A 131,463-nucleotide genomic window follows, 5' to 3' on the forward strand; every position below is an offset into this window, starting at 1 on the left:
ACTTATTACAAGAACTGTGTCCCATGGATTGTGGTCGACGTATGGTGTGTGTCTTAGTGACTTCCTTTCTGGGATTTCGTTTACTAGACGATTCCTTGTAGACTCTTTACGAACAGTGCCTACAAAGACATCATGGTGGTTCCCTTAAATGTGCACGAGACTCATTCTGTTCAAAGCTTTACGATTTCATTTCGATACATCTCACTCTCTACTACATGAAGAAAAGATTCGTAAAACTTTAGTGACTTTAGATGCTTAAGACGTGTGTAGCTTGTTGGTTAAACGAACACTAAAAGGTTGTACATGATAGAAACATCTACATTGGAACACAAGTGGTAGCTGACCAGAATTTGAAACAACGTGTGTGACGGATAAAGAGAGAAAAATGATATTTGTCGTATTTGTTTATTTGCTTCTTGTTTGTTTTAGCTGTATGTATGTATGTATGTATGTATGTATGTATGTATGTATGTATGTATGTATGTATGTGTGTATGTATGTATGTGATGTGTGTGTGTGTGGTTGTGTTGTATATATATATATATATATATATATATATATATATATATATATATATATATATATATATATATATATATATATATATATATATATATATATATATATATATATCCTTGGCATCCGTCCGTCTACGGGAGACGATGGCGTAGCTCCAAAGCACGCTTTTGCTTATCCTTCTTTCTAGCTCTCTTTTCAGCTTGTTTTATTCTTCTCTCTTCCTCTGCGTTTTGAACTCCCTGCCTGACAGCTAGACGCCAGCTGGAACGGTTGTTTGCACAGCTCTCCCAGTCGTTGACATTGATGTTTGCCGTCTTCATATCCTTCTTGCAAACATCTTTGTAGCGCAGATGTGGTCGTCCAGATGGTCGTGCACCTTCTGCTAACTCCCCATATAACAGGTCCTTGGGAATGCGACCTGGGTCCATTCTCTTGACATGGCCAAGCCAGCGAAGGCGCCTCTCGCTGAGAATGGAGAATATGCTGTTCATGTTGGCGCGTTCTAGAACCTCTGTGTTGGGTACTTTGTCCTTCCACTGGATGTGCAGAATGCGCCGCAGACATCTCAGGTGGAAGCTGCTGAGTTTCCTCTCGTGTCTTGCATAGGTGGTCCATGTTTCGCTGCTGTAGAGAAGTGAGCTGAGCACGCAGGCTTGGTAGACACACAGTTTGGTCTTCTCTGTGAGGTTGGGGTTGTTCCAGACCCTCTGGTTAAGTCTGGCCATCACTGCTCCTGCCTTGGCAATCTTGCCGCTCACCTCAGAATCAATGGAGAGTGAGCTGGAGATGTTAGACCCTAGGTATGTGAAGTTCTCGACAACTTCCAAGTTGTACCCATCGATGGTGACAGAGGGAGGGGAGTCTGTGTCCTGTGCCATGACATTCGTTTTCTTCAGACTGATGGTCAGTCCACATTCCTTACATGCATGGGAGAGGCGGCATATCAGCTGCTGAAGTCCATCTTCCGTGTGTGATGTCAAGGCTGCATCGTCGGCAAAGAGCAATTCACGGATGAGTACCTCTGTGACTTTAGTGTTAGCACGGAGACGGGCGATGTTGAACAGCTTGCCGTCAGCTCTGGTATGGATGTACACTCCCTCGCTGCAGTCCTTGAATGCGTACTGGAGAAGCATGGAGAAGAAGATGGCAAAGAGCGTTGGCGCAAGGACACAGCCTTGTTTGACTCCGCTGATGACTGGGAATGCTTCAGATGTTGCGCCATTGAAGCACACTGTGCTGTGCATGTTCTCGTGGAACGACATAATGACAGCAACCAGACGTGGGGGGCAGCCGATCTTCTGCAGGAGTCTGAAGAGTCCACTGGAGAAGCATGGAGTCCACTCCGACTAACCAGGTCAAACGCCTTCGTCAGGTCTATGAAGGCAATGTAGAGGGGCATCTGCTCCTCCTGCAGCTATATATATATATATATATATATATATATATATATATATATATATATATATATATATATATATATATATCTGTGTGTGTGTGTGTGTGTGTGTGTGTGTGATTTGGATTTTTAACGTAACTTTAATAAGTGTTCAGTCATATCGCTACGATGTCTGCAGTGTGGTAGTTTATAGTGATGTCTAGCACTGAGGCATCATGCTGCAGACATGTAGCATGATGTCCCATCCAGTCACATTATCCTGACACCAGGTCAACCAGTCCCAACACTAATCTCAATGCTGAGCGTCAAGCGATCCAGCTCAGTACCATTCTTGTGCAAGTCTTTGGTATGACTCGGCCGAGGATGGAACCCACGACCTCCCGCATCCGAGGCGGACGCTCTAACCACTAGGCCACCGTAGCGGTCCCATTACGTGATAGGAATGTAACTAGTGATATAAAATGCTTACCAATAGAAATACAAGATGATATCTACAAGTTTCATTACAAATCAAGGAGAGAGGAGAAGTCCAAGCTAGTGAATAAAGATGATCTTGGTCAAGAGTTGCATAGGAGAAAGGTAGATCAAGTGAACAAACATATTCGATTCATATTTGTTAGAACTTTCTTTTGGAGCCTATACTTGTCAAGAACAGATTTGACATCTCAACAACGGCATGATATTCTCTCCCGGTTACCTATTGAATTTCCCGGTGAAATTTGTAGATACATTATATTCTTTGAAGATCTACTTCAACGTGCGCGTAATGAAATAGAAGCAGAATGAGGCTGAGTATTTGTTTTGTGGAGAAGATGAAGTAGAAGTTAGAATTTGAGGTTCATTCAGTAACTGTATCTGGGTTTAACAGTATCGTTTGTGATGTGAAGTTGAGTGAATCTAAAGGGTTTTAAATTGAGATGTGGAAGAGAAAAGACATCGAAAGTGTATGGCTTTACAAGTGGCTAAGAGTATACATGGAAAGGAAATATGCAGACTTTGCACGGATAAACGTGATGAATATAGGAATGATTCATATGATTTGCATAAGGACTCTGAAGTAAGGAGAGATAATGGTGTACATGGGATATGGGAGTTTATAAAATTAAACGTACTGAGTAATGAGAAATGTGTAAAGTACTTTGCACTGGGATATACAGATGAATATGTACATAACTTGTAAATATTTTTGTTACATGTCCAGTTGTTACGTATTAAATGGATAACGCAGAGACCAAAGCACAGGTCGTAGAGCTCATTTATGTAATTGAATAAATGTTTTATACCCATACAAGTTAAATTTCCTTTTGGAGTCACTACTCTTTTTTGAGTATTTCTGTGAAATATCTGTCTGTTTCTGTGTCTTTCTATCTTCTGTCACTTGGAAGTTGACATCCCATAAATACAAAACCTAACACGAAAGAGAAAGGTTGCAAGAAAAGAAGAGAAAAAAACAAATAGTTGGTGTCATCAAGTGTGCCAGAGAAGACGGTACTGTGTCGTTAGGACACGTATGTACTTCGAAAACCACGCTACTAGACTACGATATCTCATTCTCTCTGTCACTTTTACTTTTCGTTGACCACGATGTCTGCCAACCCTGATTTTTATCGCGTCCGCGCTTGAACCATATAACGCGAGTCAGTCTCAGATCTGACTATCCATTGTTGACTCATCCTTCTATGAAGATGTGTTCAAGATTAGCCGAGCTAAAAGAAGCTTAAATGAATTTACATCGTTTCAGGCACAGCCTGATACCGAAGCCTGAAGAGATAGAGAATTTCAGAATGTTGAAAGCGATCGAAGACCTGATAGAAGAACTCATAAGAGAGGAAATCAAAAAGGAGAAAGAAGAATGAACGAAAAATTACAGACTTCAGAAGCAAAGAGAGCAGAGAGAACAGCAGCAGCAGCAACCAGACAGAGGATTTGTCGACTGCCGTATAGACACCAAAGAGTTCTTCTCTTTTCGAAGAAGTAGACCCTATCCTGTGCGAAAGACTGCCGCCAGACGGGGACGCAATCTTAGACGATACAAGACTGCAATAATTTCCTGTCCACAAAAAGTGTCCTTTTCAGGCCTACCCCAATAGTCTAGAAAAGAGATAATAGTTCAATTGCCAATATATTATTTTGTGTGTCTATAAGCACTTCGTTTCTTTGTTTTATGTCCAAAAAATAGAAGTGTGTCTATCAACACTTCCTTTCCCTGACTTGTCAAATAGTCAGTGTGTTTTTGTTTGTAGTTTGTGATTGTAGGTAAGAAGTAAGTGTTTCTTTTAGGTCCGCACTTTCCATATTTATTTTGGTAATGATATGGGTCTTGCAAGTTTTGGTATCAGGGTTATGTTTTCCTTCACGTCCGTGCTTGACAAAGAAAGGGAAGCGCTCGTCAGTCTGGATACCCATCGTTGATTCATCAACTTGAAAAATGAGTAGAATTGCAAAACTCTTGGAACTATAGCTGCACTTGGAGTATACCAGGCGCATACTATATGAACTGGCCATGGAGTCCATAGCAGAAAGTGCTAGGATAGAGGAGAAGGAAGAAGAGAGAAAGAAGAAGAGAAGGAAAACAAAAGAACGATCCTGCCTCACCTCATACTGACACCTCTGTGTGAGGTCAAGCCAGGGGTGAGGACGCATCCGCCACTACAACCAACACCACAACCAGCACCACAACCACAACAACGTCAGCTACATCTACCAGTACCAGTGCCAGAGATAAGGAGACATCATCATCCCCGACTGCAAAATAGAAGACAGAGGGAAGTCTTCCCTATCCCACAAAGTTAAGACTGGGATGCTGAGGCCACTAAACCAACCTTTCCGCTCCCAAGAACAAATGTAATTTGGGAGCAGGACTGCAGTAGACGTTGTGTGTGTGGGGCCAGGCCTGGGAGATGTCAGCAATAAGCAAGTATATCTGAAGCTATAAAAAAAAAAAAAAACAGCACTTCTCAGGACAAACCAAATCTCTAGAAAATAAACTATTCAATTTGCCTATTGGCGTGAATGTGAAGTAGTGTGATTATAAACACTCACTCCTTTACTGATGTGTCTGTGTGTGTGAGTGTGTGTGTGTGTGTGTGTGTGTGTGTGTGTGTGTGTGTGTTAGCGTACGATTGTGTGGATAATATATTTGGGTTTGTGTGCGTGCGCGTACGTTGTGTGGATGGTATATTTGGGTTTGTTTTTTATTCTTCCCTCTGTAGTGTGTGTGCGTGTGTTTGTGTGTGCATGCGTTCGCGTTCGATTGTGTGGATAGTAGATTTTGACGTATTTATGCGTTCGTGCACATTGTGTGGATAGTATATTTGGGTTTGATTTTACTTCTTCCTTCTATGGTGTGTGTGTGTGTGTGTGTGTGTGTGCGCGCGCGATCGCGTTCGTTGTGTGGATAGTATATATGGGTTTGGATTTGTTTTATCTTATTACCTGGGGGGGGGGGCGCATTCGCCTCCGTTTGTGTGGATAGTAGATATTGGGTTGTTTTCTTTTATTCCTTCACGTGTGTGGATAGTATATTTTGGGGTCTGTTTTTTCTTCTTCCCTCTGTGTGGAGTGTGTATGTGTTTGTGTGTTCGCGTACGTTTGTGTGGATAGTAGATTTTGTGGTTTGCATGCGTTCGCGTACGTTTTGTGAAAGTATATTTGGGTTTGTTTATTCTTCTTCCCTCTGTGGTGTGAGTGTGTGTGTGTGTGTGTGTGTGTGTGTGTGTGCGCGCGCGTTCGCGTACTTTGACGCTGTACAGTTCCAATATTCCCCATGTTCAATTCCCCTTGAGGCTATATCGTCCTAGGATGATCTGAAAAGTCTTGAGGCTATATCGTCGGGGGGGGGGGGGCTGTAATTTATTTTCTTTTGAGGCTATATTGTCCCCATTAACTACTGTCCATGCATATTAAAGCGAACTTTGCATCAGATTGGCTGAACTTGTGAACAATGTAGAAGCCATATTTCTCAACAAATACTGATCGTTATTCCTGTATAAGCTTATATCATCAAGATCTCGAAAGAGTCTTATTGTGAGCATCATTCATGCATATTAATGAGATGATGTTGTGTCTAGTTTGCTGAGTTTGTCACTAATCTAGAAGTCTTAATTTCTCATCCGATTTTTTTCATATCATATATGGTATGTTGGATTATTGTCCATAACTCATTACCACGTGCAATATATATTGCTAAAAAATATAATTTCCCATTCAAATAAAGTAACTTAATTATATATATATATATATATATATATATATATATATATATATATATATATATATATATATATATATACATATATATATATATATATATATTACTTGAAAACAAAGACTGACCCAAGCAAACATGTCGACCTTGTTGCTAAAGAAACTCTCGTTTGATTTGAAATACCATCAAGTTGACAGTATTTGGGATCCCCTGGCATGAATCAGAATTTTAAATCAGTGAATGAAATGACTAAATTTTTTTGTTTCATATATATCTAAGCCTTCTGTTTATAAAGTCGGTGGGGACGGGGTACAAACAAACAGGATGGTGTGAGAATACAATAGGGTCGATTCGTGTGTGTGTGTGTGTGTTTGTGTGTGTGTGTCTGTCTGTTCGTAATTTGGATTTTGAACGTAGCTTTAACCATTTTTACAGGGATATCGCTACGATGTCTAGCACTGGGGCATCATGCCACAGACATGTAGCATGATGTCCCACCCAGTCCTAAACACTAACATCATAATGCTGAACGCCTGGCGAGGCAGCTGCTAGTACCATCTTTGTAAGTCTTTGGTATGACTCGGTCGGAGTTCCAACCCGCGACTTCCCGCATCCGAGGCAGACGATCTAACCTCTATGCCACCGGAACGATCCAGAAGGATTGATTCAAACATGAGCCCGTTTCTTCTCCCTATACAACGCATGGAGGAAAGAGGGTACTAATCTTTTACAACAAATATCTCATTATGTGATTCTATATCATTAATTGGCTAATTTATGTCTTTTTCTAGTTTTCCGATAGTTCATAAGAGAATTTGTTTGAATGACTTGAGTCGTAGCCGATAAAAATAAAGAAAACGAATACAGTAAGACCAAGAGTGCGCGAATAATCACTATCCAGTTATCGTGCGTGAGCTCTGAAACTTGGAATTATTTCCCTTTAATTACTAGTGGCTCATTGTGTGATGTCCACAAACAACAGTTGTTTTGAGTGTGTTCTGTGTTGTCATATTTTTAATTTTAGTCATATTTTTTTTATTATCAGAAACATGTGTCCCCTTCATGGCTGTGATTTGCATTAATTAAATTACGTGTATTGCCATTTGTATATTTCCCTAAACTAGAGTCATTTTTCTTCAAAATATAACGTATCAAGTGTCCATTTTCGATCAACATGAAGCGAGAATGATAGGAGTTACGAGAAACACTACTCTCTCTCTCTCTCTCAACAAACCCTTCTTCCATTCTTAAATACAAAGTTTAGCCATCCACCTATGTTTTTTTTAAACTTCAATTTAACATTTTTAATTTCATGCATATGAATGAAAAACAAACCTATTTGGAAATCAGCTATGTGTATTTTTGCGTAAAGATATCTTCACGAGTTGCTCTACTATTAAACGTACATGGCAGCATGGGTAGGAAGTAAACAAGTTTCATCTGTCACTCAAACAATAGTTGCTTGTCGTCTGCTCTTTTTATACGATAACCATTTTTATTTCGGACATAACTGAAAATGGGTATCTCTACAACAGAGACTACGAGTAAATATTTGGTAATTTGTGAAAACGTACGAATAAGTACTTGGTAAATTACGAAAATTTGGACAAGATTTCGTGTATTTGATTTAATATACAATGAGAAAATGTTTACGAAACATATTTGTTGCAAAAGGTGCTGGGGTAGAGTCTTAAAAAGAAGTCAGAAGTCAAAGATGAAAAAGGACGCTCAACAGCAATATCTTTACAGATGTATTTCCTCTTTAGTATAGGCAAAACTGTTACATATGTAGGTTATATACAAAAGAAGTGAAAAGCATGCGAATATTTTCTTGTATGTGTGAATTGGTTCATATGGAAGTATTAAGACACCATAGTCATCACTAAATACTTATATGGTATACGTGATATAGACAACGTCTTTTACGTCAACGAAACTAGTTACGGATAGCCACGTGTTGCCATAACTGCATAGAGGTCACAGATTTGCAGAATTAGGTTATTATATTGTGGCAACATGTCGTTAACACAACATAAATATATAAATTTTGTATCATGTCTGCATAATTATGTCCTCACGTTACAATCGGTAACACATTTTTTGACGTAAAAGACATCGTCTTCGTCATGTGTGTTATAAAATTACGTTGCCATGACGATGTCAGCATAATACTTCCTTAGATCGCGTATTTAAACATGATTTTAAACTTTTAAGATGTCTAAATACTACTTAGCTTGCATTGCTCTTCCTTTTGCTGTTTCACAGAACATTAAAAGTTCCTGTACAAAATCTGCTTTAAAAACAATAAAAGGGTGAATTCTCCGTTATCTTTTTATACAATTTTTTAGAAGATTAAGGCGCATCACAGGAAAATTCTTTTATTTTCTTTATCGTAATAATTTATTATTTTAAAAACGTGTTGCTGTGGGTAGCGCCCATTGTAAACTGGGTGCAAGGACATAAATAGTAACAAAAAAAAAATAAAATAAGTTACAAATACGTTAATCTCAAGATGTAGTTTTCGACGTTGTTTATTCATGTTATTTTCACCTATTTGTTCGGACGAAAGAAACAATCATTTTACTTTCTACTCCGTTTGTCACACACATACATACATACATACATATATATATATATATATATATATATATATATATATATATATATATATATATATATATATATATATATATATATATATATATATATATATATTTCCATACTCCGATTTCTGATCAGTGTAATATGTTTTAAAGATGTTACAAAATTAAACATTTCCATTGTGTTCTTCTTTGGATATGCAATTCGAGGTTGATTTAAACAATTGCCCAGAACATTTTTTTCTGATGGAATAAAAGTGAAACGTCCAAAAATATTATTAAGAAGAATTAAAAAAATCAACCCGCTAATTTATAAATCTAATATTATCATTTAAACTGACAAAGATTCAAACATGATTTGAAGAAAAAGGCATCTCCCACACAGTTAAGACTATTACTTATGTTTTCAAAAAAATCTCCTTTTTAAATTCCGAGATGAATTATCGTACGGATGCGAGAAAACTGGGGGCTCCTGTTTTGCATTATTAAAATGAGTTATTATTTTAGCTTAGGAAAGAAAACCATTAGACTGTAAACAATTTGTTTGATGTTGTTAAAAGTGAAGTAAAGTCTTGTGTTTACTTGAAAATGCACGACAACGTTCAAAATCTCAACTGCAGACTTTTTCCTTCATTTTCGTGTAGACGTTAAATAAAATTTGCTTAATTGAATATATATATATATATATATATATATATATATATATATATATATATATATATATATATATATATATATACGTACTGCTATGGTAACTTTCAAAGTAGTTTTCGTATAGAAAATACTATATATTCCGTGACAGATTTAGGTAACTCTGAGACACGGGTTTCAGAAACGTAACGTAGTCGCTAAGCAATGCAGTATGAACAGAAATACGGTGTTGTGTGGGATGTTAATTTATATCTATCAATGTGTATACTGTTCAGACTTTCAAGGTACTGGGTGGGGGACTGAGGTAGACATTTGAGACAATGCGAGAACTGTGTACTTTTTAGACCATTTCAAAGTTTACATCTTCATTATCAATATTAGTATTTTGGGGATAGACTCCAAACATGTAACTCTCTCAAAGTGTCCGACCTGTAATTTTCTGCTGACCGTAATTAGAAGAGCCCTATCATATTTACAGCATACCGTATGAGTACATGTAGCTTAATCATTCTTACTTTGAAAATGACACCATTTATCCTAGAGGCACGGTAGGGAATTCTGTATTTCCCTTGGTAGCCCCATTTTTCCAGAATTGCATAAGACTGATTTGCTGATATTCACAATGTGCCGGAACATACATAATCTTGCGACACTGAAGCCTATTTTTATTCATCGGATAAAAAAAAGAACTATTCCCTATCGATTTTCTCAAAATCAGTTTATTCAAAATCTAAGTCTTTTTTTCTTCGGTCATTTTTAATACTGAAACGATTTGGTGCCGGTTTGAGATATACCCTTTGAAGAACCAGATTTTGTGAACGCTTGTAAGAAAATAGTCGTTTACTTAGCATCTCACACCCACCCTCTTGAAAGTAGGTCATCTCTCTTTTCCCATAGGTCTAATCGACCGGTATATACCAATTACAGTCATTACAAGTAAGCATATGTACAATACGTTGCACAGGGCGAGTTTGACTTTACTGGGAATTTTCTTTTATAGGGATTGGTCACCCCCAACCCTCATAATCCATCTGTCCTTTGCTTGACCCCTTACACGATTCACTGATTTCACTGTACATTAAAAAAACAAAAAAACAACAATAGACCAAAAAAAACAAAATGTCTGTTCAGTGAGTAGCACTGATATCCGACGTATACAGTAGTCGTATAGAAGATACTAAGGGCCACACAGCGATATTTTTATCTTTTGTTGAATAGTGTCATGCACCTACATGCATCGAGTTGGTTCAGAAGTTAAGCAGTATCAAGTAGCAAATGAAAAAGCAGATCCAACATAATCGATGAGGTCACCCAATGTCCTTGTATGAGTGATTTACTAATTGGTGTATGTCAAATCTATAACGATTAGTTTATTCCTAACGTCAGGCCCAACTTTCGTATATCTACACATCGCTTTTTTAATAATTGGGAATGATGGAAAGTAGCATGTATAATCACAAGGTTACACGTATAAGCACAGACAGGCCGCTGTAGGGAGATGGGTGGGTGTGAGATATTAAAAAGCGATATGTACAGATGGAAGAAAAAAATGCACATTTGAGCGAAAGTCTTGCACGTGTTCAAGTTCCCCTATTATCACTGAGTATTTTGCATAACGTGTAATTAATGATTCTTGACATTTTCCGCCCTCAAACTGGAATCGAATGCTTTCATTATAATTTGTACCACTACCCCACCCTCTGTTACGACCCACCCCCTCCCCCATGATTCACTAAGTCATCGTAATCTAAATCGATCTCTGAACACAATCGACAAAACTGGGCAACTCGCAGTCGATCATGAACATACGAACAATACAAATTTGCACCCACAAACGACCCGATTAGTTAACTGCTTGTAGAAAGACAGGCGTTGGAAATGATGGGTGGGTGTGAGACTTTAAAGTGCATTGTGTGTTTGTCCATACAAGTATATTAAAGAACGATCTCATTCACAATGAGTTTCCTTTTCATGATAATTTGTTTAAAGCTTCATTGATGGTGGCAGGATTTTAATTTTTTCTGTTTGTTGACGGTATTGGTTCCTAAATTACAACTTATCAAATTTATGTTTGACCCTCACCCCTACCTTTTTTTCTTTTAATGTAAACGTTATCTCATACCGTTTCTATCAACCTTAAATCGATTTGATTGTCAGAATCGAAGTGGTATTCGAAACGGGATAGCTAAACACATGCGATTTTCTTCCTGTTAAGATCTGCTTTATTTTTATTATTATTATTGTTACTGATATTGCACACCCGCCCTGTAGTTTCAGGGTCAGAAAGGACTATAATCTGTTTTCGCCAACTATAGCTTGAGGCCAGTTTAGGGGTATACATGTACACTGCTGCCAGTACCATTTTGGACAGGAGTATACATTGACTGGGAGTATTGGTGTATAAAAAGTGTTGCTTGTTGTCGGATCATTTGAAATAAGTGCATACAGACGTTATAATAATCTTAATTCGTTTCACAACACCGTGTTTCACAAGTGGATGCGTATTTAAAAAAAAAAAATCTTGATTACAAATTAGTGCAAAGATATAATGTTCCGGTACTATGAGTTGGCAGCACCAACTGCGACGGAAAACCATTGTTCAGAGGAATCCATTTTTTAGATATCTCAAAACCGCACTTTAAATATTTCTTTTTTTTTTGTTCGTATTTAACATATATAAAAAAATTAAGCGTTTACTGTTAATTTAAGAGGCGCCCGCAAAATTATTTTCAGGGCGGGGGCAAAGATGTAGTGGTCAGCTATTAAATTTTACGGCCAAAACATACTGAGAGGTGGGGTGTGTGTGCTCTCCATCCTTCGCCCTTATGTGCGGTCGCCCATGGTTAATCTTTTTTTTTATGACACTTAATGCTACTTAGCGTGAATGTTATTATATAGGAGAGGCAGTACGCACTGAAGATGCATTTTATTTTAGGTCCTGATCGGTAAATTACGTACCGATGGCGGGAGGTGGGCTATGTAAAACTCACAGTCTTTGTTTCTTTTCTCTCAAGTTTAGGTTTTCATTATATCAATGGGTGTATCTCTTATTTTTACATTTCTTAGATCAGTCCTTGAACGAGCGCGTGCAATTGCTGATGCACACCCATTAATAATTCGTGGTTTAGCTGTTGTTGTTATGGGTTTAGCGCTTTTTTTCAGCACATGATAGGCTACCGCGGCCAGTTTAACTGGTGGAAGAACCCGGGAAGAACCACAGACCCACGGAAAAAACGGAAAGCTACTTGGTGCAAGGAACACTTTTATGCACAAATTTAAAGTTGCATACTCCTGCCTAATGTAAAAATTCATTTAAAAAAATACATGACTGAGGTCACAAATGTCTATATTTTTTAAATAAGTATAATAAAGCCAGACATAGCTTGACCCGACAAGTCAGTGGGAATTCATAGAATAAAAAGTTGTTTCACCCCCACCGGCAAATTTATATATGCATTTATTGTATGTCTTAAGGAACATTTATGAATAAACGTGATGCTCACAGTGCAAATACAGGCCCTTACCCTGTGTGATAATTTTGAAAAACTTCGTGTACTTGATAGCTTGATGCAATTCCAGATAGTTGTCATTCAGGCAGTTTTTTAAATAGATATTCTACTTGGCATGAACCACCGTGTCTACTGTTATAAATGGCTAGCTCTGCTTCCTAGCTAACTAGTAGTATTTCACTGGCTACATACTGTGTAGTGACTACATGAGGTGAACATACCTCACATCATTTTCAAGAACAGCACATGCTGGAAAGACCAATTTCACAAATATGTCCATATCTGTATTTATTACACAATAATGGCTCAAAAGGTTACTCCAAAGCCTTAAGGTAAGCAGGGGACAATTTACGAAACTGTTCCCTGCTAACCATGCTTTCTCAAATATCATGATGGCTGCGCCCGAGACGTGTATCCACGCAGAAAGAAGAGAGATGACAGTGATCTGTAAAGGCGAGTGCTTTAGACACATCGGCCGCCCGGGACCTCTACAATGGTTTCCTCTGGACTCAGTTTTCTCGACCCTAAGCCAGCATAAGGGCCGCAGCGAGTAGTTACTAGATGCTAGAACTTGTGTGTACTTATATAAAATTTTTAATTAAAGGTTTTGTTTGCTTGATTTAAAAAAAAAATCGGGTCATATTTGCTTATAATAGAGAGCATCCACTTTGACTATATTAAATTCATGTTTCATAGAAATGCTTGCTACTTTTTACTGTCTACAAGTCTGTGCACTCCAGAAAGATCTTCTGCAGTAGCATACTATGGGTAAATGGCACCCGCGGCGGCAATGATGGCCCAAAAGGGGTTTTGGATCCCAAGACCACTGCCGCCCTTGGCAACCAAAGACATAAAAATGGTACTAGCAGTCGCCTCGCTAAGCGCTCAGCATTAAGAGGTTAGTGTTAGAGCTGGTCAGCCTGGTGTCTGGATATTTTGACTGGGTGGGGCATCATGCTACATGTCATCGGCATGATGACCCAGTGCTAGACATAACTATAAGCTGACACACTACAGACATCTAGAGATATGACTAAAATTGTTAAAGCTACGTTCAAAACACACACACACACACACACACACACACACTACGCGGTCAACATTTCCAACACGTAAGCTTGTTTCCTACATGGCGAACTTCATCAACCACATGCTAGCATTTATGGAATGAAAATTACTTTCGAATTAAAAAGTTCTTCATGCTACACAAAAGATTTGTAACAATATATATATTTTCCTTTTAAACGCAACTATGTGAAATCCTCGAAAATTTTAATTTCTATTGCGTTTCCAACTAAATGTACTTACATGTATTTGGCGGCTTGATTACACCAGAGTATAGCCTCCTATAGTATTTGCAGACCCTCTGGTTTGTTTGTAAACCCCCCCCCCCACTAATTTTATAAAACGTAAAGCATCAAGGATATATATATATATATATATATATATATATATATATATATATATATATGCACAAAACGTAGTAATTCCGTTCATTGATTTATAATTTTTAACCTGATTGACGCCAAGGGGTCCCTAAAACGATCAAATTAAAAGTTTTTCATGGCCAATGGAAGCTCCTGATGTAAACAAAGTCAGACTGCTCGCCGTCCATTACTGGTTTCTAGCATAGTCTATTTTAGAAAGAAAAACTGTGCCATCTGCGTCCAGTATTTGCAATATCTAGTTAAAATATTTCTAAAACAAACTAACAGATAAATAATAAGAAATTTTATATACATGTCTTTAAAGAGATGTAAATCCCAAATATACAGAATTATTTAGATTGTCAAAGACGGTGAACTACGTCACATCTGTTGCTTATAAATATAGACTGGCCCAAAGAAATATGGCGACCATGTTTTTAAAGAAACTCACCTTTGATTTAAAACGCCAAGAAGTTGACAGTGCTATGACCCCTTTCGTTGTAGTTTGTTGTTATTAGTATTTAGAATGTGTTGTATCTTGTGCTGAAAAATGGGTTAAACCCTGCAACAACAACAAAGACTGTTGTTCGATAGTAAAACATTGAAGACGTACGAGTTTTAGCGAGTAACTACCATGGTAGCAGAAAGCCAATGTCGTAATATTGCAACGTTGAACGAACGCATCGGATTAGAGATATAAGATATAGAACGTATGCAACATACCTAAAATGGTTTACTTCCATAAAAATCCTCCTACAACCCCAAATGTTTTGCAGATTGGCGCCATATGGTACACGTCAAATAAATGCTTACATAAAAACAACGCCAAATGCTCTCTCTCTCTCTCTCTCTCTCTCTCTCTTATAAAATAAACAAAACCAACACGAATATCACACACACTTTTAAAACTTTTTTCTCCGTCGCTTGCCTTTTTTTATTGTGGTCATTCACGCTAGAAAACGGTCCGTATTGAAACAAAGGATATTATAAATTTAAATGTAATTCATTGTTTACATCGAATGGCGCAGCGTGAAACAAAATGTAAACTGTACAAATGAAAAACGTTAAGGAAATTTAGTTATTAATCAGTTTATAATTAGGGGACAGAAAAAAGTCGAATAATATCTCATATTTTTGAAACAAATACGTACTAATGAGGCAAAATTGATGTTCTTTGTATTCAATACAAAAAGGGAAAAAGTGAAACTCAACTTAAAACATGTCGACTACACAAGTTTTGGAGAAATGTGGTATATTTTACAGCTTGTGACTGGCGGTCAAATATTTTTTGTCAAAATATCAATGGTAATGTCCCTCTGTGCTTATTTTGAACACGTATTCCTTGTCTTATTGTATTATGGCATGCGTACACGACTGAACCACTGCTCAAAAACAGAATGGGTTGATGGAAAAAGCATCTGGTTTCTGTGCATTTTCGTAAGATGCATCAGTAGCATGGCGTAGAAGAGTGTCTAGAGTAACTTTGTTAGGTATCTTTTTGTAACCTAAAGTTAGATAAATAAATAAATATCCCGTGGAAACTTTTTGGGGGTGGGTAGGGGTGGAATGACTTGCCGAATTCCGATTTTAGTTGGGAATAAAGGGTCAATTTGATACAGACTTATTAATAATAAAAAAAAATGGTACATACAGCTGCCTCGCTAGGCGCTCACCATTAAGAAATTAGTGTTAGGAATGGCCGGCCTGATGTCAGAATAATGTCACTGGGTGGGACATGGCATGCTACGTGTCTGCGGCATGATGCCACAGTGCTAGAAATCACTATAAACTGCCACACTGCAAACATCGTAGCGATATGACTGAAAAATTGTTAAAACTACGTTAAAAATACAAATCACATACACACATACACATACACACAGAGTCAGTTTGTTTCAGATTTTATATAATAAGGCATTCTTTGACATCAGTTAAATATTTCTGACTTCATAAATCGAAATCTATTTTCCTCTGTGCAACTTATTTCAGCTATCTCGAGCCTTTAAGAAAGTGTCTTGAAAATACAATATTTTGTATTAAACAGTGATTAACAAGCTTAACTGCACCCATGGTGTAAAAAGTCGACCAGTTGGGATAATTCGAGTAATGATCAAGCAGTTTAGATTAAAGCAATGATGTAAGCAGATTGGCTGGAATTTAATAATACGAATTAGAAACAAGCAGCTGAGATCATTAAAGTCGAACATTCGAGATAACCACGTTTTACTTTAGCAGCTGTCTAATTACTCGAGTGTAGATTAAAGTTATAAACTTTGTAGAACTTAAAAAAAAAAATTTTTTTGTTTTACTCGCAAAAGGGAGGGTATATGCGTTTGTCTCATCCATTTATATATACATTTAAAAAAAAAAATCGTTCTACTTTGTAGGTTGCAAAATAGCATCAAGTCAGCAACATAAGTCGACAAAACTGCATGTGATTTATTTTGATTTCAATATCTTTATGTGTATCAACATTGTTATCTTGTTTTGACTTTTATAATTAATATATATCCAGTTATTGTTCCAATAATACCTGTTGTGTGCACCGAATGGATTGAAATCGATTGATCATAAATGCTGAGTACAATAACGATAGTTTTAGAGCAAATTTTGTCCCAAAAGGGAAAGATATTTTGTTTCGGAAACGAAATCGCAACTGACTAGTAAAATTAGAAAGAAAAATAAATAAAAAGATGATTTCCTTGCGGATAAAGAGGGGGACAGAAAAAATACTAATTTACAGGACTTTTACGTTTCGAAAAATCTAAAATAAATAATTCAAAATATATTAATATTTACTGATGCGAAAGATTGTTATATGTTTTAGCTAGATGATCTACTGTAGAATTTTTTATATGTAAAATTTAAGAAGTGAAGTAGAAGTTGTTTTGTATATTTGTTAAGAGCGAAATCTGCTGAGATTAATGATTAAAAATTAGTCGTATTACTTATTGTTAGGTTTATGTAAACATAAAATAAGATTTATTTTTATGATGATCGACTGAATATATTGTAAAATAGATTTGTCTTAGATGAACATATCATGTTTAGCATATATAAAATATGGATATAAAAAATAAAAATAAAAAATAAAATTTAACAGCTTTTAAATTTCTTTTCTCTGTACAAAAAATTACGAACTTAGATACTTGGGATCTGAAAAGTTGTTGTTCTGAAGAAAATGGTGTTGTGTCTTTCGATAGGGTTGTTCTTGCATCTGTTTATTACGTGTGCCAAACATAAAGGGGTATTGTGAGTTTTATATTCATAAATATGTATTTTTGGTACGAAATACAGCAGAATGTATAACCATGGGCTACGGTCGTACTTATTTCCTCTGTCTATCACGGGTCAATAGTTCATCTAAACAGATTAATTTAGATTGATTAAAAAGATCCCGCTGGAGCCTCGCTGTTAGTTACTTTTACTAAAGGAAACGGGGAAACAAATATGTAAATTAATTCTGTATTCCACGAAGATTTCAACATTGGTGGGATTAACAGTTTCGTCTTGAAACGTCTGGTTTCTATTTCTGTATCCCATTCAATGTAAATTTATTCAAGAATAGCCAGGAACAAAAAGGTGACTATTGTTTGGTCTTCATTAGATACCGTAAATACTCCAAAACTTTTTTGAAGAAAAGAGAATTTTTTTTTTATGTAGTAGATGAAATTTAATAAATCTGGATAGATATGAGTTAATTTCAGGGGCGCCAGAGGGATAGTTAATGATGTATATTTGGGGCCCATTGCAGGGTAATTGTAAACTTTTTGATAGGTACTGTTTGGTAGGTACCATACCGACCCAGGGCAACAGCTGTCACGCATTCCAGAACTATTTTCTTGCGCATGCAGACAGGTGCAATGTACCTTGACGTCACGAGTTGCTTAGATACTAACTTTTTCCCTTCTTAGGCGGATGAGTACAGCATTTTCGTTCCGAGAGAAGAAAAGATTTTGGGGGTGGGGGAAAGCCATCTGAGGTACCCACAGGGAATTTATTGAGTTCGACTATGTGTTATAAACACACTTAAAATAATTTTCTGTTTTTGTTATATTTTTTACAAAATCAATTTGTCTTTGTGCCCTTTCGCAAGAAAAAAAGTTTTGTTTGTCGTTTAAAATGAAGATTACTGAAATTTAGTGAAAATGTGAAATGGTTAAAAAGAGTGGTAAATTTCATGAATTACACTCATTTATTTAGTAATTGGACATTATGCATGAAAATATTGTAAAAAATGCTGCAAGCAGACACCTTGGACCCCTAGGTAATTTTAAGGCATCACCAAAGTGAGTATTGAAATCAAAACCGAACGCTGCCGAAGGACGAATGACGTCACCTTCAAAAGAGGAGGAAGACAGAAAGCACAGAGAAATGGCGACTCCATGATCTGTCGTATGGGGGTGACTGGACTGGACTCTATGATAAGCCATATCTGGATATGCTTCAAAGTTTTCAATATTCCTACATATGTAACATTATAACTTAGTGATTCTTTTGGACTTTTCAAAAATGGCGGCAAATATGTATAGAGTTGGAGGTAAGTATAATTTTCATACAAGCGTGTGCACGGACAGACCTTATTTTTCTTACGCGGATTGATATTCATAAAATATTCGTATTTATTGCTTAAATCAGTGTGTAAATCCATATTACTTTTCCTTGCTGTAATTCTCGTATCAAGAACATAGGATGGAGATGATATGTACGGTGAAAAAGAACTCTTTTACAACTTAAATGTTATTTTTAACTGTGGTGCCTCAAATAGGTGTGATGAGGTCATAATGAGATCTGAATTTTTAAACGTACATTTCTCAGATTTTCAGCAGCTATAATAAACTAGTACACTAAAAGCTTTTAAGTAAATGTCGCATACATCATATTTACCCAGAGATTATATATGAATTTTGTCAGAGAGGACCCACAACGACATTCTTGGGACTATATTTTGTGAGGCCTTGCATGCGGCATTGGGTACACAAAGACTTATTTTTTCTTTCCTTCCTTCCAGACTATGTCTTCTTTGAAACGTCATCTACTGCCCCATACCAGATCAGACGCATCGAGGAACTAAATAAAGTGAGTAACTATATCATTTGTATACTTTTTTTTAAAAGCGTTCTTTTTATTGAAGGTACTGTTTTCATAGAAATGCCGGTTCGCGGGGCGCCTTTGGGGAGTTTATCAATTACTGATATCCACATAAGTAAACAACGCGTTTGATTACACGGCTTGTTCAATGGCGGCTGAGTCTCAATCAATAACTGATCAACCCTACTGTCACATCTTTTTCAGACACCAAACGGAAATGTGGAAGCAAAGGTCATGTGTTTTTATCGAAGACGTGATATTTCAAGTTCCCTCACTTTGTTGGCAGATAAACATCAAAGTAAGTTTTTAAGAATGAAAGAAGTGACACAGGGAAGAATGAAAGTCACGTGGGGGGGTGCGCCATGATGCATTATTCACATGCAGGCTACAAATAATGCCCCATACTGGAAGGAGTGACCCCTAAATGGTCCTTATAAACAAAGCCACGTGTATTTGTTGAGCAATCGTATGGTTCTCAATGCTTAGGTCGAAAATAGTGCGGGCTGTACCTGTTATTTGATTGGTGGATCAGAATTCATTCATAGTGCTTTTACTATTTTAATACAAAATGTGCAGTTTCGGATTTATTTCCCATTTGTTTTTAGTTGTTAATTAATAAGGGCATATTCTCATATAATAAAAGCTTCAAATCCATAAGATATTTGTAGTAGTTTTTTGGGGGAAACACTAATATTGCTCATACATTTTCCTCAAATATTCCTTGCACTTCCACTTCATCATTTGAAGTCTCTTAATTTTAATTGCAGCTTTGGTATATTTTAAAGATAGGTGTATGAAGAATAATTGTGTAATTTACTGACAAATTCATCACTTTCAGACATTTGTTAGATTGATTATTTACAAAATGGATGTACAGAGTTTCTGGTTTCATGGATATTAAGTCATCATCACAGTGCATCATCAGATTGGTGACATCTTAATAGATTTTTGAAATTTTCCGCTCAACCATGTAAATCTCTTTCCAAACTATTCCCAAGCTAATGTAGTATGTTCATTTATAATCATTTAATTATTAATTGCACTTTTAACACCTTGGCTATTTCATGCCAAAGATATGGTATCTAAGTGATACAACAAAGCAGCCAGACTGGGTTGGCTTGAGCAGGTATTGAACCCGTTACCCTTGAATTACGAGTGATGCGCTACCAGTTGAGCATCTGTGGCTGCCAGTTAGTTCTCATTAGCATATATCTGTCCAGACTTGCTTGTCAGTTACAGCTAGCAACAGTCAATAGAGATTTGTAATTTGTAGAAGAAACAAAATCAACAGATTTTTTTCATGAGTTGTAACCTTGGTTAAGCACGTGCCTTCATTTCTTATTTTAGAGAAAAGTGTAAGCACCATGATTATCACAATGATATCATAAAATGGTGGTGATGTCGTGATATCACTTTTGTGGATATGATAACTATACTGTAACAAAGCTTAGGTACTCAGAGACACTTTCTTCATCTTGTGGAGGCTATTTATTATTTTCTCTGAAAAAATGACAAAGTAATGAATAGAAATTTTAAAGTTTGTATAAATGAGCAGAGGTGAATTAAAAATAGTAATTGTATGTAGATAGTGTTAGGTACTTATATAAGTTTTTCAAAAATGTAAGTTCTGCTATTTTGATATAATTATACCTGATGTTTCATAGACTTTGAATTTTATAGTATTGTTTCTTTTATAATTTTAGCATCAGAAGATACGAGTAAGTTCTTTTTCTAGAGGCTTGTGTGCTGTTTAATATCTGGTTATGGTATAGATTAACAAAATTTTGCCTTGCGAGTGTTTTTGGTTTATTTTTTGGAAAGTGTAGTGCTAAATAGATTTAAAATAAATATAAATAATGGGAAAAAAATGGGTGGGCACGGAGCATGCTGTGTTGTCAGTTTTGTGATGTATGGTTATTTAGCGATTTGTCCAGCTTTTAGTTATTACTTGTCTTGCAATAGCTACACTTGTTTATCTACATGCTTTTTCACTTTCTTTAAGAATTGCAAACTTTTTTTTAATCTCCACAGTTTGAAAATGAATAAGGAACTCTGATTCTACAAGTCCATGTGTAATTTAGAGTAGGATGCACATTTGCAGGGATTGCAGTAATTTTGAGAAGAAAAAAAAAGAACAGTGGGTGAAAATCATGCATGATATTTGAAAGTTCTTGAGATTCTTTAAAATACTGTTGTCGATAGCCAGTCAAAGCCCATTTCACCCTTCATGAATATAGTGGTAATTAACCCATAAAAAGATTGCAATGTTGTGGTAATATTTGAAGCAAAAAACTTATTAATTAACTTGGAATGTATACACATGTAAACAGCTTAGTTCAGTTTTAATGCCTATAACCATTTGCAGAACAGGTATCCATATAAATGAACATACCTGTGTGTATCTGTGATGCAGGAACTACCTATTCCAGTTAAATGATATATTTCCATGCCTCTGCCTGTTTCCAGAGAGACTGAGCAGAAAATGAGGAAGCTATATGACGTGCTTGGCCAAATGGTCGCAAACATCAAAAATATAAGATTAGTATATGGACTTCTACAATGGATAAATGTGTATCAGCCATTAGTCACATGACATGAGGCTCTAACTGTACTTATATATATTTTCTGTCTCTTTCGGTCCTAATGTTGCCAGCTATAATCTTTGATCTGAACTTGGAAACATCTACCTGTTTGGCTTATTAAGCAACTGACGGCAGTTACAATGTATATGCTGCATCTCACTCAGCTTGTTGTTGTTTTACTTGCTTTTTATTTACTGCTTATTACAACAGGATTCATTATGTAAGTTATGTCTCTTGAATATATTTGATGGATAAGGTAAAACGTTGGAAAATTGTTGCAAAATGTGTGGGAATATATCATTTAATTTGAATGAAAAACTCCTTTGTCACCGACAGCAATGTGCATGTTCATTTTCAAGTTGACCAATCATGTAAATATTTAAAAGAATAAACTAAACAAAGCTTTTTACACCTAGAAACATTGCAGCCTTACTGCAGTTGCATAGTTTACAGTTTTCTTTTGCCACACTGATGCCAAGTGAATGAGATTTTATTGTCAGTGGTGCAAAAATATGCCCTGGATTGAAACCTAATGTAGAATCAGCCTGTTTTAAATCTATTGAAACTTGAACTATTTGCAATATATATGCATATTTATTTGAATGAAATTGATATCATTCTGCTACATGGCTGGTAAAAAAGTGTTCAAAGGAAGCCATGGAAAATGCATATTTGCAGAATGTGGGGATAATAAGGAAAGTAAGCAAAAATTTTCTTTTGTACTAATACACCAGTTAAAATCGACAAATAAAATAAACAGTTTAGAAAATATATTGGCATATCTACCACTATCGTTTGTGTTTTCTGCAGAAGATAGTATATACAGTACAGCTCACTTGATTTTTAATACCTCATTCATCACTGTGGGGGACGTAACCACTTCCACTTTCGATAAATACTTAGAAACGTCCACCACACCTTAGGAGGCATGTCAGTGGCAACTCCACTGTGGAGGACCTGGTTGACATTACTGATTTACATAAGAACAGCCAGAGAATGAAGACCACCCATGGAAAGACATGAAGTGAGTTACAATCAGATATCATTAAAAAATATCTGTGATCTTCATTTTGAGTGTATATTTGGACAATTAAAAAATCATTTCATAAGTCTTGTACATTCAGTATATGTTCAGAAAAGGTTGATTAAGTTCTTTTGCAGCAAGCTTACACTTTAATTTATTCAAAGAAATCTGATCAAACTTTTGTACTGAGATCCACGATGTTGAGCATTTCTCTTGAACATTGACTACTGTTTAAATATGAGGAGTAATCATATGAGGTATGAATGGTAAAATCCCAGATATCAGATGCTTCTGTTTAAAAAAACAAACAAATCGGAAACGCTAAATCAGGACTGTTCCAGTGGCCTATTGGTTAGAGCCTCTGTCTCAGATGCATGAGGTTGCGGGTTCGAACACCGGTCAAGTCATACCAGAGACTTACAAAATGGTATTAGCAACAGCCTCAATTTGATTTCATCATTAAGAGGTTAGTGTTATGGCTGGTTGGTCAGGTGTCAGGATAATGCCATTGGGTGGGACATCATGCTACATGCCTGTTGCATGATACCCCAGTGCTAGACATCACCATAAACTGTCACACTGTAGACATCATAGCGATATGACTGAAAAATTGTTAAAGCTTCATTAAAAATCCAAAACACATAAAACACTAAATCTACACTTAGATACAAACCATGTGTTTAGTCATCAAGCTGTAATAGCATGGTCACGAGTCAGAATATGCATATAAACTATAAACTAGTTAAATTCTGACAGCATGCATGCAGTAAGGGACTGGTCATGTTATTAATGGGGTTTGGTTGTTCTTTCTGACTCCGAGCATTTTTGTTCTTTTGTTCATCTCACGATATCTCTCATTTAAAAAAAAGAAAAGCATTTAAAAAAGAATAGCATAATGTCCTTTTAATACTACAGAGCACAAGACAATAGTTTTCAAGCATCCCCTCCCCCCATAGAAAATTAAATGGTCTCTCCCTAATAAAGACTTGATGTTCTGCAGCAATGAAGGCTTTGGCCTATGTCAGCACTGTTGTAAATTATCAGGATCAAATTATGTCAGTTTCAGATTGGGAAAGATGTGTTTTTATCACACAAAACTACATGATTTGGTGCTTTGTGCTTAATGGCTCCAGTTATGGTCCTGTCATTAACAACGGAGGTTTGATAATTGTTCCTAATTAATCTGAGCTCGACTTGCTGTTGAAATGTTTGATAATATGAAAAATTGTCGCATATTAAATGTTCAAAGATTTTTAGGGCATTCTGCTTAGATGTTTCCCATGTATCCTATTATGTTCTCATTTCTGATAGGAGAAATATATTTAAAAAAACTTACTGCCATTATGGAAAAAAATTATCATATGGAAATGATGCCTGTAACCTAATTGCAATGAAGATGAAATATCTTGTAATTTGATGTATGTATTTGTTAAAGTATACAGTTTCATGTTTGTAACTTTCGCAGCTTTTTGCTATTGAACAGAACTCCACCCCCCCCCCAGCAATTTCTAATGTTAAGTGCAACTGATTACGATAATTTGCACACGTAATTTGGATTCCATATTTTATGGGAGATAGTGAGAGAATCAGATTAAAACAAAATATAAATATATACAGTACATGATTAATTTAAATCTATGTAATTAATGCGGAGATCATATCAAAAAGAAAAATATAGAATACATAAGTCTTGTGCTCTGTATAAAGTAAAAGACTCGTGATTTTATGACGGTTGACACTGCCATAAATTTATACATCTTCATCAAAGTACATGGAATTGCCAAATAATTATGTTTAATTTTTAGTTAGCAATGAAAATTGAAAAGTAAACAGTCTCTTAGAACTCCATATTGTTAACATCATATTGAAAGAATTGAGATATTTTGATAAGTTGGCATGTACACTACTGTTGGAAATGTGATTTAAGAATAAATTGTTATTTAAGTTGCTGCATTTGGTTGCCATAAGTGTATGACAGGCTTCATCTACCCATTTGTGTTAGATTACGTAGGAGTAGTATGCTCATCCCGGTTCAGGTAAGTTCTCATCTTTGCTAGCCAAGGTTCCGATACGATAACCCTATCTACACCTTGGTGGCTCAAATAGATGTAATGATGGTTTGTCTTAGTGACATCTGTTGGATTTCATGAGTTGCCTCCATTAGTAAGGCCAACTAACCAGTAGCATGGTGCATTGTACCTCGGCTGAAAATTGTGGAGGCAATTGACCAGAAAAGGATACGTTGTAAGTTGAACATTGAAAGTATGACTGCTTACCAGATTGAAGACATTACAGGTCTATTTGAGTGAAAGTTATTTGTGCAAACATGGACTGGCAGTGGAAAATTTATAATTTTTCAATCCATTCAAGTTGTATGCTCCCCTTGTCTCAATCATGATGGAACAGCATTCAAATTTGAACCACTTAATTTTGATTAGATGTGGTGGCTTGCCACCGCATACATTGAAATTCACAGAAACGATACACCAATGTGTAGATAGGGCTATCACATCGGAACCTTGGTTAGTGAAGATGGTTAAGTTCTGAGATTTTGTATTGATGGATTTCTTCTGTTGGTAATGTGTTCAAGTGTTGAATTTTAAAAGTCAGGAATTAATTTTGATACACAGTAATTTTACAGCAAGAGAGCCAAACGATAAGTGGTGTAGGTTAAAATCTTTGTTGTTTGGTTCAAAACCATTGTGCAGTTTAAACAACTAATCTTATTTTGAGCTCTATCTCTCACTTCTATTACAAATAATCTTTACATAGTTGATGTGACTGATACAACAAATGGAAAACAAAAAAACAGATGAATGCAAACATATGATACTAGCTCTTTTCATTAGTTCAGAAGTTCTTCTTTCTATTTCATGATTTTTTAAAAATGGGAATGAAGCAGTGGAATATCCTGTGGGTATAGAGCAGGTGCTTGATTACAATTACGAGTACATGTTGTTTGTCATAGATGATTACGGTTACACTTTATTCAGAAACCATGATTGTGATGCTTGTTGTTTTTTTTGTTCTGGGAAGATGTCATGTTGTGTAAATGAAAAAGAAACAATTTTCACTTGTTTTTTGGCCATCTGAAATTATCTATTCCTTGTTGTAATAGTCAGCATTCACTGTCTTTTATTTATGGAATCTTTTATTATTTTTGCAATTATTAAGAATATAATTAGTAATTTTAGGGTTGTTATTTATTATCATGAGTACACAATGCATTTACACTGACAATAAAGGATGATTATAATTTAAGAACTTCTGAAATCAATTATTATGATTACAGCTCACACTGTTATTGATTACAGTGAATTAAGGTATAGAGTATGATTGAACATTATGCTCATTCAATTATAAAAGAACATTTTTCAGTTGATTAATGCATGTCAGTATCAAAGAATATTAACCTGTCGATTTCTTGTTGTAGTAGGTTATAGTTTGCACATGAAGATCTATTTTCAAAACATGAACCTACATGTGACCGCACTGGTGGCCTAGTGGTAAGAGCATCCATCTCGGATGCGGGAGGTTGTGGGTTTGATTCCTGGCTGAGTCATGTCAAATGCTTATAAAAATGGCACTAACAGCTGCCTCGCTTGGTGCTCAGCATTAAGAGGTTAATGTTGGGACTGGTCGGCCTGGTGTTAGGACAATGTGACTGGGTGGGACATCAAGCTACATGTCTGTGGCATGATGCCCCAGTACTAGACATCACTATAAACTGTCACACTGCAGACATTGTAGCGATATGACCGAAAAATTGGTTAAGCTGCATTAAAAATTCAAATCACACATGCACTGAACCTACATGTACAAAGGATGACTTTTTCTGACCATTTGTGAAGGACAAAAATGATAATACAAAATAGTACAGTTTAAATTTAGAAAAGCTGTAAAATCCCTTTTATGCACACATACGCACACACAACACACACACACACATGAGACATACATTTTTGTAGTGCTCCTGTTCAGAGAGCTATTATAAAGTGCATAAATGCATCTTTTCCTCACAACATATAGAAATTCAATGTGTGAATGAACTTAGAAGTAAACTTTTCTTTGCTGGAACAGTCCAGTCAGTTAGCTTTTAGGAATAATTTTTTATTTTGCATGTTTCATGCAGCAAATATGTTTTCTCAAATTTTAATTACCTTCTGTAATTCTCTGATTGGATGTTGTATATTAAATTAAGTTGCCGTGTTAATATTATCTTGACACATTAACCCCTGGAGGTTTTTGCCTGAAAATCGAGTAGGAAACACATTTTGAAAGCTATTTCTGAATAGACTCGAAAAACCAAATCCCGAGTCATCTTTCAATAACATACTACCTAGTTGTGTTAGAAACATTGTTTTTCGTTGGCTGTTTGACTCGCGCATGAGCAGAAGGGTAAAAGTTGGATTTTTTTTTTTCTCTTTTGCTAAATGGAGCCATTATTTTCGTATGGAGACCACTCTTTATTCCAAATGCCCATCTTATCCTACTTTTTGCAAAGGCTCATCTGTCTGTTTGCAGTTCATACCTGTTTACCTTAGATCTGAGACCAAAAAGTCTAAAATCCGGACACAAAATGGGATTCCGACCACGAGCGAATTTTGCGTTAAAAAAAAGTCTGGTCCAAAAAATGAGGTTTTTCTATCTGTATTTTGTAGTGCAGCTAGATACTCCAGATTATTTGGTATCATTGTAGAGCTACATCTGTCTACCTTTCTATAATACCATCCACTTTAGTGTATCATGCATGACCATGACACTACAGAGCTCGGCAGTAGGCTACTACCTCCTGTCCCGTAAAGTCGTCGCTAGGGGTTAATGTGTTAAATGATTTGGAGTTGCATTGTTTTATCTACAAATGGCTTCATGTCATTCAACTGATCAAGGCAAAAAAAAGAGCCAAAATCCAAAACTATGATTCCTATTTAAGCCAATGATTAGTCTTCAGTGGTTCTAAAAAATAATTGTATTGTTTAAATGCACAACACAAATATTAGTTACATAATGTAATTAAAGCCAATAATGCATGTTTTCTAAGTATTTGTATACAAGAAAATATTATGCTAGTTAGTAGTGACTAGAATGTACCTATTTTATAAGGAGACACTACACTTAGTAGTGACTAGAATGTATTAATCTGACTAGCAGAGCTTATCCCACACATCAAGCCATGTTTTCAATGAGGAAGTCTTCTGAATGTAACTCAGTAAACTGTTCACAATATAACAGATCATTTCATGTTTGTAAGTTCATAGATTCTTATCTCCTGTTTTCTTTCTTCAAAGCTTCCTCAAGGTTGAAGGTACTTCTGTCTTCCCCATCAATCTTGATAAGCATCAGATTTCTCTGTTTCTCAATCCCAAGCCTAGTTCTAAAGGTGGTTAAGATCCTGTTCTGGGTAGAGAATCAATTTTACTTTTTTTGAAAATGTAGCCAGCTGTATGTTTTCAACCATTGCTGCACAGTTATGTTTTATCTTATGAGTAACTGTTACCATATTTTTGGATGATGATTGCTCCACTGGTTTGATAACATTACTGTTATCATTGGTCAGTTGTAAACACGGCCAGAAAGATAATTTCACATGTTTCGGATCTGTAGTAATTTTTTGTGTGCCTTTGATGCCATTCTCAGCCGAACGCTGACAGTATCTTGGAACAACACGAGTCATACAATTGAGCGAAGGGAAATTGTTGCTTCATTGCATGACAAGGGTGTGCAGAATATAGTTTCTCTTGAGAATCACTTTAAAACCATGAGTTTATTTTCTGACTCTTTTGTCGGTGTGGTAATGTACAGTTCTAGCATCCTGTTTCTATGAATGAACTCAAATTACAGGTCACATAAGGTCAGCTATAGGCTCCACACTCGGCTGTAACCCTATGTCTTATAACATTAACGTAAGAAACTTGTGTGCAAGTGTTTTCTGTTTTTGAGATTTGTGACCTAGCCATTAAAGTAATTGGACCAAACATTTGTTTTGTATTTGACACATGATACATGGGTAGATAAAACACGAGTTCTGTTTATTACATTTTCTTCATTAGAACTAGGAAATGTTTATAATTGGCTGACTAGTTTTTCAGTATCAGAAAGTAAGTGGATTGCTTCCAAAACAGATAATGATATAGATAAATTGGTGCCTATCTCTTGCTCTCTCTCTCTCTCTCCATGAACTTCCGTAGAGTATGTTTGCTGGGTCATTAACAGTAAACCACACCAATTTTATCAAGACCACATCCACTATGCGGTGGTCTTTGCAACGACTCTTCAAGACAATGGTGTGCAGAGCTGTTCTTCACTAGCAGCCTCATCAAACACATCAGCATGTGTGGAAATGTGGAGGATTTTTCCTTAATCCTCTCCAACTCGATCTACATTAAGAATAACCATATGAGCTGTACTGTAAAAGCAGAAACATAAATAAATAATCAGTTTCTTTCTAAAAGAATTATAGGAAGTTGGTTGACTTTCAGTCTACATGTATTGTGCAATAACATATTTTTGTATTTTCTTTTTAATCAGCTGTAAGCAAAACTTTGCATCTTGTCATTTGTTGTCACATGTATTCTGTATCAGTGTCTGTGCCTATATTATTTCATCTCATTTGCATGTTGCTTCCCTCCTCTTGCATAATTTATAGAACTCTGACAATGTGTTACAAGCCATTTTGTTATTTCTTATTTAGCCAAATGTCGAGTTTATGATTTTTTTGCTTCATTAACAAAACTATGCTTTAAAATGAATGATGCCAGACTGAACAAATCGTCAGTTTTTCTTCATGGGTAAATTGTCCATAAAATCTCTGCTCCTCCTCCGTATAATTATTTTAATTTGAAGCATGAGCATTGACATAAAACAATCATTAAATCAAAGAGTAATAATTATCTCCAGAACACAGTCTTTTGTTTACTGAATGTATGATTTTTTTTAAATGCATAAAGAAGTCTGGATAATGAGATTTTTATTGTCCAGTTTCCTCCATATGACCAGAAAATTTACTTGAGGTAAACATTTTAGTGGCAAAATATAAATAAAACTATTGTAGTGGTAAATTGTCTTAACTAACTTGTTTGCACCAGTAAATCATGCAAATGAAATTTTACATTCAGTTTTGCTTTCATTATATATATATACATAATGTAGTGCAACTATATATCACAAACTTTTCCTCTCCACTAATTCTTTCTGCCTTCTCAATACTTGTGTACATCTTTTTTAGTTCAGCTTCCAACACATTTCAGTGCTTTTGAAACAAAGTTGGATGCCATCTTGTAATTTTCCTAAAGTATCTTGTTCAGTCGTGAACGTAGATCTTGTGTTGGAATGACTTGGGACTGGGTTCTACTGTGCAGCAGCCTGGTCATAACAAAGGAAGTAATTCACCTCTTTCCACTGTTGGTTCAGCTACAAGATGGCAAATGTTTTTTTAGAAACTAATGCTTGCATACAAAATGCAGGGTGTGTAAATGCAGATGATTAGGGATTAATAGATAAAGGAAAATCTGAAAGGAAATAAAGAAAGTTACTGATTACTTGAAATAATTATTCCCTTTGTTTTACATTTTTCTTCCAGAGAACTTTAGAGAAAAAATCAGGAGCCTTGTTTAGTTAGTTTTATATTTGATACCACATTTCAGATAACATCTGAATAAAGAGTCCAGAGTATATTTAGATAATCCCACCCCCACCCCATTTTTTTTTTTATGTTAGTTTGGAAGGAGTGTTCCCCCACAACCTAAATTTTCAATTATAGAATAGTTCCACATATAATTATGCTACAGGACTCTAGCATTAATTAGGTTTCTTCACAACCTTACATTTCATGACCGAAATGGTGTGGATTTGAATCCTACTGTTGCACCAGCTTGGGTCAGCTGTCCTGATGTTTCCTTAGGCAAGGTGCTTTACTCCAATTGCCCTAACACTAAATGTCCTGGTTGTATTGCTGGTGTGGGTTTGAATCTACCATTGGACCAGCCTGGGCCAGCTATTGTGTTTCCTTCGATACGGTGCTTTACTCAATTGCCTTGACATTAATTGGCCTAGTTGTATTGATTGTGTGGGTTCGAATCCTACCATTGGACCAATCAGGTTCAGTTGTCATGAAGATTTCTTGAGCTAGGTGCTTATCTCAAATTGTCTTAACACTAAATTGCTGAATATAAACACAACATATGTATCACTTGTTCTAGCATCTGATGCATTGTTTTGCTCTGCAGAGATGAGATGGGTATAACTCAGTCTGGCATCTGTGGCATTGCCATATTTGCTTAAGGTCTTGATTACATTTTGTCTGTATGGTTATATGTCCTAGCCTGGTGGTGGTTATCAGTAAACTTTGAACTATAAAATAAGTAAGCACTTTGTTCAATATCCATGCATACCTGCCCCCTATCTGATCATCTTTCAGAATCTGTCATTTGATCAGTGTCATTTAAAAATGTTGGTTAATTTTTTAGTTGGAAGTTTTTTTCTGCTTGTTCTCAAGTTTACAAATCGGGGATGAATTAGTATCACACTTGGACTGTAGAATCATTAAGAACTTCTTGAATATCATTGTACCCCCACCATCCCTCTGTCCCTCAGGTAAGGTCAAGGCTATACAAAAATAAAGATGTATCTATCATTTCTACTTGCCTTATGGTGATGCTGAACTTTAGTAATCAGTAGAGGCTTTGAATCCTGAACATGTTATACCAAGAATAACCAAGTGTTCTAGTTACCTTCATTTGTGCTGTAGTTTTCAGAATTTATTTTGGTCATGATCTCAATGGCAGACTTATAATGTGTATATTCAGTAAGTTTAGTAAACTTAAACAAAAATTTATTTCCCTAGAAAGCAAAGCAGAAGTATAAATAATCCTAAATGTTCCATCACGGTCTGAAAGTATGGAATTTTCTGATTGAATTGCAATAATCTTCAATGTGCTGATTTACCAGTTGTCTTGATTTATCACAGTGATATATCACAGTGATATAATCAAGAATGTCTTTAAATTCACAATGATCCCAAAGTAGTGTTTAAGTCCCAAAAGTGGATGAGCACTTTGTAATTCCAATGAATAATTTAAATAATTCCTCTACAGTGATAGCTGAACACAACTAGAAATTTGTAGATTCCCAAAGACAGATACGATACAGGAATGAATACTAGTTTACCTAGTCCCCTTTAGTTCCAGACTGTCACCTGACCATTGCTGCAACAGAATGCGCTCCATGTGGATCATTTCAAATGGTTAAGCACACACTAAATTAAAATATGCGTAACAGTTACCTTGATAGTCAAGTATCTTTGTCTGTAGGATGCTTGACAGATAGTCAAAAGAGGCAAATGGTTGATAATGATGATCACACATTTGCAAACACCGATGGAGTGATTTTTATACACATATGAAAAAATGCTTCTTGTTTGTTTACTCCAAGAATTATTTTACAGGGCTTACTTAATACATGCTCTTTGATTTGTATGAGTAAATGTGTATTTCTGATGTACATACTCTTTGATTTCTCCATGAACTTGTGTATTCTGATTGGGGAAAAAATATGTGCATTTCCTGATGTACTGGTTTGAAAAATAGGTGGGTAGGTATTTTTTTTAAAAAACATATATATTATAATGATTATCATATTAAGTGTAATAAGTGCTTCAGGTATTTAGCAAATCCAGTTCAGTTAGTTGCACAAATCAGTTTGGGATTTTCATTTATTTATCAGGGTTTTAAAAAAATGTTATGGTTGGCAATGAAAAATCTTGATGGTTGGCAGACCAGATGCACATATTTTTGGCAATAACATGCTTTTTTAATTTCTGTATATGTTTAGTTCTATATGTATATGTCTAGTTCTGATGTACATACTGATTTCAGTATGTCTAGTTCTGATATATGTTATCTAATTTCTTTATGTACATGTCTGAAATACCTAATATCTAATTTATGCATGTACTTGTCTAATTCTGATATACATACTATCTGATTTCTGTATGTACATAACTAGTTCTGATATACATGTTATCTGATTTCTTTATGTACATGTCTAGTTCTGATATACATGCTATCTGATTTCTGTATGTACATGCCTAGTTTTGATATACATGCTATCTGATTTCTCTATGTACATGTTCTGATAAACATGATGTCTAATTTATGTATGGAGATGTCTAGTTCAGATAGTCATGCTGATTTCTGTACGTACGTGTGAAATCCTCTCTATGTACATGGCATCTTTAGTATATAGTCATATAGCATGTGAATGGGAATGCTATATGTCAATGTGGCAGGGGGCACAAGCAAGTCAAATTTCCATGGATTGTCTTATTTTTGAATGTGGGAGAGTCTATGTTGTACATTCATTGTTATAGTAAGTGGTGATGGTGCTGGTGTTAGTAAATGTGCACCTTTAAATGTTAAAATCATCTTAGATATTATTGTCTCAGCTGTCATAAACATTATTTTTGTACATGCAATCCTAAGGAGTAGAACACCATGATGCCAATTTTAGGTCACCTTGATGTACTTTAAATGCATCATTGATCATGAACACTTTTTATACATGTCGGTGTTTTGGACACAGTTGCTTTTATGGTGATAAAACTGCTATACCACCATAGCAAATGTAGGTCACTGATACACTATTCATGCTCCAGTAATATTGTATTTTTTAAAAATGTTGTGTTCAGTTTCTCGAGCACTTGATTCTTATGAAAATAGATCTGTGCATCGATTCTTAAGAGTACAACACTAGCATATCAAACATAGGTCACTGATTCATATGATCAATAAACTGAGTTCAGCTTCTGGCACTCTGTTGATTGTAGTCATGAAAATAGATAAATATGTGCTTCCAGAAGGGTAATACACCACAATACAAAAAAGTTACTATTAAGGATTTTCCCAGGTGCTTCCCCTACAAACTATACTGGCTGCCAGGTATATCCTATCATGTACTGAAAAATTACGTTAAACCCAAATACAGAAACATTACCATGATCTTTTTATTTTTTTACACTTATTAAAAGTGCAACTCTAGTTTCTGAATGACTATATTCCAGGCAAGCTTTGTTGTGTTGTGGCATTTGCATTTCTTGGTTAACAAAGTTCTGTAGAGGATCCACAGGTATAGCTACTTCGAAGCCAAGGCATGTTTGGATTACTGCTCTTTCACATATTTGTTTGCATCATTTGAAGAGAGCGGTCTGCAGTTATTTCTTTACATGTTTACAATGATAGGGTGGTTATTGTGTCTATATTCGTTATTGGTTTTGAGATTTGTGTTTATGGTACCTACTGGCTACTGTTGAACTTGAGCCTTGTAATTATGGCATGTATAGTTTGTTTGAATTAAGCTTGTGGTTATAGCACCTACAGTCTGTTGCTGGACTTGAGGTTTGTGGTTATGGTACCTACAGGCCATTGTTGAACTTGAGCTTTGTGGTTATGACACCTATAGTTTAGTTGTTTGAATTAATCTTGTGGTAATTCATAAATTTAGTGTAAATATTGTTTATCTGCACAAGCATTTAGGTTAACAGTGCATCCCTGTGAAAATATATATTCAAATTTCTTACCCTAAAGTTTCCTTCCTGTTTTACTTTTGAGATTTTCCTGTGTAATTTTGCATAATTGTTTTTTTTTTATCCCAAGGTTGTAAGTCATGGTATAGCTTTTTTTATCAGTGATTTCTTTCATAGTTCTAAAGATTGAATTATTTTATCAGACTGAGTTTAATAGAAATTTTTATTTAATTTTGTTTGGTCCTTGTCAAACATGCTAACTAAAATAGATAATAATTTTCATACCTTCACCTTCGCTCATATTTTTTATTTTCGTTAACTTATTTTTATACATTTTTATGAGAATATCACATACGTAGGTACATAATTAATTTATATATACCAATAAATAAACACATAAATTAATTGTGAAATGCGCAAGTCAAAGCACATGGTGCAAGCAGTGGTGTAAAAACAACCAAGTAGCTGTTCTTTTTTCTTTATTAATATCATTCAAATGAAACATGTAAATTGAATTGGCAAATAGAGCATGCAACCTGTACTTCTAATGAATTGAATCATTTTTTCATGCATTTATTTTTAACTAAAAAGTTAACATAGTTTTAAGTATTGTAGTATCGTGAAATGAATCTGCTTCATAAATATGAGAGGTGCATGGTATTACTATTATGCACCACTCCCTCGATAACTCGTGCCCTGATAACTTGCAAACCCGCTTATAACGTGGTGTCAGGCATGGATCCCATTTTTTAAACCTGAAAATACCCCAAAAAGGTATCCCTATTTGTTGAACTTGAAGAAAATCATGATCAAAAGTGGTAACGGAAGCTTTGATGTATCGCAAGTTTTATCGTTGAAAATAGTAGATAGGACCTGGAAATTTTAATCAACAGTATGAAATAACATTTAAAAATAGCTCATACAATTTTTTACATTTTTTTCCTCCAAATGACATTTCTAGTACACTGCAATTAATGATATGTAAGGAAATTTCGATCAATGAAAATGTCACGCCGCGTGGAGGCAGTACTTTAATAAATACAAATTAAAAAAAAAATTATCATTTGAAATTTGTGTTCTAGATCCATCTTTTAGTTCCTTTTAAGTGTAATCGTCATAAATGCAATGTGTCCTCTTTTAATTAAACGTAAATTGCGTCAATCTACTGTAACAGCTATGTCCACGAGCGTTTCTTCGAGAACCTAATTAAGTGTCGACCGTGTTTTGATAACTGACTTGTGGAAGTATCTGTTGTATTGTTGCACTGAATTTAAAGCTGGTCTCCTTTGTATTATCACATTAATTATGTCTTTTGAAAAAAAAGGAGGTGGAATAAAAGAAAAGTTAAAAGGCACAAAAATCGGACTAACTTAAAATCTAGCGGCCTTGGTCATATGTCGGGTGAACTCACTTCATTTGATCAATCGAACACTGTAATAAATGTTATTGTGTATGTAACAGAAACTACCTTCAATTCACCGACTCTTTCATAACTGTGATAAAAAAAACGAGGCAGCCAAGCGAAAATGAATACTTCCTAAAATATAGAGCTTGGTTTCACAGATACAGACCATTGTAGGCAAGCGAGTTTCAGAGAATTCTTGAACAGGCATTTAGAGATATCCTCAGGGATGATAAGAAATTTCATTATTACTTCCACTGAAATCACGACATTAACATTGTACTAATTGAACAATAAAAAATTGAGTTTTGACGTAGACGTGTCACGAAATAAATGTCACGTGTTTTTGAGAGAAAAAAAGGAATCTTGTTTGGTGGTGTATCAACAGTTAGTCTGGTTCCCAAATTATGGACTAACGATTTGGCAAGATACTATTAAACACCATTACGGGAACCAGACTCCTCAAGTTTCCGTTAATGAAAGAATTGTTGACTAAAGTACGTGTAACAATAGGATTAATATTATATCATTGTTTATAAAAGCTGATGTTTACAGGAAATGGGCAATGTTATGATAGAGTTTTGGGCTTCACACATCTGTTCTTCTCTTTGATAATTACAACTGGACGTAATTGTCAAGATCATAACAGGGTCAGCATAGGCTAAAAATAGATTTTGTGCATTAACACACACATAAACACACAGAGAAATTAACCTTGACCTTGAACAAAACAGGGTACCAGACAAAGACCACAAATCATGTGACAGCACATTAATAGCTTCTTTTACTAAGAAGGCATTTCGTTCACTTGACAAAAGTTTCGTCTGCAGAATTAAATCACATACAGTTAGCAACATCCGAATAAATCATTACCAAACATTAACGTCATGTAAATGGTGACGTATTATTTTAGAAGAAAGTCGATTATTCTACTCGACAACATCGGGGGGGGGGGACTTGCCAAACAATTTTATGTTCAAAAAACTCGAGTAAACAATGTTGTAACCATTAAGGAGGTTATTCAGCAGCATTGGGAAAATGGAGCAAATGGAAAGTGAAGTATGCATGAACCAAGATTTAAATGATGTTTTTGAATGGTTTGCAATGTGCATGACAACAATACCCACTCGCATATCACGCTTATGCCAAGAATAAGAACTATTAATGTATATTTAGTTGAAATAAGTCTATTATTATAACAAGAAGAACCTTTAATAATTAATGTTACTTTTAAACAAAGATATTCAATGAAGATATTAAGTGCTTTGAAGTATGTAGCTTTCTTACTACGTACATTACATATACTTCTTACAGAATATTTAGTCCTCTGGAAAGGCCACTCATCTTAAAAGGACACTTTCCCGGTGCAGAAGGGGTGGCCATATAAGAGGGGCACCACTTACTCCAATGTTTCAGGTTTATTGGAATGATAAATGTTTGAGCTTTCCAGGTTTCAGTGTATGAAAGCTAAGTACTGGTTTATCAATCAAGAAATACAAGATGAAGGAAGTCATTGATGTTTGAGTTGTATTGATTTTTTACAGGCTTAATTTTTCCTGAATATATCTGGTATGTATGTTCTGATAGACATAAGTACATGGTTAATTTAATAATATTTTCTGAACTAAAGATTCAATTTGTTTTATTATTTTGTGTCCCACCACAGTGTTATTCTTGTTCATCCTTCTGTCCCTTATTATGTACATTTAGTCAAATGTTGCATTTAGGTCTGATGGAACTTTTACTGTGTTGAGACATTCAGGCTCCATGAAATGGGCTTCCGATTTTACAATCCCTAGAATATGATTTAAACCTGTATGTCTTGTTTTTTGAAGTAGTCAATTAAAATTTTATTTTCTATTAACAGATGGTTCCTTGGATGAAGAAGAAGAACATGGTAGATTCGATGAATTTTCTGAAAAGCATAGACACCAGTTGAAACACAGGGAACTGTTCTTATCAAGACAGGTGGAAACTTTGCCAGCCACACATATAAGAGGGAAATGCGTAGTTACACTTTTAAATGAAACAGAATCTGTGGAATCGTACCTTGATAAAGAGGTGAGAATTCTGTTTTTTTCCCTAGTTATTTCACATGTATATAAGAGCACAAAGCACAGCATAAGCACAGCCAAAACAAGTTAACTTTTTTTTAATAGATAAAAGTGAATTAGATAAAAGTGAATTATTAAACGTAATTGCTGTGCTAACATGTTTATTTTATGCTAGTCCATTAATTAGTGGATTTCCAAGAGAAATAATTTTAATTCTTTGGAGTGGACTGTAAATATGAGAAATGAAGTCTCAGGGATAAATAGTGTTGCAGAATAGTATGCATGCAGGAAACTATGTAGAATCAAGTATCCAAAATAAAATCTAGAGGGGAATGTTTATTAAAGCTACATGAATTCAAATTCCGGTACAGAAGGCCCATGGAAGGGGGCATAAATAATGATGTATACTTAAATTTTCAGGAAGAAAAAAAGAAACCCGTAAAGATATTTGTGACCCCTTTTTTCCTTTTAAATGAGCCCGGTTTTTTACTTCTTGGGGCCCTTGGGGTCTTTTCCATATCAGGAATGGACATTTGTTTTCAGGAGGACTGATTTTTTTTCTTTTCATTTCATTTTATTATTATACAGATGTTGAGGTTATCCTTCTTTAAAAAATTAAGTTGTAGGGAGAAAACTTTAAAAAGACATTACTCTTTACTTTGTGCAGTGTCCTGTTAACTACACTGAATAGCCAATGTTCTGTGTTTGACTGATGAATTAACTTATTTTGGGTTTCTTTAATTTCAGGACACATTTTTCTATTCCCTCGTTTATGACCCACAACAAAAAACACTTCTAGCAGATAAAGGAGAAATAAGAGTTGGACAGAGATATCAAGCTGACATCACATCACTTTTACAAGAAGGTAGCTGCAGAATTTCTTCTTTTTGCAGCAAAGGTCATCTATGTGGCTGCTAATATAAAATTTGTAAAACCTTTCTATGACTTCATCAACAGATTTTGAAAAGATGCAAGAGAAAGCATATTAGCATACAGACTTGTAATGTGTTTAAATGATGCCAATTTGTCAACAAATATGGCAACAATTACTAGAACTAGAAAACATTTACTTCATTGACTTTGGCCAATTTTTGCATTTAAATAGGTTTCTTTGGCATCATTTACCTACAGAGTTATCCATGTTTTTATATAAATATACTTCTATGAGGCACCATTTTAATAAGCAGGTCACCATGATCTGAAAATTTTGCACTTCAGAGACAAAGCTCAAGTCTTGTGTTCAGTTCAGGTTACTCTTGCACATTGAGTGCATGGTTACACAAAAAGGTGTGATGGGGTATTCATACTCTGTGAATACGTTTGTTATTTAAAATGCACTTAAAGTAGACCTGATAAATCTTTGTGATTGTCAGGTTTGTATCAGTGCTAAAAAAATGTTGTGAAAAATATTGAAGAATGGTTGCTGTTTTATGACAGTTATTGTTATCTTTCACCTACACTGGAAAAGAATCTTTTTACTAAATGTACATATTATGAGACTAACTGAAACTGATCCATCTCTAACACTGCTTCATTTTGCAGACTGGCCACACATCTTGTCCAAGTTAGTCCATTCTGGTACTGAAATGACGACCATCAATACTGTTCACATCCTTTCAGTGTCTTGATTCTTTTGTTCCAACAGTGTTGACTTTAGGGAAGTTTTACTGTGGTAGATATTTTTGTAGCATTTGTTAAACTATAGGTAGCAGCTGATAATTGGTTCATTATGCTTAATATTGTATTAATTGGTTCATTATGCTTAATATTGTATTAATTGGTTCATTATGCTTAATATTGTATTAAATGGTTCATTATGCTTAATATTGTATTCCATTTCTTGATCTACTTATTTTCAAGATTTCATTTAGCGCTTTACATTTATTGGTATATGGCTCAATTTTGAACTTTGTTATGTTGTAAAATTTGTATATAGATTGTAATATTTGTATTAGAAGTGCAATAAGAACCTTCTATTTCAGATTTTGAGAACCTCAGTGGTACTGTTACTGTGGTAAATGTATACCTCAATAATATAACTTTTACATATATAGCTCAACATTTATGGTATGTCTGCTTATTCAGAATTCACAGATGCAAGACTTGTATTCCCTAGTTTTTGATATTTTACAGGTGAAGAAGATGGAAGAATTTCAGAAGAATTAGAAGAATTAATATGGAATTCAGAAAGTGGATTAACAGATAGGCAGACGGATCAGTTTTTGATTATTGCAAGGTACGGATTTATTTCACATTGGATCATAACAAAGATGAACAAAAATTATATTAATGGAAAATCTGTACACGTTTTCGTACTTTTACATATATAGATGTTGTAAGACTTGCATGTGAGGTAAAGTTTATATTAGTCCAGTTTTAATTATTCAGAAAGTCTCATTGGGTGATGAACCCCATTATTGTCATTTAAAGAATTTTGTTCAAACATGATTTGTGAAATGAAATGTGCCACCATATATGTATTGATGGAAATTTTAGGAGAAAAATTGACTGATGTAAAACCTCCCACATTAGTTGTAGCATGCTGCTAAAAAACAGTAACAAAATGCATGTGCCTGGTTATTGCTTTCTTATAATGGAAGCAGTTTATTGGAAGTTATTCCAACTTAAACCCTTTTATTCAACACTTGTTTTAGTTATTGTACTCCAGATCTTGTTAAGATGAATTTTATAATTCAAAATTTCTTTAATTCTTTGCAGGTCAGTTGGGACATTTGCAAGAGCACTAGATTGTACAAGTACAGTAAGACAGCCAAGTTTACACATGAGTGCTGCTGCCGCCAGCAGGGATATTACATTGGTAACTTAAGTTTTTGTACATGTACTTTTATAATAAAAAGTAGAAATGTGAAATGCTTAATAATTGGTGGGTGGGTAGTAGAGCATGACTGATTTCTAAATAGTACTAATCCAGTTCAGTAGGGCTTATTATGCACATAGTTTGCAGAAGAGGTTAAGCATATTTTTCATGTTCTCTCACTTTTTGGTTGAAAAGGTTAACTGGCCTATTTTCATACATCCTTTACATAAAAAGCTTTTGTTGGATTCTCAACAAGAATTCAGGGTTGATGACTTACACAACTGGAATTGAATCACTGTTAAAATAGAAGCCTGGAGTCAACTTAAGTATTGGTTTCAAACCAAAAGTAGAAAAATTAAGTGCAAAGAATGCTCAAGATTGTTTGGGTGAAATGGATGTCATGAAGCACAGTTTCTGCCAAAACATGTGTCTAAAACACTGCTTTCTTTATCTTTTTAACTTCTGTGATCATTAGGGTGTGGGTCAGTAATACATTTTTTATCTGAAAAAATTGGTAACATTTTTCATTAGGGTAGCATTAATTAGTTTATACCAACATGACAAGAAACAATTTGCACTGAAGGTAGACCTGATAAATCTCAGTGATTATCAGGTTTGTATCAGTGCTACAGAAGTGGTGAAAAGGAACATAGAAGGTTGCTGTTGATTTCAATGCAAACTTGTTATCTTTCACCAACAGTGGCAATGAAGAATTTGATTACATGATGTAGTACTTAGATAGTCCTGCAACTTCTTTTAGTTTGCTTAACGTTAATGTTTGTAGCCTGACTTCATATTTGTTGAATGTAATGCCCACACTACACGAACAGGGAATTATTATTTGGATACATTGGGTTGGGTTTAAGCTCTGCACAATCGTTACAGTTTTTCCATCAAGTTTTTTTGCTTACTAGAAGAGTTTGTTCCCTTTGTGATGGGCGATCTCTATTTGGGAGGTTTATATTCAAGACCCATTAAGAAGTAAGTGGTGACAATGTCAGACATGCATTGCGGTAAATTCCAAGAAAATCATAATAGTCTATGTAGGTTTTAGTAGTCACTTTTCTCTCACTATTCATGTAGGGATTGAGAAATGTGCACTCAGTGAAGAGTTTTTTGTTGTGAGCTTTGACCTGACCAAAGGTGGTATGTGTGCTTGTTAAGGTGTTACATCAAATATGGCACTTTAATTCATTGCATTAATATTGTAAAGTTGTATGATGAGCATTGAGGTGAGAGATGGTCAGGATGAATGGTGAGTATTGATGTGTGAAATAGCCAAGTTGTATCATGAGCGTTGATGTGCATTAGATGTTTTGTGAGCAGTGAAGTGTGAGATAGTCAAAATGTGTGGTGAACACTGAATTTCAAGATAGTCAATTTGTATGATGTGCAAGATAGCCACATTATATAATGTGCATTGATCTGTGAGATAATGGTGTTGTATGATGAGTATGATGTGAGATAGTCAAGTTTTATGTTAAACGTGAATGTGTGGGATAGTCTAGTTGTATGCTTTGTATTAATATGCTTGTCAAGTTGTATGATGAGTATAGATGTGTGTTGATGTGAGATAGTCTAGTTGTACAATGAGGATGATGTGTGTTGATGTGAGATAGTCTAGTTGTATGATGAGCATGGATGTATGTTGATGTGAAATAGTCAAGTTGCATGATGAGCATAGATGTATGTTGACGTGAGATAGGTTGTATGATTAGCATGTGTGTTGATATGAAATAGTCAGGTTGTATGATGAGCATAGATGTATGTTGATGTGAGATAGTCTAGTTGTGTGATAAGCATATATGTGAGATAGTCAAGTTGTATGTTGAGCATTAATGTTTGGGATAGTCTAGTTGTATGCTGTGCATTAATATGCTAGTCAAGTTGTATGATGAGTATAGATGTGTGTTGATGTTAGATAGTCTAGTTGTATCATGAGCATAGGTGTGTGTTAATGTGAGATAAGTCTAGTTGTTTGATGAGCATGAATGTGTGTTGGTGTGAGATAGTCAAGTTGTATGTTGAGCATTAATGTTTGGGATAGTCTAGTTGTATGCTGTGCATTAATATGCTAGTCAAGTTGTATGATGAGTATAGATGTGTGTTGATGTTAGATAGTCTAGTTGTATCATGAGCATAGGTGTGTGTTAATGTGAGATAAGTCTGGTTGTATGATGAGCATGAATGTGTGTTGGTGTGAGATAGTCAAGTTGTATGTTGAGCATTAATGTTTGGGATAGTCTAGTTGTATGCTGTGCATTAATATGCTAGTCAAGTTGTATGATGAGTATAGATGTGTGTTGCTGTTAGATAGTCTAGTTGTATCATGAGCATAGATGTGTGTTAATGTGAGATAAGTCTAGTTCTATGATGAGCATAGATGTGTGATGGTGTGAGATAGTCAAGTTGTATGATGAGCATAGGTGTGTTGGTATGAGATAGTCAGGTTGTTTGATGGGCATAGATGTATGTTGGTGTGAGATAGTCAAGTTGTATGATGAGCATAGATGTATGTTGGTGTGAGATAGTCAAGTTGTATGATGAGCATACGTGTGTGTTGATGTGAGATAGTCTAGTTGTTTGATGAGCATAGATGTGTGTTGGTGTGAGATAGTGAGATTGTAAGATGAGCATATATGTGTGTTGATGTGAGATAGTCTGGTTGTATGATGAGCATAGATGTGTGTTGATGTAAGATAGTCTAGTTGTATGTGTGTTGATATGAGATAGTCTAGTTGTATGATGAGCATAGATGTGTGTTGATGTGAGATAGTCTAGTTGTCTGGTGAGCATAGATGTGTGTTGATGTGAGACAGTCTAGTTGTATGATGAGTATGATGTGAGATAGTCAAGTTGTATGTTGAGCATTAATGTTTGGAATAGTCTAGTTGTATGCTGTGCATTAATATGCTAGTCATGTTGTATGATGAATATAGATGTGTGTTGATGTGAGATAGTCTAGTTGTATGATGAGCATAGATGTATGTTGGTGTGAAATAGTCAAGTTGTATGATGAGAATCAGTGTGTAAAATAGTCAAGTTGTATGTTAGTTTTGATGTTTGAGATGACTGTATGATGAGCATTGAATTGTTAATATCGCCACATTGCTCTTTATTTGCATGCATATTTTTATGAAAAACATGAATAATGAATATGTTGTGTGATAATCTTGTAGTTTTTGCTAGTTGCATTAAATTTCCTCTTTCCTCAACCTTTGCAGTTTACATCCATGGACCTTTTACATAAATCAAACTATGACATAGCTAAGGCAGTTTCTAGTCTAGTCCCCACTGGTGGCCCCATGTTGTGTAGAGATGAGATGGAGGAGTGGTCAGCATCTGAAGCCAATCTGTTTGAGGAGGCACTTGATAAATATGGGAAAGATTTCAATGATATTAGGCAAGACTTTGTAAGTTCACATTTTTACTTCTAATATTGTAAACATGTAGTGCATATATATGTGGACTCAGAAAACAGAGGTATAGAAGCTGTCCTACATTAGTTAGGAAGGGATGTTAACACATGCCAAGTTGGAGCCAGTGATATATCTGTGCTACATATTGATTCATAATGCGATACATATGGAAACATGTATGAACATAGCCATTTGTGGGAGCTGAGATACTAAACAATGAATTTCCCTGCACTGTTCTTCGTGCTAATATAATAATAAAACAACTGCTGTGATGACTCGTTCTGATGAATTCTGAACTTGAAGAAGAAGGCAGAAAATACTGAGTATTCATTGCTGTTGACAATTTAGAGTAACTTTAATTAGGTTTTATTTTGTACAGCAGGTATCAATATGAGCATCTAAACAGCAAATTATTGAAGACTTTCACTGCTGATGCCAAGTGTGATGATTTATTTTGTCATTTAAGTACATATTGAATGTGTAGATGCTTCTAAGTAAGATTTTGCATTTAATTAAAAAGTTTTATTACAGAGTGGTAATTATTAATAAATTTCTTATCAAAATCAGCATAAGATCATCAGATTACAATGATAATATTATATTTTTCAGTTGCCATGGAAATCATTGAAAAGCATTATAGAGTATTATTATATGTGGAAGACCACAGACAGATATGTGCAACAGGTATGCCATTATGCTATATTTCAATAATCAACTTTTTATTTAAAGTTTTCTATAATAAATTATTTGTAATTTTCAGATGACTTAAATCCAGTAAGATTTCATGTGATCAATACCATATGGATATGCTGACTTAAAAAAGCTTATTTTAAATGTGCAGGGCTGAGTCACTTTTGGTCAATAATGATGGTTTAAATATCACCAATTCCTTAGAAAATAATTGGTTTTCAGAAAATCGGGTTTTCATTTTGCCCCAGTTATATCCCATGGTGATTGTTGCCTTTTGCCTGCTCTTCCAGAAGGTAAACTCACAAATGATATTTATCTGTAAGATGGACATGTCTGTGAAGATGAGGTTAAACTGAAAACAAAGTAGGTCACTTGGACTTTTGTCACTTTTGTCAGTGAGCTGCACATACCCTCTTCCCTTCCAGTAAGTCAAAGTATTATCAAATTTTTCTGCAAAGTTTGTCTAGATATGTTCATACTTGATTATTTCCTTTTTTTGTAGAAAAGAATCAAAGCTGCAGAAGCAGAAAGCAAGCTGAAACAGGTTTACATTCCAAACTAGTAAGTTTCAAGTTTTTTATGAAATGTATCATTCAGAAGTATATATACAAGGAATAGCAATTCACGAATTGGCAATGTTACTGAAAGTTACTGTTGCACTTGATGAAGACAACAGACCGGTTCTGACATTTTAGGTGACACTTGATGAAGACAAAAGACCAGTTCTGACATTTTAGGTGAAGGCAAGACAATGAAACTTGAAATATCTTTTTGTGTTTCACCACTGTATGCATGCAAGACATTCATGTAAATATTACTTTTCCAGCTTTTATGATCGCAGTAACAGCATTGTCAACTCTGTTAAATCTGTCGCAAGTCAGATGTGGGGGTGGGTGTTAAATCATTGCATGGATGCTATTGAGACACTGGGTTCATTGAAATTGGTGTAATCATGTCCAGCTGTACACAACTTATTTTCCACAAAAGAACTTTATTTTGAACTGTTGAATTTAAGCAGATTTTTTATACAGCTTTTTGTTTATTGAAATGTCGTAAGGGTTGATTTCCAAGTCATCATTTAGAGGAGTTAACCAAACATGTCATAAAGCTTTATATTGATGAGACTTTAAGTGAAGTTTATCTCCAGCATTCCATGTCATCAGTGACAAGAGTTATGGCCACTGAATGCATATCACTGCTATTTGTACTGAGGTTCCACTTTTCTTCTGCATGGTACTAGTTAGAATCCTATATTTAAGTATAATTTGCATGATTTCCTTCCATTTCAGTAACAAACCAAACCCAGCTGCAATCAATGGAAAGATGAATGGTGCTGATGGCCAAGTCTCAGGGAGGGCATGTGAAAGCTGCTATGGTAATTGATAAATTTCCTGTGACATACAGTATATATTACACACACACACAAATACTTGTAAAGTTATTTTAGGAAAGATGCATCTGTTATTTAGTGTGTGACTGGACTTTTAACATGAGCTTTTAAAAACAAATTCAGTCATATATCACTACAACATCTACAGTATGACAGTTTATAGTGATGTTTAGCACTGGGGCATCATGCTGCAGACATGTAGCATCATGTCCACCCAGTCACATTATCCTGACACTAAGCCTTAAGGCTCAACATTAGCTTTTTCAGGCTAATTCTCTGAAGACTTTGGGACTGAGTCTTTCACAGACTCGCAAAGAGCAAGTGAAATTAGATTTAGAGTATTGGTCATGGAGGGACTTTACTGAAAATAGTTTTCAATACAATTAAGCAGGTGATCTTGACAAAGAGGAGGGACTTAAAAATAATTTACCAGTGTTTTTCAAAATGTTTAAAAGGAAAATGCCAAATGCAGGCATGATCGGGGTTACATTCAGGCAGATTGAAACTTTTTTTTTTACTTGCCCGAGGGTCATCTGGCTATCCAATTTTTTTAACTCTGATAAGTATGTCTTTCTCTTTCATATAATTAAGAGCAAATTATGAGTTTAGTTGAAGAAAAGTTCTTAATAGGGCATTTTGGTACATTCACATCTATTTTATGAGTGTAAGTAATGTTTATTCATAATTTGGAATATGGAGGCAAAAGGAAACATCATTGTTGCTTTTTTTGTGTGAACTAGTAGTTATATTCTGTTCATTTTTATCTTGTTATCAAGTGAGTATTATTAAAAACAATCCTGATATGGATTTTAATTTTTCTGTTTAGCTGCCCGTTCAGATCAGTGGTATGCATGGGGTCCAACTCACATGCAGTGCAGGCTATGTTCTTCATGCTGGACATACTGGAAAAAATATGGGGGTCTCAAAATGCCAACTAGATTGGGTAAGTACAAGCAATGTTTTTATCTTCTGTCTTGGGAATTGTCTGGATCAATCAAGAATTCCAGATTGACAAGTCTGGTTAGGCATCAAAGTAACCAAAAGGAACTTTTTTCTTTGTCTACATAGGCATTAAATTGTTTCCTTGTTCAGCAGCACATAAAGTGAAAATCATTAAGGTAGGTTTTTATCTTTAGATTTGAGAATATATTGTGTATGTTTGTTTTTTTAAAGTTCAAGATTTGACGTTAATTTCTGTCAAATACATTCCCTCATCACATTAATGTTGGGAAACTAGGATATGGTACCTCTCAAATCCCAGAAAGATTTTCATTCCCATCTGTATATGATACAAAAAAGAAGAGACATGTACCCATTGTCATACTTTACCACCCCTGCAGCAGTCAACATCACCCTGTACTGCCTCAAGATCTTTGTTAGTTACATCCCATCCTTCAGTACATTTTGTATAATATTGTCTTTGAGTTTTTTGCACGGAATGGTAACCATACTTGTGATTTTCATGAAATATTGTTCATATTGTTAAAAAATTTGTGAAGTTCATTTTTCTGACATGGCAAGTCACATTAGATACTTGTACTATATTTGTAAACTGTATTTAGCACTGCAAACAGCAGTTGAATTTTATTGTGTTATTACAGGCAGACCACTTGATGGTGCCTGCTGCATCCTTGCTGCCCCCCACTGTATGTTATTTCAAGAGATAGCCCAGTTGCTTTTGTCAGTAGCATTCCTCCAGCTCCCCCAACCCTTTGGTTACATGTTGTACTACTCTGAATTTGTTTAGGGGAGTGTCCTCCTGGCAACACAGTGGGCATAAGTACATGCACACCCTGGCATGCTCTGTGGCCTGTAAGACAATGTGCATAGTGTATGGAACTGATCTGGCTGATTTTTCTTAATCAAGCATCATCCTGTTGCTGACCTTCAGCCTTTGTGGGTGTGTGCATACCAAGCGATCAGAAATTAGTCCATTTGATCCAGATGTCCATCCTATTGTATAAAGAGCCATAGCAAGACCAGGCAAGTATTCATGCTAATTAGACAATTCTGTAGTAGTCAGTTGCATTCCCAAATGTGGCAGGTGACCCAAGTTGAGCATCTTGATCTGGGAGTTTCTACACTGGTGCTTCTGGTTTATAGTAACAGTCCAGATTAGACATGTTCCCAACAGACCTCAATGTTTTGACCCATTCTCTGTCAAGAAGGGACCAGACACTGCACACAGAATGGTTCCTTCACCCTTCTATCATTCATAGCACACTTTGGGGAAATCTAATGTTAGATCTCTTTATGAAATCACTAATTGCCCTGCTTTGTCTCTCCAGTCTTGAATCCAGAGGCATGGATCATGGATGCTTGGGCAGTAAGTTGGGAAAGGATTTGGGGCTATGCCTTTCCTCCCACTGTCTTGATCCTGAGTGGCATTAAGACAATTGGGGACAACGCTTGCAATGTGGTTCTGGTAGCCCCTTTCTGCTGGGACAAGTCCAGGGTTAATAAATTACTTAACTTACCAATAGATGTTGTTAAGAGAATCCTTTCTGAATATAGTCTGCTCATAAAATTCCATTCTCAAGTCTTGCATCCCTGCCTGGACAGACCTTTTCTTAATGTTTTGCTTTTGTCAGGACCAACTTGCATAAAAGTCTCATGTGCAAAAAGGTCCTGCACTGTGATGGGGTTACAAGGGGAAGTTTGGTCTGAAATGAAAATGGAGCTGATTGGACATCCAATATGGCTAACACAATGGCCAGTTTGAAAATTGTTTTATTGATATTGCTTCTGAAATGATAGTATTATCAACAAGGGTATTTTCTGAAAGACTTCTTAAGATATCTAGTTGGTACTAAGTAAAAATGGTGCCGATCTGATATACATTATGGTTGTCATCACATCTGCCTTGAAAATCTTGCTCATGCTACTTCTCCTGTATGGAAGTTGATTTGAACATGGGGTTTGCACTAAAAGACTGGTTGGTGAAAATTATGTTGATTTAGACATCCAGAATGGCTACCATTACTGTCATCTTGAAAATCTTGTTAATGGCTACTCCTTCTGAATCGATGGTCATATCAATATAGGGTTTTCACTAAAAGACTTTTTATTGTGTCCAGTAGTTCTCAAGAGAAAATATCTCTGCCACACTGTTCATCTTGAAAATCTTGTTTTTGCTTCTCCAACATGGCTGCTACAATGACTCGTACAAATCTTGTTGTCACTACCCCACCCCACCATGGACAAACATGGGTTTTTCACCAAAAGACTTCTTGTGAGGTCTGCTTTGTCTTTGATGATAATGTTGTCAAGGTGACATCCATTATGTTTACCATAGCAGCTAATTTAAAAAAATGTTATTGCTAAAGAATATCGAAGATAGTTTCAACACTTGACATTTAAGAGGAAGAAATGATCTTATCTTGAATACATGGAAATTCTTCTCTTAGATTGTCTGTCCGTTTGAAGGACTCTTGTTTATTAGAAGAATGGTTTATCTTCACCATTCAGCCATTTATTCCCACAAAGGTATGGTGGTAGATATTGGATGTTCATGCATTTCCTTCAGCTCTTAAATATTTCCATTTTGTTAATTTGATCAGGAAATGTATTTGACAGAGAAAATAATGTTTTGCAATAAATTATGTTTCTTTGAGAATATTTAATGAAACACGTTACTGTTAAACCCTCCCACACTGCCCAGTAAATGGAGGCATCCTCATTTATGTATCACTCGGCTTAAACAGGTTAATAACCAACAGTTACCTAGAGGTAAGTTAACTTTACTTTGTCTACATGGTGTATAGACGGGAAGGACACAAGCCTCGTCTTTCTAGGTTTGCAGGGTTCGAGAGGTACGTAAGCTTATTTCCCTAACGTTAATAAAATCTTTTAGGTAGTCTCAAAGAAACATAATTTACAAAAATATTTACTTCCCATTCTCATCTCTTCAGAGGTTAATTTAGAGGTTTCAAAAAAAAAAAACAGAGGCATGGTATTTCAGTTCTCAACTATTACCTGCATTCCAGCTAATTTACTTAGCCCCATGGTCTCCTGCAATTAAAGGACCTTAGAGTCCCATTCTGTTTTTGTCTCACCTTTTCCGGAGTAAAATGCGAGACATAAGACACAGGGTGTCAAGTGGCTGCAGCATTGGCATCAGCTCATTATTAAAGTTTTCGAGTATGCTTCTAACTCAGAAAAAGGCAAGACACAACGTTCTGCTTCAGCCCTTGTTTCCATTTTCTTTATTGATTATCTAGAAATAATAAAATACCATGCTAATTCTAGTATCTCTCATTGACAGAGTCTGCATTCTTGAAAAGTCACACCAGCCAAGCTCATACTTCTGGCAAGTTATTACCACATTTTTTTACTTAACTAGCTTACAGACAATTGTCTACACGCTTCTTTGGTACTGAAATCATGACCTTACTTACATTAGAATGTTTTTTTTTTTAGCACAGTAATGTCGGTAAGATAGTGATTAAAAAACTTGTACGATAATTTTTGTCAAGTCAACCCAGGCGGAAGCACGACATAGTGATCACTTTATTGTACATGTGCATGTCGGTCCGTCCATCCACACTCTAGATTAAAGGTCAGTATTTAAGTTTCTTGTTACATTAAGCTTCGTGTTAAAGTTTTTTACATTCTGCTAAATCAAAGGCAGACTCCGTAGAAATGGAGTCTCATGATTAAACCTATGTAAACTGAATGATTGTCAATCATCTGATGCTGACCTAATTAGTGGTAATATTTTCTTATTTGATACACAGAATTTCTTTATTTGTATGTCATAATTTGAAGATAATATCCTTTCTTTTTATGATTTAATATATACAGTACTTCCTTATTTATGTAGATGGTGAGAGACCAGCACCAACTCAAAGATCAGGTGAGTTAATTGCTTTTTAAAATATTCAGATAGTTTTAGGGAACTTGTTCTGGTCATAGATGTCATATTTATTGACATTTTCTTTCCTTATTAATTTAACCTTTATTTTTGCATGGAATTGTTTACCAAGATAAATAGTTGCAAAATATACTCTGGAAGGGACACCGTCCATTTATTACATGTTAAATACCCCATCCTCCTAACCTTATTGGATTTTGGTACCTATCCACATAGATATAATGGAGCTATTGAAAAAAAAAGTTTAGATGTCATACTGAACAAAACAATGGGAATCTCTTTGTTGGGGCTCAAATTCAAGACATTTCTGTTAAAAAATGATGACCAATAAACAGCACTGCTTCTGCTTGTTTTTAAAGCATCAAAAATGTACGGCCTGCATCAACTGTAGATGGTCCTTCACAGAATATTGTCTTGTGAAGTCAGTTTTATTGTGTCATTTTTTTCTTACTGAGTCTCGAGTTTTTTCCACATTTTGTGATATTTTGAACACCTGTTGGAGTCTGCTGGAGAGGTAAGTCAGATTCATTGGCATACAAAAAAATTCATGTTCAGTTGCCACTTTTTCAAATGGTCTTGAATGTAAATTTGCAATTGTGTTACACATGTTTGTGTTTCCTGGATTTTTAAATGGAGTGATAATTCTCTTTCTGGTATTTTCATGAGGCTGGATTGTCATTTGGTTGGTGGGTGGGGCATTTTAATATGTAACATATCCACATGTATGGATAGACCCATTATGTTTCAACAAATATGTGTGTGAAAACAAACTTTTCTTGAATAAAGATAAGACACAGCTGATTGTGAGTTATGAAAATTGCTCTACATTTTATGAAATAAAACCATATAATAAGATCAACCTTATCACTGAAAAGCTAGATATCTGCTATTTTTCAGCTTTGCCAAGTGAAGTTGGTAAAATGTTTGTAATTTAATAATTATCTCATTGCTCAAATGTTCGCTTATTAAGTGCTTGTTTGGTAGCTGATCTGAATATCTGGAGTGCACATGAGCTCATTTGATCAATATAATATTGATATGAGTTTCAGGTTTTGTTAGGATCACTGCAAATCACTGTGCATGACTTTCATGTGATTGCTTATTTTGGGGGTTTAGTGGAAGCTGTTGTTCAATTTAACAGGGATTTGCACAAACATTTGTCCTGGAGAAAACAAAGAATTAGAAAATATGTCAGTAATGTTTCATCTGGTTCACATTGGCTAGGAATGAAGACATTTTTAGTTTGAAGTACCACCAAAAAAACATTGCATGGGGGTAGAACAAATCATGGTAGTTCTTTATTCTAGAAAGTTTTCTTTAATGATATCCAATGTAAAACTTTGCTTTGTTATCGTATTATGTGATTGCCACATGATGCCAATTGATAGCTGAGACTTTGTACACTGATGACTTTTATCTATCACCCACGAGACTGATGGCATACTCCTTCATTAATGAAATGCCTTTTGAAAGTCTCATAAATCTTATTTATTGTCTGTTTCATAAGTCTTTTTTGTCTGTTGTTTTTTCAGAGAGACTGGCACATTCGAATGCAATGAGGTTTCATAAGTGCACAATTACAGGATGTGGAAAGGTGGGTTTGCTTCAAAAGCATTAGATTTTTAATAAACTTGCAGGAAATTTCACCCTTTTGCATATACCTAAGGTCATTATTGGACAAAATTATTTGTGCTGTAAACCTTAATGTGCAGCTGTATCCATAATTATTATATTCTATAAATCTAAATGTATAGCTGTATCCATAATTATTATATTCTATAAACCTTAATGTATAGCTGTATCCATAATTATTATATCCTATAAACCTTAATGTGCAGCTGTATCCATAGTTATTATATTCTATAAACCTTAATGTATAGCTGTATCCATAATTATTATATCCTATAAACCTTAATGTATAGCTGTATCAATAATTATTATATTTTATAAACCTTCATGTATAGCTGTATCCAGAATTAATGTATGCCATGAACCTTAATGTGTAGCTGTATCCAGAATTATTATATTCTATAAACCTTCATGTATAGCTGTATCCAGAATTAATGCCATGAACCGTAATGTGTAGCTGTATCCAGAATTAATGTATGCTGTAAACCATAATGTGTAACCATATCTATGATTATTATGTGCTGTAAACCATAATGTGTAACTGTATTCATAATTAATATATGCTCAGTTTGTGGCTTGATATGCAGATATATTGTGTGGGACTTAATGGCAGACCTACCAGTTCTTATAATTTTGCTGTAAGTCTTACAAAAAATATCTTAAAATACAGACTTATGGCATACAAATAAAAACTACGGAAAAATGATAGTTGCTGAAATATCTGGATAATTGGTTCATCCATGTTTGATATGGATCTGGGTTTCATATTAGGTTTAGTGAAGTAAGTCGGGGAACCAGATTAATTTTACAGCAGCACCCAACACTCTTTAAACTGCACCTATTTCTTCATGCAAAGCATCTGTATGATCAAACCACAGGTGCTTGACATGAGCTTGATGTTGAGGGGGGAAAAAATAATCTGAAGGGGAAGAAAATCATACAGACTGACAAAAATACCTTAGATTACCCCCCATGACCTGTTCTGACATAGGACCCTCTCTATCATAATATATAAGAGAGCAGGTACATAACTTCCAAATACTTCATTCCACCCATGACCCTTGATTTCCTTCTGCTATTTCTGCCTTTAAAGGCACATGTCCATACTACATGGTATGTTTTACTCCCGAGATATTTTTCTATTCATCAAGCCATCAGTGACTTTTCTACATTATTCAGATAGTAAATTTATGTCTTAGTTGCTTTACTTATCCAGAAATGAAAAAGTCATCTTAATTCATTTGAAAGAGTCCAAAATCTCAACCACAGTGTAATATTGACTTGTTTGATCATGTTAAATCAGAATAAGTTGTATGTGGTTAAGCATAATATTTTAGGTCATATTTCAGTTTTTTAAAATCTTTTCTCATACTCTTTTCTAATCTTTGCTTAGACATTTCAGATGGTGTATTATAACAGATTCCTACAAAAATTTCATTTACAGGAGTTTAGGTTGAAGGCACATCTCGCTAGACATTTGGCCACTGCTCATGGCCTTGCTATTAGAGCAGGAAGTCCACGTCCAGTCATGAAAACACGGGCTGCATTTTGTCTCATAACAACGCCACTCACACGAATCTCACGGCGTTTATGCAAGGACATTCTGAGACCAAGACATGCAGCACGATCACCCTTTATACCAATCAACATAGCAGCAATTAAACAAGAGTGTAAGTACTGTGTAATTGGATTTGGTATTTATAGGATGACTGTATGGGCAATGACTAAACTTACTTAGTCGTTGAATCATCTACAGTAGCAGTAGTCGAAGAGATAAGAGCAGTTGATATTGGATAAGTTTTTTGAACAGATTATGGGCACACAAACAAACTTGACTGTTAGACTTTATGTAAACTACTAATATGTGAACAGTCAGCCACAGTACAGATTGGCTGTGTGTTTGTGTTGTGAATAATGGTATTTGCCCTGGCAAGCTATGGAAGTATTATATATATGAAAATTCTTTGTTATAATTTGTTATAATAGCTGGCAGTAAGTAATAGATGAAATTTTTAAAAATGCAGCAGAAGGTGTGATTTATATTCAGGAAGAAAATTGTTTAAGATATTATTTTAACGATTTTCCACTATTTTCAGGCCAACTGCGGCTAGGTGAGACAGGCAAATATGTCCCCAACATTAAGCCAAGATCAGTAACCACTCTGGAGCCAGTTTCTTCAAAACTTGGTATTGATGTCAAGATGGAAAAACCAGCCCTGCTGCAAAGGGTTGAGGGTGAAATGAAACAGCCAGCTAAGATCTTCTTTCCACCATTATCGCCATCTAAGCGTAAGTCATGGCAGCCTTTTTGTTGAAAAAAAACTCCCTAAAAAAATATTGAAGGGATCAGAAAATCCTTTCTTTTGTAGGCTTGTATTCATTAATTTCAAGGTTAATATAAAAGCAAAATTGAGTAAAGAGGTCCATGAATCTGGTCCCCTTACAACATATGTCTTTTATATGTATTTTCTATCAAGATAGGTTTCAATTTTTATCACTATCTTTAAATTTATGTGTCCTTTGTAATGTAAGCACATTACTGTACATCCCAATAACAGCAGGATTATGATAAATTCAATAAAAATTCATGTTTTGCATGTATAATTCTGATTTTTGAATTGAGAATTGCAGAATTTTTCATTTTTAATTGAGTGTCTGCATGTCTTTGAATTGGAGCAGCAATTGTATTGGAAAGATCAAATATGATCAATATGTATTACGATTTGTAAATGGAATTGGATGAAAATGGTGCTGATCCAGTGTCCAAAATGGTGGCCATCTTGAAAATCTTATCACAACATCTGAACCAATCATTATATTGACAGGGTTCCATAAGAGGTCTTGCTACTGCTCCTGCATTGATCATCGTATTCACATAAGGTTTTCATTACAAGATTTGTTTTTATATATATTGTAGATGGTCCTAAATTAAAATGGCACCGATCCAATACCAAACATGGTTTCTATGGTGGTTGTGAGAGCCACCTTTAAGATCTTAATTTGCTGAAAGATGGTCATATTCATTAAAATAGATTTTGTGTTAATTTTGAATGAAAAATGGTCCCAGTATGATGGCCACCATAATAAAAATATTATGACTATCTATCCTGTATTGGTATGGGGTTTTCACTTAATACAGTAGTAGTTATAGTAATCACCTTCCTTGTTTGGCTGTCTGTCCATCCATTGCCAACTTGTTGATCATGTACATAATATTTTGTAAATGATGCTGATAATACTCCAATTTGGTTAATTTGATTGACAGCTTGAAGATCAATTTCTGACTACTTCATTGGAGTGAATGATTATGTTGACAGTTTTCACTGAAACAATATAACAGTAGGTAGCTGGTCCAGGATGAAATTGAAGCTGATCTGACCTTCAACATGTTGGTGCTATTGTGAACAGGTTTTGAAAATGAGACTGCTTTCATTTGTATGCTTTACCTAGCTTAATGTGAACAATATGATTGGTATCTCTGATTTAGGTCGATAAAATTTTGTTTATGTTTCCTAATGCACTGGTTTTAAAACGAGATTAGGCAGTTGACCTTACTCGCATTTATGGCATGCTAAATTTCAGTTTATTCAAAGTTAACATGGTGCAAAATGCAGAATTTTATAAAAAATCATTGGTGTATATTGGAGGGTTGCACAACCAATGGATGAAAATATAAGAAATAATTGCTTATGAATTGTGTAAGTCAAGATTTATTTATCCCAAAGAGACACCTTTGAGTATGCTCAAAGCATTCAGTTGAGGGTATTCCATGCCTGCTACTGTTCACATAGAACAGTTGTGGAAAAACCATTAAATGAGCAATCACTAAACTGTATTGGCAAACTTTAAGAAGCCAAGCATGAGAAAAATATAAGAACAGCTGCATATGTATATCTCTGGAAGTTGATATGCCATATAATGTTAGGTGATGATGGCAGTCACACACAAAAAAACTTTCTATTATATCAGATGGTGACTTTTCAGGGACTTGATTTGAGTGTATGTGGGTGTGTATATATTAACTTGGGATTTAACCAAGCTTGTGGGTATGTCTTGACAGCATCTGAGACAAGTTTAGTGATCTTCTGTTTTATCAGGTTCAAGGTCAACGACTGTGACAAAGAATTTTGTAGATGCATGTACTTTGTTCATTTATATGCATGTATCTTGTGAACATATTAACTCAAACATATAAAAAGGGCTAGAAATAACAATGGAACTTATATATTTTCCAGCAAGGAACATTTGATTTCTAAAGTTTCCATTGTTGAGTGCTGGTTGATTGATGTTTGTAAGAGGTCATGGTAATCCTTATTTGTCAGGCTACTCCTTATCTGATTGAGTAATCAGTCTATGCTACCAACCCCTCAGGGTAAACCCTTTAATAAATATTTTGATTGAGTAATCACAGTGTATGCTACCAGTCCCTTAGGGTAAACCCTTTAAGAAATAAGAAATATTTTGATTGAATAATCACAGTCTATGCTACCAGCCCCTCTAGGTAAACCTTTTGAGAAATGTTCTTAAACACCTGCAAATGTTCAGTGTTTATCAATACACCAATGTATGGTGATGGCATCTTTCATCTTTGGCTTAACCTGTGTGTGATGCATATGATCTGATCTATTGAAAAATGGACATTCAGTGTAGATCATGAGAAATTTGCTTGTGTTGGCTATGTTTAGCTAAAGGAATGAGGCAAGTTTAAGCAATCAAACCAATCACAGTTGTTGGTGTATACTATACTAGCTTCTTGGGTGATGGCTTAACACGAAAAACCCTTGGATAGTTTACAGTTCTCTCTGACAGTTTAGACAATGAATTAATAGTATTGTATTAATGGTAATAAGAACCATCATGTCAGTTCTGATGAACATACAGTTAGGCCACTACTAAAATGCTGATGGAAAAAAAGGAAATTGTTTGATTATGTTTTATCTGCTGATCATAAATAGGTTAATTAAGTGTGTAAACTTCTGTGACATTTTCCATTAGTAGATGGCAAGTTAGAATTAATATGTGCAGTTATATGACCAAAGTAGTTGAATAATTTTGATTACAGCAATCTTGAGAGCTGCAATAGATTTGGATGGGCAACTGGATTTTCCAAAATGGTTACACAATCACAACCATAGATTTTCCACATTTTTCTACCTTTGAATAATATTGGAGATGGTTTCAAATACTCAGGAAATAAAAAGAATCAAAGGAGACCAGAAAAAGACTTCTTGTGAATTCTTGGGCATTTTCTTTTTGGCTTGTATAGTGTTGATTTTATAGAGGAACACTCAAATTTTGTGACTGTTTGAGAGGATAATCAGTTTTTTAATGATAAAATGTGAAACTTCAAAGAAACCAACTTTCTGATTGGTAAAGCTTGGCATTTTGTCACTTGATGATTGTCATATGTGATGAGAATTTTCACAGACCTGTTCTGCATTCACCTTGAAGAAATTTGTATCTCTGATATGACATGGCACAGATTTTTTTGTCAACATGTTAACTCAAGAGTTTTAGAAAATATATTTGTTGCCAAAGATGGTATGTTTCAGTTTCTCATGAATATTTTAAGTGGTTTAAATAGTCAGCACTTAAAAGATTAACAAGAAGGAAGAAAATGGCTTGTTGAATTCCTTTCTTTTCAGCCAGTAAAATGTCAACCCATTTCAGGGACTCTTCTTGTCTTTGAAAAGTTAAGAGAAAAGCAAAGTATGGTTGTGCAGAAAATATCAGAAAAATTGGGTGAAAGACCTAAAGCTTATAATACTGTCATTCTGTATGTTATTTGATGGGGAGCAAATACTTTTGCCTTGTTGTTTGACAGGCTTAATACTTAAGGTGATATTACTCATTCACACACATTCTGGAACAAGACTGGGTATCAGTCAGAATATTGTCTGATTGCACGACACCTGGGTTTAGATTAGAGCCATTGTGACTTGGATTAGTATAATTGAATAGAGACCAGGTTGCTGGTTCAGATGTGCTGTGTTATGTCTCAAGACAAGATACATTACTCCATTTACCTTGACATCACATAACCTTTTGTTTGTCTCTATTTTCCTTGACACCACATAACCTTTTGTTTGTCAAGGTGCTGTTAAGCTTTGCAAAAACAAGCTTGTTGATAGGTAAAGCTTGGCAATTTGTCAGTTGATGTCTGTCATATATGATGAGAAATTTCACAGACCTGTTCTGCAGTAACGTTGAAGAAATTTGTATCTCTGATATGACTGACTTGATTACTTTTGTATTAAAAGCAAATGTTTCCAAGTCTTTTCAAGAACTATCGAGAGCAAGGTTAGATTGAGTATTAAAAACATTGGCAGTTACCACTTCTCCCATAACTTAACAGAGTAGTAATAATAAATAAATAATAATAATAATTGTTTACATATGTTACAACTCATCAGATAGTGTCGCATGAAGCCTTCATAATATAGAACTAGGTATAAAGAATACAAAAAAGCAAAAACAAACCAAAGAAACCCAGAAAGACTGACATCACTGCTAGCTTCACTTTTAAGAGGTCTCCATTTGTCAAAAACATTGGCACTTATTACTGATAGTTGAATATTATGGAATTCGCAGTTTAATTTTTGAATATTACATTTACTAAGATATTGCTACCTTTCTTATTATTTAACAGACAAAGCACTTGATACACACATTAGAGATGAGGAACCGGAAGGGGCCAAGAAGGTGTCCAGTGGTGCTCCGTCCATAATGAAAAAACGTGGCTATGAGCAGAGCAATGGATTTGATGGTAGGTTCTCAAAATAACTGGCTTTCTTTTTCACTGCTTTTGATCATTTATGTGCTAGTAATTAGTTAGATCCAAACTCCTGTAATTTTAAGCATTTATTATGAAAATGTCCATCTACTGCAGGATCAGTGACACTTATTTTCTTGTGATTAAGATTGTATGTATGTATGGATGGATGGAAGGACGGACGGACCGACCGGCCCCATTGATGGCAAAGCCATTCTGCAAAGAGTAAATATGCACTATAAGAATAAAGGTATGCACTATAAGCATAAAGGTCAGGATGTTACAAAAGCTTCTCAAGAAAGCAAAAGGTTGAAGTCCTTCAAGTGCAGGGTCAGAATTTTCTGTATTAACCACAGCATTTTACAAGTCCAAAACCGTAGTTTGGAAAAACATCATTGGACATGTCCCATAACAAACAGGTGGCCTCTATGGTGGCATGCAGGATGACATATTTAGCCTATCTTACATTTCCCAGTCTGCATGGGTTACATTGAAACAGTCAAATAAGTAAGATAGCACAGGCATTGGGTGAAATTGTTTAAATGCAAGGAACAGGATAATGATGCCAAAACAGTCCACTCTGTAAGTTGCATTATGTGAATCAAACTCAATTGGTATCTGACCATTAGTGACCAGTGCTGCTTTGCAGCTAAGCAAGCTTTAACAATCTGGATTGATTGTGTTGCCTTATAATTTTTTATGATTGCCTGACACTTGGTTGTAGATGAGAACTGTGGTGGATCAGTGGATAGTATGCCATAGTGACCAGAAGAGTGCTGGTTCAGACTGAGCCCAAGTCAAGCCATGTCAGCTGCTGTGGTTTGTCTATGGACAGGACACTGGACTATATAATTGCCTTGGTACAATGTAACCCCTCATGTGTTGAAGCACTGTTAAATTTCAAAGAAACCAACTTTCTGATAAGTAAAGCTTGGCATTTTGTCACTTGATGATTGTCATAAATGATGAGAATTTTCACAGACCTGTTCTGCATTAACCTTGAAGAAATTTGTATCTCTGATATGACATGGCAAAGATTTTTGTAAATATAAATTGAGCATATAAGAAAACATATTGTTACCAAAGATGGTATGTTCCAGTTTCTCATGAATATTTCAACACTTATAAAAAATAACAAGAATATTCAACACTTATAGATAGTAACAAGAAAGAAGAAAATGTCTTGTGTTGAATTCTGTTGTTGGCATCTTGTGACATGCATGATGGACTATCCTATATCTTCCAGCTCATGGAATTCAATTGAAATGATCACAAAAGTATGATAGAACATAGAATGAAATTGTTTATATGCAAAGAACAGTATAATGATGCAAAAACAAGTGATATATTTATGAAATGATACTCTTACAATTTAAAGTTCTGAGGGGTGTGCTTGTTATACCTGGCATGTAGCTATACAAAAATAGTCCAAGTTATACGACCATGTATCCATTGCTGGATTTCATACACACGCTCACCTTAAGTATTGGTGTGCTAGTAGTATTTTTATGGTTTAACAGCATGTCAGCACAATACTGGCTATATGGTGCTAATTTAAAGTAAAGTGCTACAAATATATAAAGAATTGTAATAGTCATATTGGAAGATAAAGCATTTGGAAAGAAAGCAAAAATGCGAAGTACTAAAAAGTAAAAGTTAAAAGGTAAAGAAGTTAATATTCTGTTCAAGCTATTTAAGATGCTGATAAATCTTAAATCCTTAAAACAGGGTCAACATTTGTTATATAAACAGCATTCCATCAAAATGATTTTCTTGTGGTACATCGTAAAGTTGCATATAGAATTCACATCAAAATTCTTTGTTCTCAAAATTAATGTGTAGATTTATCAAGCAACAAACCTTTTTGACAAGGTGTGCAGAAGATTGCTGCTGTTATGATGTTGGTTTAAGTTAGTAGTATACATGTTCCATTGCATACTTTTGCATGATTATATGATTCACCATAACAGTCTTGTATCATAGAGTTAGAGATTGATTGTTACAACTATGTTGTGAAATTTGCTGTTATTAATTGTGCATGCATTATCCATGTCCACATATAAGACATTCTAAGGTGCAGATTTAATAGCAGTAATAAATTAACTGCTATTAATGCATCATGTTATCTTTTCCTGGTGCTAGTTCCAAGTCCAAGGAGTTATTCCCGCTTCCAGTTAGTAATAAGTAATGGAAGTCTAGAATAAAATAAATGATCCAAGTCTGATACCTTAGTGCACTTATAGCAATCTGAATAGGGTCCTTTTTTCACCTTGGACTTCAAGTACTTAAACCCATCTCTTGAGTGCTGAATATTTCTTCATTTAAGTCATCTTTTGGTAATTGTATTATTGTGTCCTTTTTTTCTGTTGTATTTGTTATTTTCTCCCCAGTTCTCAGTTTTTGTGTGGATCTCTTTCACTTTTTACTGAATTTGAGTTTTGAGTACCTCACTAGTAAGTGGTGCTCCTAGTTTTTCATCCTTATATTATTAGCTGGTGTTAGGGTAAGCAATTACCTACCCAGTTTTTGCTCCAGTTGTGTTATGTATTTTCTTTCAGCATTCATTAATGCCTCAAGATGCGTGTAAATGGAGTAATAAAAATGCCATGTAAGATGCATACATAGTGTGCACAGCATGTGTATATACAGACAGTTGACGTACTTATTGTCTCTAGCCTGACCAGATATGGGACTTGGAGGACAGTCATCATGCCTCTGTGGTCAGCAAAAAGGGATTTGTTATTTCCTTTTCCCAGGAAGACCATCTCAAATATCAACAGTGATTTACATCATTTCTGAATTTAGGGAAGTTCTCAGTTTTTGTAAGGGAGGCATCAGGAGTAGGGAAGTTTGCCCACTTCCACTAGTTGGGTTGGGTAATTGATGAGGTAGGAAGATGTAAGCTCATACAAGGGAGGGATCCTAGGCACTTCTAATGGAGGTAGCCAGTCCCCATTATTAAGTTCCATCCAATAAGATCTACATCATACGATTGGTCATTGCTTGGTGCAGGTCACTATGTGGTGTGTCAGCTGACATTTGCAAAGGGTCTGTTACCAGATAAGGTGTTCAGTGACAATTGTCAAAGGTCTGTCACCAAGTACCAGGTGCTGGTCAGCAGGAAATGTGTCAAGTGGCATTAATAAAAGGTCTATTACTGGTCTTTTGGTACCAAGTACTGGAGATGAATTTTATCGAAGAACAGCCCATATTCGTCATGACAGATATCAACAACTGTTTCTCTCATAGCAGGATTGGACAAGAAGATTTAATTGTCTGCTTACTGCTATCTCTCTCTTCTGGTGACTCAGAATGTGGTAGCAGACTTAATTCCCCTAGAAAAGCTTCACATGCAACCCTTCATTTCTTCCTTCCAGCAAACTGGAAACCCAACAATGGACACCCACTCTTATCTCTTTCATATTTCAGTAGGATCCAGATTTGATCACCATCTCAGTTGGAAAAATCTGGACAGAATTCTGACTGGAGTACCAATAAGCTCTTGAACCTCACTCCTTTCTATACTCCAAGGACTTGAGTTCAGTCCGGCGGGGGGGTGCTTACCTTGAGCTTGAGGGAGAGGTCCTGCAGGACCTGTGATCTTGGAAAGAATCTTCCCTTAAGATCAAGAATCTGAAAATGTAGGCTGTTTTTCTAGCATTTCAAGCATGTGTTTACCAAATGAGATATTGCTGTGTTATGGTCACTATTGAAAATATATTGGTTATAGTGAATCTACGATATCAGTGGGCACTTTTGCCCCAACTCTCTGCTTGGAAGTTTGAAACTGGGACCACCTCTGTTAGTCAGCTTAAGTAATCATTCTCTGAATTTCCCATGTTTCAGGCAAGAGGAATAGTCTGGTGGACAGCATATGGCATACAGTCTTCACAAAATGGTTTTAGGTGGAGCAGAGATAGTGTCATCTGTTGGGGAGTTCATTGTTAAATTTTTTTTATCACGTTTTGTGTCTCTCCAGTGCCAGACCAGAGGGCATGGGCAGTGGACACCTTTTAGAATGATTCCTCAGGTTTTTCACAGAGTCAAGACTTCCAATTTGGGGCTCAACCTGATAGCCTACCAGTGGCCCTAGCAATCCTGGTGAAACAATCAGGACCTTGTGGTCAACAATCCCAGGAAGAGAGCTACTGGAGAGAGCTAATGTCATAAAACAGGGCTCCTCTTGCACAGCACTCCTTAAATTCTCCACCTTCACAACTGGCTCTCATGAAACAATGTCTGCCAGAACCATTTTTCAAGCAGAGTTGAAAAATGCATTACTCAGGCTTAGAAGCAGTTGACTTCCAAGGTTTATGATGCCCTTTTCATTACTCGTTTTTTTGAGCTCCACTGTAGGGTTGGACCCACTTCTTTCAGAACTGATCAGGCACTTTGAGACCAATCTTGCGCTGTGTGATACAAGGTGGAACCTTTCATGTGCTCTTTGGTTATTATCCAAACATACTTACGATACCTTTCAGTGAAGCTTACTTTGAAAAACGTTTCCTTGAAACAGTCTTTTTCTAGTATCACATATGAAGAGCAGAAAAAATGTATGTTTTGTCAGTGAAAAAGGATTTCACCATCTCAGGGTGGATCATGTGAACTATTAGAAGAGCTTATCGCTGAGAGAGACCTCTTCTGTGAAGATCAAAGCCCAAGAAATCAGACCTGCTGTTGCATCTTGATCCTTTTTTAATCATTTCTGATTGGATGATGCCTTGTGCCAATCTTGAAACTCTCCTCATTTTCCTTTCCACTATTGTATGGGCATTTACGCTTTGGACCAGTTGTATCAGCCCAATAAGTAGTTGAGTTGTCTTCCAATCTGTAGCAGAGCATCAAACTAACAGCAATGGTAAGTTGACAATTAATCTTGGGTCATCCTCCTCACATTAGGGATTCAGCAGAGCAATAATAGGAAGTAATATATTGCTATTATTAAAATATAGTGGGGGTGGGTTGGGTTAAATACTAATTTAATTACATCATACTTATCTGCTACTATTACCCAGTTAGCTTCTCCTTCCTTGCCCACCAGTAGCTTCTCGTGGGTCGGTGGTTCTTCCCTGGGTTTGCCAGGGTTCTTCCTCCACCAGTTATACTGGCCACCATGTATAGCCTATCTTGTGCTGAAAAATGGCATTAAACCCTAGAACAACAACAACAACCTTCCTTGCCCTAATGTTCTTTCAGTATTTCGATTGTTGTAAATGGACAAAGGTATCAGACTAGGATCATGTTTTTTAGTCCAGGTTTGATTTGGTTTTGTTTGTTTTAATCTTACTTTTAACACATAATTGGTTGTATCCTGCTGAGGAGAGAGAAGGCAAGTACCTTTCACAAGTACACAACCAATCCAGGTGGGTATCAAACCCACTACCCTTGGATTATGAGTCTGATGCTCCACCAACTGCAACTGCATCTCCAATTAATAATAGAAGGGAATAATGTCCTTTTACTGGGAAATTGTCACAGGAAAAGAGGGTAATGCAAATGTAGCAGGGAAATATTAAACAATTAAAATTAGTTTTACCCTCCCCCACCTCACAATATTTGTGAATTGTTGAAATTAAACTGATAATCATACTCGTATAAATTGTGAAAATGCAGTAACTTACTTAACAAAGCTTCGAAGAATTTTTTCCACAACAGTGTTTTTTTTTTTTACCTCATAACATCTCAAAATAAGGACAGCATTGGAATGGGGAAAGATAGACTGACACATGTACTTATAAAATGTATCATTAATACTTATTTTCCATTTTCACAAAATATTAAAAAAGAAAAAATGTATCTTACAATGCCCCTATATGATAGTATTAAATATAAACTCATCCTTGCTTCATATGGATTCTCAAAAAGAGCAATTAGTCAGAAGGGCTTTTTATGTTTTGTTCACTAGCTTTGGGCAGCACAAATGAATTACTGATTAATTGAATATAAACTCATCCTTGCTTCATATGAAATGTATTTTGCAAAAAAAAGCAGTTAGTCAGAAGGGCTGTTTTTATTTTGTTCTCTTCTTTGGCCGATACTTACAAATTATTAATTTTATTTGTAGGGCCTCCTGCTAAGAGAAGTATGGGAGTTATACGTCAAGCTGGCTTGGCTATGAGACCTCAAATGGTAAATTGTTTTAAAAATAAATTTTCCATTTCCACAATTTCCTCAAGGAAGAATTTATGAACTTGCTGATAGTCATTTTTGATCCTCCTTTATCTTCAAACAGAGCTGATTTTATATTTTAAAAAAATTATTTGGATCAAATAACAAGGAGCTTCACAATTTCCTATAAGAACAATGAATCACAAAATTCTCTTCCATGTTGATTATTATAAGATACAAGTTCTGATTTCCTAATGAAATGGGTGAAACAAATTTTAAAAAGTTTAATCTGTTTTTGTAGGCCATGAGGTATTAATATTTAAATGGCTTCAGTCCTTCAGTATATGTGACTTGCACCATGCATGCTACAGTTGATATTGTTTTGGTCCAAAGTGGTAAAAGTTTGTGTTCTGTTTGAATTATTTGGATTTGTCTATTGTTTATATTTCTATGTACTGTTCAGTTGTTAAACACGCTAATATCCGAGATGCCAACCTTTCCATATTGGTGGAATCATTCCAATATTTAATCTCTGATTTTTTGGTATAAAATTGTATATTGGGGAACCATAATTTGAACACCATAATATATAAATCATTAAATGCTTGCAGTGTCAAATTGCAATTTGTAAGGCATCAAAGTTTTATAAATATCATGTAGTTTATGACATGGCAGGAAACTTTATTGTAGGGAAGCACATTTCTGTCAAATATGTGTTTTTTTTAAATCTATGTGCTAATAATAAATTGTTGGATAAAGTTTGAGATATTCCAAATATTTCGTGGTAAGATTCCAAAAGCAATGTTTCTGTTTCAGTTCAGTGGGGTTGGCATCTCTGTAATAAGTCTCAAATTAATGTTTACATGGCTTACACAGTGTATGTATATTGCAATAGTATTCATTATCCCTATGCTTTGTAAAAAGGGGCAGAGAGGAGAACGTTTTACTGTGATTTTCCTTTAGTAATTCTATCCACCCTTTAATAGCTGTGTGGAAATTAACCAGACTTTGTACATAGGTTGCCCCGGTGGTAACTGTCTTCAGGAGGGGTATTTATGGGGGGGACTTTCCCCGGGGTCCAATGGCAGGTATCAGGGGTCAGATAGACAACACATTCAATTACAGCACCATCGTAACTTGACGACACAATATATAATAAGGATTTGGGGGTACAATGCTTTTGTTATGATCAGAAAAGGGTTTCGGTAACAGTTGGGTTATTACATCATATAACATTTCTGGATTCTGATGATCATCTTTACTTTTCAGCAGTCTGCCCATTATGTCATGTATTTCTCAGTCCCTACATCTCTTTACTTTCTTGTGGTGGGAATAAGCAGTTACAGAGCTCTCTGTAGAATTTTGAAAAAGATGTTGGCCACATTTCTCGAAAAAAATGAATCCAATTTATGATAAACTAATGAGAAATTCTGAAAACAGTCCAGGACCAGGAAATTAAGCTCTTGAAAGCAGGAACTACAGAAAGCTCTGAGTTAAGGATAAATAGTTCAAAATTTTTTGGAAAAAGTTTAAAGAAGAAAAAATGCAGGAGGAGGTGAGAGAAAATCAATAAGGTTTTTTCTCAATCTTCCATCAAAAAAGTACTTCTGTGTTTGAATAAGAAGACTCGTAGCAAAACATGGAAGCTTAATAAATGCCTCCACTGTTTATTATAGAACTATGCATCAGTCATTTTATTTTGCAGAGAAATGCTATGCTAAATCACACAAATATGAATGGCAGAGGAGGCAAGAGCATGGCAAAAGGAATGAGAATGCACATGATCAGCTGGATTGATGCACCAGATGATGTGTATTTCATCTCCACAGAAGCTACAAAGTTAGTAACTTACTTGGTCATGTCAGGCAGACTGTGTTAGTAACTTAGTATAGTTGGCAAGTTAGTAATTTACTTGATCATGTCCGGCAGGCTTTTTTTTCATGAAAGCATGAGGGATTCTGAAATATTATCTGCTAATATATACGCTATCTAATTATTGCTTATCTTTGTTTTAGAATGACTCAGCCATACCAGGCTTAAGCTCAAAATGTACATAGATTTTTTTTAAAAAGTAACTGTTACCTTTTTACAATAGACTGTAGCAGTATGCTCACTGAAGAAGATCACAAATATATGTAGTTTAATGTGCCTTTCAAACAGCTGCCAAAATCTAAGTTTTCCAATTGCACCAGACATCGATAATCTTTAGGTTAGGTTTCTCATTCAGTATTCAGATATAGCAGTCACATAAACTGATTTTTAGAAATGAAAATTCTGAATGGATAAATTTATTGAATCATTTGACAGCTGTACCTGTCAAGAGAAATTTTATTTTAAAAAATGCCTGCCTATTTATCAACTAGCTTTTTAATCTGAACTTCTGTGCAGCAATTGCAAGGTCATAGTGTTCGATGGTCTTGCATGATTTCTTATTAATTCTATAGGGAGAGTGCTGGTCTTGCAGAAAAATGTTAAAATCAGGTTTTGTTTTCGTTGAGAATGCTGCATAAATAGCATGTGGACTCGTGTGGTGCTAAAATTTTTAGAAAGATAATCCCTCATTCATTTATCTTCATACCTAAAGAAGGATTTGTTACATTTTGGGTCCAATTACTCTAAAAACTTGATAACTCGATTAACAATTACTAATTGATTTGTTTGTATTGCTTCATTGACTTGGCTGTAAACTGGAAGAATAAAGCAACCGGATTGTCAGCAAACTTTTATGAAAAATTCGTGTAAAAATTTGAATAAGAACTGGATCATAACATTTTTAAAGTTAATTGTGTATTCAACCTTTTATCTGCTTTTTTTTTTGCTGTACCCATCACTTTGTGAGCTGTTTGAAATTATTTTAATTTCTGTCCACTTCAGAGATACTATTCTGTCCATTTCTTCCTGTAACAGTTTCAGTTAATTATTCTACAAGTCTAGTAAGCTGTTTATATTTACAAGTGAAAACCTGTATTGAATAAGGTAAATTCGGATTTATGACAAATTTTGCAATTCATTTGCTATAATTTGAAACAGGCTAGAATAAATACTGTTCAGGATACTTGATCTTCTTAGCTTTATTTTTATTTCTACTTGATAAGATTTTGGAATTTAACAGGTTTTGCTGTACTAGTATTTGTGGTGGGAGTGTTTTGCAGCCAGATATAACATTTTGTACTTTTTTTCTTCAGGAAGCTGAGAAAGCAGCTGTCTGGCCATGATTTTAAAAGGGCAGGGCGGAATCCCTGGAGAAGAATTCCAATCAAACCCATGATTCCTGGAGCTGATGGTGACATCGTGGTATTAGACTGAGAGGGATTCTATATTTGTGGCATTCAGTTACATATATGGAGATGAAAAATTATCTTGATTGTGTGACATTCTTCAGCTTGCCTTAGTGCCTCAGGAAAATAGCATATTCATTCATCAGGAACAGATGAAAATATAACTGAGGATGAACCACATATGCTTTGGATCTTGAAAATTCTTGCTGTAAGGGATATTCTAGAAATGGCCAGACACTAGTCTGCCTGTCGCATCAAAAGTATGTGGTTATACTCATTTGAATCACACCATTATCATTTCTGTGACTGTGACTGACCATGTTCTAGTAGATCTAGATTGTGTGGTCCAATAAGTAAGTTAATGTGAAATAATTGTTGTTTGTTTTCCAGTTGTGGAGCTGTGTGTTTCAATCATAGCATTGAAAGTCATACCCAGCTCATCATTAAATACATGTATGTGAACATACTGATATTTAATTAATTTATATTTTTTTATACTATGTTTAATTGGATTTCAATTGTGTGGATTATTGTTTGTGTCACCTTGGCTGTAAATGCTGAGATTGATAATGAGGAGATTTGGCTGGGAAGACATGAAACATGTACATACTTTAATGCAAGACAGGCATTTCTTCCTTCAGATATTCTGATATCAAGGATGTGCATTATGGGCCCAAGTCAGTCCATACGTTTGAACGTGTATACATTTGGACATTTTCTTAAAACTGAGTGTACAGTCAGCACTATCTGATATTGACTTGAATATAGGCTGTCCACATAGACAAGACAAATGTACTGTGAGATCCACTTATTCCATGCACTTTTGTTTCCATTTGCACAGATTAATGACCTATTAGAATTTACAAGTCAAATCGTACAACAATAGAACAAGTGAGAAAAAAAATTCTGATACCAAAATATTCTGATAAATGTAATCTTAATAAACAGGTCTTTGTATATATTTATTCCTCGCACAGAAATTTAGATAAACGCAATTGTTCTTGTGGTTTGTTGATTCCCATCTCTCCATTGTGACGGTTTGATGTGTGAATGGCTCGATCATTTCACAGTTCCTAACTGCTGTACTTACACATAGATGAATAAGAATTTCTGAATTTCTGTGCTAACTATATACATGAAAACAAAATAAGCACCATTATGCAACATTGTCCCTCACTTGAGTGATGACATTGTTATGAATTGAAGTTCAGAAATTAGTATATTGCAGATCTCAACATTGCATCAGTAATTTTCTTGCATTGGATATCTGTTGCATATCAAGGCACTTAAGAAGTTGAGACATATTTTTACTCGTTGAACATGTGGCTTATTTGCATCTGGCTATTTCAGATGTTTCTAGTTACTGAAGGATATCATTTATCACAAACTAGTAAAACTCGACTGATATGTTGATTTTTTTTATAGTAGATTCTCTTTAAAACTTTATTTATTAAACATAATCTTTAAATTTCAGTGCAGCAGGAATTCATTAGTCTTAATTACCTTGAATCAACACACTTTAATGTTCTACTCAATTTTATTTATTGTTTTTATCTTTCCTGACCATAAGTCAAAGGGGACTTGTGATGTAGCCCAGTGTGTTTTGTGCATCGATCAACGATTATTTTTTAAGCATTCAAAAGGCCACTGGACCAGCTTTTACCAATTTAGTACAGTATCAGGGAATAAATAGGGCTTTAAGATTGCTTTACAAATAATTCCAACAAAAACAAACTTTATATGGCTTCCCTAAAATCACTGAATAGAATTTAACCAAATTTGACAGCATCCTTCCTGGCTTATGAATTAGTATGAATTGTGCAAATCCAATTTCTTATGTGACCACCATTAACCTCTAAACTACATTTCAGAAAGCACACAACATAATCATTTACCAGTATCCTGGCACAATGGGCTTTGAGTTTCATTAAATGATGCCAATCCACCCAAAAGTATGACTGCAATAAGTTAAAACAGAAAAATTATTTGCATTGTTTCTGAACAGAATTTGACCAAAATAGAAAATCGTTGGAATAGTTTCTCAAAAACAGATGAACAGAATTTGACAAAGTGTGACAGAAATCATCTGGTCATAAAGGGCTTTCAGTTTTTTTACAAATGAGCTGCCATTAAATATGGCTATTATTATGAACTAAACAAAAACCTTGATCCAAAGACTGCTTAAGAGAAATTGATCAAACCTCACAGAGAAGGGGTTTTCAGCTATGTACAAAAAGACGTCAATATTCTTTTAAACATGGCACCCATTACTAAAAACAGTAAAAGATTTAAAAGATTTCTCAGAACAATTTTGACAGAGCATCCTGGCATTAAGGCCTTTCAGTACAGGACCAATGATGCTGATGTGCAGTCATATATGGATTAAGATACAAAATATGGAGAAATGTTGAAACAGTTGTTTTCAAAAGTTGCAATTAACAACATACGAAGAAATACCTTTAGCAAGCATCCTACTGACCCTGATATATTGGCCAAACTGCTCATGCATTCGTTTGTTAGGCTTGTGTTAGCCAGGTGACTGGTCTTGGGCCAACATTGGCCTGTTATCTGAAAAGCCGTACATAGTGTTTTTTTTATAATTGGTTCTTTTGCTATGTTCTTCGTTCGTTTGAAAGAAATTTTAATTGTGTCAATATTTTACGGCCCACCTTGGAGGAAGCTCACAAGTTTATCACTTTGGCATTCATGATCACTTTTGGCATCTGCATGCATGTCTTCTGTGGCTAAATAAAATGGGGCTATCTGGGCTACTTATCATGGGGCTATCTTGCTACTTATCATCTCTAAGTAATTATTTTATGAAGTTAATATATAATTTTGTTAATTTAGATAGAAAGCTTATTATAATCCTTATACAACTAAATATAATTGGACTGCTTGATGCAGTGTGTCAAGTCTCATAATTTTATCATAGAGCAATTTTTTGTTCCTGCAACATAAGGGGGTTAATAGGATTGCATTTTTGTCTTTTGGTCCTTCTTTCAGCATTGTATGTTCTCTTTTCATCATTGTATGTTGTATCTGTCACTCTCTTTAGGGCTGTTTGTGGAGTAATTAATTTATTTTTGTCATCTTCAATCACAGGAATCCAGTTACTCCTGAGAAATTTGTTTGTTCCATTCAACATCAATTTGAAATAAAAAATGTAAATTATTTACATACAGAAAATTAGTATGCCTTTGCCCTTGTATACTATTTGATTTTTCAGTTACTAAACCAAAAGGTGATTGATTGGTACTGAGTGCAACTTACAGGATCATAATTAACATGTTTTGATTGTTAATTTATCAAGTTTTCGAGTAGTTTGTCTCAGTTGCTCTTGAGTTTGGATTTTTTCATTTTTTATACTGCTTATAAGAACTGTTGAATTTGTGGGTGAGAAGGCTTTCCTTAACTTCCTGTGGGCCAGTGATTCTCCTTGGGGGTTTTCTGGGTTCTTCCTCCACCAGTTATACTGGCGGCCATGTATAGCATATCCTATGATGAAAAATGGTGTTAAATCCTATAACAACAACTGCTAATGAATTTGAACACACTGATCTAATATCCTTGCCAAATAAAAAAAGTACTTCAGTAGCCAGGAAACCACTAGGTTCTTAACAGATAATCTGGTTGTAAAATTTGATTATGAACAAGACTCTTGGAAAAGTACTGACTTGTTTAAAACTTAAGGTACTACAGATTCGGTAGCAATAATCAGGTTATCCTAATTTTCTAATCTGAATCGTACACTTATGACAATAACGGTCTTTTTTTTCCGTCTGTTTTTTCTTCTTCATTAAGATAATGAGGACAATAACATGGTGCTGTCTTTATTAGAATGCATCTAAAGCTTTCATTAGCTGTTCTCCATATAACAGGAAAGCTATTGTACTATCCATGGAATTGGTGTCTTCTTTTATACCAACCCTGGGATTGGCATCTTTTTCTTCATATATAACAGCATGTACATGTGTACAGCCTCACTCCCTCTCAATCATTCATTCTTTTTTGGTCCTAAGCAAGAGTTTGGAGTTGGTTTCATAAGACTTATCCCGGGGGGAGGGTTGAGATGATTAACTTTGTACATACATGTAGCTTTTTTTTTGTACATTCTTCATTCGTTTTGCGTGTAGCTCAGGATTTTAGCACCTAGTATAGATACCATTATTCACAGATTCACGAAACTGATGATGGGTTACATTTTGATGAGTACTATACCCTCATCACAAAACTAGGTCATTTTGCCCCATATTTTATGCATCACAGACTTTTAGATTATGTGTTTGAAGTTTATTTCTCATGCTCAGTTCATGCTAGAATCATCAAACTGTATGATTGTATGCATCTCTGTTGGGGCTGTTTCAGTAAAATATGCTTGGGACCCAGGGAAGGCACTTTTAATATGGCATAGTTGCCCATAGATGAAACTTGAATTGTATATAGTTTTCATATGAACATTTTTTGTGTAATCATATATTTTTTTTAAAAGTACCTTCCCATGGTACTGTGTATAGCTTAAATGAGACAGCCCATAGAAAACACTCTTCAATAGTTAAATTACATTGTGACCTGCATTTTGCACTTTGTTAACTTGGGTCAAGGTTCAAGTTTCTGTGTTTAGCTTATGACCACATATTGTTATAATATTGTTATACTGGACTCATTGAACTTGGGGTGGCAGTGCATCTTAATGAGTAATACATTTTCATCAAAGAATACAGTATATCCACCATAGTAGCCATCTTGAAGATCATGTTATCACTACTATTCTTTTAGTTGGTCCTTTATAAAATTGATGATGATTTGACATACAGTATGGCTACCATGTCAGCCCCCTTGAAAATATTGTTATCATAACTCCTCATGGATGGAAAGTCGTATCAACATGGGATTATCACCAGAAGATTTCTTGTGATATCTAATGGGTCATAAATAAAAAGGGTTACAGTCTGATCATTTTGAAAATCTTGTCACTACTGCTTCTAAATAAATGATCATGTTTACATGGGGTTTTCACCAAAAGACTGCATATGATATCTGGTTGGTTTTGAATGGAATGCTGCTGATATTACATCCAGTTTGTCAGTTACAGTGGCCATCTTGCAAATCTTTTTATTGTTTAAGAATATCAGAGATGGTGTTACCACTCAGCATTTATAAAGAACAAATGATCTTATCTTGGATTCATGTAAATTCTTTTCAGCTCATAGAGCGCAAGTCCCTCTTAAGGAACCCTTGTTATCAGCTCCTTAAAATATCTCTGCTTTGATATCATAGAATAGAGTGTTCTCTTTTATTGTTTTCTAATTTGTACCTTAAGAGTACGTATGTGCTGTAATGGCAGGTCAGCACAGTACTGGCTATATAGATCCAGTTAAAAGCTATGTTCTAATAATAGTAAGAAAAGTGGCCAACATTTTGATTACAAGATCACATTTGTCAGAATTTATCATCTGTATTATAATTAATGTTTACAATGGCTGCTGGAGAGTACAAAAAGCTTCATAGAGGCAAGTTCTAATTGTTGATGACATTGTTATTTTTTTAATCTTTTTTTGTTGCTTGAAACATAGGCTTATCTATGTATTAAAAATATTATTGTTTCCATGGCAAGGTGTTGCTTTCATACCTATTCGTATAGATCATGAAGCCAGCTGCAAGCAACATAGACCTAGAATCACATGTATAATGTGGGAGATCAGCATTTGTGCTGCTTGCTCTACAGTGAATGGTGGTTTACTGTGAGCGGTTTGTACTATGTCTGACATGATATCAAAACACTGGTTGGTGACAGTCATTCCTTTGACTTAAAAGATATTAAAGTCTGTTGTGACTGACTCATAGTTTGTCAAAAAAGATAACCTTTAACTCACAATTCTGAAGATGTAGAACAGTGGAAATTATAGTACTGAAAATAAAATATATTATTTAAATCCTGCAGCATCAAAGGCAAAAATTTAAGTGATTCCTTTTAAAGACTTTTTAATCATTTATTCTTAAAAACTTGATATATCAAGCCAGCATGGAATGTATGGATCCAAGTCAACAGCCAGTGTCTTTATACAATTTTTTGCATAGTACAATTACATGTTTGCAGGAAATCACTGATTGCTGTTTGCCAGTGAACAGTGTTGACGCTGATTTACCAGCAGATTATGAAATACCAGATCTGGATCTACCCTGTTTGCAGTTGACTAGAGCAACCTCCGTACATATTCATCTTCTCACATCAAAATGTTGAATTTGGGAGATAGTATGTTTGAAAGAATTAAGATTTATTGTATTGTGACTGTAGACAATTTCGTAAAGTTGATAGAGTTTGTACATGTTCAGTTACACATTTTGTATAGAAACTGTGCATGCTACTTGTGTACATAAAAGTTTTTGTATTGAAAATTGTAGATGAACATATTTAGTGGTATTCATCACTACAGATTATCTATTACTCGTTTGTCATTTGCCTGCTCTGTATTTATTCACCATCTCTCCTGCATTCTGTACATTTACCAAAACCAACGACAGTCATAAACCATGAAAATAAAGTTGAAAGTTAAAGAACCAGAAATGGTTTATTTTACTTGTTTTTTTCTTCAGATCTACCGCTTGTAGACCAGAATATTGTAAGGAATGGTTTGTTGTCCATCGTCTGTCGTCTATCACCCATCTGTATGTTAGCACACAAGTTTGTTATTACTACTCTACCAAAACTACTTGGAGAATTGCCATTAAACTTGACACTTTCATCCCATAGTCAGCTTGGTCCTTAATAAAAATGGTGCTGCTAGGAAAGCCAATATGGCCACCACAGTGGATCATCTTGAAAATCTAGTGATCACTATTCCTGCTGAATGGATAGTCATATCAACATAGGATTTTGATAAAATGACTTATCGTTTCTAGTTGGTTCTAAATTAAATTAAGACTTATTATGATGTCTAGTTGGTCCCTAAATGAATATTTGATGTCCAATGTGGCTACCACAGTGGTCATCTTAAAAAATCTTTTGCTAATCCTCCTTTCTGAAAAGTAATATTGTCATAGAGTTTTCTCTAGAAGATTTCACAACTCATTGCAGGAGCCTTATATTTATGGATGAAGTCACCTAACTCTGTATGTGGGAACCATATAATTATGGCCAAACATTACCTAGCTCTGTATGCGGATACCATATTTTTATGGCATGGGACAGTGATATTTATGGATGTCCGGTCGGGGAGATAGAGTTGTAGGTCAATAGATGTTGGAAAGTACATCACTGAAACAATATTACAACATATTTTACTGGGAAAGTCTTTTGTCAGCAGAGGAATTTGATGTACAATATGGTGGCTGTTCAGTAGTTGCAGTATTGCATCTTTCTCATAGAAGATCGCTGCTGATTACCATATATATGTCTGGGTTGTCCTAATTAGAATAAATTCCATTAGGGCCTTGTGTGGAAGTGTAGAGGCATAAATAGCAATATGCACAATTTTCCAAATTTGAAAATAAATTTTTCTGCAGGAGTATACCATGTTGATATGCATATGCTCTTACATTACCGTATCATGTTATGCAAGTGGCATGACATGGCCATCCCAATCAATAACAGATTCAAGTTCCACAAAATCTAGTGTAAAATAGTGGCCAAAGTTGTTTATGAATATGTCTGCCATGAACAGAAACTGTTCTTATATTGGGCAATACATTGCATCACCAAGAGTGACAACTGGAGCAAGTTTTAAAAGGACCAACCATTCATTTATTGGCAGCATTTAGTTTTGATTATAAGGTATTCTTTTCATTTGTCTAGCCTTAAGTAAAAAAAAAAAAGAAAGAGAGAAAGCATGATAGTTCCTCTTGTGTTTTACAGTTCTTTTTGCTCTGCTTCTCATTCACTTTCTCTTTCTCTGGACTATCAAATTTAGAAGGAGCTAGAGATAGAGAGAGATATCCACTACTTAATAAACACTCTCTTATGACATATAATATGAAATGTTACTTAGGAAAATACTAAATGAGACTTTAATTCATTAGCTGAACATTCAACCTGATGGAAATCTTTTTTTTCCTCTTCAGTTCCATTTTTACAGAGCTAGTTTCAGAAGTAGGTAAATGAAAACACAAAGCTGAATATATTTTTTTATTTTCCTATTTTTTCAGTAATTTAAAAACAAAATATTGCTACAACTCATGTCATAAACTAATACTTGAACACTTAGGTAATAAATAAATGCACTGCTCTCCTTTACAGTATAATGATCTGTAAGAAAAACTGCTTGGCCTTGGCACTTTATTCAGAATACTAAATCATCTGTAAGGAAAGCTGCTTAGCATTGGTACTTTGTTCAGAATACTAAATCATCTATAAGGAAAACTGCCTGGCCTTGGCACATTGTTCAGAATACTAAATCATCTGTAAGAAAAACTGCTTGGCTTTCTCACATTGTTCAGAATACTAAGTCATCTGTAAGGAAAGCTGCTTGGCCTTGGCACTTTGTTCAGAATACTAAATCATCTGTAAGGAAAGCTGCTTGGCCTTGGCACTTTGTTCAGAATACTAAATCATCTGTAAGGAAAACTGCCTGGCCTTGGCACTTTGTTCAGAATACTAAATCATCTGTAAGGAAAACTGCCTGGCCTTGGCACATTGTTCAGAATACTAAATCATCTGTAAGGAAAACTGCCTGGCCTTGGCACATTGTTCAGAATACTAAATCATCTGTAAGGAAAACTGCCTGGCCTTGGCACATTGTTCAAAATACTAAATCATCTGTAAGGAAAGCTGCCTGGCCTTGGCACATTGTTCAAAATACTAAATCATCTGTAAGGAAAGCTGCCTGGCCTTGGCACTTTGTTCAGAATACTAAATCATCTGTAAGGAAAACTGCCTGGCCTTGGCACTTTGTTCAGAATACTAAATCATCTGTAAGGAAAACTGCCTGGCCTTGGCACATTGTTCAGAATACTAAATCATCTGTAAGGAAAACTGCCTGGCCTTGGCACATTGTTCAGAATACTAAATCATCTGTAAGGAAAACTGCCTGGCCTTGGCACTTTGTTCAGAATACTAAATCATCTGTAAGGAAAACTGCCTGGCCTTGGCACTTTGTTCAGAATACTAAATCATCTGTAAGGAAAACTGCCTGGCCTTGGCACATTGTTCAGAATACTAAATCATCTGTAAGGAAAACTGCCTGGCCTTGGCACATTGTTCAGAATACTAAATCATCTGTAAGGAAAACTGCCTGGCCTTGGCACTTTGTTCAGAATACTAAATCATCTGTAAGGAAAACTGCCTGGCCTTGGCACTTTGTTCAGAATACTAAATCATCTGTAAGGAAAACTGCCTGGCCTTGGCACTTTGTTCAGAATACTAAATCATCTGTAAGGAAAACTGCATGGCCTTGGCACTTTGTTCAGAATACTAAATCATCTGTAAGGAAAACTGCTTGGCCATGGCACATTGTTCAGAATACTAAATCATCTGTAAGGAAAACTGCCTGGCCTTGGCACATTGTTCAGAATACTAAATCATCTGTAAGGAAAACTGCCTGGCCTTGGCACATTGTTCAGAATACTAAATCATCTGTAAGGAAAGCTGCCTGGCCTTGGCACATTGTTCAGAATACTAAATCATCTGTAAGGAAAACTGCTTAGGCTTGGCACTGTGTTCAGAATAATTGATCACTTTTTTAAAATTTCAAATTCATGCAGTTTTTAAAGTTTGCATGTACATGTAAATCAATTCATCATATTCCACATGAGGAACATTTTTAAAAAAAGTTTCATAAAATGTTTTAATTTTAAATTTTATATGCACACGAATTTATATTATGGTTTTCAAATGTGAAAAATAACTGCCTGCAATTCAGTAAATTTGATTTTTAAAGTTAGGCTTTTGTGGTTTTCACTGTTTATCAGCTTGAAAAATACAGCTCTGACTCATTCTCAATACATTTAAATAAGTGTTAGGACTGGTTGGCCTGGTGTCAGAATAATGTAACTGGGTGGGACATCATGCTACATGTCTGTGGTATGATGCCCCCCTGCTAGACATCACTATAAACTGTCATAATGCAGACATCATAGAGATATGACTGAAAATTTTTTAAAGCTACGTTACAAATCCAAATAACATCACATTACATTTAAATAAAATGTAGATCAATGACTGCAATGCCCACCAGCAGAATTTCATGACCATTAATTATCTGTAGATTACTTAGTGACAACTGTAATCTATTAAATATATTTTATTTCAAATTATTTTTGGCAGGTTGTGGGCACTGATCATCAATGAAAACCTCACAACTGTTAATCTTTTATTCATAATCAATGAGAAATAATTATCTTAATGCCAGTACTTTCATTAATACTGTAGTGACTTTCATGCCTTTCATAGTCTCAACAACCATGTCACTTGCATACATGTACATGTATACTGGACATAAGAGCTCCTATGCAGTGTTGCAAACTGACATCTCAATGATGATGCTCTTGTTTATTTCAGCCTCACTTGGCAGTAAAGATCAAAGAGCTCATGTGGCTTTGTCACATACTGGCAGTTCTCAGATGATGTTTCGTACCATATGCAACTGAAAAATTGTACACCACTCTATTGTCAAGAGACGGCTCAAACTAATGGCATTGATAATACTGCTTTAACTGATGATATTATATTAAAAAGATGTAGACACTGTACAATATTACAGAACTAAACATGTAGGTTAGGTAGACCATTGACAGTTGTGCTCAGACTAGCTAAACATTAGACGTTTTATAAAATAACATCTTAAAACAACTAGCGTTATAAAGTCTTATTAAAACAATTTTTTTTAAAATATATTACAGAACACATTAATTATAAAAGCTAATATTAAAGAAATTACAGACATAAATTATCCAATACTAGTGATATGCATTCAGTTTGTATGTTAATAGATTGTAAAGGAAAGTGAAAATGTACATAAGATTCAGTAGTCGAGCAGGAAAAAATAAAATTTTATGTAGTACAAGTCTATTAAAACCTTAAAAGTTGTTAAATCTACAAATGAAATCCTGTTTTAACAATTTGTAATTTTGTTTCATTTTACATTATTGATTTTTAAAAAGATTAAGTCCCTGCAGTTGATCATAAAACTGCAGAGGGATTTTGTGTCAGTTATTACATATGTTAAATGTGTAAAGATACTTGGTTGTCCAACAATTTTCAGATGAGAAAATTAGTTTTCCGTTATTCTCGCTTAGTTTGATTTAACTGCATAAACATTCTCTTCACACTAAAGCATAATCAATTTAATTGTTTGACCTGTATAACAATTAGCATTTTAATCCATAATTAAAACAGGTTGACAACATTGAGTTCTTTGAAAACAAATATGGTATTTAGTTGGATAAAAGATTGTGCCCACAATATTATTTTAAAAAGTCTTTTAAACCTTTCAAACACTAACATTACTTTTGATTGCTATAGCAACCAACATAAATCTTCAAGTATTTATCATTTTCATTATAAGTACTGTTTCATTAAAAATGAACTATAAATAAGTGAATAGAATTATATTTTATATGGAGGCTCTTTGTGAATAATAACACTACAAAAATGTTGCATCCTTTAAACATTGTAACATGGAAACATATGGACATGTTTGAAAGTAAAGTTTTAATTATCCAGCATAGGCCTCAAAGAAAATTTTTAAATGTCCAGGTACACATCATTTTGTACAATTTCACTTTAATCTGAATATAAATACTAGTTTTTAAGCCATTATACAGATTTTACTAAAAAAGTATTGTTCTGAAACAATTCAGCATACGCAGATGGGGCAGTTAAAAACAAATCTGCATTGGTAACAATGTCATGCAAGAACACACCACTACCAAGGTAGATGTATAATTGGTCCAGAATGAAATGGGTCTTGATCTGATGTCAAAAATGGCCACAAGAGAATCCATTTTGAAATATTGTAAAAACTGATCCTCCTGAATGGTTAGTTGTATCAGTTTGGGTATTTTACTAAACAGCTTCTTATGATTTCTGGTTGGTCCTAATGGTACCATTCAGACATACCTGCCACAATGGCTATCATGAAATTTTTATCACTATTTGTCCAAAATGAATGGTGATATCAATGTGGAATTTTCTCTGTAAGTCTTCTTAAATCTAGTAGTTGGTCATAAATGAATAAGGTGCTATCTAACTTCTAATATGACTGCCACGCCAGCCATCCTGAAGCCCTCATCACTACCTTTCTTGGATGGCTGGTCATATCAATGTGTGCATTGACCAAAAGACTTCTTATAATGTCTACTAAATATAAATCTTGCCAATCTGATATCGAATATGGCCACCATGGCAACCAGCTTGAAATCTTGTTGCTCCTCCAGAATGAAAAGTTACAGCAAAATGGGGTTTGCACCAGAAGACTTCTTATGATGTCCTGTTGGTTCTAAACCTTGTTATCCTGGAGGAATATCAAAGATGGTTTCAACACTACGTTCTTGAAAGGAAGAAAGGGTCTTAATTGGAATCCTTGGAGCAGCTTTTCAGTCAGTAGAGTGTCATTCCCATTGAGGGACTGTTGTTTGCTATGTTCTGCACTAGTCTTTGTTTTGTTACCATAAGCACATGCAAATTCTGCACCAAAAATTGAAACGAGACTTGGTTGTCCAAAGATGCTTTATGTCTTGCAAACAAAGTTACAAATATAATATTTGACTGGCAAAATGATCATCCTTTTGGTTCTTCCAGTATCATTGTTTGGCTCAAGTATCTTCTATTTGCATCAGTGAATAATAATATGCACAAAAATGTACTAAACAACCTGAAAGTTTCTGTAGAAATTAAAGAATAACCAGGTGAGCTCACAAGGGTCATTTGGTTCAGGTTGTTGCAGCTGGATTAGTTCATTTAAGTTAATGCAAATTAGGTAAGGAGTAGCCATTTTATGGCTTCTTTATGTGACTATCTCCTGTATTCATGGATTTTCTTGTCAACGATTGCATGTTATACCTTTTGTGGTTACACTTTGATACAGCAAACACTAAATGTGTATCAAATGTATAAAATGACAGGTGCCGTTGATGGTAATCAGAGAATTCTCAACACCAAAGTTACGGCTGCATGTTCCTCACCTCTGCCACCCCCTCCTCTGTCCTTGTTTCTTCACCAACCTTGCTGCATGTTGATTGCTGGAACAAGTGGTTATGGGAAAACCAAATTTGTCAAACGTTTGATCCAATACATTTCACAGTTGTTTGATTGTCCACTACTACGTATTGTGTTGTATTACAAAGAGTGTCAACCCACTTACACATTACTCCAGAAAGTCATGTAGAATACAATTTGTTTGCAGAAGACATTACTCCCGAAAACAAATGGGCTCGTGTCTGACTTTAGTAAAACACATCACGTCACCTTCGATGACCTATATGGAGAAGACGAAAGAGAAATTAAACTTCAGTTCATATGAGAAGAACATCATTGTAAATACTAGTATTATTTACATTGCATATTAATAAGATTTTTTCCAAGAAAGTAAGGCACATCAGTCTCAATGCCCATTATTTGGCATTGATTAAAAGTCCAAGAGAGAAATCTCAAGTGCAAGTTCTTGACAAATGGTGAAAGAGGAAATATCCATGAGTGAAAAGAAAAATAATGCAGGTTCAAAGAGGAGGATTTCTACCAATGCTGATAAGACTTGAAAAAAAATAAAATGCAGGGAATGCAGAAGTAAAGAACACATTAAGAAAAAAGTAACCACTTCACAGCTGGCTCCTATTCCTATTGCTCACTGGACACAAAAAGCAACACAAAAAAAATCCCTAAAAATACCACACAAATCTAATTGGACGACAAAGGTTGTTTGCCTAACTAGACAAGAGAATTGTTTCCTGTCACATGACAAGTATGTGGACGTGATCCTCCTCGCTATACATTTGAAGACATGAACAAAGAAGCTTTATAAGGAACATCTTACTTTCCCGAGTTACAAGGCGTGACCAACATAGAAGGCGATATATATGATATTGAAAGCATTCTCGACAAAAATATGTAAGTGGCCAAACGTCAACTTGAAAAAGTGAAGGTGCAATGATAAAGATATCCACCGAGTATTGATTTTTGGATTATTGCTTCACAAGTCATTGACTACCTCTTCATCTCAGAGTTCTCGTCTCTAAGAATTATTAAAAAAACAACAACGACAAAACTTCTGTGGGTGTGGTGGGGTGAAGTGTTGTTAAACTCAGATCGTCTTTTTTCTGCTAAATCTTTGTGGTTTATTGTGACATCAGATCAGCGATTGCAAATGTGTGTTTGCAGCAAGAAGACAAACAATCATCGACGATTTTACCCAGCAGTTGTACTGGTTATCTTCTCAATCCTTCCTTGAAACATACTCTGGACAGTAATAAGAACAACGGTAGCATTGCTGCCAATGCCAGACACCATTCCTCCAGTAATAACAACACTAACCCTCCTTTGGAACAGCTGAAAAATGGTTCTCCTTCAACATCAAGTGACTTCTCTGAAACCAGAGCCAATTAACTATGAATTACCAATTTTATTTAAATTACAGAGTGACTGTTCTATGGATATGTTTCACAACAACAATTTTTGCTGTTTCACAGCCAAATTACCTCAAGCCATAGAACCAGATCACAAAGCTTGTAGGTGGTTGCTTTGGTAGAAATCTTTGATCCTACTCAGGTCACGAATATGAACGATGGTCAAAACACGTAATTGTCGATATTTTGAACAAAAATGTTTAAGAATATTTGGACAAAGATGATCCCATCATTTATGAATAATAATAATAATAATAATACAAATAAAATAAACGATCCTCAACTGACTACCAATACTCTGGGAATTTCTGGTGGCTATTATTTTAATACTCAATACCTAGTCAAAAGAACTGCTGCTCTTTTCAATTATCAGTTTGGCAAAGCCTTGAAAAAAGCTCGCAAAAGGGCACTGTTCGAGTACCATAAAATTGCTCATCATCTTAAAATCCACTGTTTTGATGACATCATAATGTCAATTAATTTTTGTAATGGGTTGTTTTCTATTCTGGTTGAAGATACTGTTCTTACTCGTTTACAATAACGATCAAATCTTCAAATATTTTCAACATTCTGTAGAATTAAATGAAGAGCTAAGTTTATTGTTTGCATTAGCTGATGGGGTTTAGTAAAGCCTGGTCGGAAAGAAAGCCACTCCATTGCTCGGTGTCATTCGTTTCAAAGTAGATTCTGCCATCTGTTTATAATGAAGGTCAAAACATGATACATATTTATGGAGGGGTAATGCTGCCATAATTGTATGCATGTATTTTCTATTCTTCCTTGATGCATTATTGTAAACATGGATAAAATTATGAAAGTAGCACTTGCAAGCAGCCATTTATAATAAAGCATTAAGAAAGAATAGAAAATACATGTATATAATTTTGGCAGTAATCCCCCTCCATATGCATTCACCGTGAATTTGTATATCCACATTATCTTTCTGTCAGTAAATTGCATTTTGACAGTGTTAACATTAGTATAAAAGGAGATCTTGGGAAAAAAATAATCTACACTCGAAAGGAAAATTCACAGTGAAATTACATTATGGAAAATAATTCTCAAGTGAAATGTGAAAACAAGATGTGCCATGTTTACCAAGGAGTCGCTCGACAACGAAGACATGGTTTATTTGTTAAAATCAGCATTTCGTACGGTAGGACATACTGTCAAAACTGAATGTGTCTTGAGGATTGCAAGCTTTAAATACGCGGCTTTTAGGCATGGAAAAGAATTTCTCCCAAGGGTCCCCATTAACAGACAATATCCAAAAGAAGTCTTCTTGACAGGAGGAAAAATGTGTTGCTTCTAAGTGTCAAAGATCTTTTTCGGTTGCCGAGACATCCTTACAAGTACGCTTCACACTTCAGGCCAAGGCATTACTTCTCCACCTATGCCACATCATGGCCAAGGCAGAATAAGACATAGTAACCCTTTCAAATCTTACAGAAACCGAATAAGAAAAGAAGAAAATAAACTGTTAGAGAATTGGACATATTTGATTTCTAATCTACTTGAAAGAAAGAACAAGAAGTAGAAGAACTAGAACAAGACAAAAAAACTGTCATGATGTTAAGATGGAACAAGACAAAAAAACTGTCATGATGTTAAGATGGCCAGAAAAAGAACACAATTTTGTCTCCTGTCTTGCTTGGGAGTATTCATAAAAAGTTACAGGCCTAACTAGAGAACATTAAATGGGAAGAGTATCTGACTCATCTTTCAAGAGAACAATTTAAAAAAAGTAGTATAAAGACTTGCTTTACTGTCCCTTCACTCCATTGACCTTTCTGGAGAAAAAACACGTTGAAACTCTCATGCAATTGAGTACAGACGCAGCCTGTAGTTCTTCGATGTACTTGACAGAACTTTTCATTGATGACTTGTCATTATATGATAAAACGTAAGTCAAAAAAGGGTTTCATGGGATTTTCATTACAGTCTGGCTCACAGTTTGTTGGAATCATGTGGTGTGTGCTAAAGATAAACCTCTCCATAGAAAACCTAATGATGTTCAAGCCTGCGTAATCAGTGCCGGATTTAGGACAAATGAGGTCCTGTGCTAGTTAAGTTATGAGGCCCCTTACTTTGAAAAACATTTGAAAAATTCATCGTAAACTTTTTTTGCCAGGAAGATGGGGCCCCTTGGCCAACGTGGCCCTGTGCTTAAGCACACCCAAGCACAATGGTAAATCCGGTACTGTACGTAATCAACACAGATTACTCTTATCACGAACTCACTGGGAAGCTGTCTACCTTCATAACTTTCATAGTTTATTCCTCTTGAAGATGATCATTTACTTGATGAAAAGAAAAACTGTGTCGACTAGCAGTAGAGAAGGTGAACAGATTCAATTCAATAATGTGAGATTACAATGATCAGATTCCATGGTGTGTGGACAATATTATGCGTGTTTTCTTCATCAAAGCAGTCTTGGGTTTTTCTTAGAATATTTAGTGATCCGTTTTGATCATGAGGACTCAGTAATGATATACTAGAAAAATGGTTCTCTGAACATTATGGTTATCTGTTGTCTTTAGCTCACAAACGAAGTTTGCATCGATGGCAAAATCAAAGTACCTTTTATCACTGGAAGTCACGTTTGACTCTACAACATTGTCAACCTTGTAAATACGTTGATGTTTAGTTTGGGTTGTTTGTATTCCTGTTTGGAGTTAGGAAAGCTTATTCTCATAACGGGGGCTCGTATCGATGCTTACAAGTTACCTGTCATGTTTTAATGCCATCACCCATCCAGAACAAAAATATGGGGTGATGTATCTTACGTTGTAGGACCAAGTACATGCATGGACGGTAAATTGTAAGCAACGATACGGACCCCTGTGATTCTCATAAGCTAAAACCACCAGATTAGTTTTAAATACTTTGTGTGAACCGAGTTAAGTACTTTTAGCTAAATTTAATGACGCTGGCCTGAAAGTTTAGTGAGTTTACAGATCGGAAAAATTTACGATACTATGTGGAACGAACTATAGGACTCACTGTACTAATTCAGTTCCAATAGCACTGATAAATATAGGTTTGATCATGAGCACTTAAAAAATAAGTTACTGTTTTTTAATATCATGGTGTTTGCATAGGTTGACTATGGGACTGAATTAGTACCGCGAGTCCATCAGCGTATCACTAGGTTGTGCTTATGTTCATAGGAGTTGCCGCCCTTGTTAGTTTCCGTCTGTCTGTGTGTCTTGCCAACATAGCAAGTTGGTTTCTGTCAAACTTGACATATTTGAGTCATTGTTTTGTTGCATTCTGACATATAGTCGCAGAAATATACATATATACATATACATATAAGCTAAAATGGATGCACCGTCTGGTTTTAGACAGCGTAAGTGTACGTTACGGTTTGTAAAATATGATTGTTGTTTGCAGTCTCAGAATGTTGTGCTGTAGATTTTATTATATTGCTGTGCACACGTGGATACTCTGCGCAAGCTTGATATTAATTTGGGTCATATTCATTAAAATGGTATGTACAGCTAAAACAACGAGTTAAAAACCATTATAATACATGGATTCTAAATTGTCGTACAGTGTAAGACTTTCACTATGATACTGGTAGTTTTAAGTGGGGTGTGTGTAATCCTGCACTACAGTGCAAGACGCCTCCCCTGAAATTTGTGTTTGTTAGGTCGCCGTCTTACTCCCTGAATGACGGCGTTATGTAGTGTGTTCCGAAGTCGACTAACCTCGGAACAAAAAGTAAAATTTTCAGGTATATCACGCACACTTGGCAGCCCATATCGATGCTTTTCTACAAAATAAAGCAAAAAATCATGTTTTTAAGGTATGTTGACCAGCAGTTCTGTTGGCTGGAATGTGATGGGAGCCAGGAATGCTGAAATCGGATTAAGTTACTAATATTGAATAAAGTGTTTAGATAGTTTCGTTTTGTTCAAGATATTTATAATCCTTTTAAACGATTTCATTAGCTCCATCAAGTTTATTTTTTATTTTACTTAGGTGTGATATTGCTGGCCAGTATGATGTAAATACTAGTCTAGCAGTTGTCATTTACTGGTGCATACAGTAAATTTGTTATTGACAGCATGCTCAGTTGGAAATAGTGCCAGAGGCAAATCAGAGATAATTAAGACTGATGCTCCATCCCAAATCAATGTGCGTCATAAAAATGCACAGGTTGCAATGTCCATGCATCAGAAATGGGTTACATTTAATTTCCAAGCATCAAAACCTAAGGGTATACATCTATTGAGAACCCTGTGAATCCTCTTAAACACATTTAAATTGTGAAAATCCATTAACTCACTAAGCCACTGACTTTTTTTCCATGGAATTTATGATTTAGCAACATAATAAACAGTATAAAATAGTCAGCACTCATCAGATGACATAGCTGCAAGTTAGTTCTTTTAGTGCCATCAACCACTCAGCCATCTTTACATGCATTGCTCAGCTGTCTGCTCTCATTATTTTTCTCGGTACATCCTCTTTTCACCTCTTTAAACTCAAGCTAGTGATACAGATCTTTTCATTTCCGAAATGTACTTCTTGACATTTGACTGCCATCTTACTTTTTAAGTTTCCTTTTTGATGTCTTATTAGCTCTCTGTTCATGGCTCTCTGGAACCCAGGCTTCCGGATCAAATACACACAAAATTCTCAAAGGATACACCTTTTCATCCAGCGGCATGCCCCTGTGATGCACCTCATTTTCCCCCAGGACTGTTCCCCATTTCATATTTTGGTCAACTGTGGCCAGACTGCAGAATAGCTAAAGGCTTGACTTTAGTTAACAGGCATAAAGCCATTGTGACTAATTTATGGTTAATACTGCCCCTTTGAATGCCACTATAACATACTTCATAGAAACCATGTTTTATTTAGTATGTCTGTAATAACCTGTAGTTAATTGGCATGTAAACTATGCCCTATTTTGTTGTAAAGGTGTTTGAATCCAGTAAAGTATGTTGACTCGTAAAAATTAGTCAGCAAAATGTGTTTTCATTTTTTGGGGAAATGGACTTATAATGCAAATGAGCCAACAAAAGCAAGAGGAAACAAATTCCACAGAAGATGAACATTCCATTTGATTGGTTCATACCTAAAGCTTGCGTGAATTTATCTTAACAACAGTTCAGATATGCAATGGTTCAAATTTGCTGTCTCAAGCTACATGTATTTAGGTACCATAATATACCAAGATTAATTCATTTTTTTCTTTCTGTTGAGCCTACATTATACCCCACCTTTATTCATGGTCAACTTGTATGGCATTTAACAAGGTTCATCAGTTTGCATATTTATTTTGATTTCATTTTGTTTTTGCTCATATGCTGCTAGGTATATTTTTTCATTCCTTTGTTTAATTTAATGATGGTAATTAACCTATATATATAAGGTACAGTGTAATGCCATGAATTTACTCGTGTAAGTTTCTTTGGTGGGAATGGAGATGCTATTTTAGTTGTAGAAAAAATTATACTGCATTTTAAGACATCATTCTTGAGATTGAATCTTAATTGTTAATGATTTTATTATTGTGGTTTACTTTGGTTTTTAGTATTATTTTAGGGATTAAAAAAATCATAAATTTATGTGTATATTGTTTAAACCTAACATTCTATTCACTGAAAAATATTTTCCTGACACTTAAAATAATGAGTGCATGCTGTTGTGCCTATTTGATTTAATTTAATTTGTTGTAAGTTTTAATTTTTTTAAAATTCCATTACTTGCTGTTGTAATGTAACTTTATTTACTGGATTTGATAGAGTTCAGTTATGACTGATTTTTTATATATTTTTGACCTAAACAACTTTATAGAGACTTTGTAACTAATGCTGACCTAGTTCCTGATCTTGATTCAGAACCAGTAAGAGTTGTGGTAAACAATGTTTTTATATTTTTTAAAATTCTTTCTCAGAGTGAAATCGAGGCCATACTTGGAGTATGTGACAAATAACATGTATCAATTAGGATTTATTTTCAGAAGATTGACCCACATCCGGTCATCTATTTTGCATCATAGCTAGATTTATTATTGATGTTTTGAGACAGAATAGTCATTAGTGCCTTAACACTTGAGAAGTTAGAGTGTTTTATTTTGTGACCAGTTTTTGGGATAATTGTTTTGTTTAATTTAATTTATTTGGATTACAAGTTTGTTTTTTTCTGGAAATACTGGTGCTGTAAATTCTTTGGACAAGGACAGTTATCAAAATTTACACAGAATTCAAAAATTGGAATATTATTTTCTTTGCTTTAACACATCAGTGCGATGCTGACCACAGCACACATCATCGCTTTCCATTTGGGATTTCATTGGGATTTAAACTCGGTTTCATTTGGACTTTTTATTACTAGGACTTCTATTTTTTAATTCTTGGATTATTTTTGGATTTGATTCATAGAACCATAAGTTCTTTTTCTAATTTTTACCTTGTTTTTCTAGGGAAATAAATTATTTGTTAAATTTTACAAAGCTTGTTGTCTTCACTTTTTTCTTGTTACATTTTGTAAGAGCCTAAACACATAACAATGATTTTCATTTTCCTTTCTTTCCTATTGAAAGCGAGGGACTCCTGAGATTATGCAAGATACTGTCAGCTTGGATTCCTAAGTTCCATGTGTGAAGAGTCCAGGACTTTTCCTGAAATTATTTTGAGAGCCCTGTATTTTCTGGCTTGTAACTTCTCAAAGGGCTAGTGCATAATGATGTGTGACAGCTCAATGAAAATTTAAATTTATCCACCCAAAAATGGCACCATAATTACTGAAAAGTGTAAATACAGACAACATTAAGAAATCAAAGGCTTGGTGTGAAATGCAATTTCTTGACTTTTAAACCATGTCTCCAACAACATATTAAGAGGCCATGTATTAGAATGGTTTTAAAGTCAATGTATTTACTCTGAATGTACCATTTTTATGAATATAATCAATTTTTGAAAGTCTTGCATTGGGTAATTGTTGCTTTGCATGTGAAACATTTTTTTTCATTTTTCAAGATCAATGTCCTTTTTGCATATTAAATCTAGATTCATGTGAAACATTTATCCTGTGTAGCAGTGTTATACCATGAGTGCAAGATTGTGGGTTTCCGGGTTTTGGCCCCATGCCCCCCCCCCCCCCCCCCCCGAGTGCCCAGCTTTTTTAAGCACTTATTCTCATGCAAACAGTTATTTGTCCCATGATTTTGTTTTTAGTGCTGACACTAGTATTATTTGAATAAGAATACTTTTGTGACAAATGTTGGAATAAAAAATTGATGTTGAAATATTGATATCTTTCATGTGTAAACCTTATCACTTTTAATTAATATTCAGATATTCATTACCACTTTGAATATTTAAACTTTGAGTTGGCCCCTGTGTTCTGTAGCATCACTTAGTGACCATACTACCTATGCAATATATACTTGCTTTAGTCTAGCGACCAAAGGGGGACTCACAGTTCTAACAGTGTGGACATATGGGAACCAGCTGAGAAATAGGTGAACATAAAATAGAGTATACTGTATATGCGTTTGAAGGGCCAATGATTGGTTGATAATTAAATGCAAAACTTCAGTAAAAAGAATCTTTTGAGAGGTTATCCTGTTTGTAACTAAAAATAATTGTGACCATGTTTTATTAATGGAATTTCATTACATTTACAGGCTATGCTTTGGAATGCTCTTAACAGAAATTAGCACCTGATTCTATATGTGTGGAATTAAAAATGCATTTTAAACACACACAGAGTAAAAACATGCTGCAGCTCATGGTTTCTCTTGGCCCATATGGTTCTATACTGAGAAATATAGGTTTGATCATAAGCATTCAGAAATTTAATGTTACTGAATTTTTAATATAATGGTGTTTCCGTGTGTTTACTGTTGTAGCTGAATTAGTGCAGTGAGTTTGAATAAACCATGCATTGTGTGAAATACATATTGAATTGAGTTTTTAGGATAAAAATGCTCACTCTGTCAGCCCAACCATTGACAAAATTCAATCTTGTAATCTGTTATCATTTAGAAATACATCCAAAGTACTGTGAATAGTGTAGTGATAAATCTATTGTACATTAATTGACTGGTCATAACATTTTTGGGGATAAACAAATTTGAGTAAAGTACATGATTACATACTCAGATTGAGGTGTTTTTGAAAAATGGGGCCAAAGATCAAGTATATGTTTTGAAATTTTCAGCTCTCTGTAAAACATTTTTCTTGTTTCTTTTCATTTTGTTTCTTGGGTTTTAGCATCACAGTTCTGCTTTCAATGCTTATTAATTGTACTTTGTGCATATTCATATGCTTTCAGTGCTTAATTGTACTTTGTACAAATTCACATGCTTTCAATTCTTAATTAATTGTACTTTGTGCTAACTCATGTTTCAATGCTTGTTAATTGTACTTTGTGCTAATTCATATGCTTTCAGTACATATACTAAATGTACTTTGTGCTAATTTATATGCTTTCAGTACATACTAACTGTACTTTGTGCTAATTTATATGCTTTCAGTACATACTAACTGTACTTTGTGCTAATTTATATTCCTTCAGTGCTTTTTAACTGTTCTTTTTACTAATTCCTATGATCCTCATTGTCTATGCATGTTGTTAGGATAATTTCAAGTTTTCCGCAGTTTTCTTCCATTATTAGATTGTTCCTCAAGTAGATAAAGTTTTGTATGTGATGCAAGACGCTATTTGTGCTGGAAAATAACATTTAACTTAGCACCAAGCTTTCATTCTGCTTCATTAATTCTTTTTCAACCCTTGAACAGTGTATAGGGATCAGTTTTGGAACATGCTGTTGTTGACAAATATTGAAGAAAATAATAAAGTTTACATTTTTGAAATTGTTACCAGAAAGAAATATCTAGAGTACATTGCAGGTACTCTTAGTTTGTCATATTTCTGATTGATTGATATATTCAGACTTTGAATATGGGTTTATGTCATCAAAAAGTTTCAGAGGAATACAATAAAGAATGTTATCCTTGCATGTTAATAAGGTGATCTAGCATCTGATTGGTTAACCTTGTTACCATTCTGGATGACATATCTTTGTGATCCGATTTTTATCAGATTTGGAAAATATACAGTACCATTAAGATCACTGAAAGTTCAGTAATGAGTGAGGTCATGCATAATAATGAGGTGATTATTCCGTCTGATTGGCTGAGTTTGTTGCCACTCTGGAGGCTATATTTCTGATCTGAATTTGATCAGAACATTGAATATGTATGTTTATATCATTAAGATCTTGACAACTTAAATAATGAGTTCGATTTATGCCTGCTTAGATTTTGATCATTTGGGATTCATGTGTGTATCATTTATTTGATAATGAGCAAGATTCATGCATGCTAATTAGGTTATCTTCATCTGATTGGCTGAGTTTGTCAACTTGAAATACAGTATAGACGTGATGATCACATTGGCCTCTATGCATGACCATCTGTCTGTTTGTCCACATCTTATATTAAGGACAGTGCTTAGCTTGTTAAAGAGGGTCAGTATTTATGGCATTTTTTACGCTGGCCTTGTATACTGAGAGAACTGTTGTGTGGGGATAGTAGTTTTGCTTGCACAGTGTTACATAGGTGTCAACCCTTTGAGATGAAAACCTGTATGCCAGACCAATAAAAACCTTACAAAGACCAAAAAAACTTACACGAAAAAATGTATTCATACATTATATAAGATAAACATAAGATAAACAGTTTTAAAACAACAAATGCTATACACAAATTATTATGACACATATTTACATAATTATTTACATTTCTGAAACTTTATTTCATTCTTTTTTACTTATAACACTATCTCCTGCTTTGGCTAAGCAGAGAAGCTTTTGATGGACGCTCCCTTCTTCATTTCAAAATTTCTTTCATGCAGTTTTGTCCTGAAGTGTTCCTCCAGATCATATGTGCTCGACACCACCACTTAAATGTCTTTACTGCATATTTTACAAAAAGCATGTGAAGATCCTAAATTGGATACATCTACAATGCCAGGGAAAACTTTAATCCAATCAGCTTGAAACTTGCCACGACATCAGTCAGTGTCTTGAAGGTTGCGTTTCTTTGAGTTAGGCTCAGCCATTTGATGGTTGGAATATTTCAACTAAAATAAAAAAAATAATTTAAAAATTTAGATTTAACATGTGATAGAGGAAGATGTCCCGAATACAAATATGTTACGAATTTATATTTTCCCCCATAAACCTCAAGATAATATGCCAGGTGCTATCCAAAAATTGAAATCTAGATATAAAAAAATTGACAAAGTAGCAGTCCGGAAGTTTATACTTCGTAAGCTGTTGATCGTTTCTATTAAAATTGCGTATCTAGTGTTTGGAAAGTTACGAATTTGCTATATGGAGTGCCAATTTTGGTCACAAACTTGATATAAATTGGCAGTGTTACATATTTTTGAGTCACTTAGTATCTGTACTTCGTACGTCATTATGGCAATGCATCTTCCCATTTGCATTACCTATATGACAAACTTAACAACAGCACGATAAAATACTGGTGTTAAAATCATTAAATTGTTTTTTTTTTAATTAGAGTATTGTTAAAAATTTTAATAAATCGACTTTATCTCCACACAGAAAAGTCATTCGAATATCGGTTACACCAACATGATTGCCACACTATGTAAAGTATGAAAATTGATGCAAACTTTATGCATTTGATAGTAATAAATATAAATAATAAAATAATAATGTATAAAATAAGAAAACATACTTACTACACAGTTAGTCAATATTAGAAATCCGAGTGGGCATCTAATCTCCAAGCGATAAATGACAAGATCTTCACACACTGGAGTTGAACCATAAAAAAACTCATTTCATTATCAAAGGAAAATCGCGGTTTTGAGTATGATTTAATTGGTTGTTTCTGGCAACCATAGTTTCACTGCAAAAAATAATAATAATTTAAATTTAAATTTTTTAATGAAACAACCGTACAAAATGGTTGTAAGGCTGTACACTGACAAAACAGGAAAAAACCTTACAAATTATGGGTAAACCGTATAGGTTGACACCTATGGTGTTGGTTTTTATATTATTCTGTATGTTTTGTAACAATACTGATATATGGTACCCATTCCATATTTAATAATACATAAAGTACCTATTCTGTAATATTGTGTGTATGTATCTATGTGTGTGTATATAGAAAGTTTTTTTGAAATAAATTTATGAACAGTTGAGTATTGTGAGTCAGCTACATATCAGCTGAAGGAGACGTAAAATGTAGCTAGTTAATTTACTTTACATTTTTAATGTTCCTTGTAATAATTTTCCTGGCAATAATTCCTTATTCTCTTTTTATTTTATTTTTAGCAGCTGTTACAGCTCCTGCTCCAGCTGGTGGAAAAAAGAGAGGAGGGAATAGAGGGCCCAAGGGACAAAACACTTCCCAGCCTCAGTTGTTTGAGGATACAAGTGTTCAACCTCCCCCACCACAGCAGGGATATATGTATCCCCCCACTTCTCAAGGTATGTATAGTTTGTCTGTTTTCTTATTCTTTGGCATTGAGAGGAAAGAAGTATAATAATAATGACCTTATTTAAAGAAGGTAACACAAGTAGCTAAAAACTAATCGACCTTGAGGCCCTCATACAAAGGAATTTATTTATTTTAGCCTCATCTCTGAAACCACTGGATATATTGGGTTTGGAAGAAGGAAATAGAGTGGGCATTTCTAATCTCAACTGGAATACTATTCCAGAGCAGAGTTCCAGAGTATTGGAAACATTTTTTAAATAACTCCTTATTTGGTTTGGGAATTTTATACTGTTTGGTAGACATAAATCGCAGGTGGGGAGTATTACCAGGTAGCTTATACTGGAATAGTGATTGTAAATATTCAGGAGCACTATTATGAGATATCCTGTACATTAATTTTAAAGAGGTTAAGAACATTCCGTTGTTCTATACCTAGTTGTTGGTGGTTGAAAGTGTACTGTCCACATTTTTTAAGAGGGATATTGCAGTGTTCCATCATTTCAGAGTATGTCACACTGACACCAGTCCATGTAGATCAGCAAAGGATAGAGGAGGAACTTAAAAGGAACCAAGTGACCCTTTACCCAGCCTCCGCTGTTTTGGACACAGATGTTGAACCACATACTTCCATTTGGTGTTTTGGATATGCACTGTTAATAAGATAAATGGTCTTCTGGACGGTCTGTCTGTTGGTAGATCAAACAGTGACTACCATTGTTTAGTTGTTTTTGTGTGACTGATACATGAATTTTATAACGTGATTTTTACTCAGATTTATGGATTTATCATTCATGTACAGTTCTTAGTACATTATGGATTTTATTACACAAATATAATTTGTCAATAGACAAACTTATTTCAGATTAGTTTTGTCTTTATTTAATCAAAGTACATATTTTTGCACTCCCTTTTATTACTCCCTCCCCTCCTCTTTTTAGGGTACAATGCATTATTTTCTTCAGTTATCAGACTTGGTTGATTATAACATGGTTTGGTAGATAACAAGGTTGGGTTCTGTGGACCCCAATCATCTTGTTATAGCGTGGTCACAATGCTACATGTTTAGAAAACATGGTAAAGGTCATCAGAAGTTTTGCTGCTTGCTGCTGCTGTATCATGTTCCATTTTACCAAACTGTATTTAGAATTGCTTCACAGGAATCAGACACTGCATTTACACTGTTTTGGTGTTAAATGTATATATTCCTAAAATCCATGTCTTTGCTTGACGTGTCTGGTAGATCAAATGTTTTTGACTAGCACATACTCTGAGCAACTGCCAGACATCTTTCATAGGAGTTCTCAGATACCATTATATCAGCTTGTCTTATCGTGTTTATCCATTAAACTGTCAAATAAACACCATAATGAAGTAAAATTCAACTGTCAAACACCTTACTGAAGTAAAATTTAACTTTTAGACACCTTGATGAAATAAAATTCAACTGTCAAATACCTTATTGAAGTAAAATTCAAGTGTCAGAAACCTTAATGAAGTAAATTTCAAGTGTCAAAAACCTTAATAAAGTAAAATTCAACTGTCATACACCTTAATGAAGTAAAATTCAAGTGTCAGAAACATTAATAAAGTAAAATTCAACTGTCAGAGACCTTAATGAAGTAAAATTCAACTGTCAAACACCCTAATGAAGTAGGATTCATCTGTCTAGCACCATAGTGAAGTAATCAACTGTCAAACACATTAATGAAGTAAAATTTAACTGTCAGACACCTTAATAAAGTAAAATTCCACCATCAAAAACCTTAATGAAGTAAAGTGATATGACTGAATTTTTTTAAAAAGCTACATTAAAAATCCTAATAATGCATGCACACATGCATGTGCATATGCATGTACATACACACACACACACATGGGTTCGATCCCCGGCCGAGTCATACGAAAGACTTACAAAAATGGTACTAACAGCTGCCTTGCTTGGCACTCAGCATTAAGGGGTTAGTGTTAGGACTGGTCGGCCTTGTGTCAGGATAATGTGACTGGGTGGGACATCATGTTACATGTCTGCGGCATGATGCCCCAGTGCTAGACATCACTATAAACTGCCACACTGCAGACATCGTAGCGATAAGACTGAAAAATTGTTAAAGCTACGTTAAAATCCAAATCACATCACAACACATAAAAATTACTAAGAATGTAATCTTTATTGTCTTTTACTTGGTCCTATTGACATGCTGGGAAAATTTAATCTTTGTAAAAAAAAATTATGGCTAACCTTAACAAACTGATCAAGTACTGGCAGCTTTGCCTGAATTCACTGCAACACAAGTGGCAGCATGTTGAAGTAGCTGGGTTGGTTTGTTGTTGGCATTATTGTTTTTTTTTTATTGTTTATTATCCTAAAATGAATGCATTCAAGTGTGACAATTGGGGTAAAAGTAGTAAAGTCATGGGGTATAGAAGGAGTTGGTTTATCTCGGCTATCAAAATCTAAAATGCCTAAATTAGCACAACTGTCTGAGATGATCCAGCTCATATTATTAATGTTTCATCACTGATTTTATTTTCCAATCAGTTTGACTAAAATTTCCAATAACAATGCGGATATGGTGTCCAGGATTCAGATTTCAGTATGTCACACAATAATGAGACTGTAAAGTTGGTGAAAACATAATGTTTGTACAGCCCTGCACCCCAGCACAAAGATGACAATCCTCCAACCAAATTTGAGAGATTTCATTCAGGACTTTAAGGTTTGTTTAAATGATGCTGGCTTGTAATGAAATAAGTCTGATGTTACTAAAAATAGACAAACCTTTAAATGGCTTTTCTCAGAAAAAATCCCCTAACTGAATATGATAAAATTTGACAAAAACGCTCTGTTGCATGAAAGGCTTTCAAGATCATATAAATAATGCTGATCCACCATCAGATATATTCTCAGTTATTAAAAATAGAAAAACCTTGATTTGGAATATGTGTGTGATTTGGTTTTTTAACATATTTTTCAGTCATATCGCTACGATGTCTGCAGTGTGACAGTTTATAGTGACGTCTAGCACTGGGGCATCATGCCACAGACATGTAGCATGATGTCCCACCCAGTCACATTATACTGGCACCAGGCCATCCAGACCTAACACTAACCTGTTAATGCTGAGTGCCAAGGGAGGCAACTGTTAATACAATTTTTGTAAGTCTTTGGTATGACTCGGCCGGTAATCGAACCTCCTGCATCCAAGGTGGATGCTCTAACCACTAGGCCAACAGAGCGGTCAGAAAAACCTTGAAATGATTTAGAACTGCACAGCAGGATTTAACACAAAGCAACCTGTCATAAAGGAGGTTCAAGTTTGTTCAGCTGATTTGCCATCAGATAAGGCCATCTTTAATAAAACTAGATAAACATTGAAGTAGCTTCTCAGAAACTGCTGAAAACCAATGACTGAATTTGACAAAAAGCATCTTAGAGTGAAAAGCCTTAACAAATATGAATAAATAAATGATGTAGGCAGACATCAGTTATGACCACCATTACTAAAAGTGTAACATTGAATCAGCTTATTCTAAGAATTGAAAAAGTTTCTGCAGAAAGCAACTAACCCAGATTTCTTTATTAACTGCATTTGGTCATTATGCAGATATCAGGAAGGTGAGTAATATCAGGCCCACTTGGGTCATTGTTCTTTTAAGGCCAGGCCATGAAATCTTTTGTCATAATATGACATCACAGAGAGCAATGTCACTATTTGCAGGCTACAATCATGGTCCGTATGGGAGTCCCCAGATGTCCATTCCAGGGCAGCAGTTCCTTAGTGACCCCATGGCCAATATGGCCATGCAGTATGGCAGTTCTCTGGCAGGCCAGGGGAAAGAATATGTCAATAAAAATGTAAGTAGTTGTTCACTCTTTTTCTTTGGCTTGTACAAGCACAGTGAAATATTTATGCAAGTGGCAGTGACAGCAGCATTTAAGATTTTGAAAGTCGCATATCTTTTACATCACTTGCTGCATTCAAGTTAAATTTGGTAATACATTATCATTATAGGTCTAAAGCTTACATTTTGATATGTTTGGAATTCCTGTCTTGCCTGACCTAACCTGTTTAAGCATGTTGGTGAACAATGTTAAAGCATATGGATTCCAGTAAAACTTGGTGTTCTGTATAACATTTGCTTTTTCCTACATGGTTGCATGATTGGGAATGAGAATCATCACTTTAGATAATTAAAAAAATTAGATAGTTAGGCACATACATGTTCAGGATGATATTTATAAAATTGGAATTTTTAAAATATTTCCAATTGGGTAATATTTTTATTGGTTTTCAGTGACATAAAATAGTCTATTGTTTGTATCCTTGAGAATCCCAGAAGAAATCCCTGATATAGGTATTGCTTTCCTTTACTGTTAGTGTTTTTATTCATGCAGCAGTTTTAAATTTTGTGCAGATTATGCCAATACATCAAAAATAAAAAATAAAACCTTGAAATAACTTCAGCAAAGAATTGCTGAGCATAATTTGACCGAAATGGACAGAAAGTATACTGGCATATAGGGTTTTCAGGACATGATGCTGATCTGTCATCAAATATAAATGCTTTTGTATAAAGTATACCCACTCTGGTGGCCTGGGGTCAGAGTGTCCACCTCAGATGTGGGAGATTGCAGGTTTGAAGCCCAGCCAGGTCATATGAAAGACTAAATCTAAATCACATACACACTCTAAAAGTAGAAGAAGAAGCTCAAAATTTATCTAAGTTTCATCTGTACATTGTTGAAAGTCATGCACATCACAGCATGGCTTGCAGTGATCTGTAGAACATTAAGTTTTTAGTTTTATGTTATAATTTTTATCAGACTTGTCCATCTTGGGTGGGCTATGTGGTCTAAAGCACTTACCTTTACTGATCACTGCCATCTCTTCTCTGTCCATGTGGGTTCGAGTCTCAGGCTCAGTCATTGTGGGTTTGTAAGAAAACTGCCATTAGCTTTCTAAATTAGTGGCCGCCTGTATAGCCTATCATTGGCTGAGAAATTAAACTCCAAAACAACAACAATAACAACTTGTCTATCTAAACAGTTGAATATATATGTACAGTTGTATATGATGGTTCATCAGATTTTTGTGTGTACAGCTTTCCATGGACTTTGTCCTAACTTGGCATACATTATTGACATGAGGTTAACATGAGTCTTTGGTTTTCTTATTGTCAAAGATCATGGTCACTGTGACTGAACAACACTGGTTTTGTGTTATAGACCCAAACTTTGTGGATGGCCATGTACTTGGAGTAAAGAAGAAACCTATTGGTTTTGTATTATAGACCCAAACTTTGTGGATGGCTTGTACTTGGGGTAAGGAAGAAGCCTGTTGGTTTTGTATTATAGACCCAAATTTTGTGGATGGCTTGTACTTGGGGTAAGGAAGAAGCCTATTGGTTCTGTATTATAGACCCAAACTTTGTGGATGGCTTGTACTTGGAGTAAGGAAGAAACCTATTGGTTTTGTATTATAGACCCAAACTTTGTGGATGGCTTGTACTTGGGGTAAGGAAGAAGCCTATTGGTTTTGTATTATAGACCCAAACTTTGTGGATGGCTTGTACTTGGGGTAAGGAAGAAGCCTGTTGGTTTTGTATTATAGACCCAAATTTTGTGGATGGCTTGTACTTGGGGTAAGGAAGAAGCCTATTGGTTCTGTATTATAGACCCAAACTTTGTGGATGGCTTGTACTTGGAGTAAGGAAGAAACCTATTGGTTTTGTATTATAGACCCAAACTTTGTGGATGGCTTGTACTTGGGGTAAGGAAGAAGCCTATTGGTTTTGTATTATAGACCCAAACTTTGTGGATGGCTTTTACTTGGGGTAAGGAAGAAGCCTATTGGTTTTGTGGTCAAAATGTCAAAGATCATGGTCACTTTGACTGAAAGAAGAATTTTTGTTTTGCGTAATGATTTAGTACCTTGAGCAAAGTTTGTGGTGGGCTTGCACATGAAGTAATGAAGAAACCTATTGATTCTGGTGTCTGGAGGTTAGAGGTATTAAGATGCATATTTTGATTTTTGGAAGAGTTATTGCCCTTTTTGACTTACAGTTGGATGTAGTTTGTAAATGCAGATATGTTTGCAGTTTTCAGTGGATTGCTATGAAACTTAGTCATCTTTTGGTCCTTACCAGCAGACATGCATGCTGATCAGTCATTGTACGCACAGTGTTTTGGGAGTATATATATTATATATATATATATATATATTGTCACTATATATGATTGTTTTTTCATGTACTGCTGGTCCTACACCTCATAATGAGTGGTCCAAAAATTTGCCAGACACCATCATGAGGTGAAAACATGCAAGTGGTGTTGTGGATATGCTCTGATGAAATTTTTGTTTATCATGCCCCATTTCAGTCTTTGATGTTTTGTTTTTGTTTAATGTCATTATTCTTGTGTATACAGTTTGTTGCATTTAAACTTGGTAGACATTATAGACACTAGATGATATGTGTGGTGCTATGATGTTTTTTCCAAGTTATGCTCATTTTTTATGTTAATTATGTGAACTGTATATATAATGGTATTATTTGTGTGCAGCAAATCCCACAGCTGTGCTTGAAATTCCATTAAACAAGGCATACATTTGTAAAATCAGATGATCAAGTTTGTATACTTCTGTTGTGATGCTTTGTTGAATTTTGTAGAGTTTTGAACATTTTTTTTAATACCACACCTCAAGGTTCTGGATATACAGTAATCCTTTTGTCTCTCCAGTCACATATCAGTCTGACCAGCTCTCTCTCTGTCCTTATGTTAACACAAATAGTCCTTCAGTTGTAGTTGGCCTGGCCAAGAAAGCCCTTGAAACAACTTCTTTTCTTTAGAATTGCTGAATTTAATGTGGCCAAGCTATACAGAAAGCATCTTGGCAAGAAGACTTTAATTTCATACAAATCAAATGTGGCCACAGTTACTAAAAATATACTAACTTTTAAATGACTCCCTAAAAAGTCATCAACATATTTCACCAATTTTGACAGTAAGCATTATGGGATAGAATACTTTTAATTTTGTACAGCTGATGCTGATTTGCCATCAAATATGGCATTGATTTTTCTTTTTAAATCCTTAAAATAACATCTGTAAAAACGCTTGGTAAAATTTGACCAAATTTGACAGAGTTCTTCCATTGTACAACTGATGCTGCTCCACCATAACATATGGCTACTGTTGCTAACAATTAGGAATTTTCCAAATATGACAGAAAGCATTCTGGTATTAAGGGTTTTCAAATTGGTGGTAATGATACCAATTCACTATCAAATATGACTGCTGTTACTAAAGTGGAAAATCCTTTAATCAACGTCTCAAAAACTACTTTCCAGAATTTGACCAAATTTTATAGAAAGCATTCTGGCATGAGATGCTTTTATGTTTGTATAAATGATCTGGATCTGCTGTCAAATATTTCTGATATTATTAAAAATTAGAAAACCCTTTAATATCTTCTAAACAAATTCTTAAAACTTGGATCAAAAGTGGCCTATTTAAAAGTAACCCAACGTTGATCAAGATTGACCTATTTAAAAGTAACCTAATATTATCAGGGTTTACCTATTTTAAATTAGCCTAACATGTATCAAGGTTGACCAGTTTGAAAGTTAACATAACATTTATCAAGGTTGACCTATTTGAATGGTTACATAACATTTATCAAGGTTTACCTATTTGAATGGTAACATAACATTTATCAAGATTGACTTATTAAAGGTAACCAAATATTAATAAAGATTGACCTTTTTAAAAGTAACATAGCATTTATAAAGGTTGACCTATTTAAAGGTAACCTAACATTTATCAGTATTGACATGTTTAAAAGTAATATGACAGTTATCAAGATTGACATATTTATTTACCTTTTTTAAAAAATATATCAGCCATGCATTCTTTCTCACTCGTGTAAAATCCCTCCAGAAAATAACTCATTTATCATGTACTTTTAAAATATATCATGTTTCATTCTGTTGTCACAGATGTCTTTTACTTCCAGCTTGAAAAATACGTGTCCACATCCAAATTGAAATACTACTTTGCAGTTGATACGTCGTATGTGGGAAAGAAGTTGATGTTGCTTTTGTTTCCTTTTTCACATTCTGTAAGTGCATGGAATCCTCATTCTCATATTTCATGTTTTATAAATTGCATACATCAGGTCAGTATAATATATTTCGTATTATTCATGTTTTAAATTACGTACTTCAAGTCTGTATATATTTCAAAGAAATGAAGCAATTTTGTTGAGACATTAATTATTTTCTGTAGAATTAAAATGAAACCAGTGCTAATTATTTTCTCTGAATTTTGAATACAGAGTATAAAGTAAATTTGAGATAATTTATGCTGCATTGCAATCTTTCCCTTGTATTTAATACATACCAATAAACTTCAGCTTGATAGTTAAATCGAAATTTAAAATTTTCCTTTTAATAATTAGGGAAGGTACTATCTGTAGTTTTACTTACCTTCTCAGAAACATTTAATAACATCGGGATAAGTATGGTAGTTACTACAAAAGGTGTTTCCTAAGATGTACGTTATCATTATAACAGTGATAAGAAAACATCCCCAATGAAATATTAAGAAAGTAAAGATATTTACATGGTGTTCATTATTTCCCTAATTACATCATATTCTCAAAACAGAATTTGTTAAAGTTTTTGAATTTAACAAACAGATTGAAATTTGATTTCTCTGCCACTTAATCTTCATCATTGTTGAAAATGCTCCCTTCTGTTATGTATATTTAATTTGCATTGTTTGTTAGTTTTTTTATTCATTATATGCTGTGGATAATTGTATTTAGGACTTGATCTTGTCCAAAATCAGTATCATTTTCTACCTGATCTGAATCATTGATTTTGGTTTTGTAAATATGTTTATCTCAGTCTGAGTCTAGATGTTTACTACATTTTATATTAGAGACTTATAACTTAGATTTTATCTTGTAAACATTTGGAGCCTTCCAGAATGAAATTTTCCATTGGTAATAGTTTTTTTCTTCTTCTAGAAAATGTTAATTATGACGTGCAGTGAAGTTGAGGACTTGTTTTACGAGAAATTAATTATTTATTCATTCCATAAGATCTGAGCAGAATCATTTGCATTATTGTTGTTCCCAGTGTTTCATTTGGGCTGAAATTTGAATTATTTAATTCAAGTGATTCTTCTCGGGAAATACAAAGTGCTCACAAATAACATTCTTGGAAATAGAGACTTTGATTTAAAGTGAAATTTCAAATTAGGATATTTTCTTGGATTGTATTATTAACGATTGTATTATTGTGATTCATCAAAAGACATGGCACTTCACTATGACACAGCTCACCACAGGCACATCAACAATTCCAGTGTTCGATTTATTTTGCAATATCAATAAAGTTTGTTGTGTGAAAGATGTGACTCTTAAGTAAATAAATAAAAGCTTAACTGTTAAAGATGTTACATAACTTAGTGAAATGATCAGATGTTAAGCTATGTAAGTTAGGTGAGTGGTGTTACACCCACCCAGGCCTCTCTTTCATTTTAACAAATAACCTTTAAGATGTGAATATTATATAACAATCGAAGTAATCATTTCTGACTTAAGTAAAGTAACACTTGTCTGTTCTCATTTGTACTTTTCTACAGGATTGGTCTATAAAGTATAACCAAGATGAACCAATAGCGCCGCGTTTTGAAGTGAATGCACCTGATTTATATATACCAGGTAATCTTCTTAGGTTATATTACTCTGGACATATGTGGAATTTTTTACAGTCATTGCAGTCAGTCTTTGGTTAATGCAATCACATCTTGACAGTGTTTTGATCATTAACAGTATTTTCAATTGCTCTTGATCAGCTTGAATTCATTTTGCAATTTGCACACAGAAAAAAGTTAAGTAATGTTACAATTAGTCAAGGTATATGAACTATCTTTGCATCAATTTGAATTTTTACTTGGCAAATTATAAAAACAGAAATTTGACTGATCATTTGAGAGAGAGATATACGAGGTTAATTGATAATTTTCCTGTTTGAACAGTAATTTAGTAGAGTGAAGAATTTGTTTGATTGATGTATATTTTATTTTGGTTTTCACTGTTTTTCAGTGATGGCCTTTGTAACATACATTTTGGTGGCTGGAGTAGTGCTAGGAACTCAAGAAAGGTGAGGAATATATTTTGACTCGTGCCTTTTTGTTCCCCACTTTTAATGTGGCAAGGACATGCTGTGTTACCCTTCTCTGTCCATCCATCCTTCCATCTATTTAATAAAACCAGAGTACAGGCATCATCTGGCAGTAACTCATTCCATTATCCCATTTTTATAACTGTCATTCTCCACCCATTCTATTTTTTGCCATTTTTATAACTATAATTCTTCTCCCATTCCAGCGTCCACCTCGGATGCATGAGGTCGTGGATTCAAAACCCCAGCCAAGTCATACCAAAGACTTATAAAAATGGTACTAATAGCTGCCTCACTAGGCACTCAGCATTAAGAGGTTAGTGTTAGGACTGGTTGGGCTGGTGTTTGGATAATGTGACTGGGTGAGACATGATGCCACACGTCTGCAGCATGATGCCCCAGTGCCATATCACTATAAACTGCCACACTGCAGACATTATAGCGAAATGACTGAAAAATTGTTATAGCAATGTTAAAAATCCAAATTGCACAAACCACCCATTCCATTTTCTCTTTTTTTAAACTGTCATTCTCCACCCATTCCATTTTCCCGATTTTATAACTGACAATGTTTATTTAAATTTTTCTAATGTCAAATTTGTCAGTAGTGAATTGCATTCTCATTTCTTTCTAAACTGAGAGTGTCTGATGACACTTTGCACTTTCTGAAGAAATGTTTTCCCACTTTGACAACTATACCACTATCATATTAATTTGTAACTATTACATGAGGTGCTCCATGTTTACAAAAGGGATTGATCACATGATCAAATGGTTTCCATCTGTTGCCCCTTAAATACATTGGTAATCTGAGAGAAGCAGCAGTGGTTAATAAACCATTTTTAACTGTGGTGACTGGACGTTACACGTATTTAAGCTGAACCATACTCTGCTTCTTAGTAGTCAGCTATTTTTTTTATCATGCTAATTATCAGTCATAATAATAGCCAGTAATTTATCAAAGTGTTAAAACCTCGCATCAAAGGAACACATGGCAATAATTATAATCAGATTACTTGCTAATTATCATTGGTAATAATAGCCATTAATTTATGAAAGTGTCAAAACTTGACATCAAAGGAACATACAATAGTAAACCCCCCAAAAATGTTTGTTTCCAGTCTGCCATCTGTCCTGTTTCTCATTGCCAATCCTCGCAGTTTTTCCCCTATTTAAAAAAATATATAAAAAATTACCTTAAGTATATGTTTTTTAAAAAAATGGCCTGCCTACCCTAATTTTAAACCAGTGTAGCAGGAGAGACACATTTTTTTTGGGGGGGGGGGGCATAATAATACCCAGTAGTTATCAGAGTGACAAAACCTGTTATCAGAGGAACACACAGCAATAAATATAATCGGATTACTTGCTAAGTATCAGTGATAACAATAGCCAGTAATTATCAAAGTGACAAAACTGGATATAAAAGAAATATACTGCAATAATTATAATCAGATTACATGCCTTTTTATATAGATAAAGGTTATGTATTTTATTGGCATGTTGTAACAAATATCGTTTGTATTGAATTTAGAAACAAGCAACTATTTGTGACATTTCCATCTGTAAATCCCATTATATGTCCACTTCTGGGGTAAATTTGACATATTTTCCACTAATATCTGGCTGGTTGCTGCGTAAGACTGTTGCCCATCCCAGCAGGTATATTTGGGCATGAACTTGTTAGTGCCAAGGGATTTTGGCTGTAACATGAGTGGCCACTGGGCAATGGGTCATTTAAGAGAGTGATCACAGTAGTTACACAAGAAGTAATTCTCATTCAGATGTCAATAGGTTTGATTTATTACATGAGTTAAGGTCGCTATTTAAAAGACTTTGTGTACTTAAAAGAATGCTTAATGACCACAGCACAAGTGTAATGTGCCCTTAGTAAATATAATTCTGCATAGAAGTTTGAGAAAGTTTGACTTGTATTATGCCTGACAATGTTTCACAGGCAATCTGTCATCAATATCTCAGATTTTGCTGTGAATTCAATATTCATTTTGTGGGAAGAGTGAAAATGATATCACATAAAAGACTGGAAATAAGGATTGTATTTACATTCAGTATTATAAATTGTATAATGTATTATAAAGTTACTTCTAACCAAAAAGCTGATTTTTTAAAACAAAAACTAGAAAACCACATGAAACTTCAAATGCTAAACTGGCTCCTTTAGAAAATAGCTAGGACCTATTGGTTTCATAGCCCAGAGTTTTAGATTGAATGAACCCTGATGATTTAAACCAAATTTACCTTGCAGCGTCATGCAATCTTGAAAGAGTTCAATTTCCATGTGTCATTTAGACGAGTTATGTTCCCAGATTGCTCATTGCCATAACTTTTCTGCAGCATAATGTTATCAAGGATTGTTGGATTTTAAGCAAATTTGGCCTGCAGTTTTATAATGATGAGACATTCAGTGAGTTTCATTTTCACAGCCTCATTTAAGGGCCTTCTATCCCTTCCTTGCCCATTTTTCTAACTTTGGTTTCTGCAACATAACTTTCCCAAGGCCTTCTAGCCTTCATTTGCCCATTTTCCTAACTTTGGTTTCTGCAATATAACTTTCCTAAGAATTGTTACACATCAACCATATTTTACATGCAGCTTTAAATCAATTAGACCTTGAATGACTAAGGGTTCCATCATTCCATAACATCCATGACATAAATTATGGTCAGTGATTGCCTGTTCTTTGGCTTCTGCAACTATACTACAGATTGGTGAATTTCACCTAAATTGGGCATACTGATTTTTATTTTTGTGATTTGATTGAGTTTGCCCTTCAGGGTTCTGTGATATTTACAGGAATTATGAACCCCTGATGTCCTTATAACTTTGATTTCAACAGCTTTACCAAGGATTGTTAGATTGCAACCAGATTTGGCATGCAGCTTTCAGTGATGCTGCCAGGCCCTGAAAGCATGCTAATCACACAAAATTGACTGTCTTTCACGCAGTTGGAAATTAGCTATGTGTAAGAACTTGTGCAGTGAAACCTGAAATTGTATAATATATGAAGAATCTAAACGAAGTCTGAATGTGTTTTTGTGTCTGTTATAGTTTTGATGACTAAAGTTGGTTCATTGTGTGCTTAGTTTACACTGTTTGACTGCATGACCAAAAATCCATTATGGGGTACTCAAGACAATGGCCAGTCATAAATTGATAGGGGACTGCTTTGAAGTTCCCTCTGTCAAGACTTACAGCTTTGATCAGGATACTGTTAATAATTTGAACGCATATCAAGGGGCCTCTGGTAAAATGGGAACAATTCAAGTATCTCTGGATCGGAGTCAACTGGGACTCGGATTGCATGGGATGAACTCCCATGGTTGTGTTAAAGCTAACAAAATTAGCCAAGCGGATGTCTGTCCAAATTGCAGATTGTGTGGTGGGTTTCTCTCTACAGAGAAACATTCACAGTGCAGTCAGAAACTGATCAATTTTTGAAATGTCAGCAGAATAATGCAAATACAGTACAGCTACAGGGTGGATCATATCAAGATTTCAGTTTCAACAGATCACTGGATACATGGAAGGGAGAAAGGAAAGATGTGTATCCAGGTGTAAAGAGTACAATTTAAGGTTTATACCACTCTGTAATTTTGGTGTCTCTTTCCCACCTTTACAAGTCAAAGGTGAGCTGCCTCTCTCCAGCTAATTCCTGGCAGCATCTTTGAACATCATATTGATGAGACCATAAAAGAGCACAACTTCAAGCTTTTTATGTCAGTATTTCAAGGAGTTATGCCCCCTAGGTGCCCATTGTCTTAGCTTTGATTTCTCTCATATAATTTTGTTTAAGGATTGTTAGATTTCAGCTAAATTTGGTAGCCAGCTTTTAACTGATGAAACCTTGTTGGTGTTTGATTTCCAGCATTCCATGTTATCATATAGAGGAGTTACAGTTCTTGTTGCCTATCCTCTTACATTTTTGTTTTTGCTTCCAAACTTTGACCTACAATTTTGTATTTCAACTAAATGTGTATGTGGCTTTATATGTACCAGACTTTAGAAGGTTTTTATTTCTAGCTTCATGCTTTAGAAGAGTTATAGCCCCAATATACCATTCTTCCCAACACTTGTTTTTATAGAATAGGTTTACCAAAGAGTATTTTATTCCAGCCAAATTTGGCATGCAGGTTTTTACCTTTATGAGATATTGGATTGGTTGAATTTTCAGACACCATCTTTTCATGAGATGTACTGTACGGATGCCATATTAATAATTAGTGGCATGATGGCCCATTATTTCAAACTTAGATTTATGTACCCTAACAGTAAATACCAGGAACAATTAAATTTTAAGTAAAATTTGTTTTGAACTCTTGCATAAGTTTGAACACCAGCATTTTGCATCATCATTTTGTAGACATATGGCCCATACTATAAAAATATATCCCATTTTATTTCTGCAAAGTTCCAGTTGAACAAACTTTAGCAAACTCGATTAATTGCTAATAGCTTCAGTTGGTTAATTTCCTTAATTTCATCTAAATGAGCACTCATTTGAGATCCTATCTACATCCATCTGTATTTGTACCCAGTCAGTTCTATTAATCTCACAGTTATATCTCTATTCATCCAGTCTAACTTAACCCTAACATTTCATTTCAGATTTACCCCCGAACAGCTGGGAATACAGGCCAGCTCTGCCTTGGTGTGGAACATTATAGAACTATTAGCCATGATGTTTAGTATTTATGTTATGAATGTCTCTACTGAGATCAAATATTTGGACATCCTCGCTTATATAGGATATAAATATTTTGGGTAAGTTACTTCATTATACATGTTACTAAACTTCCAAAGTTAAATCACAAGGCACATATTTTAATAGCTCCAATATGAAAGGATTGTTGAGCAAACACACCAAGTTTCCAAACGAATGAATAATCAATGCTTTTGTATTAATATTTTTAGGTATCCTCACTTCACCTCTTGCGTTTCTATTTAAAAAAATTGTGTCGGTAATAATTTATTGGGATTTTTCATTTACAACAATTTATGGTGTGTACATGGAGATGGTGAGGCTGCTTAAAGAAACTTTTTGGTTCAATGCATTCTAAAATGTCATTGACCCTCATGTGGTTACCTCCTCTCATAGTTTCACAGCTAGTTGTAGAATCATTTCAGTTGAAAATTTTTCTCCATAGGTAATTGCTGTAAAGTTGTTGTAAAAATATATTAAAGTACCGAAGAAAGATTCATTGGAATATTGGTATTTGGTTGTAATCTTAAAACTGGGAAACACAAACAGGAAAATAGCTATTTTCGCCTGTTCAGACACCATTCTATATATTATCGTATCGACCCAGGATTCATAGTCCTTTTGTTTCTTTCTTTCAGAATGATTGGCAGTTTACTGGCAGGTTTACTGTTCCATTCAACAGGATACTATGCAGTATTGTTATGGTTTAGTTTAACTATAGTAATATTTTTAGTAAGTATGAGTAGACTGATCCTTGTTTCACTTTACTTTTGGGCAAATCAGTTTGTCCCATCATATTTGATTATCAAAAGCAGGGATGGACATTTACCTTACCTGCAAAACTAATTACACTTTACTCAATATATATATATAAAATTTAAAAAAATAAATGTATGAATACAAAGTTATTTCTTTCTGTCATCCTCAGTTAGAATGACACGCATACTTTGGTTTTTAGAACGAGATCTTGAAGATTTTGCTTCAAATTTTAAATATTAGAAAAGATCACTTCATTGTGTTGGGCCGTAAGGCAGACAGAATTCTCAACTGATTTCACACACACATTTATTTTGTATGTTTAGTGTCAGCACTTGCAATTATTATATTTGTTTTATATTAGACATTATCATCGTTGACTTCATACAGCTATTAAGAATTGATTTTACTTGCATGCAGACTTCTAGGGCTGACAGAATACAAGAAAGAGTAAATATTTACATTTCTTTGAGAAATGAAATGATTCCCTTTATATGTGATCTTACATTATCATAGTTCGCCTCAGATGTGGGAGGTCGTGGGTTCGATCCCTGGCCGAGTCATACCAAAGACTTACAAAATGGTACTAACAGCTGCCTCGACTGGCGCTCAGCATTAAGAGGTTAGTGTTAGGACTGGTCGGCCTGGTGTCAGGATAATGTGACTGGGTGGGACATCATGCTACATGTCTGTGACGTGATGTCCCAGTGCTAGACATCACTATAAACTGTCACACTGCTGACATTGTAGCGATATGACTGAAAAATTGTTAAAGCTACGTTAAAAATCCAAATCACACACACAAACACACACACACACACACACACACACACACACACAGTATCATAGTTGACATTAGCATAATGAATGTAGCTTTCTCTAACAAGAAGGTAAAAGTTTATTATTTTGTTTTATTTAAACTAAGTTTTTGACAGACATGCAGATCAATTTAATTCATGTTCATTGAATATACATTGCTGTGTGAGTTTTCACTTGGTACTTAGGTAATTACTAATTAAACAGGGTATCAGCGTAGTTATTATTCTGACAGGACTAAAGTTTTCTTTATCTCAGTCCAGTTCTTACTCTTGATCTTGAATTTACTAATCTGATTTCTTTGTTGACATGTATCTGATCACATTTCTATACATACCGCATGGCACAAGTACATGAAATGTAGGTTAATTGGAGAATAGTAACAAAATGTTATGCCATGCTGTCAATCACCGCCAGAAGGGGGCATCTCGATACACATTAGTAAAAGTGGTAATTGAAGCTTAGATGAGGTAGCATTGCTGATGACAAAGACATTCACTCTAGAAAGTTTAATTTCACAGACACATGCATAACTTCCAATACTTTGTTCACATTGGATGTTGTTTGAGGGATTTAGGCAATGCAGAAACATTTGAAATCTTTCTGCTTCACTATGTTGTGAAGTCATAGGTCATACACAAACCCATCTTTTCTAGTTTATAACAAAACTTTTCTGTTTTATTTTTGACATTAAGGAAAGTATGGGACTTAAATTTAAAGCTGTAATTGGTTGTTGAGTTAGGATCTTTATTGAACCAGCTTTGGTGGCCATGTATACGGAAGGGATTTATGTTGTGCTTTACATGATTCGACATTGTGCCAGAATTGCATAAGCAGGTTGCATTTCACCTTTTTTTTTCTACTACCTTCAACTGCTGTAAAATATTTTCAAACACTGGATCACTTGTTGTTGACAGCCCTTTGCTAGAATTAAGCATTTCTCTATCAAGTACATTACCCAATCACATTAACATTTGAAATGACAGCTGTTGCTACCTTCTGAATCCAGCCCTCCTATAGACTTGAAAAAAGTCGATCTGTCTAAAATTTTTATAGAAAGGGGGAACTGCCTCTTTTAGATTACCTCCCCTTACCCCACTCGCTGTTGCTCAGTACACTTGATACCATCAGTTTGAACTCTCACTGCAAACTGTCATCACCCTCTGAGAATCGGTGGATTTTTATTCTTTTCTGTTTAGCCATCCAACAGTCTTTTCTTGTGATACAGTAACCCTACTATGTAATGTATGCTAAAGTTTTGTATGTTTTGGTGAATTTCAGATAATTTGTGTGAATTTGTTACTGCTTCATATAATGTATTTACATTGGCAATGCCATATTGCTGCTATGTAGTACCTTGTACTGCTGTTCTTGTTCGTAGGTGCACATGTTATCACCTTATTCTGATTTAAAATTATCAGTATATATTGCTGTTTCGTTCACTTTGATCAGTAACTGCCTTTCTTTTTCCATTCACAAACTGTTATTGGCTTAGGATGTGTAACAAATTATAAGTTCACTTTTTGATATTGATAGCCATTATTTCACATTCTATTTACACATGTTTATTTTTTCTTTATATTTTCATATTTTTCTGCAACAACATGGTTATTAAGTGTGAAAAATGAAAGCATTTTAAGGCTCCGAAGACAATAATGAATCCTGCCTTGCCTGTACAAAATTCTTATCGTACAAATCCTGTAAGGTGTCCTCTGTGAACAGAAGATGTATAGTCCAATGTTCTTAAAAAACAGCTCAGGGGCAAGAAAAAAGGGTTTGATCCAAATCTAGTGATCAAGACATTTTAAGTTTACACACTCACTCTGACTTGTTATCTAGTTTGGGATGTGGGAATGCCTCCCCCTCCACCAGTTAAATTGCTTTGAACAGAAAATATATTACAGATAGACACCAACAGAGATCTTGAATTGTGATAAATATAATCCATAAAGCGTTGTGAACAAGAATGTCAACAAAACTGCATCCTACAAATGTAGGCATCCCACTGGGTACAAGTCCAGCTTCTCAGCTGGATATGATGCAGGCGAGAAAGGCATATGGGAATGTTTTATGACTTTGCTGACCAATCCAGTGAATTATTTACCACTTCTGCTGTTGACCAGCACCACCAGCCATCTGGCCAACAAACTTCCTATCACACTATGGCTAACATGCTAACAGCCTCCTCTGACCGAGATCTAATATGAAGGGAATGAAGGGAAACTCAGCATTGCTCAGAACACACCATGTAGCGAATTGTATTTGAGGGATGTATAAAGGAAATAAGGCAGCACGGGAATTGCTTTTGTAGTTGTCAGTACAAAATCCATTCTAGGCTTGACCTCGAGTGTCAGAGATATGATAGAGGTTATACACAGGCACAACAATCTTATAGCCAAGATTCTGCTTCTTACAGACTTGCAGCTAGGGGAGAGAGAAAACAGGTTTTGTTGTCCTCCAAGCCCCCTAACCCCTAACATTGGCTTGTCCCCTCTACTGCCCCCTGGCAATTCTCAGGGGGTACCAGACTACTTCTGTTTCACAGCTCATGGACCAATTTATTCTTCACAACCATATGTACATTTGGGTTCTACTGGGCTCCACATCTCGTTCAGCGAGCCCGTCCCCTCTCCTCAGTCTCCATCATGTCATAATGCTGTAGGAGATAAAGATATTACTAAACGAAAGAGTTGTAGAGATCAATTGAAAAATGGCATCTCCGGGCTTCTATTCCAGGCTGTTCTTGGTCAAGAAAGCCAACAGAAACTTTTCTCCATTAGGCCTTGCACAGAAAAACTTATATTTTTCAGTTGTGGAGAGGATCTCAGTAGCTAGACAGCCCTCAACTTGAAAAGAATATGGCCAGAAATTGATGCATTTTTGTGACTGGTGTCATGGAAATGATGTCTCAATTCCCCCTGCTGGCTAACTTTATTTTTCTCTTTGAAAGTAAGAAGATAGCACAAATAACTATTAAGGGGTATCACTCCATGATTTCTGAAACACCCAGACATTATAACCATCTTGATATTAGTCACAGTCAGGATCCCTCAGACTTGCTAACCAACTTTGATCTACCCTGACCTCACTTGCTAACCCTTTTCCTGAAGTGGAATCTGTCATGAGTCTTGACATGGCTCAACTCTGCTAAGTTTAAACCTCTGTCCACAGACCAACTGAAGCAAATATAATACAAGAGATGCTTCCTGATAGCCTTGGCCCTGGCATCAAGAGTAAGCAAGCTCCATGCTCTGTCCACAGATCCAAACTACCTACAGTTTCGTTGTGATGGTTCAGTTGTTTTAATGACACAGCTGGTTTTTGTCTCTTATTGCTACTGTCTTCTGGCAACCAGAAAATAGCTTTATGGCAAATCTAAGGACCTGTTATATGCTGTCTGAATTTTAGTTGAAGTGCATGAAATCCATATGGACTTTTGATGCCAGAGGCATTTTTCCCCGATAAAACCGGGGAAATGGGACATAATTCCAGAAGTGTTATCGTCCTGGCTAAAGGGAGTTGTCCAGTCAGCTTTACACTGAACAGGTACATCTGATGAGGATTTCAGCTCATGAAATATGAGCTATTTCTAGAGGTAGTGTCTTTCAAAACAATGTCTCAGTTCAAAATACAATGAATTCAGGCGGCATGCCCAGTCCACCTTTTCCTTTCTTTTTGCGTGATATGAACAGAGTTGAATCTGGTAGGTTCTCTGATTGCCGCCCTGACACTCACCAGACAACACCACTCCTGACACAACTGCATCCTTGGGTAGGACTTGTCAACTTTCGCTGGATTTGACAGAGAAAATATTTTGATGTTATTTTTTGAGAGTGCACTAGATAATTCATTGCACATGTATATATACTTATGTTCTGTTAGGTGAGTTTTACCCTTAACAGTTGAAGTTCTTTTGATCCTAAAGGGAGCTTTTAGGTGGAAGTTGGATGCTCAGCATCTCCTTGTCCTCTTAATTACTCTCCTAGTGTTAGTGTGATTGGGTAATGTATTTGATGGAGAAAGGAAATCTTATAGTAAATTATGTCTCCAAAAATACTTACCCAATCTCATTACTATAAATCTCTCCCAACCCTCTCCTCAATGCAAGCATCCTGTCTCAACAGCGCTGAAGTTAAAACTGATGATATCTGATGTATGGAACACCACCTAACAGGTTAGGGGTAGAGTAAGAGTACTTCCTTATCTATACACAAAGTATAGACAGATTGACTTTTTCAAGTCTGTGGGAGGGCTGAATAATGGAGTCAGGAGGTAACGAACATAATTCCTAACATCAGTGTGATTGGGTAAGTATTTTGGAAATCCAGTCTACTGTAAAATTTCCTTTTCAAGTCAGTTAATCATTAAGCAGATGATGGGATGGTCTGCTGTCCATTGTCTGTACATCTGTTAGTGTAGGTTTGTTATCAATCTTCACCACTTCCAACTACCTTCTCTCCAGTCAACCATCCGGACATGTTTGCAAATTTCTTCCTTGACAAAGTACAAACCATTAGAGATAAGCTTGACACCACAATTTCAATTGACATGTCGTCACCATACAGTTGGGATACAGAATTTGAATGGCAACCATTAGCAGCATCTGAACCTGTCTCTATGGATTTCGTACATACAATCCTGATGAAGAGTGCACCAAAGTCATTTGAACTTAATCCAGTTCCAACTGCTGCTTGAGTGCTTAGATCCAGTATTGCCTTCACTAACTGATGTTATTAATACCTCTCTCTCATCAGGGCAATTCCCATCATTTTTCAAAACTGCCATTGTAAAGCCTTGCTAAAGAAACCAACACTAGACCATAACGATTTAAAGAACTACCGCTCAGTTTCTAATCTCCCATTCATATAAAAAATCTTAGAAAAGTTTGTTCTATCCCAGCTTGTATCTCATCTGAATTCAAACAGTCTTTTTAGCAATGTACAATCTGCATATCGCCCTTGCCACAGTACTGAAACTACTCTTCTAAAAGTAGTTAATGACATTCTCTCTGCTTTGGATAGAGGAAAGATTACAGTCCTCACTATTTTTGATTTGTCTGCAGCATTTGACACAATAGACCATGATATATTACTTCACTGTTTCCAGCATGTATTTGGTATTCATGATACAGCCTTACTGTGGTTCAAGTCCTACTTGGTCAACAGGACACAGATTGTGTCTGCAAATGGAATACACTCCAGCCCAGTTAATCTATGTTGTGGTGTTCCACAGGGGTATGTTCTTGGGCCTGTTCTCTTCATTCTATACACTCAGCCGCTCTCAAGTGTCATAGATCATCATCCTTTGTCTCACCAATTGTACGCTGATGACACCCAAATATACAAATCTAGCCACCCAACTGAAGTTGATGCTACCATCCAAGGTGTAGCGAGGTGCATTTCTGATGTGAAATCATGGATGACATGTAACAAGCTGCAGATGAATGATGATAAAACTGAGGCCATTCTGATCACAACACAACGACTTTCTCATTCACTTCCTTTACCTCAAACAATAAATATCAGCAACACCAACATTAAATTCACACAATCAGTACGAAACCTAGGTGTTACTCTGGACAGTACTCTCACATTGCACCAACATGTCATGAACATATGCAAGGCTGCATATCTTGAGCTGAGACGTATCGGCTCCATTCGCAAATATCTTTCAGTTGATGCCACTAAAATACTTGTGTGTTCATTAGTACTTTCAAGACTGGACTATTGTAACTCAATTCTGTCTGGTTCATCTCAATATCTACTCCAGAAACTTCAAAACACAGCTGCTTGGATCATACTTAGATTATCATGATCAGAGCACACCTCCCCGCTGCTCTGTACCCTACACTGTCTATCCATTCGATCCAGAATCAAACACAAAATTTGTTCTCTGTGCACGTTTCACTGACGGACTCTAGTCCAACATACCTATCTGACCTCACCCATGTGTACACACCAGCAAGATACTTACGCTCCTCTTCTGATAATTGTATACTCATTATTCCCACTATGTAAACAAAGTCATATGGACAGCATTCTTTTGCATACCAGGGCCCAGCAATGTGAATGAATTGCCCACTGAACTTAGACACAAAGACACAGTGATCACATTCAAGAGTGCCCTCAAAACTCACTTATTTCAACTGCAAGAACATACTTAAAGACCTAATAATGTTTCCTACCTTAAATATTCTCAGCATGTTTTTAATGTTTTCTGATCTCATGGTGTTTGTGTTTGTAATCATATCATTATATGTTTTTTATCTTATAGGTGTTGTCTGTTGTTGTAAAGTGCTTAGAGCTTCTAAAGATTAGGTGCTATACAAAGTCCTCATTATTATTATTATTATTATTATCACTACTCCTAATAAACTACATGGAGGATTGCCATGAGACTTTACAGCTATCTCATTGTTTAGTTGGTCTAAATTGAAATTGGGCTGATCTTGAAAATCTGTATTGCTACTTCTGATGTCAGAATGGAAAGACTGTAATATCCAGATGGTTCTTAAAACAAAATGCTGGTCTGAAGTCCAGTATGGTTACCATTTCTCTTGAATGTTGACATGAGGTATTTACCAGAAGACTTATTATGAAGACTAATTTGTTCTGAATGAAATGGTCCCAGTCTAACAGTATGGTCTCCACAGTGCCATTTTGAAAAGTTTGCTATCGCTGCTTCTCCTGAATAGAAAGTCATACTGACCCAAAGTTTTCACCAAAAGACTACACTTCTTATGATGTCGGGTTGGTCCTAAATGAAAATGGTGCAAATCTGATATCCAATATTGCTACCACAGGGTCCATTTGGAAAATCATATTATTGAAGCCATTCCAGATTTGATTGTTACTTCTCCAGAATGAAAAGTCATATCAACATGGGGTGCCTACCAGAAGACGTCTCATGATGTCGGTCCTAAATGATGTCCTGTTGGTCCAAAATGAAAATTGTGTCAACCTGACATCCACATCATCTGATTTGAAAATCTTGTTATTGCTGAAAAATATTAAAGATGATTTCCACACTCAGCAGTTAAAAGGAAGTAATGGTCTTATCTTAAGTTCATGGACATTCTTTTCAGCCAGTAGAACATCGGTCCCTATGATTGACTCATATTTTTATCAGTCACAATCCATTTGTTTTAGTTGTTTAAATGGAATATTCACTTTATACACTCTTAAATAACAATTATTAAATGTCATTTATGTGTGTAAACATGACATCCTATATGACATTGATAAAGTATATTCACAGGCTTCTAAGTGACTGGATTATATGTAACATGGTAAACAAGAAGGGAAAATATCATAATTTTTGTGGGATTGGTTCATGCTGGATGATTATCACATCTCCAGCTTTTTAACAAAGTTTTGCCTTTTTTTTTTCATTGATGAAAGCATTTAGCATTGACATCTCCCATTCACACTTAGAATAATTTACACTGGATGTCCCTGCACTAATCATGGGAGTAATAAAGAACAAGTAATTTCTTCATGGCATAAGAATGCTATATACAACAGGTAATTTCTTCATGGCATAAGAATGCTGTACACAACAAGTAATTTCTTCATGGCATAAGAATGCTATATACAACAAGTAATTTCTTCATGGCATAAGAATGCTATATACACTCAATAGTCAGATTATAACTTTGTGCTCTCCTTTCAGATACGAACGTTACGAGTGAAGATTTTACCACAGTCTGATGCTGATGGTTTCACACGAGGAAGCAAGAGAAGTTTATACCTGATTTTGTCAATAGCCCTAGTACAGCCCATTCTCATGTGGTGGCTAACAAGGCATATCATTTTTACAAAGAAGTGAGACTGAGTATATGCCATGGAAAAAAACTAATCACATTTTCTGGCAATGTTTCATGCATGTCTTTTATAACTTTGTATCATGACCTGGTAATCAACAGGGAGATATTTATCAACCACATGTGCATTTTATGTGGAGTTGCTGCTATTAAGACTGTGGATTTACTCCCCTTTAAAGAAAATGCTGGAAAGATGCATTTTTTCTTATGAAAAGAAGGAATGGTGAAGTGCTTTATGTTAACAAGTAGATCAGATATATGCAGATGATGTCCAAAATAAACTGTATAGTCTCAGGACATGCAAGAGGGAGAAGACAAAAACAAGAGAAAACAATATTAATCATTTCATCACCTTGACATTTATTCACACAGGCTATTGGTTCTTTAATATTTTTTTTCTTCAACCAAGCATTTTATCATGACTTTGCATTTTTGAAGTAGGGACCCTGAGTGGCCTAGTGGTTTAAAGTGCTCACCATTCCAGATCACTGCCATTTCACCTGTCTGCTTGGGTTCGAGTCTCGGGCTCGGCTAACATGGGTACGTGAGAAAGCCTGCCAGTAGCTTCTTGTGGGTTGGTGGTTCTTCCCGATGTTTTGCAGGGTTGCTCATATAGCAGTTATACTGGCTGCCATGTATAGCCTATCATGTGCTGAAAAATGGCGTTAAATCCTACAACAACAACATTTTTTAAATGCAGCCCTGTTCTCATGGAATAGACACTATAGAGAAAAATACCTTTGAGATGCACTATTGTTATAACTGCAGTAAGTTACATTGTTGTCCCCACACTTCTAATGGGGGTTTAATATGGTACAGTGTTGACTGACAATTAATATTTGGATGATAGGGTACAGTCCCCCAGACTACTAGCATGGGGATGTTAAGGTATAGTGTTGTCATCAGACTACTAGTGTGGGTTTGATAAGGTACAGTGTTGTCCCCAGACACTTTGTGCTGGCATGATAGGTACAGTGTTGTTCCCATACGACTAGTGTTGGCATGAAAGGGTACATTGTTGTCCCCAGACTACCAGTGTGTGTTTGATAAGGTACAGTGTTGTCACAGACAATTAATATGGGCATGATAGGGTAGTGTTGTCCCTGACCACTAGTGTGGGTATGGGTTGATTGCCCTTCAGGAACCTTTTGATTGCACAGTTATAATTGAAGTAAGGAACAGTGTTGTCTCCAGACCACTAGTGTGGGCATGATGCTGGTTGCCTGTCAGGACAGGTCTCTTATGAAAGCACCCTCTTTAAAATAGGGGACATTTTTATGTACTTCACTGATACATTTTAAAATGATATGTACAGTGTAGGGGTAAACTAATGGCAGATGATGCCAAATTGATGCACATGCAGAATCTTACTACATGCAATGTATTAAACAGTTTGGAGATTTAAGACTGCCACTCATTAAGCCGGGGGGGGGGGGAGGCAGGTAATATGCCAAGGTAGGCAGGGCATAAACTTGGGATGGCAGGGTACAGTGCCCTCTTAAAACAAGCTAGGGACAACTCCGGTGTACATTTTCTTACTTTGTTGCCAAAGATTACTTTTGTAAATACTTTCTGCACATTTAGTTAGTCTTCTCCTATAACAGATTGTTACAAGTTGCCCTATTCAGCATAATTTATCAAATAGTATTGTGTAGCTCTCTGGCTTTTGGTAATGTCATGCATATGCTGGCTGATGTATTGTAATGTCATGCATATGCTGGCTGACTTTTGGCAATATTATACATATGCTGGCTGATGTGTGGTAATGTCATGCATATACTGGTTGATGTGGTAACATCATGCATATGCTGGCTGACTTGGCAATATAATGCATATGCTAGCTGACTTGGCAATATCATGCATATGTAGGTGATATGGTAATGTCATGCATATGCTGGTTGATGTGTGGTAACATCATGCATATGCTGGCTGGTCTGTGGTATTATGTATATACTAGCTGATGTGTGGTAATGACATCCATATGCTGGCTGGCTTTTGGTAATGTCAAGCATATGCTGGCTGATGATTGGTAATGTCATGCATATGCTGGCAGATGTGGTAATGTTATGCATATGCTGGCTGATGTGGTAATGTCATCCATATGCTGGCTGATGTTTGGTAATATCATGCATATGCTGGCTGATGTGATAATATGCATATGCTGGTTGATGTGTGGTAATATGCATATGCTGGTTGATATGTGGTAATGTCATGCATATGCTGGCTGATGATTGGTAATGTCATGTATATGCTAGCTGATGTGGTAATGTCATGCATATGCTGGTTGATGTGTGGTAATATCATGCATATGCTGGTTGATGTGTGGTAATGTCATGCATATGCCGGTTGATGTGTGGTAGTGTCATGCATATGCTAGCTGATGTGGTAATGTCATGCATATGTTGGCTGACTTTTGGTAATGTCATGCTTATGCTGGTTGATGTGTGGTAATGTCATGTATATGCTAGCTGATGTGGTAATGTCATGCATATGCTGGTTGATGTGTGGTAATGTCATTGATATGCTGGCTGACTTTTGGTAATGCCATGCATATGCTAGTTGATGTGTGGTAATGTCATCCATATGCTGGCTGACTTTTGGTAATGTCATGCATATGCTGGATGATGTGTGGTAATGCCATGCATATGCTGGTTGATGTGTGTCAATATCATGCATATGCTGGCTGATGTGGTAATGTCATGCATATGCTGGCTGATGTGGTAATGTCATCTATATGCTGGCTGACTTTTGGTAATGTCATCCATATGCTGGATGATGTATGGTAATGCCATGCATATGCTGGTTGATGTGTGTTAATATCATGTATATGATAGCTGATGTGGTAATGTCATGCATATGCTGGTTGATGTGTGGTAATGTCATGCATATGCTGGCTAACTTTTGGTAATGTCATGCATATGCTGGTTGATGTGTGGTAATGTCATGCATATGCTAGCTGATGTGGTAATGTCATCCATATGCTGGTTGATGTTTGGCAATGTCATGCATCTTCATTCCCAAAACAGAATGCTTCCTACAAATTTGTTTCTTCAGTTGATGTCAAATTTTGTATGCAAACAGATATTTTATTATTCCATAATGTTTGACTGGTTCATAAGTAGTCCTATATTGTTTTTATTGGAGAGAGAGAGAAAGAGAGAAAAATCAGGAGTCTGATTAATGTTATTTATTGAATTGAGATATTTGTTTTTCAGTTTTCATTTCTATTCTGATTTCACACAAAATCTTCGAGTTGACAAAAGTTGTTAAACGCATACTACACATTTATTTATGGCAGCATAAGCGAGATTTTAAAAATTATGTATTTTAACATGCCTTTCAGTTTGATGTGGTTTCTGATTGGTTGAACATGCAGTAGCTAAACCCACAATAGACTCAGTAATGATCAAGATCGTGTGAGGTCATATTTCATGAGATATAGTGTCAGAATTTAATGTTATGTGCTGTACTTGGTTTGCATAAATAAAAAGGTTAAATAGGATCGGTATGTATCAGAATGTTTTTAAGTTTTATGGAGGCTTTAACACTAAAACTTAATTTTCAACAGTAAAATATTAATTAATGACTTAAGATACTAAAACATGTTACCATTAACTTTAAATTTAACCAACATCCATAAGGTTAAGGAGAACCATTTGTAAGTTTCAACATGCACTTCATTCTCACTATTACTGTAATGGCTGTAACAAATTTTCATAGGTAATGAACACACACGTTAAGATGAATACCTCATTGTGTGTGAATGAATCCTAAATTACACATGATAAGGATGGTTTCAGTTGCACAGATTCTCTTTGAAAGAGGACTCTGCATGACAATATTATCAACAACCACAATGTGGCTAGAATTGATGCATCCCATCTCTTTTCCAAATGCAACTTAATATTAAGTTGCAGGTGATGAAGGTTACAAATAAGGTCTTTTGTAAAAAAAACATTATGGATGTAGTACTGATCAGTTTTTGCTTCCAAAAATGATAAGTAAATTTCCAGCAAGTACTCTTTGTTTTCATAGTAATCTTAAGTTTCTTTTTTTGTGCAATTTTTTTTGTATAAATTTATGTACAGCTTATGAATTTTGCTATAGTCTGTTTCTCGAAAGCATTGGTGCATGAATTTATAATTGTGTCAGAAGGTTAGAAAAACACAAAAATGTGATTTTGCAACTACAATTCCACTTACAGTTGCTGTCAACAATGCACAGAGGTTTTCCTAAGGATAATTGGGATGTCCAAAAATGAACAAAATTGGCAGAACTTATTACGATGTTAGATATTAAAAATTATTTGATGTAGTTTTGAATCCTTTGGTCATGAGCATTAATACATTGAAAATATAAGTAGTTATTTCAAGAATACATGTTGATACTGTTAATGATTTTATTTACATCTTTGTGTTTTCATTAATGGAGCCCAAAATGTGACAATTTGAATATAAGAAAATGCAGGTGAATTCTGAGAAGGAAATATTTATGTATGTATGAAAAGTATTGAATATCTATCTTGGGATGAGAATATATAAAGGTATGTGTAATGTTAAATATCTGTAATGAGATGGAAATATGTATATATGTATGGTGATCAATGACACGTCAGAACAATCCTGGCTATATAGTGCCAATTAAGAATTTAGTTATAAAAAATAAAAAATTGCAAAGTAGATAGACCCTTCCAAGTAAGTAAAAATATAGTGTTTTGTTTTCTTCTTCAAAATAAAAGGATCTTTGTGTATCATTCCAAATGAAGTTAAAAATGTTTTTGGACAAGTAACATTTACGTTAAATACCCCGATTTTTAGCTCTACTGGTGGGGAGAAAAATGTGAGACATAGCAGTCATGAAATCATTAGCATCATGACTGTTGACTTCAACTCGATGTTAACTTTTGCTATTTGGAAAGGTGCATAACTCTAAAACTACTAAAAATTGATTAAGCCAGCACCCAGGGATTGTCATAGGGGAAATACTGTACCATATATCTAGCAAATTGCAGAGGTCAGATGACTCATCAGTTTGACAGTATAAAGGTAGTATTGAAATTTTACATAATGTATGGTGAGAGGAATACATGTCAGTCTGTTGATATTTAATTAGAATAACCATGGCAACACCATTTGTCTCCTAATGGATTCTTTACATTATACTGCATGATGAGAAGAATTCGTTGATATTTAATTAGAAGTTTGACACCACCATTTGCTTAGAGTACATTTGTTAAGGTTCCAGCAACATATGTTGAGAGGATTACATGCAGTTGTATTGTACGAGTCTCTTTGTATTTCATGTGAAGAAGCTTGCTTGTATGCTGTTATGTATATCTGTATTAATAGATTAGAGTATACCTGTCATTGTTCATTTTGAATGAACCTTATTCAATAAAAGCTACTCAGAACAACTTTTCTTTTATAATACTGTACACTATAGGATAGGGATTGTAATACTATATGCTATTGTCTACTGTACACATAGGACAACAATACTAATATTACTTGTCTACTGTAGATTATAAGACAACAATACTAATATTGCATGCTATTGTCTACTGTAGACTATAGGACAGTGAGTCTAATACTACATGCTATTGTCTACTGTAGATTATAGGACAACAATACTAATATTACATGCTATTGTCTACTGTAGACTATAGGATAACAATACACCACTCCCTCGGTAACTCGTGTCCGGATAACTGAAGATCCCACTTATGATGTGGTGTCAGGCATGGCTCCCGATTTTTTCCCCAAAGAAAATATATTTTAAATATTTTTAAAATATGCTGAATGTGAACAAATTATGATAAGAATTGGTAAATTAAACCTTGATACATTGCTCGTTTTATCATCGAAAATGGTGATTTATGCCCGTAAAGATAGAATCCATATTGTGAAATTTGCAAGTTCTAAATAAGATATCATATATTATGTAAGTTTTTTTAATGATAAATAATTGTCAATACACTGTAAATAAACAGACTGGTGAAATAGCAATCAATGAAAACATCTGGTAAATGCTAACAGGTGGCAACAGAGAATGAAATAAACACCAATTAAATATCTTGCTATGTAAAAGTCACATTCTAATCCTTTAATTCTGTTTCAGTGTAAACATAACAATCACAACATATTCTGTTCTATGAAAACATGAAAAGAGTCAATCGACCATCACATCGAAACCCCTGAGTACTTCTGTGAGAACCTAATTACATGCCGGCTTTGTTTAGATCAATAACTTGGGGAAATGTTTATTGCATTAAAAAATCAGTTAAAAGAGACCTGTGGGATTTTGCTCGGCAGCAGAAAAATTAGAGTAACACAAAACAATTAACTGATTTTTTTCAAAATGTGAAGTTATATTTGTCAAGCGTGTCACAAACGGCAAGTATTATCGTGTTCAAATTTATGTTTTAAATTTGTAGACACATTAAATTCATGTTGGTAATGATTAACCCTTGTTATTTTTTTATATTTACTTCTACCACAATCAAATCTATCGTTCGTTGGATCAACAAAATGTTTCTTGAAAAGAGTGTCGCTCTTTTGTATTAATGTTGCTCTATGAGGAAAAAAAAAAGTTCACCGTTATGAAGAGATATTTATTCACAGTTAATCTCAGCATGATTATAAATTGAGTATTCAACACTATAACCTGCCAACCCACCCACCTTTTGCCTTTACATCGATCCCTTTATTGGTGTTGGCTTTTTTATAGGTCCCTCGATAACTCGCACCTCACAGTGTGGTCGATGTTTTTGGACCCCTTTGTGTGCGAGTTATTGAGGGACAAGTGTACTAATATTACATGCAATTGTCTACTGTAGACTATAGGATAGTGATTTTAATATTACATGCTATTGTCTACTGTAGATTATAGGACAACAATACTAATATTACATGCTATTGTACTGCTCAGGTGGCCTAGTGGTTAGAGCGTCTGTCTTGGAAGCGGGAGGTTGTGCGTTTGATCCCTGGCTGAGTCATACCAAAGACTTACAAAAATGATACTAACAGCCGACCTCGCTAGGCGCTCAGCATTAAGAGGTTAGTGTTAGGACTGGTTGGCCTGGTGTCAGGATAATGTGACTGGGTGGGACATCATGCTACATGTCTGCGGCATCATGCCCCAGTGCTGGACATCACTATAAACTGCCACACTGCAGACATCGCAGCTATATGACTGAAAAATTGTTAAAGCTACATTTAAAATCCTAATCACACACACACGCGCACATGCTATTGTTTACTGTAGACTGTAGGACAGCAATACTAATAATACAAACCGCTCCGGTGGTCTAGTGGTTAGAGCGTCCATCTTGGATGTGGGAGGTTGTGGGTTTGATCCCCGGCCGATTCATACCAAAGATGTACAAATTTTTTACTAACAGCTGCCTCGATTGGCTCTCAGCATTAAGAGGTTAGTGTAAAGACTTTTTGGCCTGGTGTCTGGATAATGTGACTGGGTGGGACATCATGCTATGTGTCTGTGGCATGATGCCTCAGTGCTAGACATCACTATAAACTACCACACTGCAGACATCGTAGCAATATGACTGAAAAATTTTTAAAGCTACATTAATAATTGAAAATCACACACAGTAGTATAATGTGCTTTTGTCTACTCAAGACTATAGGACAGCTTTTCTAATATTACATGCTAAATTGTCCACTGTAGCGTATAGGACAACAATACTAATATTACATGCTATTGTCTACTGTAGGTTATAGGACAACAATACTAATATTATGTGCTATTGTCTACTGTAGATTATTGGACAGTGATTCTAATGCTACATGCTACTGTCTACTGCAGACTCGAGGACAACAATACTAATATTACATGGTATTGTCTACTGTACTATAGGACAATAGTTCTAATATTACATGCTATTATCTACTGCAGATTATTGGACCGCGATTCTAATACATGCTTTTGTCTACTCTAGACTATAAGACAGCAATTCTTATACTACATGCTATTGTCTACTGTACTTTAGGACAACGGTCCTAATACTACATGCTATTGTCTACTGTAGACTATAGGACAGCAATTCTTATACTACATGCTATTGTCTACTGTACTTTAGGACAATGATTCTAATACTACATGCTATTGTCTACTGTAGATTATAGAACAACAATTCAAATACTACATGCTATTGTCTACTGTAGACTATAAGACTGATTCTAATACATGCTATTGTCTACTTTACACTATAAGACAACGATTCTAATACTACATGCTATTGTCTACTTTACACTATAAGACAACGATTCTAATACTACATGCTATTGTCTACTGTAGATTATAGGACAACAAATGTAATACATGCCATTATCTACTGTAGACTATAGGACAACATTTGTAATCTAGATGATTGTGGTGGACGTATTTTATATGTACATAATAAAGGGCCTCAAGGTAGATTAATTCTCATTTGTAACTAATTCAGTTACCCTCTGAAAATGATTTTATTATTACTCTTCCTGAATGGATGGAGCTTTCACTGTAAGACTTATGATTGGTCCTTAATGAAAATGGTGCCCACCTGACATCCAATATGGCCACCATGGCAGCTATCTTGAAAATCTTAACATTGTCTCCAAAAGATAAAGTTATACTGACATGGGATTTCTTGTGGTGTTTAGTTTGTTTACAATGACAACGGACCTGCCAACCCTTACGATTTTGCCATAAGTCTTATGAAAATTTCATGACCCTTAAAATACAGACTTAAGAATAAAAGCAAAAACTACTGACAAATTATTGTTGCTGAAAAGTCCAGATAAGTAGTTCATCTGTGTTTGATTTGGATTGGGTTTTCATATTTAGAATTAGTGGAGTTATTCAGGGAACCAGACTAACTTTACATCAGTATCACAGAGGCTTTAAACTGCACTTTTTTTCATGCAAAGCATCTGCATGATCAAACTATTGATTATAGAATTTTAAAAATGTCATCCAGCAAGTGATACATGTTGCAGACGAAAGGGAAAATAAGCCACTTAAATAGTACTAATAATCAGCAATAAAAAAGAATGTTCATATTCTTGTGAATAAAAGCAGGAAGGGGAACAGTTATGTTTATTGGACATCACGTGTTTATTTTAGTATGTCTCTTGTTATTGCTACTTATCCTGAAACGGAAAGTAATCTTGACATGGGGTTTTCACCAAAAGACTTTTTATCATTTCTAGTTTATGAAAATGGAGGTGATTGGCATCTTGAAATTCTTATCACCGCTCATGCTGGATGGATGGTCATATTAACATGGGATTTTCACCACTCTTGCAGGATGGATGGTCATACTGACATGGGGTTGTCACCACAAGACTTATTACATCTTATTGGTATTTTACTTGTTATTTTGTTAAATTGTACATAATTTTAGCATCTGTACCTTTAATATTGTTGTTTAGATTTATTTTCATAAAGTTTTTGTGTAATTCTGCATTCTTATGATTATAGAACTCATTGTTGATTGGGACTCGGCAGCTGTTGCTGTGTTGAGATGCTGTTAAATGCAAATATCTACTTACCTAACTAAAATGGATGCTGATATGACATTTAATATGGTTACCATCTTAAAGATGTTTGTTAAAGCCTCTCCCCTAAATGGAAAGTCATATTATTAAGGGGTTTCACTGGGTTCCTTGTAGTGTCAAGGTGGTCCTAATTGAAAATGGTGCTCATCTGACATACAATATGGCCACCTTGAAAACTTTGTATCGCTAATCCTACTTGGTACTGTTTGGATATAAACGAGGAAAATGTAGGATTTTCACCAAAAAATTTCTTATGATGTCTAGTTGGTCCTGAATGAAAAATTAATGCTGATGTTATGTCCAATATGTCCACACTAATGGCCATATTGTTAATCTTCTTGCTGCTCCTCCTGACATGTCATTGGCTGAATCTTGCTCCATGTTGTTGAGTTGGTCATGGTCTGAGTCACATTTCCTCCACAACTGACAGTGAGAGGGTTAGAAACAAAGAAACAAAAGAGCATCTTCAGCAACAATCTGTATTCTGGGAAAGCAGCAGGTAATAAAATCTCTGCTTCATTGATGAGCTTTGAAGCTCTTGTTCTTGTCAATGAAAGACCTAATCTTGAACCTTTCTAAGATCTATAACTTGGCATTATCCTATTGAGTAATGTACAATGTCTTAACTCTAGCTCCGGCTTGTTCCATACCAGCATTGCAACCACAGTTGACCGGTAATATATCAAAGAAGTGGAATCGTGTGAACAAAAAGAAAACTTGAACAAGAGCATGCTGTAAAGCCTGCATACATATCAAACTCTAAGCTTTATCTTTTACAGAACAACAGGTATTGTCCACATGTTATCTCCTTACATTATAAAACACAATCCTTGATAAATTATTTTTTTTAATTTAAAAAAAAAATCTAATACAGCCTTATATACAATTTATTTTGAGCTCTCTTGGTTGTAGACCAGAAGAGCTGAAACAATGGTCTGTCCATTTACCTGTCTTCCATAAGATTGCACAAGTTTATTATTGCCACTCTTAAACTACCACGATGATTGACATGAAAATGGTGTTTCATGGATATCCAATACAGCCATCAGGGTTGCCATTCTGAACATCTTTCTATATGCACTCCTTCTGAAAGGATGGACATGTCAACATGGGGTTTTCACTAATTACGATTCAGTCTGGTTGGAGCAGGTCCTGAATAAAAATGGTACCAGACATCCACCGTGGCTTCCATGGTGGCCAAGTTGAAAATCTTGTCATCGCTACTAGGTTTTCACTATAAGACTTGTAATGTCTAGTTGGTCCAACATGAAAAAGCTGCAATAGCTTCATTGGAAGAGCATCAAACTTGTAATCCAAGGGTTGTGGGTTTGATACCTGCTAAGGCCAGCCTGGATCTGCCGTTTTGATGTGCCCTTGGGAATGGCACATAGCTCCCATTTCCTTGGCATGATGTAGCGACATGTAGCACTAAAAGAGCCACTAAATGCCATCAAATCAACCAACAACTTCTGGTGCCAATCTGCTTTCCAACATGACCACCATGACTCCATCTTGAAAATGTTGTAATCATTCCTTCTCAATGGATGGTTGTATTAAAATGGGATTTTCACTTCAAGACTTTTTATAATCTGTAGGCAGTCCTAAATGAAAATAATGCCAGTTGCTTACATGCTTATTATTACTTGTGAGCATTTGATATTGTATGGGTCACATACATGCTCAATAGTACACTGCCTCATTTGGGATTGTCTGGGTCACTTACAATCTCATTAGTACTCTGCCTCATTTGGGATTGTATGGGTCACTTACAATCTCATTATCACTCTGCCTCATTTGGGATTGTATGGGTCACTTACATGCTCAATAGTACACAGCCTAGTTTGGGATTGTATGGGTTGCTCATTGTAGGATTATAAATTTTCGTGGGGGACCAAATTTCTTGGTTTTCGTTGTTGCCCCGAACCATAAATTTAAATCCCCAACGAAAAATGAGCCACATAGGATGATGACACCTCCTCCCCCATTTTCTTACAATGTTTTATTCCTAGAGATTAACAGAGTTACTAGTATTTGATAAATCAAGGTGAATACTGTAATCTGGTAATTCAATATTAGCTTTTACGTGTTTTTTCAAATTTTTAAAAAAATCTTTTGAAACAAGAATTATAAATCATTTTATATTGTTTCAATACACATGTTCAATAAGTTATGATAGCTGTAATTTTACACTCACTGCCTTAAATTGATATATGAGGTAAGTAAGGATAGAGAAAAAAATAGAGAAAAAGCATAAGGTATTCAAACAATAATAATACTGAAAATGAAACCAAAAATAATACATCATTAACAGTATATGAAAATTAAATTTAATACTTATTCAAATCAATCATTCATTCAAGTACAACTGTTGTTGAAACATTTAAATCCTTCTGAAAGCACATTTCATTTTATCCATCCATCTTAATCCAAAAAAACAATAATCCTAGAAAATACTGTAACTATTTCTTAAAACACTATTATTAATGAAACACTGTATATACACTAATTACAGCAGAGTATTAAAGTTAACACTTAATAGATTTCTGGATAAAGCCGCTGTATCAACATCCTGTCATTGAAG

The 131,463-nt window shown here is 35.1% G+C and overlaps 2 protein-coding genes and 1 non-coding gene across 11 annotated transcripts; all 3 read left to right on the top strand.

The window, feature by feature from the left end:
• The first annotated feature begins 18,649 nt into the window (after nucleotides 1-18,649).
• On the top strand, nucleotides 18,650-75,524 carry LOC149804502 (metastasis-associated protein MTA3-like). Of its 6 annotated transcripts, XM_089940718.1 has the most exons (22): nucleotides 18,650-18,849; nucleotides 19,321-19,388; nucleotides 19,605-19,698; nucleotides 21,104-21,118; nucleotides 37,794-37,987; nucleotides 38,728-38,845; nucleotides 40,114-40,216; nucleotides 40,699-40,798; nucleotides 44,023-44,211; nucleotides 44,827-44,901; nucleotides 45,410-45,468; nucleotides 46,197-46,282; nucleotides 47,124-47,240; nucleotides 50,562-50,606; nucleotides 51,120-51,152; nucleotides 52,703-52,764; nucleotides 54,244-54,469; nucleotides 54,896-55,087; nucleotides 59,448-59,564; nucleotides 65,635-65,699; nucleotides 67,384-67,517; nucleotides 68,864-75,524. In XM_089940718.1, the coding sequence occupies exons 1-22, from the start codon at nucleotides 18,822-18,824 to the stop codon at nucleotides 68,982-68,984; spliced, it is 2,241 nt and encodes a 746-aa protein (XP_089796844.1). In that variant the 5' UTR covers nucleotides 18,650-18,821; the 3' UTR covers nucleotides 68,985-75,524. The 6 variants fall into 6 exon arrangements, with proteins under 6 accessions (XP_089796844.1, XP_089796857.1, XP_089796866.1 ...); XM_089940731.1 differs by lacking the exon at nucleotides 67,384-67,517; XM_089940740.1 differs by lacking the exon at nucleotides 65,635-65,699.
• Nucleotides 52,537-52,611, top strand: LOC149804503 (small nucleolar RNA SNORD83). Its single transcript, XR_016419896.1, has one exon. It is a non-coding gene; the product is annotated as a small nucleolar RNA SNORD83 (small nucleolar RNA).
• An 11,193-nt stretch (nucleotides 75,525-86,717) lies between the features above and the next one.
• On the top strand, nucleotides 86,718-124,738 carry LOC149804504 (protein YIF1B-A-like). 4 transcript variants are annotated; one of them, XM_089940753.1, is made up of 9 exons: nucleotides 86,718-86,871; nucleotides 94,852-95,007; nucleotides 98,737-98,873; nucleotides 103,033-103,137; nucleotides 104,670-104,748; nucleotides 105,133-105,190; nucleotides 109,838-109,993; nucleotides 110,570-110,663; nucleotides 119,175-124,738. In XM_089940753.1, exons 1-9 carry the CDS (start codon nucleotides 86,838-86,840, stop codon nucleotides 119,328-119,330), a joined length of 975 nt encoding a protein of 324 aa, XP_089796879.1. In that variant the 5' UTR covers nucleotides 86,718-86,837; the 3' UTR covers nucleotides 119,331-124,738. The 4 variants fall into 4 exon arrangements, with proteins under 4 accessions (XP_089796879.1, XP_089796887.1, XP_089796896.1 ...); XM_089940761.1 differs by having other exon boundaries at nucleotides 94,855-95,007; XM_089940770.1 differs by having other exon boundaries at nucleotides 86,718-86,865.
• Nucleotides 124,739-131,463: the final 6,725 nt, after the last annotated feature.

Source organism: Sinohyriopsis cumingii, chromosome 2, assembly GCF_028554795.1.
Source record: "Sinohyriopsis cumingii isolate HCF-2022 chromosome 2, ASM2855479v2, whole genome shotgun sequence".
In the NCBI taxonomy this organism is placed as follows: domain Eukaryota; kingdom Metazoa; phylum Mollusca; class Bivalvia; order Unionida; family Unionidae; genus Sinohyriopsis; species Sinohyriopsis cumingii.

Coding starts and splice junctions, on each gene's coding strand:
- LOC149804502 (XM_089940718.1), top strand. CDS start 18,822: ATGGCGGCAAATATGTATAGAGTTGGAG. Junction 40,799..44,022: donor CCAGCAGGGATATTACATTG/GTAACTTAAGTT, acceptor CAACCTTTGCAG/TTTACATCCATGGACCTTTT. Junction 51,153..52,702: donor AGCACCAACTCAAAGATCAG/GTGAGTTAATTG, acceptor TTGTTTTTTCAG/AGAGACTGGCACATTCGAAT.
- LOC149804504 (XM_089940753.1), top strand. CDS start 86,838: ATGGATGCACCGTCTGGTTTTAGACAGCGTAAGT. Junction 86,872..94,851: donor TGGTTTTAGACAGCGTAAGT/GTACGTTACGGT, acceptor TTTTATTTTTAG/CAGCTGTTACAGCTCCTGCT. Junction 104,749..105,132: donor ACCTGATTTATATATACCAG/GTAATCTTCTTA, acceptor ACTGTTTTTCAG/TGATGGCCTTTGTAACATAC.